The sequence below is a fragment of the Parasteatoda tepidariorum genome, chromosome 11 (assembly GCF_982258835.1).
Source record: "Parasteatoda tepidariorum strain Cologne lab strain chromosome 11, Ptep-v5.0, whole genome shotgun sequence".
Classification (NCBI taxonomy): Eukaryota; Metazoa; Arthropoda; class Arachnida; order Araneae; family Theridiidae; genus Parasteatoda; species Parasteatoda tepidariorum.
This window is the reverse complement of record NC_141765.1, coordinates 100,643,399-100,754,311: the sequence shown is the minus strand read 5'-3', so window position 1 is coordinate 100,754,311 and position 110,913 is coordinate 100,643,399. Positions and strand designations below refer to the sequence as shown.

The following is a 110,913-nucleotide window of genomic DNA, read 5'->3' as shown; positions in this document are numbered from 1 at the left end:
TAAAACAACGTTGAATTTTTAAGAATACATTTATAAATTATGAATGTATGTTGATACAGATAAATATTACTATAAACACTGATAATCTAAACTTGACTAATACTAAACTTGAGAGCTTATAATAGTTTTACCAATCTATTATATGCACTAACTAAACTATTATAAGGGAATATTACTAAAACTTGAAAGCTAGTAATAGTATTGTATAATAAAAAAATTGCAGTTACTTTTTACTGTGCCTCAAAGGAAAAAAATCTTTACCACGCTCCTGGAATGTCTTGAAAAATCATAGAAAGTCATAGATTTCGGTATTAAACAAATTTTGTCATGATTTTAACTATTTCTTTTTAAAAAAACATGATACGTCATGGATTTAGACTGCCGAAAAATCTAATTTTTAAAATGGAATTTTCACAGTGTAAATATCTGAATTTGTAACAAAATCCGCTCTCCCAGTCATATTTTATTAAAATATGGTTTCTTTCTAAAAATGAAAGAAAGAACGTAATTTCTAGAGCAAATTAGCTTTTAAACTTTCGTGATTTCAAAATTTATTTATTTATTTTTTTATTAATTTAAAATTCTAGTTTAAGCTTTTTATATTACACTTTTAAGAAGAAATAAAACAGCTTTAAATAACATATATCTGACTGTATTTAGTTATTTGCTTTCATATTTTTTTTTTAGCCACTTCATTGCTGCAACTCTTTCTTTACTTTGTTTTTTAAGTTTAAAATCAATTAATATGAAGATGCAGAGTATAACAGTTTCGGTTATATCTATCATTTCAATTATTGTTATTACAATGCTTTTTTAATTTATGGTTGTGTTTTTGTCGGAGAAAATTGTAACTTCAATTGTAAGTGTTTGTGATGTATCGATCTATTAACCAGTGGACTGTAACACACATAATAATTTATTTACAAGTTTAAAGATATAAAATTGACAAGGTCATTGTGAAGTGGCAGCTCCCTGTTCCAGAGTTGAATGGCAACTGAATAATATTGATTTGAGCACCGCCTCGTGACATAATTTCACAATTCTTAACCATAAGTAACTAAAATTGTAAGTAATGAAAAATTCTTAGAATTATTCATGGAAAGTCATGGATTTGAAAATCTAAAATGTAGCAGGTACCCTGTATTTAAAAAAATTAGTCTCTATTTAATTTTTCTGCCTGTTATATAATTTGCCTTTGTTTTAACTGGAGAGAGTCCCGGCGGTGCAATCTCGTGCACAGATCCAGAGCTTCGGACCAGGCAAAGTTGACACATCCATTCAGTGGATCAATAAAATGGCAGAGAGAACACAGAAAACCTAAAATTTTCAGGGAATTTTATTTTGACTCTAAAATCAGGTAATTGTCAAGGAAAGTTGAATTGTCTAGAAAAATCCTTCAACAATTATCAGTAACAGTTATCGAGATTCGAGTTAATTCTAGCATCTAGTAGAATTATTTTATAAAGTATGTCTAGATTAAAAGTTGAATATATATCTACCTTAGAAGTGGAATTCTTTTTCTAGTGAAACTTTTCTATGTTTCCATTCTCATTATATTATATGTTTTTTTGCTCACATTACAAGAAATTTGACAAGAATTCAAAGTTTTCTGATGAAAAATTTCATGGTATGATAAAATATGGTTTGGATTTCTATCGAAATTTACCTGATATACATGGAAAAGTTAGGACATTTTTTTTCAGAAATTGAGTGGGAAGCCTGCTGCAAGATAGGATTAATTATGTTCAAAAATTAGAAGAAAAAAAATCAAAAGATAGGAATATGTTATCAAAATAATAAGTTTTTACTCATATCTTTATTTTTCTCTTAAAAAGTTTTCAACTGTAGATCAAGTAACAGATTTGTTTCTGGTAAACCACATTTTTATGTAATCTTTTGAGACAAATAATTCTGATATCTATTACAGTTATTTGTTGCAAAAATTTCACATTTTAGCCAAACTTGCATTTTTTATTCCTCTTTCCATGATATTGTTTTGCTCACAAAATCTAGTATTTGACACTACAAATAAAAAGTAAAATCATTTCTGATGAAAAATTGCATGGTATAGATAAAATATGATCTGGATTTTCACTGAACTTTTTCTAGCAAAGTCATGGAATTTTTTTTCCTTCTGAAATTGAGTGGGGACCCTGAATAAGTGCCAAACATTGGGGATTTCCACACTTGGTTGACCACCCAACATTTGCTCTGGCACTCCAGAGCCTAGAGTCACAAAAACTTGGATGTGCACAGTAGGCTTTTACCCTTCATAGGCTGCTGCATAACATAGTGTAGAATTTTTTTAAAAAAAAATCATTTTAGAACATGTTAAAATTAACTCTTTTTAATTCAAATATTTTGTAGTAAATATGATTTACAGGCATGTATCAACATTTGCTAATAGTTTAAATAAAATATTTTTAGTTTGGCTTTACATTACAAGTTACTGCTATCTTTTTTTCCTTTTCCGAATATTACTCTAAAATTGAAGGTAAGAAAGAAAATAAATAAAGAATAAAACTAAATAAATAATGCAAAGAGATTTATTGGAAAAGTAGTATCAAGCATTGTTTTTCTCTGCATTGTAGCTCAAGCAATAAATCAAAGCATTCTTTCAACAGCCCATTGTATGCCAAGGGGGTGATAAGGGTTAGGGCTCCACAATTTCATGACAATCACAGATTTTTCGGACATTTTTCTTAAATATTTAAACTTCTGTTTTAACATTTGATTTCAAAAGATTTTGACCAACACTTTATGTGAATATTTGCAATATATATGTTATAAAAAAAAGAGATTGTTTTCCTAAAGACTGGTGGTTTTCAATAAGCAAAATTGAGTGGTGCAGAAAAAGACTTACATGATGTTCAGAGAATGATCGTCTCTTTTTTTTTTTTTTTTTTACGACCACTTTTTGGGAGGCACTGACTTTTTTTCATAGATTTTGTGATGAAAAAAAACCTAGGAGAGACCATTAAAACCTCAACCAGTGACCTGATAAACATCTGCATCAAATGCGAGAAAATATAAAAACAAAAAATTTAACAAAGCAAATTAAGTATATTAAAATGTATTCAAAATATTTGTGCGAAGCTCTTACTTAAAGAGGTCTTTTTGACGATACAACCTCATGTCAGAGTGCACTAAAAACGGTGCTGCCAATGGTCTCATTCTAGAGTAGAAAGCTAAATTAGAAAAAAAAAGTTATTTTAGAAAAAAACAAGCATCTCAAATAAACCAACCTTTTCTTTCCTTTTAAAGCTAACTAATTTTTATGATATTAAATTCAATGCACATTAAACATAAAAGATAATTGTTTATTTATTTAAAATTAGTAAAATTGTCATTGAAAATTAGTAAATTTGTTTTTACACATAATTATATCAGTTAGGATCCTTTTTATAAACGCTAAATTGCACAATTTAAAATAAAATTAAATTAAATATTTTTGCCGGACGCAAATTATCTGTATTGCAACAAATAAAAAAACATTTATTAAAAACACAAAAATTAATGTTAAGCCTAAAAAATTTAAAGGTCTAAAAATAGGTTATTATCTATATATATATATATATAAAAACAGAAAGTGCAATGGGGCTATATATGAGCTCCGGTTCTGTGAAAATGATATTGTAGTTATTTACACAATTATTTTGCCAAATCATGTATATGAGGAGTGCAAGACAGTAGAAACTTCTCACGTGCTGAAGGAATGGAGTAAATTATGTGGTATCAACGATGGGATTTGAACTCCTGTTTACCTGGATTGACAGCTCACAGCTAAAGTATATACGCAGCTTCAAGAAGCTAAGTGACTTTATGAAACATTTACCTAGAGCCGTGATGGCTCGGAGGATAGAGAGTTCGCCTTCCTATGAGATGAACCGGGTTCGAATTCCAACGATGACTGGTTAATAAAAATTCCGCATCCGTCTTTCACCGATCACAGTGCTGTGTAAAATATCCGCAGTGATATATAACCGCTATTGAACGGCCGACCCAATTTTTAGGTTTACGACTACTAATGTTCAACTACTTAGCCTTGTCATTTTGAACCCAATCCAGAAGACAAGGGAACTCTTGTATCAAGTATTGGGAGAAATTTGCCTTTGTGGAGGATTTGCAAATTTCTCCCAATACTTGATACAAGAGTTCCCTTGACTTCTGGATTGGGTTCAAAATGACAAGGCTACGGAGTTGAACATTAGTAGTCGTAAACCTAAAAATTGGGTTGACTGTTCAACGAAGGTTATAAAATAAAATAAAATATTTTACGTGAAACTAAGTCCTTCCATCATTAATAGCGAAATTCTTTCATTTAACTGTTATCTATGCAATAGAATGTTTTTGCTTTAACATCTGACGGAACTTCTTTACCTTACAACAGTGTGCATTGATGTTTCTTTCAAGATGGTGAACATAAGCTTTGTCGGATTCAATGGTATGTTACGGTGGATATTTATGTGTTTGAACTAGCATGTTTGCATACAGAGTTTGTTCGAGCTGGATTTTAAAAAGAAATTATAAAACAATTTTACAATATATGACAAGGAACTATAAATTTTTGATAACATGAAACTTTTAACTATTCAATACAACGCTGTAAATAAGTTGTGTTTACGTAAAAAAATTTAATAGTGATGAAAATTTATTTATGATCTTATTATTTAGTTTTCTTATAAAATGTAAATAATGTTTTTTTAAAAAAAAAAAACAATTCATTGAACAGTGACACTTAAGCAAGAAAGAGTAAGAAGAACTTATTTTACTTTTCAGAATTACAAATTATTTATTTTAAATAAGAAAATTAAATAACGTTAAAAACATTCTTTTTCCTTTTTGTAACATAACATTTAGGAAAAAGGTGTGGAAAGAAAGATTTAAATCAGCAACTTAGAAACACAATAGAACGTCATGGATGTCATTAAGTATTGAGTATAGTTAAGTGCGGCGAGCTCTCTGCTTATCGCTTATAGCTCTTGACTTGTTTTAAATTTGTTAAGTATCTAACTTTATTGAAAAACCGATCACAAACAGTCCCTGGCCAAATTATTAGACGAACTATAAGATTCTATGTAAAATCTTAATTATCACGTGATACTATACAGCTTTATTGTTTTTTAGCGTCTGAAACCGGTTTGCACACTAGTTTACGTTTGTGTATCGATTGGTTAACATTGTAATGCAATACGTTAAAATTAATATAAGTAGGAAGTATATAAAAAAATCTCCTGAATAAAAACCCATTGCATGTATATTTAAATATAAAAGTATTACGTTTAAACTCGTGCAAATCATGTCATTATTAAAAAACTACAGCGCGTCTAATAATTTGGTCTAATTATTAAAATATAATACCTGATATAATAAATATTCTATATTTATGTAATATATCGTCTAATTTATCCAATTGTCAAATTTACATCATATATTGTCTAATTTAACCCATTGACACACGAGCGCAAACAAGTGTAAACCGCGTGAAAACAATAAAGGTGAATAGTCATCACCCGATAATTACAATTTTGCATAGAATCTTATAGCGCGTCTAATAATTTGGTCAGGGACTGTAAGTTGCACAATAAACAATGCATTAGATAACAGAACAGTTTTCTTCGGCAGCCATGTTTGGACCATAGACCCCTACTTAGGGTCCGAGTTTGAAAAGTATACCTTGATATTAAAGGGAGCTAGGGGATCTCGAATTATGAACGAACCTTAATCGAGCCATTTTATTTTATTCTTCTTTTTTTTTATTCCATTGCGCTTTCTTTGCTGGATTTCACACACAGAAAATACCCCATGCATGCTAGAAAATCCAAAATGTTACAAAAGGAGTCGAAAAAGAGCAAACAATTTTTCCATTTTTTTTCCCATTTTCGCAATAAAAAAAATTTATTTCCAAAATGCAGGACCCTCCAGAATATCGAAAAACACATTTAAAAAATAATATAATGTAAAATAAACAAAAGAAGAAAAAAAGAAATTTTTTCGAAAAGGTGCACGTCCCAGGCATTCGAACCCAGGACCCCCGGAACAACAAATCTAACTTGCCACACAGCTTTACCAACTGCGCCAAGATTCACATGCATGCCCGCGAATATTTAGCTTAAAACACCACTGCCCGGTTAGAAAACAAAACTTATTTTGGCAGATTGTGGGCCCACTAATTGGTATATAAAAAAATCCTTCGGTACAATAGTTGGATACATTAAATTCTAATTTTGGGCGGAGTTTGAAATTTATAGGTTAATATTATAGGGAGTTACGGGGTGTGATGTGTGCGTGACTCCTGATATGACTTCTGTCCCGTTTTCAGCCTTTATTCACATATAGAAGACTTTATTCGCTTTAAAATATTGGAAAGAAGTTAAAAAAAAGTTCGCTATTAGTTATTATTCGCTATTAGCCAAAGAAAAAATAGATTTTTTTTTATATACAGAACACTTGATTCACGTTTAAAAATAAAAATATATATTAAAAAAAAGAAAAAATTTGAATGTTGACCATCGCAGGGTTTCGAACCCATAGTCCCCGGAACAACAAATTTAACTTGCCACACAGCTTTACCAACTGCGCCATGATTCACATGCCTGCCCGCGAATATTTAGCTAAAAACACCACCGCCAGGTTAGTAAACAAAACTTATTTTGGCAGATTGTGGGCCCACTAATTGGTATATAAAAAAATCCTTCGGTACAATTCTTGGATACATTAAATTCTAATTTTGGGCGGAGTTTGAAATTTATAGGTTAATATTATAGGGAGTTACGGGTTGTGATGTGTGCGTGACTCCTGATATGACTTCTGTCCCGTTTTCAGCCTTTATTCACATATAGAAGACTTTATTCGCTTTAAAATATTGGAAAGAAGTTAAAAAAAGTTCGCTATTAGTTATTATTCGCTATTTCCCAAAGAAAAAATAGATTTTTTTTTATATACAGAACACTTGATTCACGTTTAAAAATAAAAATATATATTAAAAAAAAGAAAAAATTTGAATATTGACCTTCGCAGGGTTTCGAACCCATGGTATCGTGGACTACAAATTTAACTTGCCACACAGCTTTACCAACTGCGCCATGATTCACATGCCTGACCGCGAATATTTAGCTTAAAACACCACCGCCCGGTTAGTAAACAAAACTTATTTTGGCAGATTGTGGGCCCACTAATTGGTATATAAAAAAATCCTTCGGTACAATTGCTGGATACATTAAATTCTAAGTTTGGGCGGAGTTTGAAATTTATAGGTTAATATTATAGGGAGTTAAGGGGTGTGATGTGTGCGTGACTCCTGATATGACTTCTGTCCCGTTTTTAGCATTATTCACATATAGAAGACTTTATTCGCTTTAAAATATTGGAAAGAAGTTAAAAAAAGTTCGCTATTAGTTATTATTCGCTATTTCCCAAAGAAAAAATAGATTTTTTTTTATATACAGAACACTTGATTCACGTTTAAAAATAAAAATATATATTAAAAAAATAATATTAAAAAAAAGAAAAAATTTGAATGTTGACCGTCGCAGGGTTTCGAACCCATGGTAGCGTGGACTACAAATTTAACTTGCCACACAGCTTTACCAACTGCGCCATGATTCACATGCCTGACCGCGAATATTTAGCTTAAAACACCACCGCCCGGTTAGTAAACAAAACTTATTTTGGCAGATTGTGGGCCCACTAATTGGTATATAAAAAAATCCTTCGGTACAATTGCTGGATACATTAAATTCTAATTTTGGGCGGAGTTTGAAATTTATAGGTTAATATTATAGGGAGTTACGGGGTGTGATGTGTGCGTGACTCCTGATATGACTTCTGTCCCGTTTTCAGCCTTTATTCACATATAGAAGACTTTATTCGCTTTAAAATATTGGAAAGAAGTTTAAAAAAGTTCGCTATTAGTTATTATTCGCTCTTTCCCAAGGAAAAAATAGATTTTTTTTTATATACAGAACACTTGATTCACGTTTAAAAATAAAAATATATATTAAAAAAATAATATTAAAAAAAAGAAAAAATTTGAATGTTGACCGTCGCAGGGTTTCGAACCCATGGTATCGTGGAGTACAAATTTAACTTGCCACACAGCTTTACCAACTGCGCCATGATTCACATGCCTGAACTCGAATATTTAGCTTAAAACACCATTGCCCGGTTAGTAAACAAAACTTATTTTGGCAGATTGTGGGCCCACTGATTGGTATATAAAAAAATCCTTCGGTACAAATGCTGGATACATTAAATTCTGAGTTTGGGCGGAGTTTGAAATTTATGGGTTAACATTATAGGGAGTTACGGGGAGTGATGTGTGCGTTACTCCTGATATGACTTCTGTCCCGTTTTCAGCCTTTATTCACATATAGAAGACTTTATTTGCTTTAAAATATTGGAAAGAAGTTAAGAAAAGTTCGCTATTAGTTATTATTCGCTATTTCCCAAAGAAAAAATAGATTTTTTTTTATATACAGAACACTTGATTCACGTTTAAAAATAAAAATATATATTAAAAAAATAATATTAAAAAAAAGAAAAAATTTGAATGTTGACCGTCGCAGGGATTCGAACCCATGGTATCGTGGACTACAACTTTAACTTGCCACACAGCTTTACCAACTGCGCCATGATTCCCATGCCTGTCCGCGAATATTTAGCTTAAAACACCACCGCCCGGTTAGTAAACAAAACTTATTTTGGCAGATTGTGGGCCCACTAATTGGTATATAAAAAAATCCTTCGGTACAATTGTTGGATTCATTAAATTCTAAGTTTGGGCAGAGTTTGAAATTTATAGGTTATTATTATAGGGAGATACGGGGTGTGATGTGTGCGTGACTCCTGATATGACTTCTGTCCCGTTTTCAGCCTTTATTCACATATAGAAGACTTTATTCGCTTTAAAATATTGGAAAGAAGTTAAAAAAAGTTCGCTATTAGTTATTATTCGCTCTTTCCCAAAGAAAAAATAGATTTTTTTTATATACAGAACACTTGATTCACGTTTAAAAATAAAAATATATATTAAAAAAATAATATTAAAAAAAAGAAAAAATTTGAATGTTGACCGTCGCAGGGTTTCGAACCCATGGTATCGTGGACTACAACTTTAACTTGCCACACAGTTTTACCAACTGCGCCATGATTCACATGCCTGTCCGCGAATATTTAGCTTAAAACACCACCGTCCGGTAAGTAAACAAATCTTATTTTGGCAGATTGTGGGCCCACTAAATGGTATATAAAAAAATCCTTCGGTACAATTGCTGGAATCATTAAATTCTAAGTTTGAGCGGAGTTTGAAATTTATAGGTTAATATTATAGGGAGTTACGGGGTGTGATGTGTGCGTGACTCCTGATATGACTTCTGTCCCGTTTTCAGCCTTTATTCACATATAGAAGACTTTATTCGCTTTAAAATATTGGAAAGAAGTTTAAAAAAATGTTCGCTATTAGTTATTATTCGCTATTTCCCAAAGAAAAAATAGATTTTTTTTTATATACAGAACACTTGATTCACGTTTAAAAAAAAATATATATTAAAAAAATAATATTAAAAAAAAAGAAAAAATTTGAATGTTGACCGTCGCAGGGTTTCGAACCCATGGTATCGTGGACTACAAATTTAACTTGCCACACAGCTTTACCAACTGCGCCATGATTCACATGCCTGACCGCGAATATTTAGCTTAAAACACCACCGCCCGATTAGTAAACAAAACTTATTTTGGCAGATTGTGGGCCCACTAATTGGTATGTAAAAAAATCCTTCGGAACAATTGCTGGATACATTAAATTCTAAGTTTGGGCGGAGTTTGAAATTTATAGGTTAATAATATAGGGAGTTACGGGGTGTGATGTGTGCGTGACTCCTGATATGACTTCTGTCCCGTTTTCAGCCTTTATTCGCATATAGAAGACTTTATTCGCTTTAAAATATTGGAAAGAAGTTAAAAAAAGTTCGCTATTAGTTATTATTCGCTATTTCCCAAAGAAGAAATAGATTTTTTTTATATACAGAACACTTGATTCACGTTTAAAAATAAAAATATATATTAAAAAAATAATATTAAAAAAAAGAAAAAATTTGAATGTTGACCGTCGCAGGGTTTCGAACCCATGGTATCGTGGACTACAAATTTAACTTGCCACACAGCTTTACCATCTGCGCCATGATTCACATGCCTGACCGCGAATATTTAACTTAAAAAACCACCGCCCGGTTAGTAAACAAAACTTATTTTGGCAGATTGTGGGCCCACTAATTGGTATATAAAAAAATCCTTCGGTACAATTGCTGGATACATTAAATTCTAAGTTTGGGCGGAGTTTGAAATTTATAGGTTAATATTATAGGGAGTTAAGGGGTGTGATGTGTGCGTGACTCCTGATATGACTTCTGTCCCGTTTTCAGCCTTTATTCACATATAGAAGACTTTATTCGCTTTAAAATATTGGAAAGAAGTTAAAAAAAAGTTCGCTATTAGTTATTATTCGCTATTTCCCAAAGAAAAAATAGATTTTTTTTTATATACAGAACACTTGATTCACGTTTAAAAACAATAATATATATTAAAAAAATAATATTAAAAAAAAAGAAAGAATTTGAATGTTGACCGTCGCAGGGTTTCGAACCCACGGTATCGTGGACTACAAATTTAACTTGCCACACAGCTTTACCAACTGCGCCATGATTCACATGCCTGACCGCGAATATTTAGCTTAAAACACCACCGCCCGATTAGTAAACAAAACTTATTTTGGCAGATTGTGGGCCCACTAATTGGTATGCAAAAAAATCCTTCGGTACAATTGCTGGATACATTAAATTCTAAGTTTGGGCGGAGTTTGAAATTTATAGGTTAATATTATAGGGAGATACGGGGTGTGATGTGTGCGTGACTCCTGATATGACTTCTGTCCCGTTATTAGCCTTTATTCACATATAGAAGACTTTATTCGCTTTAAAATATTGGAAATAAGTTAAAAAAAGTTCGCTATTAGTTATTATTCGCTATTTCCCAAAGAAGAGATAGATTTTTTTTATATACAGAACACTTGATTCACGTTTAAAAATAAAAATATATATTAAAAAAAAGAAAAAATTTGAATGTTGACCGTCGCAGGGTTTCGAACCCATGGTATCGTGGACTACAAATTTAACTTGCCACACAGCTTTACCAACTGCGCCATGATTCACATGCCAGACCGCGAATATTTAGCTTAAAACACCACCGTCCGGTTAGTCAACAAAACTTATTTTGGCAGATTGTAGGCCCACTAATTGGTATATAAAAAAATCCTTCGGTACAATTGCTGGATACATTAAATTCTAAGTTTGGGCGGAGTTTGAAATTTATAGGTTAATATTATAGGGAGTTACGGGGTGTGATGTGTGCGTGACTCCTGATATGACTTCTGTGCCGTTTTCAGCCTTTATTCACATATAGAAGACTTTATTCACTTTAAAATATTGGAAAGAAGTTAAAAAAAGTTCGCTATTAGTTATTATTCGCTATTTTCCAAAGAAAAAATAGATTTTTTTTTATATACAGAACACTTGATTCACGTTTAAAAATAAAAATATATATTAAAAAAATAATATTAAAAAAAAGAAAAAATTGGAATGTTGACCGTCGCAGGGTTTCGAACCCGTGGTATCGTGGACTACAAATTTAACTTGCCACGCAGCTTTACCAACTGTACCATGATTCACATGCCTGACCGCGAATATTTAGCTTAAAACACCACCGCCCGGTTAGTAAACAAAACTTATTTTGGCAGATTGTGGGCCCACTGATTGGTATATAAAAAAATCCTTCGGTACAATTGCTGGATACATTAAATTCTAAGTTTGGGCGGAGTTTGAAATTTATAGGTTAATATTATAGGGAGTTACGGGGTGTGATGTGTGCGTGACTCCTGATATGACTTCTGTCCCGTTTTCAGCCTTTATTCACATATAGAAGACTTTATTCGCTTTAAAATATAGGAAAGAAGTTAAAAAAAGTTCGCTATTAGTTATTATTCGCTATTGCCCAAAGAAAAAATAGATTTTTTTTTATATACAGAACACTTGATTCACGTTTAAAAATAAAAATATATATTAAAAAAATAGTATTAAAAGAAAAAATTTGAATGTTAACCGTCGCAGGGTTTCGAACCCATGGTATCGTGGACTACAAATTTAACTTGCCACACGGCTTTACCAACTGCGCCATGATTCACATGCCTGACCGCGAATATTTAGCTTAAAACACCACCGCCCGGTTAGTAAACAAAACTTATTTTGGCAGATTGTGGGCCCACTGATTGGTATATAAAAAAATCCTTCGGTACAATTGCTGGATACATTAAATTCTAAGTTTGGGCGGAGTTTGAAATTTATAGGTTAATATTATAGGGAGTTACGGGGTGTGATGTGGGCGTGACTCCTGATATGACTTCTGTCCCGTTTTCAGCCTTTATTCACATATAGAAGACTTTATTCGCTTTAAAATATAGGAAAGAAGTTAAAAAAAGTTCGCTATTAGTTATTATTCGCTATTTCCCAAAGAAAAAATAGATTTTTTTTTATATACAGAACACTTGATTCACGTTTAAAAATAAAAATATATATTAAAAAAATAGTATTAAAAGAAAAAATTTGAATGTTAACCGTCGCAGGGTTTCGGACCCATGGTATCGTGGACTACAAATTTACCTTGCCACACGGCTTTACCAACTGCGCCATGATTCACATGCCTGACCGCGAATATTTAGCTTAAAACACCACCGCCCGGTTAGTAAACAAAACTTATTTTGGCAGATTGTGGGCCCACTAATTGGTATATAAAAAAATCCTTCGGTACAATTGCTGGATACATTAAATTCTAAGTTTGGGCGGAGTTTGAAATTTATAGGTTAATATTATAGGGAGTTACGGGGTGTGATGTGTGCGTGACTCCTGATATGACTTCTGTGCCGTTTTCAGCCTTTATTCACATATAGAAGACTTTATTCACTTTAAAATATAGGAAAGAAGTTAAAAAAAGTTCGCTATTAGTTATTATTCGCTATTTCCCAAAGAAAAAATAGATTTTTTTTTATATACAGAACACTTGATTCACGTTTAAAAATAAAAATATATATTAAAAAAATAGTATTAAAAGAAAAAATTTGCATGTTAACCGTCGCAGGGTTTTGAACCCATGGTATCGTGGACTACAAATTTAACTTGCCACACGGCTTTACCAACTGCGCCATGATTCACATGCCTGACCGCGAATATTTAGCTTAAAACACCACCGCCCGGTTAGTAAACAAAACTTATTTTGGCAGATTGTGGGCCCACTAATTGGTATATAAAAAAATCCTTCGGTACAATTGCTGGATACATTAAATTCTAAGTTTGGGCGGAGTTTGAAATTTATAGGTTAATATTATAGGGAGTTACGGGGTGTGATGTGTGCGTGACTCCTGATATGACTTCTGTGCCGTTTTCAGCCTTTATTCACATATAGAAGACTTTATTCACTTTAAAATATTGGAAAGAAGTTAAAAAAAGTTCGCTATGAGTTATTATTCGCTATTTTCCAAAGAAAAAATAGATTTTTTTTTATATACAGAACACTTGATTCACGTTTAAAAATAAAAATATATATTAAAAAAATAATATTAAAAAAAAAAAAATTGGAATGTTGACCGTCGCAGGGTTTCGAACCCATGGTATCGTGGACTACAAGTTTAACTTGCTCCACAGCTTTACCAACTGTACCATGATTCACATGCCTGACCGCGAATATTTAGCTTAAAACACCACCGCCCGGTTAGTAAACAAATCTTATTTTGGCAGATTGTAGGCCCACTAATTGGTATATAAAAAAATCCTTCGGTACAATTGCTGGATACATTAATTTCTAAGTTTGGGCGGAGTTTGAAATTTATAGGTTAATATTATAGGGAGTTACGGGGAGTGATGTGTGCGTGACTCCTGATATGACTTCTGTCCCGTTTTCAGCCTTCATTCACATATAGAAGACTTTATTGGCTTTAAAATATTGGAAAGAAGTTAAAAAAAGTTCGCTATTAGTTATTATTCGCTATTTCCCAAAGAAAAAATAGAATTTTTTTTATATACAGAACACTTGATTCACGTTTAAAAATAAAAATATATATTAAAAAAATAATATTAAAAAAAAGAAAAAATTTGAAAGTTAACCGTCGCAGGGTTTCGAACCCCTGGTATCGTGGACTACAAATTTAACTTGCCACGCAGCTTTACCAACTGCGCCATGATTCACATGCCTGACCGCGAATATTTAGCTTAAAACACCACCGCCTGGTTAGAAAACAAAGCTTATTTTGGCAGATTGTGGTCCCACTAATTGGTATATAAAAAGATCCTTCGGTACAATTGCTGGATACATTAAATTCTGTGTTTGGGCGGAAATTGAAATTTATAGGTTAATATTATAGGGAGTTACGGGGTGTGATGTGTGCGTGACTCCTGATATGACTTCTGTTCCGTTTTTAGTCTTTATTCACATATAGAAGACTTTATTCGCTTTAAAATATTGGAAAGAAGTTAAAAAAAGTTCGCTATTAGTTATTATTCGCTATTTCCCAAAGAAAAAATAGATTTTTTTTATATACAGAACACTTGATTCATGTTTAAAAATAAAAATATATATTAAAAAAATAATATTAAAAAAAAAAAAAATTGGAATGTTGACCGTCGCAGGGTTTCGAACCCATGGTATCGTGGACTACAAGTTTAACTTGCCCCACAGCTTTACCAACTGTACCATGATTCACATGCCTGACCGCGAATATTTAGCTTAAAACACCACCGCCCGGTTAGAAAACAAATCTTATTTTGGCAGATTGTAGGCCCACTAATTGGTATATAAAAAAATCCTTCGGTACAATTGCTGGATACATTAATTTCTAAGTTTGGGCGGAGATTGAAATTTATAGGTTAATATTATAGGGAGTTACGGGGAGTGATGTGTGCGTGACTCCTGATATGACTTCTGTCCCGTTTTCAGCCTTCATTCACATATAGAAGACTTTATTGGCTTTAAAATATTGGAAAGAAGTTAAAAAAAGTTCGCTATTAGTTATTATTCGCTATTTCCCAAAGATAAAATAGATTTTTTTTTATATACAGAACACTTGATTCACGTTTAAAAATAAAAATATATATTAAAAAAATAATATTAAAAAAAAGAAAAAATTTGAATGCTGACCGTCGCAGGGTTTCGAACCCATGATATCGTGGACTACAAATTTAACTTGCCACACAGCTTTACCAACTGCGCCATGATTCACATGCCTGACCGCGAATATTTAGCTTAAAACACCACCGCCCGGTTAGTAAACAAAACTTATTTTGGCAGATTGTAGGCCCACTAATTGGTATATAAAAAAATCCTTCGGTACAATTGCTGGATACATTAAATTCTAAGTTTGGGCGGAGTTTGAAATTTATAGGTTAATATTATAGGGAGTTACGGGGTGTAATGTGTGCGTGACTTCTGATATGACTTCTGTCCCGTTTTCAGCCTTTATTCACATATAGAAGACTTTATTCGCTTTAAAATATTGGAAAGAAGTTAAAAAAAGTTCGCTATTAGTTATTATTCGCTATTTCCCAAAGAAAAAATAGATTTTTTTTATATACAGAACACTTGATTCACGTTTAAAAATAAAAATATATATTAAAAAAATAATATTAAAAAAAAAAAAAATTGGAATGTTGACCGTCGCAGGGTTTCGAACCCATGGTATCGTGGACTACAAGTTTAACTTGCTCCACAGCTTTACCAACTGTACCATGATTCACATGCCTGACCGCGAATATTTAGCTTAAAACACCACCGCCCGGTTAGTAAACAAATCTTATTTTGGCAGATTGTAGGCCCACTAATTGGTATATAAAAAAATCCTTCGGTACAATTGCTGGATACATTAATTTCTAAGTTTGGGCGGAGTTTGAAATTTATAGGTTAATATTATAGGGAGTTACGGGGAGTGATGTGTGCGTGACTCCTGATATGACTTCTGTCCCGTTTTCAGCCTTCATTCACATATAGAAGACTTTATTGGCTTTAAAATATTGGAAAGAAGTTAAAAAAAGTTCGCTATTAGTTATTATTCGCTATTTCCCAAAGATAAAATAGATTTTTTTTTTATATACAGAACACTTGATTCACGTTTAAAAATAAAAATATATATTAAAAAAATAATATTAAAAAAAAGAAAAAATTTGAATGCTGACCGTCGCAGGGTTTCGAACCCATGATATCGTGGACTACAAATTTAACTTGCCACACAGCTTTACCAACTGCGCCATGATTCACATGCCTGACCGCGAATATTTAGCTTAAAACACCACCGCCCGGTTAGTAAACAAAACTTATTTTGGCAGATTGTAGGCCCACTAATTGGTATATAAAAAAATCCTTCGGTACAATTGCTGGATACATTAAATTCTAAGTTTGGGCGGAGTTTGAAATTTATAGGTTAATATTATAGGGAGTTACGGGGTGTAATGTGTGCGTGACTTCTGATATGACTTCTGTCCCGTTTTCAGCCTTTATTCACATATAGAAGACTTTATTCGCTTTAAAATATTGGAAAGAAGTTAAAAAAAGTTCGCTATTAGTTATTATTCACTATTTCCCAAAGAAAAAATAGATTTTTTTTATATACAGAACACTTGATTCACGTTTAAAAATAAAAATATATATTAAAAAAATAATATTAAAAAAAAGAAAAAATTTGAAAGTTGACCGTCGCAGAATTCCGAACCCATGGTATCGTGGACTACAAATTTAACTTGCCACACAGCTTTACCAACTGCGCCATGATTCACATGCCTGACCGCGAATATTTAGCTTAAAACACCACCGCCCGGTTAGTAAACAAAACTTATTTTGGCAGATTGTGGGCCCACTGATTGGTATATAAAAAAATCCTTCGGTACAATTGCTGGATACATTAAATTCTAAGTTTGGGCGGAGTTTGAAATTTATAGGTTAATATTATAGGGAGTTACGGGGTGTGATGTGTGCGTGACTCCTGATATGACTTCTGTCCCGTTTTCAGCCTTTATTCACATATAGAAGACTTTATTCGCTTTAAAATATAGGAAAGAAGTTAAAAAAAGTTCACTATTAGTTATTATTCGCTATTTCCCAAAGAAAAAATAGATTTTTTTTATATACAGAACACTTGATTCACGTTTAAAAATAAAAATATATATTAAAAAAATAGTATTAAAAAAAGAAAAAATTTGAATGTTAACCGTCGCAGGGTTTCGAACCCATGGTATCGTGGACTACAAATTTAACTTGCCACACGGCTTTACCAACTGCGCCATGATTCACATGCCTGACCGCGAATATTTAGCTTAAAACACCACCGCCCGGTTAGTAAACAAAACTTATTTTGGCAGATTGTGGGCCCACTAATTGGTATATAAAAAAATCCTTCGGTACAATTGCTGGATACATTAAATTCTAAGTTTGGGCGGAGTTTGAAATTTATAGGTTAATATTATAGGGAGTTACGGGGTGTGATGTGTGCGTGACTCCTGATATGACTTCTGTCCCGTTTTCAGCCTTTATTCACATATAGAAGACTTTATTCGCTTTAAAATATTGGAAAGAAGTTAAAAAAAGTTCGCTATTAGTTATTATTCGCTATTTCCCAAAGAAAAAATAGAATTTTTTTTATATACAGAACACTTGATTCACGTTTAAAAATAAAAATATATATTAAAAAAATAGTATTAAAAAAAAAGAAAAAATTTGAAAGTTAACCGTCGCAGGGTTTCGAACCCCTGGTATCGTGGACTACAAATTTAACTTGCCACGCAGCTTTACCAACTGCGCCATGATTCACATGCCTGACCGCGAATATTTAGCTTAAAACACCACCGCCTGGTTAGAAAACAAAGCTTATTTTGGCAGATTGTAGTCCCACTAATTGGTATATAAAAAGATCCTTCGGTACAATTGCTGGATACATTAAATTCTGTGTTTGGGCGGAAATTGAAATTTATAGGTTAATATTATAGGGAGTTACGGGGTGTGATGTGTGCGTGACTCCTGATATGACTTCTGTTCCGTTTTTAGCCTTTATTCACATATAGAAGACTTTATTCGCTTTAAAATATTGGAAAGAAGTTAAAAAAAGTTCGCTATTAGTTATTATTCGCTATTTCCCAAAGAAAAAATAGATTTTTTTTATATACAGAACACTTGATTCACGATTAAAAATAAAAATATATATTAAAAAAATAATATTAAAAAAAAGAAAAAATTGGAATGTTGACCGTCGCAGGGTTTCGAACCCATGGTATCGTGGACTACAAGTTTAACTTGCCCCACAGCTTTACCAACTGTACCATGATTCACATGCCTGACCGCGAATATTTAGCTTGAAACACCACCGCCCGGTTAGTAAACAAATCTTATTTTGGCAGATTGTAGGCCCACTAATTGGTATATAAAAAAATCCTTCGGTACAATTGCTGGATACATTAATTTCTAAGTTTGGGCGGAGTTTGAAATTTATAGGTTAATATTATAGGGAGTTACGGGGAGTGATGTGTGCGTGACTCCTGATATGACTTCTGTCCCGTTTTCAGCCTTCATTCACATATAGAAGACTTTATTGGCTTTAAAATATTGGAAAGAAGTTAAAAAAAAGTTCGCTATTAGTTATTATTCGCTATTTCCCAAAGATAAAATAGATTTTTTTTTATATACAGAACACTTGATTCACGTTTAAAAATAAAAATATATATTAAAAAATAATATTAAAAAAAAGAAAAAATTTGAAAGTTAACCGTCGCAGGGTTTCGAACCCCTGGTATCGTGGACTACAAATTTAACTTGCCACGCAGCTTTACCAACTGCGCCATGATTCACATGCCTGACCGCGAATATTTAGCTTAAAACACCACCGCCCGGTTAGTAAACAAAACTTATTTTGGCAGATTGTGGGCCCACTGATTGGTATATAAAAAAATCCTTCGGTACAATTGCTGGATACATTAAATTCTAAGTTTGGGCGGAGTTTGAAATTTATAGGTTAATATTATAGGGAGTTACGGGGTGTGATGTGTGCGTGACTCCTGATATGACTTCTGTCCCGTTTTCAGCCTTTATTCACATATAGAAGACTTTATTCGCTTTAAAATATAGGAAAGAAGTTAAAAAAAGTTCACTATTAGTTATTATTCGCTATTTCCCAAAGAAAAAATAGATTTTTTTTATATACAGAACACTTGATTCACGTTTAAAAATAAAAATATATATTAAAAAAATAGTATTAAAAAAAGAAAAAATTTGAATGTTAACCGTCGCAGGGTTTCGAACCCATGGTATCGTGGACTACAAATTTAACTTGCCACACGGCTTTACCAACTGCGCCATGATTCACATGCCTGACCGCGAATATTTAGCTTAAAACACCACCGCCCGGTTAGTAAACAAAACTTATTTTGGCAGATTGTGGGCCCACTAATTGGTATATAAAAAAATCCTTCGGTACAATTGCTGGATACATTAAATTCTAAGTTTGGGCGGAGTTTGAAATTTATAGGTTAATATTATAGGGAGTTACGGGGTGTGATGTGTGCGTGACTCCTGATATGACTTCTGTCCCGTTTTCAGCCTTTATTCACATATAGAAGACTTTATTCGCTTTAAAATATTGGAAAGAAGTTAAAAAAAGTTCGCTATTAGTTATTATTCGCTATTTCCCAAAGAAAAAATAGAATTTTTTTTATATACAGAACACTTGATTCACGTTTAAAAATAAAAATATATATTAAAAAAATAATATTAAAAAAAAAGAAAAAATTTGAAAGTTAACCGTCGCAGGGTTTCGAACCCCTGGTATCGTGGACTACAAATTTAACTTGCCACGCAGCTTTACCAACTGCGCCATGATTCACATGCCTGACCGCGAATATTTAGCTTAAAACACCACCGCCTGGTTAGAAAACAAAGCTTATTTTGGCAGATTGTAGTCCCACTAATTGGTATATAAAAAGATCCTTCGGTACAATTGCTGGATACATTAAATTCTGTGTTTGGGCGGAAATTGAAATTTATAGGTTAATATTATAGGGAGTTACGGGGTGTGATGTGTGCGTGACTCCTGATATGACTTCTGTTCCGTTTTTAGCCTTTATTCACATATAGAAGACTTTATTCGCTTTAAAATATTGGAAAGAAGTTAAAAAAAGTTCGCTATTAGTTATTATTCGCTATTTCCCAAAGAAAAAATAGATTTTTTTTATATACAGAACACTTGATTCACGATTAAAAATAAAAATATATATTAAAAAAATAATATTAAAAAAAAGAAAAAATTGGAATGTTGACCGTCGCAGGGTTTCGAACCCATGGTATCGTGGACTACAAGTTTAACTTGCCCCACAGCTTTACCAACTGTACCATGATTCACATGCCTGACCGCGAATATTTAGCTTGAAACACCACCGCCCGGTTAGTAAACAAATCTTATTTTGGCAGATTGTAGGCCCACTAATTGGTATATAAAAAAATCCTTCGGTACAATTGCTGGATACATTAATTTCTAAGTTTGGGCGGAGTTTGAAATTTATAGGTTAATATTATAGGGAGTTACGGGGAGTGATGTGTGCGTGACTCCTGATATGACTTCTGTCCCGTTTTCAGCCTTCATTCACATATAGAAGACTTTATTGGCTTTAAAATATTGGAAAGAAGTTAAAAAAAAGTTCGCTATTAGTTATTATTCGCTATTTCCCAAAGATAAAATAGATTTTTTTTTATATACAGAACACTTGATTCACGTTTAAAAATAAAAATATATATTAAAAAATAATATTAAAAAAAAGAAAAAATTTGAAAGTTAACCGTCGCAGGGTTTCGAACCCCTGGTATCGTGGACTACAAATTTAACTTGCCACGCAGCTTTACCAACTGCGCCATGATTCACATGCCTGACCGCGAATATTTAGCTTAAAACACCACCGCCTGGTTAGAAAACAAAGCTTATTTTGGCAGATTGTGGTCCCACTAATTGGTATATAAAAAGATCCTTCGGTACAATTGCTGGATACATTAAATTCTGTGTTTGGGCGGAAATTGAAATTTATAGGTTAATATTATAGGGAGTTACGGGGTGTGATGTGTGCGTGACTCCTGATATGACTTCTGTTCCGTTTTTAGCCTTTATTCACATATAGAAGACTTTATTCGCTTTAAAATATTGGAAAGAAGTTAAAAAAAGTTCGCTATTAGTTATTATTCGCTATTTCCCAAAGAAAAAATAGATTTTTTTTATATACAGAACACTTGATTCACGATTAAAAATAAAAATATATATTAAAAAAATAATATTAAAAAAAAGAAAAAATTGGAATATTGACCGTCGCAGGGTTTCGAACCCATGGTATCGTGGACTACAAGTTTAACTTGCCCCACAGCTTTACCAACTGTACCATGATTCACATGCCTGACCGCGAATATTTAGCTTAAAACACCACCGCCCGGTTAGTAAACAAATCTTATTTTGGCAGATTGTAGGCCCACTAATTGGTATATAAAAAAATCCTTCGGTACAATTGCTGGATACATTAAATTCTGAGTTTGGGCGGAGTTTGAAATTTATAGGTTAATATTATAGGGAGCTACGGGGCGTGATGTGTGCGTGACTCCTGATATGACTTCTGTCCCGTTTTTAGCCTTTATTCACATATAGAAGACTTTATCCGCTTTAGAATATTGGAAAGAAGTTAAAAAAAGTTCGCTATTAGTTATTATTCGCTATTTTCCAAAGAAAAAATAGATTTTTTTTTATATACAGAACACTTGATTCACGTTTAAAAATAAAAATATATATTAAAAAAATAACATTAAAAAAAAGAAAAAATTTGAATGTTGACCGTCTCAGGGTTTCGAACCCATGGTATCGTGGACTACAAATTTAACTTGCCACACAGCTTTACCAACTGCGCCATGATTCACATGCCTGACCGCGAATATTTAGCTTAAAACACCACCTCCCGGTTAGTAAACAAAACTTATTTTGGCAGATTGTGGGCCCACTAATTTGTATATAAAAAAATCCTTCGGTACAATTATTGGATACATTAAATTCTAATTTTGGGCGGAGTTTGAAATTTATAGGTTAATATTATAGGGAGTTACGGGGTGTGATGTGTGCGTGACTCCTGATATGACTTCTGTCCCGTTTTCAGCCTTTATTCACATATAGAAGACTTTATTCGCTTTAAAATATTGGAAAGAAGTTAAAAAAAGTTCGCTATTAGTTATTATTCGCTATTTCCCATAGAAAAAATAGATTTTTTTTATATACAGAACACTTGATTCACGTTTAAAATTAAAAATATATATTAAAAAAATAATATTAAAAAAAAGAAAAATTTGAATGTTGACCGTCGCAGGGTTTCGAACCCATGGTATCGTGGACTACAACTTTAACTTGCCACACGGCTTTACCAACTGCGCCATGATTCACATGCCTGACCGCGAATATTTAGCTTAAAACACCACCGCCCGGTTAGTAAACAAAACTTATTTTGGCAGATTGTGGGCCCACTAATTGGTATATAAAAAAATCCTTCGGTACAATTGCTGGATACATTAAATTCTAAGTTTGGGCGGAGTTTGAAATTTATAGGTTAATATTATTGGGAGTTACGGGGTGTGATGTGTGCGTGACTCCTGATATGACTTCTGTCACGTTTTCAGCCTTTATTCACATATAGAAGACTTTATTCGCTTTGAAATATTGGAAAGAAGTTTAAAAAAGTTCGCTATTAGTTATTATTCGCTATTTCCCAAAGAAAAAATAGATTTTTTTTTATATACAGAACACTTGATTCACGTTTAAAAATAAAAATATATATTAAAAAAAAGAAAAAATTTGAAAGTTGACCGTCGCAGGGTTTCGAACCCATGGTATCGTGGACTACAAATTTAACTTGCCACGCAGCTTTACCAACTGCGCCATGATTCACATGCCTGACCGCGAATATTTAGCTTAAAACACCACCGCCTGGTTAGAAAACAAAACTTATTTTGGCAGATTGTGGGCCCACTAATTTGTATATAAAAAAATCCTTCGGTACAATTATTGGATACATTAAATTCTAATTTTGGGCGGAGTTTGAAATTTATAGGTTAATATTATAGAGAGTTACGGGGTGTGATGTGTGCGTGACTCCTGATATGACTTCTGTCCCGTTTTCAGCCTTTATTCACATATAGAAGACTTTATTCGCTTTAAAATATTGGAAAGAAGTTAAAAAAAGTTCGCTATTAGTTATTATTCGCTATTTCCCAAAGAAAAAATAGATTTTTTTTATATACAGAACACTTGATTCACGTTTAAAATTAAAAATATATATTAAAAAAATAATATTAAAAAAAAGAAAAACTTGAATGTTAACCGTCGCAGGGTTTCGAACCCATGGTATCGTGGACTACAAATTTAACTTGGCACACAGCTTTACCAACTGCGCCATGATTCACATGCCTGACCGCGAATATTTAGCTTAAAACACCACCGCCCGGTTAGTAAACAAAACTTATTTTGGCAGATTGTGGGCCCACTAATTGGTATATAAAAAAATCCTTCGGTACAATTGCTGGATACATTAAATTCTGAGTTTGGGCGGAGTTTGAAATTTATAGGTTAATATTATAGGGAGCTACGGGGCGTGATGTGTGCGTGACTCCTGATATGACTTCTGTCCCGTTTTTAGCCTTTATTCACATATAGAAGACTTTATCCGCTTTAGAATATTGGAAAGAAGTTAAAAAAAGTTCGCTATTAGTTATTATTCGCTATTTCCCAAAGAAAAAATAGATTTTTTTTTATATACAGAACACTTGATTCACGTTTAAAAATAAAAATATATATTAAAAAAATAATATTAAAAAAAAGAAAAAATTTGAATGTTGACCGTCGCAGGGTTTCGAACCCATGGTATCGTGGACTACAAATTTAACTTGCCACACAGCTTTACCAACTGCGCCATGATTCACATGCCTGACCGCGAATATTTAGCTTAAAACACCACCTCCCGGTTAGTAAACAAAACTTATTTTGGCAGATTGTGGGCCCACTAATTTGTATATAAAAAAATCCTTCGGTACAATTATTGGATACATTAAATTCTAATTTTGGGCGGAGTTTGAAATTTATAGGTTAATATTATAGGGAGTTACGGGGTGTGATGTGTGCGTGACTCCTGATATGACTTCTGTCCCGTTTTCAGCCTTTATTCACATATAGAAGACTTTATTCGCTTTAAAATATTGGAAAGAAGTTAAAAAAAGTTCGCTATTAGTTATTATTCGCTATTTCCCAAAGAAAAAATAGATTTTTTTTATATACAGAACACTTGATTCACGTTTAAAATTAAAAATATATATTAAAAAAATAATATTAAAAAAAAGAAAAATTTGAATGTTGACCGTCGCAGGGTTTCGAACCCATGGTATCGTGGACTACAACTTTAACTTGCCACACGGCTTTACCAACTGCGCCATGATTCACATGCCTGACCGCGAATATTTAGCTTAAAACACCACCGCCCGGTTAGTAAACAAAACTTATTTTGGCAGATTGTGGGCCCACTAATTGGTATATAAAAAAATCCTTCGGTACAATTGCTGGATACATTAAATTCTAAGTTTGGGCGGAGTTTGAAATTTATAGGTTAATATTATAGGGAGTTACGGGGTGTGATGTGTGCGTGACTCCTGATATGACTTCTGTCACGTTTTCAGCCTTTATTCACATATAGAAGACTTTATTCGCTTTGAAGTATTGGAAAGAAGTTAAAAAAAGTTCGCTATTAGTTATTATTCGCTATTTCCCAAAGAAAAAATAGATTTTTTTTATATACAGAACACTTGATTCACGTTTAAAAATAAAAATATATATTAAAAAAAAGAAAAAATTTGAAAGTTGACCGTCGCAGGGTTTCGAACCCATGGTATCGTGGACTACAAATTTAACTTGCCACGCAGCTTTACCAACTGCGCCATGATTCACATGCCTGACCGCGAATATTTAGCTTAAAACACCACCGCCTGGTTAGAAAACAAAACTTATTTTGGCAGATTGTGGGCCCACTAATTTGTATATAAAAAAATCCTTCGGTACAATTATTGGATACATTAAATTCTAATTTTGGGCGGAGTTTGAAATTTATAGGTTAATATTATAGGGAGTTACGGGGTGTGATGTGTGCGTGACTCCTGATATGACTTCTGTCCCGTTTTCAGCCTTTATTCACATATAGAAGACTTTATTCGCTTTAAAATATTGGAAAGAAGTTAAAAAAAGTTCGCTATTAGTTATTATTCGCTATTTCCCAAAGAAAAAATAGATTTTTTTTTTATATACAGAACACTTGATTCACGTTTAAAAATAAAAATATATATTAAAAAAATAATATTAAAAAAAGAAAAAATTTGAATGCTGACCGTCGCAGGGTTTCGAACCCATGGTATCGTGGGCTACAAATTTAACTTGCCACACAGCTTTACCAACTGCGCCATGATTCACATGCCTGACCGCGAATATTTAGCTTAAAACACCACCTCCCGGTTAGTAAACAAAACTTATTTTGGCAGATTGTGGGCCCACTAATTGGTATATAAAAAAATCCTTCGGTACAATTATTGGATACTTTAAATTCTAATTTTGGGCGGAGTTTGAAATTTATAAGTTAATATTATTGTGAGTTAAGGGGTGTGATGTGTGCGTGCCTCCTGATATGATTTCTGTCCCGTTTTCAGCATTTATTCACATACAGAAGACTTTATTCGCTTTAAAATATTGAAAAGAAGTTTAAAAAAAATGATATAAACTAAAATAAATAAATAAATAAAATTTATCCAAAATTTATCCGATTATTAGCTATTATTCGCTATTTCCCAAAGAAAAAATAGATTTTTTTTATATACGGAACACTTGATTCACATTAAAATATCAAAAAATATATTAAAAAAAGAAAAAATTTGAAAGTCGACCTCGCAGGGTTTAAAAACCATGGCCCCCGGGACAACAAATCTAACTTGCCACACAGCTTTACCAACAGCGCTATGATTCATATGCCTGGCCCGCGAATATTTAACTTGAAACACCTTCTCCCGGTTAGTAAACAAAACGTTTTTTGGCAGATTGTGGGCCCACTAATTGGCATATAAAAAAATTCTTCGGTACAATTGTTAGATACATTAAACTCTAATTTTGGGCGGAGTTTGAAATTTATAGGCTAATATTATAGGCAGTTACGGGGTGTGATGTGTGCGTGCCTCCTGATATGACTTCTGTCCCGTTTTCAGCCTTTATTCGCTCTTTAACAGCGAAAAATATTTCTTTTCACATATAGAAGACTTTATTCGCTTTAAAATATTGAAAAGAAGTTAAAAAAATAATATAAATTAAAATAAATAAAATTTATCCGAAATTTATCCGTTTTATAGCTATTATTCTCTATTTCCCAAAGAAAAAATTGTTTTTTTTTATATACAGAACACTTGATTCACATTAAAATATCAAGAAATATATAAAATAAATAATATATAGAAAAAGAACGAAAAAAATTTGAATGTCGACAGTCGCAGCGTTTCGAACCCATAGCCCCCGGGAAAACAAATCTAACTTGCCACACAGTGTTTTAAGCTAAATATCCGCGAGCCCGGCATGTGAAGCGTGGCGCAGTTGGTAAAGCTGTGTGGCAAGATAGATTTGTTGTCCCGGATGCCCTGGGTTCGAAACCCTGCGAGGATCGTCTTTGAAGTTGTTTTAGTTTTTTTTTATTTTGTTAAAAATTTTTTTTCGTTATTTTAACGTAAATAAAGTGTTCTGTATGTAAAAATATCTTTTTTTTGTTGAGAAATGGTGAATAATAGCTTAATAATAGCTAATAAACGGAAAAATTTCGGATATTTTTTACTTATTTATTTATTTTATTTTATGTCATATTTTTAACTTCATTTTCAATATTTACACGTGAATAAACTGTTCTATACGTAAAAAGAATTAATTTTTTTTGTTAAAGAGCGAATAATGGCTGAAAAAGAGACAAAAGTCGTATCAGGAGTCACACACACATCACACCCCGTAACTCCCTATAATATTAACCTATAAATTTCAAACTCCGCCCAAAATTAGAATTTAATGTATCCAGCAATTGTACCGAAGGATTTTTTTATATACCAATTAGTGGGCCCACAATCTGCCAAAATAAGTTTTGTTTACTAACCGGGCGGTGGTGTTTTAAGCTAAATATTCGCGGGCCTGGCATGTGAAGTGTGGCGCAGTTGGTAAAGCTGCGTGGCAAGGTAGTGTTGTAGTTCCGGATACCCTGGGTTCGAAACCCTGCGAGGGTCGACTTTCAAATTTTTTTTATATTTTGTTTTAATATATTTTTTGATATTTTAACGTAAATAAAGTGTTCTGTATGTAAAAATATCTTTTTTTTTGTAGAGAAATGGTGAATAATAGCTAATAAACGGAAAAATTTCGGATAATTTTTACTTATTTATTTATTTTATTTTATGTCATATTTTTAACTTCATTTTCAATATTTTCACGTGAATAAACTGTTCTATACGTAAAAAGAATTATTTTTCTTTGTTAAAGAGCGAATAATGGCTGAAAAAGAGACAAAAGTCGTATCAGGAGTCACGCACACATCACACCCCGTAACTCCCTATAATATTAACCTATAAATTTTAAATTCGGCTCGAAATTAGAGTTTAATGTAGCGGACAATTGTACTAAAGAAATTGTTTATAGACCTATTAGAGGGAACGCAATAGGCCAAAATACGTTTTGTTGACTAACCGGGAGGAGGTGTTTTAAGCTAAATATCCGCGGGCCTGGCATGTGAAGTGTGGCGCAGTTGGTAAAGCTGCGTGGCAAGGAAGATTTGTAGTCCCGGATACCCTGGGTTCGAAATCCTGCGAGGGTCGACTTTCAAATTTTCTTATATTTTTCGATATTTTAACGTAAATAAAGTGTTTTGTATATAAAAATATAATTTTTTTGTTGGGAAATAGCGAATAATAGCTAATAAACGGTAAAATTTTGGATAATTTTTACTTATTTATTTATTTTATGTTATATTTTTAATTTCTTTTTCAATATTTAACGTGAATAAAGTGCTCTATACGTAAAAAGAATTATTTTTCTTTCTTAAAGAGCGAATAATGGCTGAAAGAGAGACAAAAGTCGTATCAGGAGGCACGCACACATCACACCCCGTAACTCCCTATAAATTTTGAATTCGTCCTGAAATTAGAGTTTAATGCAGGGCTCGAAGAAAGTCAGAAATTTTAGCTGTCCCACAGGACGGCTTGTTCAACAATGTACCCGTCCTCCTTCGAAACTAACCCGTAGCTTATAATTAAATAAAAATATAATTTTCTCTTATTTATTACAACCATTAATATAAATTTCACAATGAATTAGTAGTTACTAGGATGACAGATACTGGGTTACTAATAGTAAAACCTAGTAATTCTTATATGAAATAATTTCTTTCTCTTATGAAATAATTTAAATGACAAAGGTCAAGTTATCTGGAATGTCAATTTATCCGAGGGTACAGTAAAACTTGTTTAAGTTGACCTCTTGTGGTGCATTGTTTTAGCGGTCAACTTAGGCAAGTGGGCAAATTATTGAGGGGGTGGGTCATTGTTTACTTTTTCTTTTCCTATATCATGTTGCTATATATTAAATTTTTTTTTTACTTGACTTTAAAATTTTATTCAGAAAATATGCAAATGAATATGTTAAGAAATGTGTTTAACCCTGAATGAACTTCAATTTGATACATATAATTCTAATATTTAACTAATTTTTTTTTAAAAAATTATTTGGTTAGTTATGCATGTGAAGTGTTTAATAAATATAATTTCTTAAAATATCAGAACACGAAAATATGTAATTTGAAATCTTTCACAAAATAAAATTATTTGGACACTTTAAAATTTATTTACTACACTTAAAGATCAAAGATTCAGAGTATTCATTTATTCAAATGCTCACTATTGCAACAGGAAGAGCAACTTTTCAACTAACACACCTGTTTTCAATGAACGGATGAAAGAAATTGTAAAAAGCTGACTCCTTACAGTTTCCTCTGATGGTCAACTCACAAAAGGGTTTAGATTAGCTTTTTACACTATTTCACCAAACAAGTGAAATATTAACATACATTGCTAAAATGACAGAAAATTTTCTGAATTTTTTTTCTGGTCAACTTATGAGGTTTTTAGAATAGAATTTCATAATACTAGACAAAATTGACTTATTTCAGTGGTCAACATACAAGATAGACAGGTGGTCAAGTTATAAAGGTTTTGCTTCTTTATATTATATAGGAAAAATTCCGTTCTTGATAATTGAGGTCAATTTATGCAGGTGCCCAACTTACAAGGGTGGTCAACTTGGCAGGTTACACTGTACTTCGTTTTTTAAATGAAACAAATATGACCTTTGCCAGTTCCACAATCAAGCCAATAATTTACAGAGGTTTCTGCACAGATCTCTGAAAGGGGTTTTCCATTTAGGTGGATGTTCATAATTGCGTTTAACGCTTCTTGTTTAAGACCAGTACGTAATGTGTTTTTTTGTAAGCTCATTGCTGAAAAGCCTCTTTCAACCACTGCAGTACTCCCAGACAGAGAAAACATCAATTCTACCAAGCGCAGTATGTTGCTGTATTTCTAGATTAGAGGGTCATTTTAGAAGTGAGGCGCAGGACTCTTGTAAGATAACAAAAATTGAAAATGTATCACGAATATTAACGGGAAAATGGCCGTCCGCGCGGACTCGATATATTTGTTGTCCGCAGGGAATTTTTGACCGCCGAGGACGGGCGGTTCTTCGAGCCCTGGTCTCCCGTAGGGAAAACATATTTTCATGAGGGTGGCTTGTTACCACTGCCGATAAACGCCTGACATCGAGCTTTTTGGATCTCATCCCGTGAATTAGCCAAAGATAAACAACGAGCATAGATTCGGCTGATTTGATACGATTATCGATCAAATTTCCAACAGAATCTATGTATATCTCTTCTCCCTCTTGATAACTAAAATCAGCCAAAAGGATCCCAGCGCGTTAAGGTTTCCAAATACATTGCAGGTCCCAGTAGTTCAGTTCATCCTAGGAAGTGACCCCCTTGAACCATAAATCGTATGACACGAAAAACCGGTCATTAGATTACGGAGTGTTTTTGTCCATTACACAGCTGTAAAATGTGCATTTAAACGAAATTAAGCTTAAAGTAAAGATAATGGTTGAAAACCTCGAATAGGGTAAAAATTAGCTGCCATATAAAGTTTAATTCATTTACTTATGAAATAATAAAACTTTTTTACTCTTTTAAAGTCACGACACAATGATCGCCTGCTAAATTTTACTTATATTTCTAGATTTCTGATCTAAAAAGGTGGATAACTATTTTGTTTGTTTTATTCAATATATATTTATTATTTTTTAATGTAATTTTTTTTACAAAATTCCTATATTAAAAACAAAAAACAATTGGCTGTTTTTTTTATTTTTGAATTACTTGAGAAAACTTATTTGTAACTTAGAAATTTAATTTTTTTAATGTCTTTTACTGAATTTCTTTTATTTTGTAACCAATATTTTAAGTTTTTATTAAATTTAATCTTAATAATATGAACAAGATTACATTATAATTCCTGTTGGAAAAAAAAAGATTAGTAAGGATAAATTGAAAAGAGATATTTACCACTGAAAAAGAAGATCATGCCATTTAAAATATGAACTTTGATGGTAATACACATTATTTGTTTTCACGAGAATTGTAATGAAATTTTGCTTAAATTTCATAATTAAATTTTAAGAAAATAACTCAAAATATTTCTTACAAAATAAAAAAATTTCAGTTAAATAAAAAAAAAATTTACATTACTAATTTTTTTATAATCATATTTTAATTAAAAAATAAAAGTAAAATGTAGCTTAATTGTTTTTTGTTCGAAAATTTTAAACTTTGTAAAATAATTATCAGTATTTTCATATCAGGAATCAAGAAATATAAATGAATGTCTCAGTTAGAAGGCTTAATTGTTGCACCATAAATTCACGAAAGATAAAAAGTTTTACTATTTCACAAGTGAATGAATTAAAACTTAAAGCAAACATATTTTACTCCAGGAGCAGCAGTATTTGCAAATTTTTAACCTCTCCAAGGTTTTCAACCATGCTCATTAATTTAAGTGAAATATCTCTTTAATGCAGACATAAACTTCACTTGTATTAAAACACACTTAATGACTAGACTAGGGGTGCACAACCCGCATTTAATCTGAAAAAATATTTATTTTCTTCAATGTTTATTTATTTTGATAAATCTATTGTTCATATAATAAAAACAGCAAGTTTTTTTTTTCTAAAAGAAAAAAAAAAGTATAAGTTTTTTTTTTTATTTTGAATGCATTCTTTTTATTTTGAATAATGGAACACTATTAAGTTATTAATATTACTAAGTTTATTGATGAAAAAAATGGAACGCTAATGTTTAAATAAACATTATAACATTTGTCATTAACATGTCTAAATACATGTGCGTCCCTTCGTTAGCCAACCTGCTGTGCAAGTGGCCCTTCACTCAAAAAGGTTGTGCACCCCTAGACTAGACGATCGAATATTGATTCACGTTTGAGACCTATTATTTCATTTTTTTTCTTTAAATATTCCCCACCCCTTTTTTTTAAAAAAGAAATGGACATATTTTTTTTAATGAACTCTACTGTTTACAAATACTATTAAAAATTATTTTATTTCATTAACTGTATTTTTTTTATAATACTTCATATTGCTTGGTATTTAAATTACTTAAAAAAAAAACAACCACTTCAGAATATAATAGTTATTAAAAAAATATTTAAAAATTAGTGCTTATAATAATAAATAAAATTTAGATATTAAAAGGATACAACCATAATATACTTTGACGTCTGCTTTTTTGACATTTAAAATATAAAGTGTTCTTCAGAAATCTTTATATTCAATCTACAAAATCATGATATAAATGTTCATACATACCGAATTAAAATATAAACAACAGTTCCTCATTTATTATCACCAATCTATTGAACACTAATGTGCATATATATTATTAAAAAAAATAATAAAATTTATTTTTTTCCTTGACAACAAGTAACTGTTAACTGAAATACAAAGCAAGTGCACAGTCATAAGCTCAAGAAACAAAAAATCTATAAAAAGGTATCTAATATTATTGAATAATAAAAAGGAATTGTTCTTTTTATACAAACAAGACATCAATCATTCCTTGTTTCTAGGATTTCACAAGGGTTCCGTCTCCTAGCTATTACTTGGAAAGAACGGCAACATCGACAAAGGGATGGTAACTTTTAAAGAATATACAATGAAAACCAGAAATTCACAATAAACAAAATAAATATTTAATAGGAATCATCATTAAAGGAAAAGTGATAAATATTTTAATTACAAATGTTGAAACAAAACATTTCATTTCAAAATTAACTCTTCTTATTTTTTGTTTTCTTAAGATTCATGGAAGATGAAGCTTGATTACAAGTCTGAAATGAAAAAGAAACTGTATTTAACGATTTATATATAATAATAAAAATACAGTTAGGTAAAGTTTTTGGTAGTTAAAACTTTGGTAACTTTTAAAGAATATACAATGAAAACCAGAAATTCACAATAAACAAAATAAATATTTAATAGGAATCATCATCAAAGTAAAAGTGATAAATAAATATTTTAATTACAAATGTTGAAACAAAACATTTTATTACAAAATTTAAAACTCTTCTAATTTTTTGTTTTCTTAAGATTCGTGGAAGATGAAGCTTGATTATGAGCCTGAAATGAAAAAGAAACTGTATTTCTCGATTTACATACAATAATAAAAATACACTTAGGAAAAGTTTCTGGTAGTTAAAAATCCTATAAATAAAATTTTTCTGAAAAAATTGCAACGGTTAGTTTAGGAGAGAAAACTATTACAACTTCCAAAGGCTGTAGGTGAGAAGAATTTTAACCAATAACTGCGTAGAAATTTGATTTTAGATATTTTTTAGACCATTTATTTATCTGATGTATCAAAACCATTATTAGTAAATTTAGTTGAAGGTAAAGACTGAGTTATCCAAAGTTAATCTGACAATGATTGTTGACTTCAAAATAGACTTGAAAATTTAAATTTTCAGTTAGTAGCCTGTGGTAGGTAGACTAATAGCTTAGCAGCTAATTTTTCCTCCAACCAAATGAGTCAATAATCAATACTGATAGGTCATTTTTATTTAATTAATGATCCCGATCATTAAGACACAGTTCCCAGTAGAACACCGAAGTTAAGCATCACTGGCTGCGGTCAGTAAGCGGGAGGGTGACCACTTTGATCATCGGTCCTCGTTAAACTGTTTTACCATAAAGTGCGCGACTTCGCGCACAGGTCGTCGGGCTACCAAAATGGAAGTGCCATCCCCTCTGTAGAGGATCAAAATTGTGATGGCATGTCTTCGGATCATCCTCGGGGATGTTTCCCAGACCGTCGCCAATAGCTCATTGTGCAGCTCTAGTGCGACGTAAATAAAAGAAAGCTATGAATAAAAATATTGTAAAATGTTTTCGTTAAATGTTCACGGAATAAAAATGGTTTACTGCATTCATCTAAACTATCCTTTACTATATTTCGGGTAAACGTACGCAATGAGAATGCCTCTGTGGCTGAGCATTAATAAGATCTAAGGCCAAATTATTAGACGCACTATAAGTTTCTATGTAAAATCTTAATTATTAGGTGATACTATACAGCTTTTACGCGGTTTGCACTTGTTTACGTTTAAATGAAACGATATATAATGTAAATTTGACGATAGATTATATAAATATTTATTATATCAGGTACTATATTAGTACATTATTATTAATTCGACCAAATCATTCGACACACTGTAGTTTTTTAATAACTAGTGTTTTAATAACTGCATGTTTTGCACGAGTGTATATGCGATACTTTTATATTTAAACATACATGTAATGAGTGCTCTTCTAGAGATTTTTATATACTTCCTATTTGTAATTATTTTTAAAGTATTGCATTACAATGTTAACCAATTAATACACGAACGTAAACAAGTGCAAACTGGTTTCAGTCGTGTAAGTCAGTTGATAATTTATATAGAATCTTCAGTGCGTCAAATAATTTGGCCAGGAACTGATACTAGGCAAAATCGGTCGAATCGTTCCTCAGAAATCGAACCTTAAATATCTGACTTTCTTAGAATTCGATTTCACAAGAACTATAAAGTACGCTTTTGTATCTGATTTCATAAATTAAAATATCGTCTGCATTAATTAATCAGCCTATTTTCGGTCACCCCCTCAAATCATTAAGATTAAGTCCTGAACGTGAAGATCCGATCATTAGATCAAAAGTTATTCGGCGTGGTCAGCTTTTTTGTTTTTCGTACTTTGACAATGTTTTTTGTTTTTTTTCCCCAGCAAGTTTGCACTTTATTTCTTTGAAGATATAAAAAAGCATTGATCACTTAAATCATAAATATTTGATTATTTCTTAGCATTTCCTAAATCACTGACCAGAAAAGCATAGATTTTGAAAGTTAAAAGAACAAATACATAAAAAGTGCTTTAAAATTAAAAAAAACTATTTCATGTAAGCATGAATTAAAACTTCTTAATATCTCCTTATATTTAACCTAGCCAATTTTTTATTCAACACCATTTTGACAATCGGTGAAAATAAGTTCTCCAGTTAAGTTTATCTTCTAAAAGTAGCAGAGTAGTGAACGCATATATTTAACCTAGCCAATTTTTTATTCAACACCATTTTGACTATCGTCGAAAAATAAGTTCTCCAGTTAAGTTTGTCTTCTAAAAGTAGCAGAGTAGTGAACGCATTTCTAAAGTAGTTTGTAGTTGCTACATGCTACATTTTTCAAAAAAAAGTAGTTATAGTTAACAACAATTGTAATAAAGTAGAACTACAGAGTTAGCTACTGAAGTTAACTACAAAGAAAATGTAGTTTTACCGACCACCACCCCTGGGTGCTATCTATGGGGGCAATTTGATCAAGGAGAGCGATGAATGAATACCAATACTATTTGAATTATAAATCAAAATGATGAATGAATACCAATACTATTAATTATAAATCAAAATGAGGAATAAATACCAATGCTATTTTTATTATGAATGAATACAATTACAAAGATTTTAAAAACCAAGCGATGATTTTAAATCACGTATTGGAGATATTTAAAATATGGATAAAGCAGGATGGATTATCAAGATGATTTAACTGCGTAAATTATAGATGATTATGCAAAAAATATCTTAAACTTTAAAATGGCAAGATTTCCATTTGACATATTGATGATATAAAATTTCATTTGCAAAAACAAAAAAAAACAAAAAATATTCAGAGTCAACATGTTTTGAAGCTTGAAAATATGCGCCCATTCTCAAGACTCACCAGATGTGAATGAGGCATGAATATATTCCTCACTCACATCATGGAGTCTTGAGAATGAGCACCTGTTTTTAAGCACTCAAAACACTTAGATTTTTATTACCAGCAGCATATTTTTTTTAAGCAAATGAAGTTTTATACATATTGTCAGTGGATAAATACAAAATAAAATGGTAGATTTACGAACCTGTGCAATATTTTCTTCATTTGGACCTTCAGATCCTGAATCAGAAATTTCTCGTTTGACAGGAGCTTTTCTGCCCAGTTCTTCCTTATCTTCATCATATTGTATTGGAAATGAAGATTCAGATATCTCCTTCTTAATCGGCATTTGAGACTTATCTGGACTTTCTGACAGTTGATTTTCTGTAAGTCAATGGTAATTGTATAATTAGATTCAAATTCAATTATAAATGCAAGTTTTCTAAAAAAAAATAAACCTTTTGCTAACTTATAGAATGAAAGACTTTTCTGTAATAATAAAGTAAGCGTAAGCGAAAGACATAAATCCACTACAATATTAACCTAAGAGCCGAGATGGCTCAGGTGATGGAGCGTTCGCAGTCTCATTAGCTGAACCGGGTTTGAATCCCAGCTGGTCGATACAAATTCCGCATTCGCCTTGCACTGACCACAATACTGACATAAAATATCCTCAATGGTAGACGGATCAGAGGTTAGAGTCCTCTTGCCATCAGGCTAACCTTGGGAGATTTTGCTCACCATGTAACCCAAATGTGGGTTAGTTCCATCAAAAATTCCTCCACGAAGGCAAATTTCTCACACTACTTGATACAGGAGTTCCCTTGTCTTCCAGATTAGGTTAAAAATTACAAGGCTACTGCGTGGAGCGTTAGTAGTCGTAAACCAAAAAATCGGGTCGGCTGTTCAATGACAATTTTAAAATAAAATACTTATCTAAAATCTTAATTGCCTAATTTTTATAAAATAATTCATCATAATGTAGTCACCTTCATCATAACTAGGGCTGCAAGTTTGTCGCGGGAAAAAATTCGCGGAAAAATCGCAGGAAATTTTGAAAATTACACAAATTCTAAACATAAAAAAATTTATTATATAAATGATGCAAAAGACAGAAATTGCGCAAATAATAAAAAAAAAGCTCATAAATACACAATAAAAGTATTTCTTTGAATTTCAAGCAATATTAATATTTTTATTTAAATGAACAGAATTTTGGTACAAAGTATTGTACATTGTCAGATTATTCTCATTAATGCTTCGTCTTTCATCACTTAATGCATTTTTATACTTAGAAAATGATATTTCTGCATCAACGCTGTTTTTAGGCACCGACAAACATCCAATTGCCAATTTTGGAGCGTTCGGCCTTTGATTTCCAAAACTCGATCAATTTTCCTTCACCAAAGCGCAATTCCTTGGCCGTTGCTTTGTAAGAAGTAAATGCTGTAAAACTCAAACATTCTACATTCAAACTTCTAGTTACAAGTCCCTACTAACTACTAGTCCCTCTCATCTAAGAAACTGATCCATATTTAAGAGATCACAAGAAGCCGCCTAGGAAAAATTAACTGAATATGTAGAAAGGCAGTAGAAATTTCGTTGCCCAGTGCAATAGCATGTATAACAATTTTTCTGTCAAAGATTTGATTTATAACATTTTCCTTCCTTTGTGATTCCAATTTCTTTTGTACTCTTACTGACTTCAGGAAGGTAATTACCCTCCCTAAGTGTAGAAAGACCACCTTAGTTGACAAGATTGCGATTATCTCTTATCTCTGAACTATTTTCATGTCATTTTGCTATTGATTCACTCCCCTAAATATCTAATCAATTTTACACATTCAATTTAAGGTTCAGGAAAATAAAAAAATTCTGTTTTATAAAAATAATAAATAAAAAAAAAACTCGAATTTTAAGCAATTTTCACGCAAGTCAAGACATATTGAGAAATTATCGGATTTTAGGAAAAAAGATGACAATTTCGCGGAAATTCGCGCCGCGACAAACCTGCAGCCCTAATGATCAATAGTGAATAATCAACTCCATAGGTCCTCATGACTTACAGGTATGCTGTACTTTTTTTTTCTATATGAAGTATTAACCATGTTCCCTATCAAGTAATACTTAGGTGTAAGGGGATGTAAATCTAATAACTGAAACTGACTGAAAACTAAAAGCTCCTATTCGGTATCATATGTCTGACTTGAATATTTGAGCTAATAGGAAAATCATATTCATTTATCTGTAGCTACATCTAGAATTATGTACTTATATCAAGCTTTTTAATGTATTCTTTTTTATCGCAAAATATTTTTGAAAGTTTAAATATATATTCTTGTAGATTATTTAATTATTTCTTTGAAAATATTCTAAAAACAATTTATGGTGATAAACTTCGTTATTAGGGTATCCTTCCTGTAGATGGACAACTCTCATAAACGGACAATTTTTTCGGTCCCAAGAAAGTCCTCTTAACCGAGGTTTCACTGTATACGTAAATGAAAACATATAAAAGGTATTTTATATTTCCTAAGTTATACAAACTAACAATTTTTACATTACATAGATTAAGACTGTAATGAATAAATGGAAGTGTAAAATAAAAAGAGAAAAATGTGAAAGAAAATCTGAACTGATATATTATTACCAATATTGTAAAGAATAACACATTATTTAAATATAAACATTATTTTGTATGAAAATGAGTTGCATTTTGTTTGATTTTAAATGGGGCAAGAACCTTGCATTTCCAATCTTATAAAATGCTACAAAAATAATTATAATTTTATGAGTATGCTATACTTCTGGGAGAAACCCTTCACGGCGAATTCTCTTCATAATTACTTGAAAGTATAGATTAAAGTGAGTTCAACTATATACCTAGAGCATTGATGGACAAACCTTTCTGATCCAAGGCAAAAATGCAACGAAAAAAAAGTTTGGTGAGCTAAGTAAAAACTTCTAAAATAAAATAAAAAAAATGATATACAAGTTTTTATTTAAATATTTAATGAGATGAATGAAATTAGGATTTCATTTTTAAAAGTTCCTTATATTGAAGTTCCAAGCGAGATGTTCTTATTTTAAGGAGCGATGCTAAACGTTTGTCTGCTTCTGAAATGATTTTTTCTAAGGTTCATAGTTGAAAACACTTGTGCACATAGATAAGATGAAGCAAACATAGCACTGATTTTCTGGGCCTGAGATATTAAATTTGAGAAGCTAGCTTTTGGTAATGATTTGTAAAACTCAAACTGTGGCATATTTAGAAACAACTGCTTCAGATGGCACCAATTTTCTGCTATTCTATTTAGAACTTTTGCTTTTAACATTTTACCAATTGAAGCTGACTGTGCTAGCTATTTCCATCAATTTATGTTTTGAAGAACAAAAATAGAGAAAGTAAAAAGATCGTCAGTACTTTGTTGTTAGAAAAGAAAGAACAAAAATAGCTTTAAACAAATTAGACAAGAAAATGGGTGTATATTGTTTATATTCGCTATGGATCGGCAAGTTAAAATTCTATCTGCGTGCCGGATAAAACCTTCTGGCGGGCCGCAGTTTGCCCATACCTGATTTAGAGAAAACAATGAAGTATCAAATGTTGAAAAAATGTGTGTAACTTATTGCATAGTGAAATAACACATTTAGTTACTTTAAAAATATTTACTCTAGGCTTAAATGAAATCACTTTTCTGTAAAATATAAACAGAGATGAAATAGAATTTCCCATAAAAATTTTCTCTCATGATACAGTGTGCTCTCAAGAGGACGCCACACCACGGGTGAAACTTTTTGTCGCTAATTCTCTTTCACCTTCATGATAAATTTTTCAAAAAAAAAGAAAAAGTGAGTTCAGACAAACCTAGAGTAAGCAATGAAGTTTCAGTTGCTGAAAAAAAAATCAAAATATCAAAATGCAAACAAATTATTGAAAGAGAACTTTTCCTTTACGTAATCCTAACTTATCATCGTATAATTTATTTTCATTTTGATACTTAAAACATTTCTTTTCATTATTTGAAACTTCATGCCTTGCTCTAGGTTTATCTGAACTCCCTTTTTCTTTAGTTTCAATTTCAAATCAGTTATGGAGGTGAAAAAGAATTTGCAATGAAAGGTTTCCCCCCCTGGTATGGCGTCCTCTTAAGACAGCCAAATAAAGTCAAGAAGACACTTTGTGGGGTGAGGAGACAATGTCAACCTTCATCTATAAAAAGGTACTCCTTCGTAGAATTGAGTTAACATGTCTTACATACTAGGGAAATGGAATTGTATTTTTGTAGTGATAGATATACACTACAACTTATTTTGAAAGGGTCAGTAAAATAGGAATTTCATCTTACTTTCCAAACATCTCAGAAAACTTCCAAAAACTATGACTAGCTTCCTCCTCAGGGGGTGGACTTGGGGTTGGACTCAGCATGTAAACTGGTATCCTGGCAGAATGTTCAGTTGGGATACGCATCTGGAAAATGGAATAACATTACACATGAGAAGCTTCATTTATGCAATTCATATAACGACCCTTGTTATTCAAACAAAAATGGACATTATTATGTGAGCTCATCATGTTCCAAGTACACAAATATTTGTGCATGGCTAATAAATAGACCAGAGTTTCTCACAAGGTGTTTTTCAAACCTTACTGTTCAGTGATAGGATCACTAAGGTACGGAGTTACTTTATTTAGGTCACTCTAAAGCTGCACAATGGGCTATTGGCGACAGTCTGAGAAACATCCTTGAGGATGATTCGAAGAAATGTCATCGCAATTTTTATTCTCTGCAGAGAGGATGGCTCATTTGCTTTGGTAGCCCGATGACCTGTGCAGATAGTCAAGCACTTTACAGTAGAACAATTTATCGAGGACCGATACCGTGCACCCTCAGTCTCTACATGGGCTGATCAAAGTGGTCATTTACTGACCATAGCCAGCAATGCTTGACTTTGGTGTTCTACAGGGTCTTTACGATCAGCCCACTGCAGGATCATTGGTAAGATCAAGTGGTTTCAGATGTAAGTACATTTTTTAAAACAGTAATGATTTTTGAAATCGGTAATTTTTCTTATATTCAAACAACAATTTAGAAATTAATTATTATTATTTTTTTATATAAAATTATTGAAGTAAAATGCCAAGGAAGGCAAATTGCCAAAATTTGAAAAATAATTTTTAAAACAATATATCGAATAAATTATTAAAAGAATATAGAATCTAAGATAAAATATTCTATCAATATTTCTCATTGAAATTATTATTTCAAATAAAATAATTGAAATGAAAAATAAAAAATTTTGTTTATCTGACAATCATTTTCAGCGTTTATAAAAGCTCCCTTTTGAAAACCAAAACCAGCTTATTTTATAGTTTTTGATACCATAATCAAGTTTATTAATCAAAAGCTACTTTATTTTCTGCATATGTATAAACCAAAAACCAATTCAGATGCCACTTTAGACCTGTGACATTAACTGTCTTTTTAATTCCAGGACAATTATTGATAAAAACGATGATTCATTGCTCTTATTAAATATTTTCAAAATTATCAACAGTTTTCCATTTGGATAGAATATACACAGCTTCAAGCAAACTTAAGAGTTTCCATTTTTAGTTTCCTGGTCGAAAAAATAATTCAGAACCGCAGTACTAGATTGATTTGGGCAAAAAATGTAAATTTTTCTTTTCTTTATATTCTTATTTCTTCCTTCCTTTTCACAGTGTAGGGTTCTTTCTGTAACTCTTAAAAATCATGAGGTGATTTTGCTCTAGGGGTTCGTAAAAGTAGAAAACATAGGATTAGCTATGCGCATTGTTAGCTGGTGGGTCGAAAGAGGGTATATGTCCACCTCAGTAAATAGAAATCTCTAAAAGTCCCCCCTCAAAATTTCAGAGAATTTCAAATAATCATCAAAATTAAAAACAAGGGAATTAAGCTTTTTACAAATATTTAGCACATTTCAAAAAATCTTTTCCACATGTGTGAATTTTTTTTCTTCTGATAAAGTATTCTGAATTCTCAAAAATTAGTCTCTTGCAATGACTATGGCATGGGCTTCTTAGTATACATAAAAGTACCATACAAAAGAATAGATTATGGATGGTTAACCATGTAAAGCTAAGCACAGGTGCGCTTGGGGTTAAAATTTGTCAATTTTCAAAAATTGAGAATTATTTATTGATTTTAGTATTTCTTATCTAGGTGGAATTTTGTAAGAATTTTTTAGATTTCTTTGCTTTGTGCGAAAGCTCCTAAACTGCCCCTTCTTTTTTATTTTCCCTGGTGTAAGAGCTTTAAAAAACATCCTTAAATAATTTTCAGTTCAACAACAAAGAGCTTCATAAAATTCTACTTTAATAGTGAAATGTATCGTTGACTTTCAATTCAACAACAAAGAGCTTCATAAAAACCTACCAAAATAATTCCTAAAAAGTGGAAAGAGTTTCCTTGTGAGAAAAAAAAACTGTTAAAGGTAAGGATAATAAAATAAAAGCTTACTTTACTGCTGTATTTATCACATACTGTCCTTTCACACAATTTACACTTTATTTTCCATGGACCAAAGAAGGAAAACCTAACTTGTTTGCAAGTGAAACAGACCTAGAACAAACAGTTAAAATGTTATCTTTTAAATAGTCACAAAATTCTACATTGACAGTAAAGATCGGACAAAAAAAAATCAATTAAAGATAAACAGGAAGAGATAGTATAGTTTGTCTAAAGTGAGAAATCCCCATGCCATTCGTCTGGCCCTGTGGCGGTGACCATGGTAACGAAGTATAACTACTTCACGTAGGGGTAGTCACGTAGGGGTCGTTGTTTAGGACAGGTTTTAACTCGGGTGGGCAAAAGAAAGGGAATATTTTTCTTCGTGTTAGCCTTAGAGTGAAGAGAAGCTACCCTCCCTAAAATGCACTATTATTGTTTCCATAGCCGCAGACGGCCTCAGACTTTTTGGAGGTGAGAGTTCTTACAATAGACAAACTATACAGCTTGCAGCCTTCGGCACAAGAAACCTGGAATTTATTTTCACCAAGTTTCAAAATCAGTAACTAACTTTGTTGGTAGAAAACATGCTAACGGGAAATATTATAAAATAATATTTTTGCAGTATGTCAGACCATAATAAATTACATACAGTAAAAGCTCGATAAAATGAGTACCCGAGTAGCACAGGAATATTGTTAGACACTATTATTATAATATTGATCAGCATCGTGAATGCAAAGAAAACCAAAGGCATTTGCGCACATTATGTCATCGAGTGATAACACAATTTCATAAGAAGTTACCAATTTATTCCTGTTAGTTAATTAATTTCATAGGAAGCTAGTTTAGCAATAATATACAAGAAAAAATGTTTAGAAGACTAAAATAATTCATTTTTGCTGAAAAAATCAAGGAGTCAAAATTTGCATTGTATAAAAATTTTTTGTAAACAACAATGAATATCATATATGTAATGTTTTTTCGATTTGCATCCTTTTACCTTTCGTTTGAGAGTTAAATTTATTCATGAACAAAGCATTTTAAATGGATGAAAATGTTGCTTACTTCGCATTAGGATAGCTATAGCAGAAAGTGATGTGTATTTACTGTAAAAGGTATTAATTATTGTCCTGTATTGAAAAAACTATAAAATTATCACCTATTCATTCAATTATTTGAATTTTTAATGTTCTATATATTTGATGATCTGAAAATCTGCGTTGTAGGCCTAATCTGTAATATCTTGTTCAGAGTTTTAAGAAGCTTTTAATGTTATTTTATTTTATTTCAAATTGAATATTTTTTTTAAAACTTTAAACGCAGACTTTTTATGTTTCATTATATCTTAACAAATTGTTTAACTGGATCATCCACCATACAGCACCAGATTTTCATCTGTTTCCAGAACTTGAGGAATTTCTAGGTGAAAAGCACTTTGGGAAATGATGACATGTTGAAAGAACCTGTTACTAAGTGGTTTAATGGCCAGGCAGCAGAGTTCTTAGTTGAAATTGTAAAATGAATAAATGTTCCTATTTTAGTTAGTGATACAATTAACGTTCATATATAAAGTTTCTTTTACAAGATGATTCTTACTTATGTAGCGTTTCTACCACTGCAAAAATACCATTCCAATTCTATATAAGACATGTTAACTCGATTACATGGTGGGGTACCTTTTCATAGATGAAGGTCAACATTGTCGATAAATACATCCCCACATTGGTGACCTTCGGACGTGATGTGAACATGCCTACCTTGACAGAAACTCCCACTTCGATATGAACACGTCTATCTTGACATTAACGTTCACTTCGATCTGAACACAAACGCCTACTTCATTGGATGGTCCACATTGAACAGTTGACTTGCTACTTGTGATTGCGACATTGTCCATCTCTTCGTGCTATTGCTGCTCAGTCTTGATCGACAATGTATACACTCGATTGCTAAAGGGAACACAGGAGCGCCCACGACCGTGAACTTAATACAGCTCTAAAAAAGTACGATGATCTTAATACAGCTCTCCCAGCTTCTCACAAAACAGCATTGAATCGACTAGCAGTATTCATGTATCGAATTCTATCGCAAATATAATTATGGTAGGGGAGTGCTGTAGCGTTTATACCCCTACAAAAATATAATTCCAATTCACTAGTATATAATACATGTTAACTCGATTCTATGTTAGGGTTTCATAGATGAAGGTTGACATTGTCGATAACAACTCTGTCCCCGCACTTAATTAGATGATATTTCAAAATGTATCTATTAACGTAGTACAATGTTTTATAGGTATACAAGATTTAACAAACTTAATTTTACTTTAAACAGATCATAAATCGCAAAGCGTTTTAATTTTTTAAAATACAATTCACTTTAGAACGCGAACATTAAGTTATTCATAAAATATTTTTGGAATTATTCCTCTCATGAAAGTACTTTTCTCTTTAAATTTGGTTGCAGTTTTTTTTTTAGGAGAAATTTTAGTGAGAAATAAAAAAAAAGATAAGTTTATTAAAATTATAAAAAGGCTGTTTGTACATTGGAAAAGAGAAAAAACTGTAAGCAAAGCCATTTCGTTGCTACCTTTTTTTGATTATATTAGCCACCATAAAATTTTATATATCTTCCTCAATAAATCAAATACCCTCCTCGTCATTGAAAAGCCTATTCTTTCAATCACTTGTCATGGAGCTCATATTTAGCGATACAAACCAGCCAGTTTCAGCAGAAATTTAGAGACAAGACATCAATTAGCTCCTCTTCAAAAAAAAAAAACCTTGCACAATTTTTATACAAAAAAGAAAAATTTGAAAAGTACAACAGTGAATGGGTAATTACAGTTTGGTCAGTAATATGGGTGAATGTAACACAAAGTTAAAAAAAAATTATCAATTGTATCACTAATAAGTTTATGTTTAGATTAATGAAGTATTTATGATGATCATGAACAGTTTAAATCAAATTTATCAAAGAATAAAAATGATTGTTTATCTATAATTTGGTCAAAATAGGAATTTCATTCAGCAAAATGTGAATTTTGTTCCTCCAAAAATATAAGTTTGCGAAGCCCCTGATGTCTAAACATTTTTTACTCTTTTTATAGTTATTTTAACATTAAATATGTTTATTTGCTTATAATAACGCACAATTTCATCTTTCCATAATTTAATCTACAATTATAGATTGTCGTTATAACGGACTGCATAGGCATCTGTTAACATTGTTCTTAGACTGCTGGAAGTTGCTGCTTTAAAATGGTGGTCAGTTTGAAAACAGTTGATAACAAAATTTCTCCTGAAATAAAAAACAAGACTCCGTTTGGCAAATAGGACTGCCTAGGGGTCGAGAAAATTTGGTCTTAATTTACAAAACTCTTGTCTGACCAGTCTTGGCATATACTTCTGAAGCTTGGACAATGACAAAACTGGGGGAAAATTGTATCACAATGTTTGAGAGAAAGATTTTGAGGAGTATACCTGGTGGTGTAACTGAAAACAATAACTGGAGAAGGAGATTTAACTTTGCCCGATATTATTAAACATTAACAGTTCGATATTATTAAATACATAAAAATAAACAGAATGAATTGTACGGCCCATGTGATTCGAATGAGTGATGAGAATTCAATAAAAAAGATATCCCTTTTTAGACCCAATGGAAAAATTTCTTACAATTCATGAAAAGAATTGGACATCCAAGATAAATTGGAAATCGTTATGGAGAAATGTTTAGAGGAAGGCATTGGCCCACATTGGGCTGTCTGGCTAGCAATGATGACGATGAGTTTGAAAACATCCTTTTACAGTTTATTTTTTCAGTTATCAATTTAATATGTTGACGAATTTTATAATAATTATTTTTTAAACTAAAGAAGAATAAATAAGCAGGTTTCAAAAGCAAAGAGCAGTGATTACCTTTCCCTTGCATATGCCGTCGTAGAGTGTAGGATCTACAATTAGACTTTCAAGCTCAGCTTTCGTCAAAACGTTGCGGATGTGGACGACTTCTTCTAAAGTCAAGGAAAGGCATTCAAGGCTCTGCCACTGAGACTGAAAAAGAATGTTAATGACTTGAAAAATACAATTAAAGCCTCATGAAATGACTTCAAAAAGAAAAATAGTGTTTTTAAAAATGTTGGAAAAATTGTTTTATATTACCACCACTTTTTGTGAAAAATCACAAAGCATAATTTGCATTTATCAATGTAGTAAAAAATGAGATAAAAATTTTTAAAAAAAATTTAAAAAAATAAAATTTAACTAATTATTTGATAAAGGAAGAATCTAACCTTCTTCCAGAATTGAATTGTGTTGTCAAATATTTTTTTTTTTTAAATTAGAAGATTGCCTAATGTCCTAAAGTAAATTCTTTCTTCTTTACTGCCTAATGTCCTAAAGTAAATTCTTCCTTCTTTACTGCCTAATGTCCTAAAGTAAATTCTTCATTCTTTACATCATGTAAAAACTATGTTCAACATCAACAGTTGCAGGAACCACATAACTTGGGGGATCTCTGATCCCTCACATGTTATAGAGGGAGGAACACAGCCTTCTCTAATATCACAATTTTTCAATAAATATTTTTTTAATACGTAATCTCTGTATACAAAAGGAAAAAACTTTCTGTTGCAATTCCAAAAAAAAAAAAAAAAATAATAATACAGTAGGGAACCGATTATCCGGAACGATCGGGACCATCGCTATTCCAGATAACTGATTTTTCTGGTTTTCTGAATCGCTACAAAAAGCCGTTTTTTTATTGTTAAACACAACTAAAAAAAAAAATATTTGGAAATAATCATAAAAAGAAGAAAAATGATGAAATAATACACTAATAATTATTTCCAAAATGATGGTAAGGTAAACATCTTTCAAAAAAGAAAGAAAAATCCTAAAATTTTAAGAGGAAGAAAAAAAACGTCAGGAAAATTTATCGAATTTTGTTCCGGTTTTTTGGTTTTCCGACTTCCGGATAACGGGTTCTGTACTGTAATAATAAATTACCTTATTTCAAGAGATCTTTAATATTTCCTTGGTGGGAACTGCTACCAAAATCATCCCTCCCCACAAAGGCAATCTATGGTGACCAACGGAAAAAATCTTACTTTTAAATGGTTTTTTTTAATTTTTAATTTTTTATTTATTTTTAAAGGCAGAAATTGACAAACTCTTAACAAGAAGAATATATGCAAATGAAATAGATAAGAGAAAAAAAGTCAATGACTCATTAGCACTTGCCTAGCACTCCAATATCTTTTCACTTCGGAGTCTCCGTGTACAGCCGAACATCCCATCAAGTGCTTCCTTTCCATTAATTCAAATTTCCTACAGAGTGAGCAAATCGGACTCGGTATAAATACCAATGAGGTGGAGGTGGTGCGCAAGACAGTCATGACCCACCGCAAGTCTAAATTCTGCCACAGCCTTTTCACGGGATCTGTCTGAAATGCCCCAGTCGAAAATGTTCCCCCAACTTTTCAGGGATATATGGGAAGAAAGGGACACTTTCCAATTTTTCCACATTAAATTTTTGATGTAGATTTTCGTGGAATGAAAGGATATATTGGAATTTAGTTGTTGGATTATTTTTGTGCCTTTTTTTGTCAACATATATCAGCTTGTTCATTGCCGTAGATATCGCAATGTCCTGGGATCCATTGTAGAGTAACCTGACAACCATCGATCTTCAATTTCTCCAAGAGACTATCTTGTATATTCTTGGATATGGGCATTTCCTTAGATGCAATGGCCTGTGTGGCAGCTTTGGAGTCAAGAGAGAATAACAGTTTTTTTGTAGAGGTGTCTTGGAATTAGCTGTATCAGAGCCACATTGATCGCTGTTACCTCTCCCTCAAAGGAGAGGTAGCAGCGTTACTTTTAAATGTCATAGTGAAAAAAAAAATGAAAAAATGAAAAAAAAAAAAAAAAAAGCAGAGAGGAAAAAAAAGCTAGAAAAAAGAGAAAAAATCTAATATGCTATCATATTGTGCTTGTTTTAAAACGGATTAATTATTTAATATGTTGGCTTAAGCAAAATATATATAGCATAATTAAAATTAAAAAAACAAAGAAAATTAAGAAAAGCAATTGTTAGACAAACAAATAGATCAATTTTTTTTTCTTCCTCTCTTCGGATTTTTTTTATTATTATTCCCCCCTTTTTTTTCCATTGTTCTGTAATTTTTTCTATGTTTTCTCTACATTTTGAACTCTTTATATATATATAAATACACAGGGGTCTGTTCAGGCCAAATTTACTACCGTTTAGCGGCACCTTCACAAATTCAACTTTAGAGAAAACGGTAGTTTCACGAAATACTTTTTCTTAAAATTTTATTTTTGTATCCCTTAAGAAACGATAAATCCATATTTTTGCGTTGATTTTTTTTTTTAATATAAATTTTAATTTCCACAAATTATGTCTAAATTTTCACAAAATAGTTACCTCTCAGAAAAACCTAGACAGACCCCTGATATATATATATAAATAGCACAATAAGACAAAAAGAAGAATAAAAAAATAAAACTAATAAGTTTTATATACTGCACATACATGTAACTACTAAAATAAGTTTAAAAATATAGAGAAAACATGGAAAATATTAAAGATTATTGAAAAGAGAAAAAGAAATATTCCTAAAATAAAATATTTTTAAAAAAATTAAAAAAATATATATTAAAAGGCTGGAAAACAAAAAAAGTGAAAAGATATAATCTCATCATCAGCTCGCACAATTATATCCACAAAAAGGGTATATATATATATATATATTGAGAAATCACTTACAGATTTCCAATAGTCGAATCTTGTCCGACTAGAACATTCATAGAATGGTGTGGAATATTTCAGAGTTCCTTCACACTGTGAGGTCTGGTCACCAGACTTAGGAGGAGATTCACACACGCTGATGCTGTGTCTCCTTTCTCTACTCCCCACACTTTCTGCAAAATAAATTTAAAAAAACATTTTCTTTAAAGTTAAATAAACATTACCAAATCTTTTCAACATTCTGAACCCAATATATATATATATATATATATATATATATATTGGATTAGTTTGTTGAAAATCTGGCTCTGAAGAAGCTGTTGATTATTTTAATTACAGGCTACATTTTAGATTTTCAAATCCAAGACTTTCTGTGACTAATTCCAAGAATTTTTATGACTTAACGAAAATACTATTTTCTCTGACAAAAACACAACAATAAATTTAAAAAAAGCATTATATTAACATTAATTGAAATGATAGATATAACCAAAACTGTTATATTCTGCATCTTCATATTTATAGATTTTTAACTTAAAAAACAGAGTGAAGAAAGAGTTGAAGCAATAAAATAAAGGAAAAAAATACAATGGGAAAAAAATACAAAAGCAAATAACTAAATACAGTCAGATGCAGTTATTTAAATCTGTTTTATGCAGTTATTTAAATCTGTTTTATTTCTTATTAAAGGTAAGTGTAATATAAGAAGCCTATACTAGAATTTTAATTTGATAAAATAAAAATAATAATAAATAGATAAAAAATTCTAATATCATGGGAGTTTAAAAGATAATTCGCTCTAGAAATTATGTTCTTACATTTTTTAAAAGAACACCATAATTTTTAAAGAACAGGATAAAAACATGCTATATTTTAATAAAATATGACTATGAGTGGGGATTTTGTTACAAATTCAGATATTCGGAACATTGGAAACTGTGAAATTGGTAAATTCCATTTTAAAAATTAGATTTTTCGGCAATCTAAATCCATGACTTTCCATGATCTTGTTTTAAAACAAAAATAGTTAAAATCATTATATTTCGTGACAAATTTTGTTCAATACCAAAATCCATGATTTTTCATGACTTTCCAGGTGCGCAGATACTCTGTAATTATTTGATATTCTAATTTAATCTTCATATGAATGGGATGTTTGAGAAACCATTATCAGGCTACCAATCAATAACTTTAATGAAAGACTGACAATTACTTTTAATAATTCAAATGTTCATTTAATTTTCATACAAATTGGATGATGGAAAAAGGTTTACCTATTTGACTATTACTACGTTCAATGGAAGACTGCCGATTACTTCGATTTTGAAGAGGTAGTGACTTCGGTTCCTCGTGAGGAGTCTGAGGTAGATCATCAATATCCTGAGATAAAACATTAATTCCTACACATTAAAATGTTTAAAAAAAAATTTATATACTTGTACCAGGGTTTGTTGATTTAAATCAGCTTGATTTCTATCACAATTTAAATCATGATTTAAATCAAATTATTTTTATTGAAAAATCATCGATTTAAATCAACTTATTTTTATATATATATTGATTTAGAAAGTTAAAAAAGAGTGTTTTAAATTATTGATACTTCTTTTATTTCTTTTCTTATAAAAATTTATTTTAAATAAATTGCTGCATTAGTTTCAAAATTTAATATTGCTGCATTAATTAATTTTAGCTAACAAAATTACTTTCTTTCTTGGTATGTGTTAAATTCCAACATATTTGAAATTACATTTTTAAAAATCATTTGATGCTTGAGATTGAAAGTACAGATTAAAGTAATCATTTAAGTATTTTTTTTCCACATAATATGTTTGCAGTATCTTTGACATTAAAGGAATTTTGTGAAAAAAAATTTAAATGAGTATATAGATTTTTAAATTTTTTTTTTTAAGCTTAACTTATCTATTTTGATACAGGATTAAAAATTTATATTTTAATGTAAAAATATATAGATTAAATATTTATTTATTTTTTGATGAATGACTACATTTATAAACACAATCTGTTACATTTATTTTGTCATTTTAAAAATCAAGAAAAAGAAGGGGGAAAAAAGAAATCACAATTTTAAATTAAAATTATGGTTTGGTAATTGAAACTTTGTTTTAATAGTTTAACTATTCTTTAAATTCTCTATTTCATCTAGTCTTTAAATTTCAATCATGTATTTGTTTCAAAATGGTTGCTATGCATTCAAAGCTATGTATTATAATGAAAAATTGTTTTAGGTAGTTAAAGCTTCTAAAATATTCTTATAAATTCTAATAATATTCTTATAAATTCTTATAAGTTTTAATATTAATTTATATTGATTAAACATTTATAAAGTTATTTTTATCATAAATCAAAGTTCTTACAGTGTATTTGAATAAAAATCAAAAAAATCCAATTTAAATTTTAAAAAATCTGATTTATTTTTTTAAAATTTTTTTTTATATCAAAAAAATTACGAACCCTGATTGATACACATATAGTCATCTATCTACTTTGCGCAAGACATTAGAATTGAAATTAATTCATTTCATCAACTTCCAAAAGTAAAAAACTTTTAATTAGTGAATATATCTATAAATCTAGGTCATAATTTTAAAGCTGTCAAGGCAAATAGATTATACCATAAAATAGAAATTTCATGCTAACTACTACATAAGTGCATAACATGTGAAATACTCTACATCTAAGGAACTTAATATATTTTTTGCAATGGCAAATAAAGTACAAAAATGCTTAAAAACTACAGCATTTAATATATATATTACTGTGAATAACTGAAATTGGTGGTTGTTGACTTCCGCCAGTGAATGTTGACAATCACAGTCGCTTTGGTAAATGTCCAAGATATATACTAGGTCTAGTTAAGTGCCCGGTATGCATTTCCCCGGTGTACCATTGTATTTTTAAGGACCAGTGCCCTTGCCCAGTATGCATTTAACTGGTACTCTGAACACTGATGTTTCTCCTAATCTATTCTCAGCAGACATTAAAATATCAAATAAATGTTTTAATATCAACGAATAAATGAATATCAACTCGGATATAACAAATATTTCGGACATTCACTGCACCGACTATGTAATTGCTGACTTTCACTGGTGAAAATTGACATTCTCTTGATTTCGGTCTTTCACGATAATGTATACACTAATAACTATAAATTTAAATTGTTATCGGTTTGTGACCAACACTGGATGGCCTCAATCACATAGGGAAAAAACTAACTGATTTTTTAGACTGATTGTATAATATGGATTAATATGGCCACAATCACTCAGGAAAAAACTCCCTGATTTTATAAAAATTTATCAATTTCTGCAACTGGTGGTATAAATTTCATTATTAATTTTTTAGCAATACCTTATTCTCATCCATAAAATATGTCACCAAAACTTTTACATTAAGTACAAGCACATCAAATAAGAGGAGCCCACATTATGTAGGACCACCATGTAAAAGAAACCACAACCATTTTGTAGGTACAAACTTTAACTAATGCTGTTGTCGTTGTAGGCCATTAAGGCAAAAGGTGCGATTGTTCTTGTTTTCCAGTGATGCCATCTGTTGCCAAGAATTAAACTTCAACCACACCCATACGTCACACCAGCTTATAGGACGAACCCATTCATACACAGATCATAATTTTAACCTGAACCAGAGAACGGTCAATCCCCGATTCAGTACCCCTAGAGGTATAATTTGTTATGGGAACATGGAGGACTTTGTGACCAGACAGATTTAACATACACCAGTCAGTCACCATTTACTACACAGGGAGTCTTCGGCTGGCTAGATTCAAACTCCTGTTCTCACGCACGTGAATCCCACGTTCTGCCAATGAGGCTATGCTGGCCAACTTTCTGATTTTACTAACTTAAAACCTGATTTTATCTACATTTATAATTTTAATGTTTTTCAAATTACATTGCAGCTTTATTTTGATTTGCATATTAGTTTTGGTTTAAAGCATTTTGTAAACATAAATCTTATATTACAGTTTTGTTTTTCTTTCAATTACCTGACATTTTTTTTATGAACAACATTAAAAAAACAATAAGGTAACTGTTTCCAGTACTTCAAATAATTTAAATACACAATAAAGCAAAACTAGAACTACATATAGTTTTAATTTTGTTTTACTGAGCAAATATTTTTGAAATCTATATATATTTTATGAAGACTAACACATATGATTGTACTATAAATGACAGTGAAAACAGTAAAATAATTATCTGACATTCAACATAGTGATGAATAAGTATCAATAATATTTACATAAGTACCTCTCAATTGATTTTTATAAATTAAATACATAAAATGTTAAATATTTGAATTTTTAACTTAAATTTTCAGTCTTGAATAATTGTTATAGTTTTTTGTTTAATTCAAATTTTTAAAAATTCTTTCATTTGATTTGGTACATTAAGCAAAGATGAAGTCATATTTTATTATTAAGTATCTTTTATTAATTTTTATTATTTGTTACCAGACATGTAATATAGTAGGCAATGCTTGATGCATCAATATTTAATAAGGTCTGGTACCTATAAATTTAATTATTTACAGGCGCATATAAAAACAATTGCTCTTTTGTTTTCAGTTTTGAATTATTAGTACACTTTTTTTCATTTTAAATTTTTGGACCACAAATTATAGTCACATATACGAAATTTTAATTTATGTTTTTAAAATTATACTGTAGTTTTAGTTCTGATTTTCCATTTGTTTTGGTTTACAGTTTTGATTTGAAACATTATACAAACATCAGGTTTTAGTTAATTCTTAATTATTTTCTGTTGAATATTTTATTACCTAACATGTAAAATAAAAAGCAAGTATCTATCAGTGTATATAAAAGAGTTTTAAACATAACATATACATAAAATAAATTGCTGCTTAATTTTTTTTAATTAGTCTATTTTAAGTTTTCAAATATTAATAAATTTTCTGATTTTACTAACTTAAAACCTGATTTTATCTACATTTATAATTTTAATGTTTTTCAAATTACATTGCAGCTTTAATTTGATTTGCATATTAGTTTTGGTTTAAAGCATTTTGTAAACATAAATCTTATATTACTGTTTTGTTTTTCTTTCAATTACCTGACATTTTTTTTATGAACAACATTAAAAAAACAATAAGGTAACTGTTTCTAGTACTTCAAATAATTTAAATACACAATAAAGCAAAACTGGAACTACATATAGTTTTAATTTTGTTTTACTGAGCAAATATTTTTGAAATCTATATATATTTTATGAAGACTAACACATACGATTGTACCATAAATGACAGTGAAAAAAATAATTTTTTAATGAAAAATAATAAAAACTAATTTCAATAGATTGAACATAGCAAATGATGGGCTATGACTTTATGTATTTATCGCAAAATATATATTTTTACTTTTACTTTGCATCTTTAGTTTATTTCGAACCATTATGCGTATGAAGTCATACATCTTTTTTAAACTTAATCAACTTGTAAAATTTATTTCTTCAATTATTTTAAGCCTTACATGCTATCAAGTGATTATCTACTGCACTAATATCCATAGGTTTAATTGTCTATGTAAGAAATTAACTGATATTAAGTCATAATTGTAATTAAATAGCCGTAATTCTGTTATTCTTGTTTTTACAATCAATAAATAAAAAGTCTTTAAATTTTTTTTTTACTTGTGATAAATAAATTTGACTAAAAAAAGATATCACTGACTATAAAAGCTATTACTGGAACTAGTTTTGTTTATAATTTTGCATGAAATAAGTATGAAAAGTAATAAGATATGTTTACACCATTTTAGTTAAAGAAAGTGACTATTTTGTAACGATATTTTGAATCTGTTTCATGTATTTATTTTTTTATCTCTTACTTTTCAAGCATTAGCTTGACCCATGCGTTATAAATTAGTTAAAGCTATTTCTAAAATTATAATGCACACTTGAGATTGAATTTATAATTTTTAAATGCTTTTTGAATTAAAAGTATATAAAATTGAGTTTTTTTTCCAATTTTTTTTTTTAAAATTCATATCAAATTAAATATTTATTTTTTTGCAAATAAATGGAACATGCTATATGTATTTCTTTATTTTGCAGATGCCACGATCATGCTGTGTGCCTGGGTGCCGTTCGAATTACAAAGAAGAAGCATATACAAATATCACTAGTTTCTCAAAAGATTTAGAACGAAGGAGGCAATGGGAGAAACTCTGTCATCGAAAGGACTTTCAAGCGACAGATTCTATCTGTTTTAAGCACTTTGAAGAACGCTTTATTGAAAGAGAACATAAAGCAGTACGACCAGATGGTTCGATACTTGTTGTACCTCGAAAGAGCCCAATTTTAACTTCTGATGCATTTCCCTCTATTTTTCCAAATTTACCTTCTTACTTAACTAAGGAATTGCCCCCAAAACGAAAAGCTCCAGAAGAAAGAATTATTGCTTTTGAAAAAAGAAGGGAAGAAGAATTTATGCAATGGTCTGCTGATGACAAAATTAAAGATTATGAAGATTTTGTGCAAAATTTTGAGAAGAAGCTGCCAGACCAGTGGATTGTGATTCATAAAAAAGACAACATTTTCATAGGTAAACAAGATTTATCTGACTCTCCTACGTTTCTTGTGTCAATATTGATATCCAAGGAACTAAGCATTAAAGTTTGGCACAATAATGTCCAAGTTGATCCCTTAAAACTTATGTGGTTATTGGGAAACAATTGTAAGTGTCTCTTTTGGACAGCATTTGAGTGTTTATTGAGTCACTTAAATGGATATAAAAATCATTTTGATAATGCTACTAATTTAGCAAATGCTGTTTTTTTTAAAGAAGTTTATTGATGACTCAAGCGATGAAACAACAAATGAAAAGATATCTTTTTTATGCCAGCAGTTAGAACTATCTTCACTAAATGTCCCACGCTATAAACCCGAAATGTTACTATGGGCTTCTAACTTTTATTTAAATTATCCTGCTGCCTATCGTCTTCAAAATTCAGGTAAACTTACTTTGCCGCATCCCTACTATTTGAAGACGCTACTACAGAACATAGGGAATTTGGAAGCTGGAGTTAAAAGTACCCACATCAAGTACTTGGTATAGAATTAAAGGAGCATGAAAAAACAGTATGCTTACTGATGGATGAAATTTATGTTAATCAGCAGGTAACATATAAAGGAGGCAAATTAGTGGGCTTATCCATAAATAGTGAAAACACTGAAGCTTTTTAATAAGCTCCATATTTTCAAAAAATAAAGACATTGTAGGCTTATTGCCAGCAGATGATTTAAAGCCTTTGCATGTTTTAAGAGTATTAAAGGATATAAAGTTTTAGCTGCATTATTGGTGACAACAACCGTGTAAATCGAAAAGTTGCATTGCAATCCTGGACAGAAGCTCTTTTTATTTTTTTTGATACAGTTCATATTTTGAAATGCATCCGGAACAACTGGCTTAATCAGCATGATATCAATCAAACTTTTTTTTATACCAGCTGACACTGAGTCAAGTGAAGAGATGTGTATGCAAGTATTTTACACTTAAAAAGTCTATACTACGATGATTCTAATAATTGTATTAAATTAGCTCCAAGTCTAACAAGAAAAGCTCTATTTCCAAATCATCTGGAGTGGCAGAATGTAAACTATGCATTAAGATTGTTTGACGACAAACTAATTGCAGCTTTAGAGGTCTCAAAATCTAAACTTGGACAGGATGTTGAGGGCACTATTCATTTTATTTCTACTATTTCTAAATGGTGGAAGATTGTTAACGTCAAGACACCAGAAAAGGGTAAATTTAAGCGAGATGCTTACTGTGATCCCATATTCAGTACCACAAGTGAAAATGTGTCCTTTTTGTGCAAGTTTTGTGACTGGCTTGAAAAATTGGAATCTCTTCCAGCACCGTCGTTTGTTAAGTCGACTTCAAGAAGTGGTAAACTTACGAGGGAAACCTTTTTCACACTCTTGCATACAACAAGATCGTTAATTTCCATCACAAAATACCTTTTTGAAACTGTACAGCCCCACTATATTCTGCTTGGAAAATTCCAAACGGATAAGTTGGAAGCTAGATTTGGGCAGTACAGTCTGATGAGTGGTGGTAACTATCAAGTTTCTGTCACTCAAATTTTAGAGTCTGAATGAAAGTTGAAACTCCTTAGTTTATTGACTTTAAAGTCTGCAAAGATGGGAACATTCAACATCAAATCATTTATGCAATCTCTAAAAGAGAATGAAGATGAGGAAATTCCTCTTCTTGATTTCTTTTTAGATGTTGCTTTATCCTCTGAGATGATTGATATCAGTAATGATAATAAAAAAGTACTATTGTACAGTCCGCAAAAAAAAAAAGATATCACCCTGAATAACTTTCGTTCTAATGATCCGATTTTCACGAACTAATAGTCAATCTTAATGGTTTCAGGGGGTGACCTCAAATATGCTAATTAATTAGTGCTAACTATTAATTAAGTTACGAAATCAGACACAAAAACGTACTTTCTCTGAATAAACATATATTTTTTTTTACATATTTGGAATCTAGACACTTGAATTAGGGGGGGTAGACAAAATTTTAAAACAATTGGGTCGTAAATTGGGTTGCAATAAAGGTTTATATATTTGGCGATAGTCCAGAAAACCGCCAAAAAAAGTCGCCTGCGCAAATAAATATTTTAAGATAACCCATTGACTGATTCAAAAGAGAAACGCTTAATTTTACTAGGTTGCTAGGCAACCAATTTCTGACTGTAAAAAAATTGAAATAATGTTTTGTGATTGCTCTGAGAGGTTTAATAAATAGTTAATAGAAAACATCTCGAAGTTTCTAGGCAATAGACAATTTTTAAGTTTATTTATGTCCAAAAAGCAAAAAAAAAAAAAAAAAGAAAAGAAAAAAAATTATTTTAATCTCCTTTGAAAAGAAAATGTGAATCGATTTATAAGTTTTTAGAATTTAAATACATGAACTTTTATCTGATATTATTTAGATTATGCTATTTTTGCTATGTTTATTCGAGGATTTCATACTAAAATCAAATTAACGTAACTTATAATAGCTATATACAAAATTTTAGGGATAGAGATTTTTACAGCTTTAATCGAGTCTTCTAGGCACGAAAGTTTGAAGAAAAAAAAAGTGCTTGAAAAATAAAATGTAGATTGTATAGTAATTCTAATGCACATTCACAAGGTTTTCTATAATTTACGATATTTCTTATTTCTATAACTCAAGGAATTGCTGAATGTTTAGTGGCATTTAAAAAATATTGAAATATGTTAAGGTTAAGAATAAGATATTGAAATAATATGTTGCATATTGTATGATTCATTGTTTAAAAAATTGCTTCATTTTGCTAGATATTTACGTTACATGGTTTTCTTTGGATAAAGATGATTAGCAAATAGCATCCACATGTTTCGATACATTCTGAAACTTACGTTCGCAAATTCACCATAAAATGTCGCACAGCATATTCTTCAATTACGATAAGCTACATTTACCACCAAATACTGCTACTATGATTATTTTTGTTTTCTTATATATATATATATATATCTGATATGATACTCTCTTTTTAAACAGAGCTCTTAAGGCCCTTAAGATACTGAAATGGGCGCACGAAAACTTAAAAGATTTTTTTCCCTAATGCCCGCCTGTGTTAACAGCCGTCAATTCAGGCATCTACAGGGCGACAGATATCTGTGTGGCCTAAGGATTCCTAACGAGCATCAAACATTCTCAAAATTAAGTGTTCATTCACTGGAAAATTTAGTGTTTATTCAATTTAAGAACTGTTCCTTCACTTGGTTATCTTATTATTTAAACCACCAAAAGCTTAAAACAATATTATGTAAGTTATCTAAATTTTTTTTACATAATTTGCATTTAATAACAAATATGTTGACATGCATTTAATAACAAATACGTCATTTAGCTAAAATTACAAATTTTGAAATTTATATGATTTTTTTTAAAGACAAGCTAAGCTTAAGTATTTCTTCACTGGTTAGTTTACCCTATAAGATTTTGAGAAATTTGCGATGTTGTGAGAGATGCTTAAAAATGTTGACTACGTATTTTTATTAATATTCATAAAATATATATTCAAGAAATTGATGAATATTTTATTCCAAATTTATTCATTCGTATGTATATTATTGAAATTTTATCAGTTATTGAGAAAAAAAAACTAAAAAATAAAAAATAATCAGATTAAAGAAGCACAATCTGTTGTATAATCATATTCTATCAGAAGCATGCTTTTATAAAACTCCACATTCTCTGAATAAAATGTATTTTATTCAATAAAATGTTTTATTCAAATTTCTTTACTAAATTGCAAATAGAATTTTAGACGACTAAAAAAGAAACATTGTATTTTATAGCTTAAAAAAATAAAAATGAAAAGATAAGCAAACGATTATTAGCGAAAAAAATATGAATGAAATTTTATGCTAAGCGCGCGAAGTCAAGTTCCTCGCAAGTTTATCACATTTTAATATTAATCGCCCCATTTAATCATTTCTTCATTGTCGCCAAATTATTTTTTTAAAAATAATTAATTTTAATTTTTCTCAGCTCCTAATAAATAAAAACAGTTGAAACTTTAGATTTTTCAATTGAAAAATATGTAGATTAATATGGTATAAAAAAATTCATACCTTATAATTCAAAAATTTCTCATCCTTAATTTAATTAAATAATAAAAAATAATTAACAATTATTAAAAATTATTTTTTTCGTGAAATTATCTTTGGGTAAATGAGCTTTATGACTGGGTGAAATTTTCATCGAATTGCTTTATTAGTTTTTAAAATATGACTAAAAACGTAAAAAGTGAAATTAACATTAAGGGGTACGAACTTTGGATCGCTCTCCTGACCAAACTATGGGGACCATATTTCCCAGATTGCGGCTACCCCCTATATTTTGAAGGTTAAAAATCCAAATATGTAAGAAAAAATATATGTTTATTCAAAGAAAGTACGTTTTTGTGTCTGATTTCGTAACTTAATTAATAGTTAGCACTAATTAATTAGCATATTTGAGGTCACCCCCAGGAACCATTAAGATTAACACTTAGTTCGCGAAAATCCGATCATTAGAACGAAAGTTATTCAGGGTGATATCTTTTTTTTTTGCCGACTGTACATTGGAGGATATATTGCACGGGTGGTTTCAAAATCTTGCAGTGAATGCAAAGAAAAACTCTCCACCGACAAGCATTCAGAATTAGTCATCGAAGCTCCTGATGATATCAAGCAGTATTTGTGTGGGCTTGATCGAGGAGGCCTAGCGATTTCATGATGATGCTGTGTGTAACGACTTATAAAATCTTTCAAACATGCATCAATGATCCCTATGAAGAAGAGTTTTTAAAATTTCAGAATCAAAGGTATTTACTCTGTGAATTGGTAAAGGAAAAACTGCAGGATGAAGGCATAGAATTTTCTGGTTCTTGTACTTGTAAAAAATTAAATAGTAATATAATATATGCTTGTATAAAAGTTATGTCCAATATTCTTTTAAATAATTATTCAAAATTAAGGAATGATAAGTTACAAACTAAAAAAGCAAATGCTAGAAAATTAGCTACACTTCACAAATAGTTTATATCATTTATAAATTTTTTCTCTGTTCCTTATTTTGAAGCTTAACTGCTGTTTGTCCCTGCAGTACCAAAATTTAATACTTAAATGCTGTTTTAGTAAATGTTTTGAAAAGTGTAAAAAAAAAAGTAAGCCAGCACTTTTATTGATGTAACTCATATAAGTTTTGTTTAATATGTATGTTGTTTAGATAGTTTCCTAAATTTTTTCATCTGATGAGTTTTTCCTTTGCCATGAATTTTAAAATTTATTAATTCTACAGTTTATCAGCATTATTGTGAAAAAAAATTTCTAACTTAAGATCCTTGTATCACTTGAATTTTAAGAAATGTATCTCATAATTTATTTTTTGAGTAGGAAAAGATAATGTTTTATAAAAAAATATACTTATAAGAATTTGCATGGTGCGTAGCATTTTAAAAAGTGCTTAAAGGTGCTTTTTTTATTTTCGTTATTTAAAAGTGCTTTTATCATTGGATGTTTTTAAAAGTTTATTTTATCATGATCATGTAAAGTTTTTAAAAACTATTTTACATTTTATTAATGTATATAGTGCGTAAAAAATTTTTTTGAGTGCTTAAAATAACTTAAAATGTGCTTATTTTTTTGTTGAGAGATTTGGCTTTGCACTCTGGAATGTATTATTTTTTTAATTAATTAATTTTATCTTTTAAATAATTCTTTCAGAGAAAAATTTCCCATAATATAGTTTCCTGTACAATGAAATTTAATTTCAAAAATCTGCTTTTTTAGTCTAATGGGGAAGTTTTGAAATGGGAGCTTTTATTTCTTAATTTGTAGAATTTTATTTTCATATTTTATTTAGATCATAGTTTATAATTTGTATATATTTTTCATAAATTTGCTTATCTGTGTGTGTATATAAATATAAAATTTGTAAAGAATAAAATAGAAAAGTACTCAAGAGACATACAGCATGTGTCATACAGAATTAAGAAAATAGCCATGAAATATTTATTTCCTTCTTGCGAAATTGGCTTATTATGCTTTAAGGGCTGCATCATAAGAATATTAAATAATGAAGTGCAAAATGTTTGAAATTCACAGTGCCAAAATTTAATACCTAAATGCTGTTTTAGTCAATGTTTTAAAAAGTGTAAAAAAAAGTAAGCCAGCACTTTTATTGATGTAACTCGTAAAAGTTTTGTTTAATATATATGTTGTTTAGATAGTTTCCTAAATTTTTTCATCTGATGAGTTTTTCCTTTGCCATGAATTTTAAAATTTGTTAATTTTACAGTTTATCAACATTATTGTACAAAAAAAAATGTCTAACTTAAGATCCTTATATGATTTGAATTTGAAGAAATATTTATCTCATAATTTACTTTTTAAGTAGGAAAAGATAATGTTTTGTAAAAAAATATACTAATAAGAGATTGTATTATTTTTTAATTAATTAAAATTTATTTTTTAAATAATTCTTTCAGGGAAAAATTGCCCACAATATAATTTCCTGTACAATGAAATTTAATTTCAAAAATCTGGTTTTTTAGTCTAATCAGGAAATTTTGAAATGGGAGTTTTTATTTTTTTAATTTGTAGAATTTTATTTTCATTTATTGGATCATAGTTTATAATCTGTATGTATTTTTCATAAATTTGCTTATATTTATCTGTGCGTGTAATAAAAAATATAAAATTTGAAAAGAATAAAATAGATAAGTACTCAAAAGACAAACAGCATGTGTCTGTGAATTAAGAAAATAGTCTTGAAATATTTATTTCCTTCTTGTGAAATTGGTACTTAGTGTAAAAAGTAAAACTGTAATTTTTATGTTTGTCAGTTTTGTTTAGAATCTTATGGTTTATTTATGAGTATTGTATTTTTTAATATAGTAAAAAAGTATCTTTTTTTTTACAGTTTATCAGCATTTTTGTAAATAAAAGTTTTTTCAATCTTTAGTATCTTTGTATGGATTGAATGTTAAGAAATATTTGCTTTATGTGGTTTATTTTTTCAGCAGGAAAAGATTACATTATATATTATTAAAAGGATGTATTATTTTTTAATTTAAATTTATTCTTTAAATAATCATGATGTGGATAAAGAGTAAAATAATGTAATTTTCTGTTTGAAAATTGATTCATAAAATAATGTAATCTTTTGTTGCATTATTTAAATTTTTTTTTTTTAATTCTGTAAGGTAGATTATAAAGAATATAAAATTTTTAATCAACAGATTTAAATTATGAATGGATGACAGTAAAATTAAATATTCGATTGCTTTATTTTCCTAAAAACGATTAATATGTTTTAAGGACTGCATCATAAGAATATTAATAATGAAGTACAAAATGTTTGAAATTTATTTTTCATGAAAAAGATTCATGCAATTTAGAAACAAAAATAGTATCACTAAATTGTAAATTTAATCAAAATTTCTATAAAACTTTTGGATAATATTAGAAATTTTTTCAAAATATAAATGTTATTCAGATATATACTTTTTCAATTTTTCCTGATCTAACATTTCCCTGTCGTCAAATATTACATTTTAAAAATTAGCAAAAACCTAGATAATTCTTTTGAACTTCGTTTTTTTTCGAAATTATTCATAAAGATTGTAAAAAGAATTTTTTTCAAAAGTTCAAAATGTACTTTGTTTAATTTACAGTCTAAATAATTAAAGAAAATTTGCCATTGAAACTAAAGCAAAACAAAATTATAAAATTTTCTTATTTTACCTTAATATAACAAAATACATACTTAAATATCTAAGTTTTTTTCAAGTAAACATTTTACTTCAGTTAAGTTAGTTACCTTAATTTAAACTATCACTTTAAATTCAGGTCTTTAAAAAAAAACTTCTGACATACAAGGGAGACCCAAAATTATTAATATGAACGAAAGAAAAAGCAAGACGTTCTTTTCTACCATGTTACCCCCTGTGCGTGACGTCACGATTCCTACTTGAAGGCTTGTTCACTCTATCTAGGAGGCTTTGGGTGAACGCACCCCGGTATTCTCGCATTTTGTTGGGGGGGGGGGGGTGAACGCACCCACCTAAGTTATTTCCTTTTTTGCATTTTGTAAATAATTATCACAATAAAAAAAATTTAAAATCATGAAATCTGCAGTGGTAATTGTCCAAAAAAAGATAGAGGACAAAATCACGAGAATAGAACTCTTTAAAAAGGGGTTTCTTTTCAAGATTAGGTTGTTATATCGAAATGTTATCAAATAAAAAATGTAAGATTTAATAACTACGGAGAAATCTATACTAATAACTGCTCAAAAATTCTATAGAATTATTGCCCTAAAAAGCAAATACTCAAATGCCCGATTCAAATTTTCCATACAGTTTGAAATATATCGGAATATTTAAAATCCAACTGAAAATCAATATCAGTAACTGCCAATAATACAATCGAAACATTACATTGCATTACGATACCATCGTCGTAAATTGAGCGAGTCAAAAAGTGATTAACTAAAAGTGACTAGCTTTAATTAAGGTTTTGAAAACCCTAAGACAACCTCGATTTAAGGTTTTTATATAGAAGGTTGTTTTCCAAGGTTTTGGATTAGGGTAATGTGCGTAGAATAGAGGAGTTTGTCGCAGACCTCGTTTTAAGGTTCGAAGGTTTACTTGTAAACCTCATTACAAACCTTTTTAGGTTTGCATTAAAAGGTTTTTTGCTTACTGGAAATAAACCTTATTTTGCTATCTGGGTAGTATATTGATTTTATTGAATTTTTGTAACATAAATAATTCACTCTTTTAATATGTTATTTCAAAACAAAGCCATAATTCTGCTTACTTTTCCTCTTTCCTACCCTTTCAGGCACAGGAGAGGCTGTGGGTGTGGGTTTTAACTTGTGTTCTTGTTTTATAGATGCCATTAGCTTCTCATATACAGTAAGCTGTCTAGGAGGTGCAGGCGGTAGCTTCCTCTCAGACACCTAGTAAAAGATCAAAAAAATTTCATACCTCAAGCATTATAGTAAAACTAACTTTATATTACAAATTCACAAATAAATCTCAACATAAGAAAAACCTAAGATAGCTAATACAAAAAAAATTTTTTTTATTAAAAAATATTGAGATTGCTATTATTTTCATAAGTTAAAAAAAAGGATTATTTTTACATAAAAATTTAACATGTATAAAAAATATTTTGCCATATTACAAACGGGACAGATCTCCTATTTGATATAATTATATGTTTCGAAAATAGTGAAATATGGACATATACAGTTGCTATACAGCCCCTGTTCAAATTATTAGACGCACTGAATGATTCTAGTTGAAATCTTAATTATCAGGCGATACCACACAGCTTCATTATTATTACGTGCCTGAAACCAGTTTGCACTTATTTACGTTCGAGTATCAATTAGATAAATTAGACGATATATTAGTATATAAATATAGAATATTTATTATATCAGGTATTATATCAGGTATTATATTAGTATATTATAATAATTAGACCAAATTATTAGATGCAATGTAGCTTTTTAATAATTATATGTTTTGCACTAGTTGCAATACTTTTATATTTACACATACATATAATGGGTTTTAATTCAGAACATTTTTTATATACTTCCTATTTGTATTTATTTTAAATGCATTGCATTACAATGTTAACCAATTGATACACGAATGTAAACAAGTGCAAAAGTGTTTCAGCCACATAAAAACAATAAAGCTGTATAGTATCACCTGATAATTAAGATTTTACATCGAATCTTATAGTGCGTCTAATAATTTTGGCCATGGACTGTATACAGTAAAAAAAAATTTACATGTGTCTTCATTGATTGAAAAATTAAGACTTAGACTTAACTTAAACTTTAGATTTTTAATTCCTATTTTGTACTATTTTGACAAAAAAATATTTACAGTCATTTATTATTATCAATTATTAAAGTGCTGTTAAAAGTTGGTACAAAAATCAATAAAAAAAAAAGTACCTGCAAATTTATTTTCACCACTAACTGCAAAAAATCATGATTGCTACAATACATCTCAAAGCATTTTTTAGCTATACTTCCAAGGATGTTAAAATTTTTTTTGAATAATTATTACATTTCTCTATCAGTTAAATTAATCATCAAATTGACAAATTTCATCCTTAGGTGATTTTGCAAAAAAGTGCCATAAATCAAAAAGTGAATCTTCTATTAGAGTATCTAATGTTCAGTGAAAGTTTCTGACTAGGTGGGGCTATGACCTAGCCATATTTTTTACCACTATATTTTAAGGGCATGGAAAGAATGCAGCAAAATATTGACCTAGGAGACAAGGACAGCGTCTGTATTGGCACTCTTTTCGAGCATATCAGTTGGAGGTCTTAATCTTTTCTTGCAAATCTTTTCTCAATGTTCAAAATGAATTTTATTTTTGGTATGTCACATTTCACAATAAAATTGGTCATATTCATAAATTTGATGAGTGACTGTTCATGAGGTTTCAATCTTATTACAGAAAAAAAATCTTCATAATGCAATAACAGGGTGCGAAGCCAGATTTTTCAACAAAAATAAGCACCTTTTAAGTACTTTTTAAGCACTCAAAAAATATTTTCACTCCCCCCCCCCAAAAAAAAATCATAATTAGGATCTGTGCAGTAATAAAATTGTTTTCCCCTATAGTTTAAAGTTCTTAATTTATAAACAAAAAATCAGTAAAATTCAGAAATATTTTCAAAACCTTTTACATAATCATGATAAAATAACTAGTTTCTGATAAATACTGCAGAGAAAATTGTCTAAACCATGCATTTTTTTGTAATTTAGAACAACAGTCGACACAGCAAAGAAAAAATTTCTTTTTAAAAAATAGAAAATTAAGCACTTTTTACAAACCCTGAATAAAAAAAGCACCTTTAAGGGGTTTTAAAAAGCGCTATGCACCCTGATTAAATAGAATTTTGAGTCACAAAGATCAATTCATGTATTTTTAAGTTTAGTTAATGAGCATAAGCAAATTCGTTAAAATAATTTTTAGATGCAACCTACTTTAAAACAAAAAGACATGCACTCCAATTTTCTTACCTAGTATTCAAATAAAACTGATGTTAACCCAGACTTTTTGTTTGACTTGTAATCCAAAGGATACGTTTTTACATTCTTGAAACATCGGGGATTTCGGTATTTTCCAATAACAAGTAAGGGCAATTTCTCTGTCCTAGACGCATTTCCTCCTACTAGGACAGTCAAACGTTCCTTGCTCATTTTACCCCCGGAGCAGTTTTCATCCTTCAACATCATAGTCTTATTTGGAAAACATTTAAAAAATAAACTTCTTTAAACGGCTTTAGCTTCTACATGAAGAGTGCCAAAGACATTGTGTGTGTGTTGCAAAGGAAGGGGCAAGATATCAGGTCCTAGGTTTTGTTTCTTGCTTTAAAAGATCCCAAAACAATTGAGTTAAAGGGAGTAAAATTCGAGTAATAGAGAATAATTAATATGAAATTGAAGATAAAAGGGTCGAAACCTCATAAAAAAATCGAGTTATAGTAATATTCAAGTTATCGTACTTCGAGTTATAGCGAATTGACTGTATATATATATATCACACCCCGGCAAGAAAAGTAACACAAGCCAAAAAACGGCATTTGAGAAAATGCCATTATCTAAACCTGAAATTATCATTATCTAAACCTCGCACAAAAAGGCAATAAAGAATTTGTACTTGCAGTTTTAACTTCATGATTAAAATTGTTTTAAATTTAAAAAGCTTTTATTACAGCAAAAATAGTAAGTTTTTTTTTTTTTACCCAGTCACCAGGGGCAGACCCCTATTATCGTTTTCAAATTTTATTATTACTACTTATTAACTAATCACATACATATAAACTATAAAAAACACATATTGAATTCCCAAATACAAATAGCATCCATTTTTAATCAAATACTGTTAAGTATGAATACCTGAACAGATTCCTAAACAAGTACAGTACAGAACCCGTTATCCGGAAATCAGAAAACCGGAACAAAATTCGATTAATTTTCCCGCCATTTTTTAAATTTTTTTTTTCCCTTATAAGATTTTAGGATTTTTCTTTCTTTCTTGAAAGATGTTTACCTTACCATCATTTTGGAAATAATCATTAGTGTATTACTCCATCGTTTTTTCTTCTTTTTAAGATTATTTGCAAAGAAAATTTTTTTTTTATTTGGGTTTAACAATAAAAAAAAACGGCTTTTTGTAGCGATTCAGAAAACCGGAAAAATCAGTTATCCGGAATAGCGATGGTCCCGATCGTTCCGGATAATCGGTTCCCTACTGTAGTACTATTCAACAAGTAGTTTAATACACAAAATAAAGTCAATTCCTACTTAGGTTAACAAAGAAAAATCTTACTTTAGTTACTTTTTATTAAATAATTATAATTTTTTCCCATATAAAACTAAAATTAATTAATTAAATTTAATTAATGAATTAATATCTGAAAAAACTCGATAAAAATATAAAATAGTGTCATTCACAAGTTTAAAAAAAATGTATTTTAAATTGAACGGAGGAATAAAAAGTATTTTATTAACGATTGAAAATTTGAACAAGTATATAAATATATATTTCTTGTTCGATTGAAAATTTAACGATTGAAAATTTGAACAAGTATATAAATATATATTTCTTGGTGAGGAGCTATTCAAATTATTGGTGTTTGCATGATAATCAATTACTATTTGTAGAAAAAATAAATAAAATGCCCATATTATACAATAGAATATATTTATTTCACACAATATATAAGAAAATGTTGTTTATTCTTAGCCTATTTTTAATACAATTTATAAAAAGTATGATTCTCAAGCACCCCCTGGGTACTGCTCGGGTGTGCCATGTGTAAAGACGGTACTGTGATAGAGCTATTATAAGATTAGACCAAGTAGGCATTTGCTCATCTCTCCTACCCTTGGTAATGAAATTGAATTTTTGTTAAAAACCATAAATAAATAAGTTTCCTTAAAATTAGTTTTGGTATTTCAACATGCAAATCTTGTTTTTAATTTACCATGTACATAAAATTGAAAAGAAAGCAGTGTTTACATTTTTAGGAGCCTTGGATTAAAACAAAAAGATCATAAAAATCAAAAATATAGAATGAGAAAATCTAGTTTTTTGATAAATCATTTGATGATTATTTAAATTGGGTCGTTTAATGCAAAATTCTTTCTTTCTAAAAAGCACTAATGTTGTGTACATAAAAATGAAACGATGGTATAAAATTTCTAGAAAAAAAATGTTTGGTTGTTGGTCTTCAGAAATGAAATTTTTTTTAAAAAAAGCAAATTTATAGTAAATATCTGAAGTAAAAAAAAATTTTTTTTAACAAGGAGCACGAAAGAAATAAAATTTAAAAAAAACAAACACAAAATCTACCAACAGTTTTGATCAAGCAATAAACAAAAAAAAAAAAGTATAGTGAACAAATAATTATTTACCATTATCAAAAGTATCTTCCTAATCTTGCAAGAAATGCAGCTTCAGAAAGGTTCATTTCAGCAGCAATTTCTTGTTTACTTTTTCTTGATACTGCCTCTAGCAAATTCAAAAACATTAAAAACATAGTTTCAATAGATATAGTATTCAGAAATAAAAAGATAGGGATAATAAAATTCAAATGTCAAACAATTCATATCTTACCGACGCTAGGAGTTTAAAAGTACAAAAACCCTTAAAAGGATGGTAGCTGGCTGGTTTGCAAAAACCCAGCCAAGTCAGTTTATATGCAGTGGAAATAAAAGGCAAGTCTTAATAAAACTCGAATGTCAAACAATTTATTCCCTAACCAGGCTATGAGTTGAAAAGTACAAAATAACTTAAGAGGATGGTAGTTGGCTGGGTTCACAACCCAGTCCCCGTGGCTTCCTTTTATATAAAAAGACCTTATTATGTTTGAGGCTAATTGGCTTACAAAAATTAATTTATAATTATTAATATTATTAAAATACAAATTTATGTAAATGAAAAAATTGAAACTTTGAAAATAAAACATGACAGGAATTAAAGAGAAACAAAAAATATAATCAGAAAACTATATTTTATTAATATTTAATCTATTTGCATGTATAAATGAATGCCTGTCCGTTATGTGTCTTTCATAGACTGCCAAATCATCCAAACAGCAATATGGCATGCAAAAAATTTGAAGCACAAAGAAAGTCCATTGAGCGAAAACGTCAACATCATTGAGTGAAAAACGAAATGAAATTTTCCAATTGGTCAGGCGTTATCCATTATTTTATAATTAACTTTAGACAATTTAATTATCCAAATACTTTAAAGATAACATTAACGATATTTATTAGCTTATTACATTATTTGATTAATAAGAAAAGGGAATTTATTATACTACTTTAATATTTAATTATTTATATTTGCTCTATCAGATACCTTCAACATTAACATGAGAGCATGAATAGACAATGTCACCATATTAGTATTATATTAGTGAATGATTTAAAATCAACACTAATTGAAATTAAAAAAAAAATACTTAGATAAAAAAAAATATAAGTATTTAAAGGCAATTCGTTCATTCGTTTAGGAGAAACATGAAAAATTGACATGCTATTATTGACGCCAATGATTGTTAATTAATTTAGGTAATATATGCAGAGTGAAATAAAAGAAATTAACCATGTACCTACTAAAAGACAAAATTAATGAAGTGAAAGTATTCATACGTTTCGAGAAACTATAAAAAATTGACGTACTATTATTAACAACAATGATGCTTAATCACTGTTAATAATGTGTATTAGCTGAAATAAAAAAATAATTTATCAGCTAAATAGTATATTAATATTTTAATGAATTGGAATTTAAAGAAATCTTTTCTTCATCACTACTTATAAATATTTTAAACAGTAAATCAAAGATCAGAAAGAGAAATAGTCATGCTCCTAAGTCCTTATCAAGGTCTCATAAGAATTTTATTTGTTTTTAAAATTCCAGGTTTAGTTGGCTGCTATTGATAAATGTATTTCGCACACAATTCAAATGTTAAAAGGTTATGTAATAAATCCCAAATATACTAATATAGGTATCGAGTATTATATTGACATATTTTCCGATTATTAAAACTACACCAACACTAAGTAGCTTTAATATCAATATTGTGGAAATAAGTCTTTCACTCACGGCCCCTCGAAAGGGTTATATACAAAATTTTGACTAATAGTGTTTTTCGAATTCTTTTGCCAAGAAAAATGAAAAAAAGTCACAATATAAAAGGCAGAACTATAATTAACTTTAAGAGCACGGTAGACAACGTCAACAAAAATTTGTTACAAAGCTCAGTCCATGACAGAGATTCATAACAAAAAGATTTAACAAATATTTTTCTGCATGACAATATGTGATACCTCAGTCTTGGGGATATAGAATTCAGGGCAATAGCTATTTCTTTGCATTTCTCATAACTAGTAGATGGTAACTACCAGTGTACATTCAATGTTTGATAACACGGAGATACTTTAACCTGAAAAATAAATGCATTGATATTACCATTTTGGAAACATACATACAAGGTGTTAAAATCACTTTTAATACATAATTAAGGAATCATTGGCACATAATTAAGAAATCATTGGCATTTGAAAAAAAAATAGTAATAACATCTCATAAAGAGTCACAAATTAATTTTCAGGGAAGGAAAAAAAAAACAGTTTCGAACTCTCACCCACTACATAGCTGATATCAGAAAGAGCAAAGGAGGGATTGAAATTATAAAAACAGCTTATTTTTTCATTTAGATTGGAATGTGTTACGAACTGCCTTAAGTTTTAGCCCAAAAATAGTTGCAGATGATTTTAATTACTTGTTTGTCTTTACATCCTTTGAAAAATCCCTTCAAAATTTGATCTGAACTAAACCCCCCTCCCAAAAATAAATAAATAACACACAAGGTTGGATTTATATATAAGCAGAATAGGTTGCAGCTTAGAGCCCCAAATATCTTTTTTCTTTCTTTTTGCATTGCTCAGAGTTGCTCAAAATAAATTCAATAGCCAAGTAACATTAGCAAATACTATTAATTTAATCTTCAATAATCACGGATAAAAAAATGATATTCTGATAATTAGTTTAGAGATTGCAAGTGATTTTAGTGACACTAGTTTTGAAATTTTTGAAACAATGACTAAAAAAGAATTTCATGAACAGATTAAGCATTGGTTTGATGAAGAAAATTGCTGTTGACGCAAAACAGTGACTTGGTAAGTGTTATAGAAACTCTTCACCTGAGAAATCAACTATTATTGAGTAATACCTACACTGCATTTATACATGGTCACTTATGATGCTGAACGCTCTGGCAGTCGTTAAATCAGCATTGTTCTAGAAAATATAAAAAAAGTTTCACAAAATACATTTTCTTAAAATTTTATTTTTGTATCCTGTAAGAAACGATAAATTCATATTTTTGTGCTGATTTTTTAATATATTTTTAAATTTTTCACAAATTATGTCTAAATTTACACAAAATAGGTACCTCTAAAAAAAAACTAGACAGACCCCTGATATTTTAAGCTAACATGACTAAATATGCGTGCTGCCCTTCATTAATCTACTTGCTGCGTGAGTGGTCCTTCACTCAAAAAGGTTGTGTACAGGCTACATATAAAGCGATAACATCGTAAAGGGAGCATATAAAATATTGGTTAAGACATGACTCTCAGGATGCATAATTTTCTAGTGCAGTAAATAAACAGCGCCAACAGATTTATAGAGATAAAATTAAAACCGAAGATTAAACATATTGGTAAAACCCCACGAGATGCCACTGTGAGCCCAAGTAATAAGCAGAGATCTTACAGACCCGGAAGTGTCAACATACAAATTCATATTTGAAATTAAATAATTGGGCAATTCCATATGTGACGGAATGACATTTTGACTTGCATGATGACAATTAATTGAAGTTTCTATGCATCTAATTTCAAATAAACATGATTTTTTCTCATGCATATCATTATTATTGGTATAATGTGATTCATAAACTAAAAAAAAAGAATTTTGTATTTTTTTTATTTTTAATTTTATGAACTTTTTACTTGTGTGACGGAATGACATTTTGGCAACCAAGCTTTCGGCATACCGCTTAGAACTGGTAGTTTCTGTGAATTTTGCAACTATTATTTTCCTGAACTATTTTTTACTTTTAGTATAATGTGTAAGCAATGTAAATTGTGAATTTGGAAAATTAACCTTAGGTTGGTTAGCAGTTATTAACATCTATTTGCTGTGACGGAATGACCGTGACGGAATGACAAAAAGTTTAGTGGACGAAAGTCTTCATTTAAAAAATGTTTTATTAATATGTAAATGATAAACAGAATGTAACAGATAAACAGAATTAATATTTACGTAAGAATCAGTTAAAATTTCAACAATTTAAAAATTAGGTTGTCTCAGAAGAGGTTTTATATCTAACTTGCCAATGTCACATCTTATCTTCGTTCTCAGGAAATTTATGCATAAATCAATTTTTGTCCCATGTTCTTTAAATACTTTAACATCTAAATCGTCTTTGTTTATCAAAGTAATTTGCGCTGCATATAAATGTGCTTTCTTTTTTTTCGCAGTATGGGACAATGATTAAAGAGCCGACCGCATACTTCTCAATCATATTTTCCATTCCTCTTCAAAACAGTGGCTTTTCAAATCATACACTTGGTTTTGGTTAAAATTAGAAAGCATTCCAATTTTGATGATTCGCTTCTCAACTACATGAGCATCTAGTGCAGGTCTCTTGTTCCTGGCAATGCTAATGAAGCAAGTGTCTAGCTGAAGTCATTCTCTTTTGCCCTCTCTTAAATAGAATAGCTGGACAAAAACAAAACTTCAACGATTTTTTGCTTCGACTTTATGAAATCATAAAATTCTTTTACATATTATGTGCCGTTTTACAGTAGCCAACATCTTGTTTGGCCTTTTAGAACAACATCACAATTACATGGTATTTATAGGTGCATGTGCTGTGAGGTATTAATGAAATACACTTAATAAAAATGAGAATAAGAACAAAAATGAGATAAGACACACTTTACATCAATATATGCTTCTTTATGAAAAGCCTCTTTTAAGGCCATAAGTATATATTGCATCTGCACTCTTCGTTACTCTGTCAGAGTTTGTATTATGACTGAATCCTTCATACTTGGGGGCTTGTAACTAACATCATCTTGACAGAAAATTTTTTTTTAACCAAATTAAACAGCTCATCAACATTACTTTTCTCACTTAGTTTCTTTTGAGTTCGATGTTAAATACTTCTCACATAAAGACTGAATTTGAATTTGGAAGTGAGTGTACAATTTTTTTTATGGAGAGTGTACAATTTTTTTTATGGCTTTACCAAGACTCTGCAGGAATTTGTATAGAGAATTTAAATTATTTGTATGTGAAGAGATTGGTAGAATTTGATTTTTTCTTTGTTTACACAATCTCCGCACAACAGCGTGTGCACTTCTGAGTTTTTTAAGTCCAATTTTTGTCGCGGAAGCTTTCTTCTCTGCCTTTCTTTCTCTGTTTTTTTTCTTCATCATATCATGGGGATCTTGGTCTTTTTCAACATTTTATCTGTGTTTCAACAGCTGTTTTATCCATTAGGTTAATTGAAAAAAAATAATTCCCTAGTTTTTGACTAAGCTTCTCAAGGACTCGTTTTGTCATTCCATCGCCGAAGACGTGTCATTCCGTCACGCTAATTATTGGAAGTTAATAATCAAATGCATAGAATTTTACAATTTCTCATTGATTCTTATGCCACATCTGCTTTATATTCCAAAATATACACATTTTCATTCAAAAACGCAGTTGCTATTTAAAAAAATATACTAAAACATGTGACGGAATGACACAAAAAAAGTTACTTTTATTTAATATATTAAACTTAAAATGACTTAAAGGCTATGTTTTAAATGTTTAAATTTTGTACTATATGCATATTTTTATCAAAATATTGCAAAAGAAAGATGCATTTCTTTTATTTTCTAAGTATTTTTCAAGAAAACAATTTGAGCACAAATGTGAAGAATTCACTTGTCAGCCATGTGATTACTTTAGAATGCTGCCAGATTCAAAGAACTTAAAATTATCAAAAATTAAACAATAATATGTAGACTTTGGCTATTTTTGAACATATTTTTAAAATTAAAATATGCAATTCATAAAAAAAAAATTTCACTTAAAAGTTGACACTTTCGTGGAATTGCCCAATTGTTTTTTGTTAAACAGATGTCATTGATGGGTTGATGTTCTGAACTCTTGAAAAACCACTGAACCCCGCGATACTAATGGATGAACCTACTGATTAATGAATTTGAACACACATATACATAGAGCAAATATTCCTTTTCTCCTTTATTCTTAGATGAAGGAGAAAATTAGCATAATACTAAGTATCAAATTACTTTGTAACTTTTCCTTAATGTACAGTGCCGCTCAAAAGTATCAGTACACCTAGAAACTTATAAAAAAATGGCAAAATTCAAAGTGTCATAACTTCTTTAAAAATGATCAAAAATGCTTCTGCTTTATCTCATTTTGAAGCTTAAAATCTCTACTTTTATGTACTCTAATTGTTTTTAATTAATATATTTTGCAACTATGTACAATTACACTCTAAACAATCATAGAAAATTGTATTAATTTTTTGTGAAGTTTGACGCGATGTACGGGCACAAAGGGGTTAGATATTGTTAATTTTTATTATACCATTGAAAAATTTGGACTTTTAGCTTTCATTTAAAAAAAATTTTTCCAAAAAAACATGTTTTTTGACGAAGTTATTGTCAAATAAAAAAAAAAGTATTTTTTTCAGAATTTAATGATTTTTCAGCAATTATAATGAATTTTAGTGTAATTATAATATGATATGAAAATTTTCTAATTAAAATAAATTAAAATTTAATATTTCTCGATAATATTATTTCATAATTTATTATAACAATTTTAACTTTTTTTTGGAAAATATAATAATGAAATAAGAATCAACGTTTACAATGTAATATTTTGAAATTTATTTTTTCGTATTTTTCTCAGAAAAAATTTGAAAACAAAAATGTATGTACATTGTACGTTGTCTGTACATTGTACGTTGATTCTTATTTCATCATTATATTTTCCAAAAAAAAAAGTTAAAATTTTTATAATAAATTATGAAATAATATTATAAAACCACATTTTTAGTATCTATAATTGAAAAATGCTGTTAAAAGTTTCTTGCATTCCACCACTAGATGGTCCCTGCAGCTGATGGGCAAAACTATTTGGAACAGGTAATGATACATCTTTGCTTTTCTCATTGTTAAAAATTAAGAAATAAAACATTATTAATTGTAAAAATTTTGTTTAAAAATAGATATATATTGTAGTTAACAAAAGTAAAAGCTAATTTGATGTACATATCTATATTACAATAAATAAAAAGGGGGGGGAAAAGCTGGAGAGTTCGAAACTTTAGAAATGAGTACCAACTTTTTATCTTTATTATCAATCAACTTGGAAAGCATAGAGCGACGTTTATTCTTTCTGCCAGCAAGTATTTGTCCATAACCAGCATACTTCCTTAATTGATTTGGGCGAATATTATATAGCCGTCTATTAAACTTTATCATTTCAAACTCGTCAAAACTAACTTATATAAAAAAATCACAAAACAGATCAGATTAGTTATTATAGTTTATGTATTATGAAAGTATTACGAACTGTGTGTTGAGTATTGAGTATAGTAAAGTGCGGCGTGCTCTCTGCCTTCGCTTAAAGCACTGCGTTTCAATAGGTAAGGCTTAATTTAGCCTATCAAGATTTATTTGAACACCAATATTTTGAAACTCTAGAGACCCTCCTCCAAAACCCAAGTTGTTCAATTGAAAATGGTAGTAGAAGACAATATTCGCTTTAATCTAACTCACGTGATTTCGACATTAATTTAATTTTAACTCATTCACAAAATGGGTAGAAATAAGCAAAACGTTACAGTTTTAAATGTTTACTATTTCCTCTTGCGAGTTTCTAGAAACATTACAGGTTGTCGGCATATTATTCAATTAATTGCCCCTCTTTTAATGCCTTTTATAATCTTATAATTTTTAAAGCTTTTGTTGTTGTAATAGGATATATTGGCGTGAAATGTTAAACTATCTTTTTAAAGATTATTAATTATGATAGCACATAAGTAATTATTTTCCCTTTCTTCGAGCTCTTCGTAAACCTACTTTAGATTCTTCTTTGTTATCATCTGATTAAATAAATTTAAGGTATTTCGTGTACAAAAAATTCGGACGTTCTAAGGTATTTCGTGTACAAATTTCCAATACAATAAAGTGTTAGGTACAGCTGTCATTAGTTGTTTGAGATCTTACTATTTGACTGCTCTCATATGTAGAAAAAAGTAAAATCAGTTCTTTCCATGGTTGTCAAGGTTTTGATATGCGTCAGTTTTTGACTGTTTTAACCGTTTATAAAGCCGTTCTTGCTAATAAGGTATAAATAGTGTAAATATTATCATTTATATTTAAAATAGTACATTGTAGGTGTGTTAAAAGTTTAAAATACGAATATATCTATACAAATTAAGGGATTTAATTAATCATTTAAATAATCACATTTTGATGCGCTCAATTTATGCCAAAATTGTGAATCCATTTTTATTGTATTTTTGGCAGTTATTAGCATTGATTCTCTTGTACTTTTTAGTTATTCCAATATGCCGGCCAGGTGGCCGAGCTGTTACCGCGCCTGACTAAGAAGCCATTGGCTGCGGGTTCGAATCCCGCCCTGGGTATGGATGTTTCTCTCTCTCTTTGTGCTGTCCTCTGTTGTGTGATGTGTGAATGTGACCCACCCTATAAACGGGTTTGTGGCGTGGGCAACGCTGCTCGCCTCCGTGACTTTGGTTCACAAGTGCCCACTGGGTAACGCTAAATGAGTAACAATTCCGGCATCTTCACAGGCAAAGATTCAAATTCAAAGCCTGCCAGTAATCAATATTCCAATATATTTCAGGCTATATGGGAAATTCGAATTGCGCATTTGATTATTTAGGGTGACCCGGGGTAATTCACGATCACTCTGTTTCTGTGGTAAATAAGGATCACCTAAGTTTTATTAAAAAAATAATTTTTTTTTTTTAAATTTAAGACATGGAGGAGTATGGAATTATGACCTGGAATTATCAGGCAATTTTTTTACAAAGACCTGGAATATTCCTATATAATGCCTAGAAAATAACCAGTATTAAAATTGTCACTAGCAGTAATCAGTTATTGAGATTCAAGTTAAATAATTCTAACATCTATTACAATTATTTGTTGTAAAAGTTTCACATTTTAGTAAAACTGAAATGTTCCCTTTGTTCATTTAATAATAATCTTTTACACAGAAAATCTAATATTTCACATTATAAATAAAAGAATCAAAGTTTTCTGATGAACATAGGGCTCAATTTTCATTTTAATTTACCTAGTTTAACTGAAATAGTCAGGGAAGTCAGTTTTTAGTCAGTTTTTTTTTCTGAAATTTAGTGGGAATCCTGTTTAAGCATTCTCAAAATATGAACAACATTACAAAATTCATTTTTAAAAAATTTAAAAAAAAAAATAAGTATGAAATAAAGTAATTTTTGGAATTTTACAAAATACAAAAAATAATCCCATATTTATTTTAAAATCTTATAACAAAACGCACATGGGGTGCATTGTAGAAGAAAAGAGCAATTTGGTGTCTACTGACTGGCAATTTTTTAGTGTTATATTTTATCACCCAGTGACCGATTAGCAACCGTTATTCCGCTACTCTATTTCATTTACTGTAGCATTTTTTTTAAAGTAGTTTGTTGAACTGTTCCTTATTTCTGAGTTTTTCCTGCAATTAAAATCTGTATAGTTATCCTAATATAGGTCATACATGAGTATAGTGATTGTGTATTCCCTCTTAATATATTGTTTATAATATGAAACAGGGAATTGTTAATCGGTCTTTATTAGTTTTCTGTAGATTTTTAAAATATGTTGAAAATAAACGTAACTTAGCTTAAAATCCTTAATGATAAATTGGTATTGAAAACATTTTTCTTTTAATTGTATGCATTAAAATTCTTAACAATAATTTGAACAATATTTAATATTTTAAACCAGTGATTCCCAAAGTGGTCTATATCGACCCCCAGGGTTCGATAACAACCTGCAAGGGGTCCATGTCGAGTGAAAAAAAATTGGGGGTCCATGAAAGGAAAATGGGGGTCAACAATAGTGGATCTCATATGGGCAGATAGTGACTTTTAATTTTGGCATTTCATGAATGGAATAATCAGCATGCACTGATAGTACTTAATTACTTACATTATATTACCATATAATATAAAAGCATATATCTATCTACATAATTTATAAAAGTAGCTATAAAGTAAAAATTTTTTGAAAATTTGAGTTATTAGGATAATTTTTTGATGTATGAAATTGAACTATGAAAAACTAGCAGTTGCCTGCAGCTCTGCCTGCTTACGTTTTTATTTTCTCTGTGTGTAAGATTTTATTTTGTAACAAAAAAGTATTTTTCTGTGGTAAATTGTAGTCTAACCTGTGTGAACTCTTTAGCTAGCTAGACTGCCAATTTTATCTACGCACAAGATCACAGATGGTGCATGTTTTTGGGCGAATCAAAAGAATGTGGAATATCTGGCTGGGAGGAAGCAAGATCTATTGCTAAAGACAGGAGGCGTTGGAGGGATATGCTAGAGGCCTTAAGTGCCCAAGGCACGTAGAGGATAAGTAAGTAAGTAAGTACAAGATCACGGATATTTGCTGCCTACTTTTTATGTGAAAACGTATTAAACAGACCGACAATACACTACTACGGTTTTGTATACAAACTTATTTCCGCAATTATAATATTTGTAGCGGAGTACGGGTTATATAGTGGAATTATTTTATTCCATTTATATATTAAATTAGATTGAATTTAAATAATAAATGTTTAAAATAACATGTTTTTTTTCCACAATATACTTCACTACAGTTAGAAATTTAAATATTTCACAGTGAGTAGCATTGTACCAGCTATCAAAAATACATTACAAAATTAAGTTGATGAATTTGCAAAAAAATCAATACCCAAAATGGAAAAACATAGCAAGGGGTCTGCGAAGCAAAAAGGTTCAGGAACCTCTGATTTAAACAATATTTTACTAGTATAAAATAATAATTTTTTCTTGAATAATATCTAATTGCATGCTTGAAATTCCTATCCCATCAGTACAAAGACCAAGAATTTTAATTCAAGTATGCCATAATTTTATAGTTCTCCAAATTTTAAAGGTTTAGTTTATACTGTTGTCTAAATATCTCATTTATCCTAACGTCTAATTTTGACGTATCTTATTTATTTATGTCATCTAAGAAATTGATTGAATCAGATAATGATTTGGATATGTTGTTAATGGATATGTTTGGATAAGGAAAAGTAACTGAATATAAAATTTAAAGACCCATTACTTTAAAAGAAATTATTTTCTAGTGAGGGCGAATGAATGATCATGTTGTATTTTCCCTCTCGCTTTCTGATTGCCCAACCAGGAGATACACAGCTGCCACTTACGTAAGTGCAAATAGAATTTAGTTTAGGTGTCACATTGAAATATGTTTGATCAATATTCAGGTAATCATCTCTACGTACAAAAAAAAAATAAGAACTACCTCCTACTCCAACGTTGCTATTTTGTGTTTTTAACTTAATGTTACATTTTGCTTTGCTGCCCAAAAACTATAACACTTAGAAACTTAAATTACTAAGGCGCGTAGAAGAGTGTTCAGGAATTATGATGCTATAAAAAAATTAACATTCTATTATTTGTTCAAGAATTATTAACTGTTAAACTTGTTGTAAAAAATACAATACGGGCCCCTCTACAATCCTTAAGAATTCAACTACTGAGTTGAAATTTGGCATGCTGAAAGGGCCACATTTGTATGTGAACTTAACACAGAGTTTTTTTTTTCTAAAATACCAATTTGATTAAAAGGCATTGAAATTTGAAGTGCCTTTTTTGCAAATTCTTTCTCTCCTCCTCCCCATGTTTTTGTTGTTGATTTACCCTAAATTATACTGTGTTGCCTAACATCTATAAGACTTAGAAACTTAAAATTACGAAGGTGTGAAGAATAGTACACAAAATGTTCTAAGGAATTAGTTATATATGATTCCACTGTTAGTTTAAGATTTATTAACTGTTAAACTTGTAGTAAAAAAAAGAAGAAGAAAAAACACATGTTCGTCAATCTACTATCTGTAAAACGTAACTACAGAGGTAAAACTTAATTAGCTAGTTGTACCATTTTATACTTTGATTTATTCTCAGCCTTTTTATAAATTCGCATTTGTTCAAAAGCTATTGCAAACTTAAGTCAGTTTTTTTTCAGCTTATTTTTCTTTAAATATCGACTATTTATCCATTATTGTAAAAAAAAATTTATTTTTCTCGCACTAAATCTTAATATCTTTAATTTAAAAATTCTTGCTAGAGTAGATGTCAATCTGAAGTAGCAAAAGAAAAAAGGAGATTGTGTGTTGCCCATTATAAATCTTAACATTTATAGTGACATTTTTAAAAATAAAATTTAATACAGAGTTTCCTATTTTAGTTATAGGACAAGTAAAATTACTTCTCATTTATTTACATGTTAACAAAGTATTCTGTGTTATTGTGGAAAATATTGATGTTTAAGAAATAAACAGTAAGGAATGAAAATCAATTATGAGGATTGGAAAGCGGAGATTCCCAGTATATTAAATTTGTTAAGTGTAATCTCTCTAGGTATCTTAAATATAAAAAAATTATTTATTTTAAATGTATGTAAAATAGAATAAACTTATTTTTAGTAAATGAAAAGTTTTTTTTTTAAAGAGAAAGTTTTTTTTAAGGAAGTATTAATTTAACGGGGGAAGAAAGCTTTATTTCAAACCCAATGCTTTCGTTGTTTTTCTGGAGAGCATATTTGTAAAGAAAGCACATTTTATGTCATCTTTAATTAAACAATCAACCTCGTAAGTGTCCCAGTTATTATTATCATTCGAAAAATTTAGAATATATATATATATTTAAGAGAAAGTTTTTTTCTGAATTCAATTAAAACTTTTTTCCCTCCAAAAATACTTGGACTAACATAATCTTACCATTTAATAAGTTATAAATCTCAATATTTAAGGTAAAATTTTTAAAAAGAAAACTACATATTTCATCCACAAATGAAGCAAAGCCTCCTAATATATTAAATTTGTTAAGCGTAATCTCTTTTGATATTTTGAATTTTTAAAAAAATATGTATTTATTTTAAATGTATGTAAAAAAGCAACTTTTCTTTGTAAAAGAAAAGTTTTTTAAAAAAGAGAAGTATTAATTTAAAGTGGAAAAAAAGAAGTGCATCGCTTTTATTTCAAACCAATAGCTTTAATTTTTTTTTCACTGGAGAACATATTCGTAAAGAAAGCACATTTGATTAAACAATCATCTTCGTAAGTGTCCTAGTTTTTTCCTTTAAAAAAAAATTTTTTTTTCTTGAAAAAAAATAATAAATTTTTTTTTGAATTCAATTAGAGCCTTTTTCCCCTCCAGAAATACTCGGACTATCTCTTAGTACATTTATCCACTGATATTCCTACATTTATTGATTTTTCAAAAGAAATCAATTAAAATAATAAAAAGAGAAAAAGTTAATAAGTAAAAGATCCTTTTGCAATAAATTTCTAACTAACTCCCTGGCATTACAGTCCATGTTGGACCATGGTCTCACTAAAAAATTTCCTCCAAAGTCTCCTGTCTTTAGCTCTTTGTTTCCAGTTTTGGACTTTTAGAGTCTTAAGGTCTTTTTCTACCTCATAACCATCTTTTGGCCGGTCTTCCTCTTTTCCTCTGGCACTACCCCTTGAATATTTTCTTAATGCCTCTGTTTTCCTCCATTCTTTCAAGGTGTCCTAGCCATTGACTTCTCTTTGCTTTTACATAATTTATGACACCCTTTTCTTTAAATGGTCTTGCAATTTCAAAATTGTATCACCTTCTCCACAGATCACCCTCTTTGACCGGTCCAAAAATGGTTCTAAGAATTATTCTTTCCCAGGTAATCAGCATTTTTTCTTGTTTCTGGGTTGGAGTCCATGTCTCTGATCCATAGATTAAGGTTGATCTGATTATAGTTTTATAAACCTGAAGCCTCGTTATTACTTTTGATGTTAGCAATCTCTTAAGTGCAAAATAACTGTGATTTCCAGCATTTAGTCTTTGCTTACTCTCTGACATAATATCATTGCTTTCAGTGACAACTGAACCCAAGTACTTAAATTCCCTTAACTCAATGAATTTCACTTAGAATATTATTTGACATGTCTTCATTTTAATATCGTAAAAAAAATTATAATTTTAATTGCATACTTTATTATTTATTTTTATCTTCTAGGCTTACTAAATATTTAGCTTTTTATCTGCACATTTTTAATTTTGTTCTTTTTAGGGGTGCTTCTTTTATTCAGTTGCTGAAAAATGTCGGACCTGACAAATGCTTTAAAGTCCTACTGTTTGCCCTGACTGAACAAAAGATACTTTTCCATTCACGGGGCCTGATGTTTTGACTAGTGTAGCCGAAGCTGTAGTAATGGTAACTGTTTTTCTATGTAGATTTATAAGACTCCTTTTAAGCATAGTTAAGATCAGAGGAAATTTTCTCTTTTCACGTTTGCTATTAAAATGTGTATTACCGAAAATTAGACCAAATTAATTGTTTTGTTCTTCTAAAAATTATTGTGACATATTAGGTGTGTAGTGATTGGATCACGGCTAGAGAGCGAGTTGTTCACGTCCCTAATTAAATAATTAAAATGAAGAGTATATACATATTTATCTAACCGTCATTGTACAGCCGACCCAATTTTTGGGTTTACGACTATTAACGTTCACCTCTGTATCCTAAATATAAAGTTAAGTAAGGTTTGTCAACAGCTCACAGACTGAAAATTTTATTTTCAATCATTAAAAGAAATTCACTAATTTTGCTTTCTAGAAGTATAGTATCCTTTTTAGGCTAATTATATTATATATATTATATTTACATTATATTTAGGCTAATTATATTATATTCTTATTTATATTAGGCTAATTTATAAACTTAAAAATTATTCTATCAATGCACACACATAAAATTAAGATAGAAGCAAGTTAAGACAAACCAGAAATGGTGAAAATCAGAACTCATTTGTCTTGTACACAGTTAAAAACAAATTTTGTGATTACAGTGAAAATATATTTTATAGTTGCCCCACTTAATAAATATGAACAGTTATTTAGGAAAAGTCAATTAGCTATTTATTAGCAATTTTTTATACTATTTATAAGAAGAAATGACAATGATAAGGAATTACCCCAGTGATCAATAATTACCCCATCTATAAGGGGCAACATTTGATAGAGTTTCCTATAATCAATTATAATGTTTACAGTAGATGTGAAACAATTAAACAAAAGCTTACACTATTTTTATATCAAAGAAAAAGAAAGTAACTCAAAATATTTATTATTAAGAGAAGGAGGAGGATCTTTGCAGAAATGTACACATTTTGAAACCCATCTTTGAAATGGAAAATACAGAAAGCAGTTTAAAAGATACTTATTTTGTTAGATTAAACAAAAAACTATTATTATGTAAATGTAGTTACACTTTAGGAAAGTGTACAAGCATTCTTGTCCATGTCTCAAATCAAAAAAATATATTTATATTTTTGTAAATAAAACTTAGGTGATCATTATTTTCCCCAGAAGCACAGTGATCGTGAATTACCCCGGGTCACCCTGTTTCACAAATTATGGGATGAAATTCATGTCACTGAGACAAAATAATGTTTCACTATATGTTCTTACCTTCTTTTCTGTTGACTTCTGGATTGGCATTTCTTGGATCTTTCATCCTGTCTTTCCATAAAAGAAAAGGAATTAATTAGAATATGATCATCATAACAGTTAAAAATCAACAAAATCAAAACTGTTTCTTATATTTTATAATTTTTGTTAAAAACAATTTTTTTACTTAAATGAAATTAATTTTGATTTAAATGAAGGAGAAAGATCATGTATTAAAATTATGGCAAATATTTTTATTTTTAGTAACTGACAATAAATTGAATGTTTAACAACTATCTTTTTTATGCTCAATGCATATTGTATTTTAGCATAAACTACTGATGATTTTGATTAAAAATAATTATCATTGGAAAAGACTATAAAATTTAGTCATGAATTGTAGGGGAAAATTTAGACGACAGGTCTAAATCTAAAGTAAATAGTTAGACTTGAAATTTTAACTTATTATGCATCGTTTTTTGAAGTTGTATAAAATATGTGAATTACTAAATATTTAATAATATTATAATAAAATTGCAAAATAATAATAAGTTAAAATATTTTTCTAAAATAATGAAGTTGTTAAAAATTTTCTCTTACAATTTTTTTGATTCTTATTTAGAAAAAGAATAAGATATGTATGAAAAAAATAAAACATTAGCCAATTAGAATTAAAATAAATGGATAAATTCTAAGTAAAGCTTTTGTTATTCAGGCCTCCCACTCAATTTTAGAAATAAAATTTCCTGAATTTTTGAGGAAAGTTTCCAACAATTTCTGGATTATATATTTCATCTACACAGTTATCATCACAAATTAAATTTGAATTAAACAATTAATTAAAGCTACTTTATTGTTGAAAATATGTCAAATATAAGTTTCTTAAAAACAAAATTTTTAAAGGTGAAGGCTGAACGGTATATTTTAGAATTAACAACTATATAAAAACAGATAAAAACTCAAAATAGTAAATTAAAACAATAACCATGAAATAATATTCTAATTTCAATTCAAAAAAATTGAACCTTAATTTTAAAGTAAATTAATTTTATAACAAATTTAATTTTACAACGTAATAGTAGTTTTATAATAAATTAATTCATTTTATAACAAATTTAATTGTAAAATTAAACTTAATATAAAGATTTAAAATGTTCTTATACCTTTACAGCAATTCATTAAATGCAAAAAAAAAAAAAAAAAATATTAAAGCAACAAAATAAAAATTAGAAATAAGGTCCTTCTATTTATTTATTTAGTAAACAAAATATATTATATTGAGTATCAAAACAAATAAATTGTTTATAAATATTTGTTTTATTTATTTATTTTTTGGTGGTTTAAAAATTATTTAAAATTACTTATCATATCTAATCAAAAGTATTTTCTGAAACAATAATTGACACCCTCGGTTTGGATTATTCAAATAATGTTTTTTTACAGTCCTTCAAAGAAAAAAAATGGCTACCGAAATTAAGCAAATTATTAAATTGATCAATGCTTCTGAAAAATGAAAGAAACATTTGTTATGAATGACTAAGAAATTATAAATTCTTCTTTTATTAGATAGAGTTAATTGAACTTTTATTTATGAAAAAAATCTTCTAATTCATTTTAAAACTAAACTAGCAGCTTACAGGAGAGTATAAAATGAAATAACCAACTAAAAAATTATTGTTATAAAACATAATTTCTAAAAGCTTAACAAATACAATTAAAACGAATAAAACTAATTATAAAAAGTATGTGATTAATAAAATAAATGCATTAGCTGAAGAGAAAAAACATTTTACTTACTTGCTCTTTTAAAGTGTTTAGTTCTCTCTTTTTGCTAAAGAGGAAGTAGACCCCTTTGGGACTAGGGACTAAGCAAAGATTCATTAAAAAAAAAGTTTCAAAGATTCAGAAAGTTTTAAAAAAAGGAGTATTTTACGTAAAAAAAGTTATTTTTTCTTTATCATTTGAAACTTTAAATATTTTATTAAATGCATAGTTAAAAACTACCTGTCTATTTTTTGTTCAAAAATAATTCCATTTATACAAAAATAAAAACTAGCAGGCTTTACCCTTTTCTTACTCCGCTCACCAACTCCCGTAATTGCTTATCATTCATTCATCATTGATTTTTTTTCTTTATATATACTTCCTTAAGCTGCAATATTTTTCACTTTTCACAAAACACATAAAATTTTATTTTCAAAATATGCAAGTATTGTATCTTTATGTAAGAATATTTTGTTAAGCATAATGAAATAGAGGATTTAATAAATTTGAAAAATAATTATCTCGACTTGAAAAAAAAACTAACTTAAGGAATACAGATTGTGTAATTCAATTGGAAAAAATAATGAGAAGTAATTTTAATCGTTAACAAGACCTATCAAAGTTTAAATAGGGAATGGTTTTAACGTGATTTATTAAGTTTATTGCTTTTAAAAATGTCAATATAAATATTAAGAGTGATATTAGGTAACATACAAATCTCTCTCTCGCTGTCTTTCGCTACTTTTGATTGACAACAAATTGTGCGCAAGCTTATAAAATAAATTTTTTATAACAATTGATAAATAGTCAATATTTAAAGCTAAAAAAAGAAAAAAAACTTTAAGAAAGATATAACGAATGAGTATTTAAATTTGCAATTGCTTTCAAACATATTGGAATTTCAAAACAAAATTCTTGTTAAGTTTACACATAAATCCACTATTTCAGCAAATTAAATTCAGCTAACTACGAGAAGAAAAAGTTTTGCTTAAATTACCGCATTCTATGATAATAACATTTTTTCAAAACAAAACCACAACTCTGTTAATAAAACCAAGTAAAACCATTTATTTGGTAATTTTTTTGTTAAAATGATAGCAGTTTACCGGATACTCTAGCTTTCAAAATTATAGCTCTTATAACCTCACATTTAGTAAAAAATATAAAACTGAATAGTAAATATTTCTGAACAAATGGTTTTATACAGTGCTCTAAACTATCATGGTAAAAGTACGAAATTTTACCACGTTAATCGCATTGCAACTCATATTATAAAATCTAAATTTTTTGTTATTTTTACCAAAAACATTACTAAACCACTTTGTTAAAAAGTACTGAGCTTTTTGGTGTTCCCCTACAGCCAGAAATAAAGTAAGTTTTACAATATTTTGGTAGTTTTGATTAAATTTTCTTTTCTAGCAAACATATCAAACAATCGTAGTATTTTTTATTAACGATTAATAATTTTCAAGTTAATTATCGAAATCTAAATTTTCTCTACAACTCATCATAATTTCAAATAATAAATCTTATCCTTTTTGCACAGTAAAACAAAATGAATATAACGTGAAAAGAAAAAGAAGAAGAAAAAAAGCTGCGTAAAAGGCGATAATAAAATTACAATCAATTTTTGAACAAATTTGAATGCCGGTATTAAGTTCATGAACAAAATTAGCCTTTACAGCACTTAAAATTTCAAATTAGTATTTGCATTTCTGTGTTCTGCAGAGCAGCCAGTACAGTATTTTTTTACACCAGATTTTGCAGATAACAATTTCCAAAATTATAATGGAATAGTCATTTTTCTATTTCATCGCACTCCCTGTCCATTTTTCTATAATCCTTTGTGATTTTATTTTATAACTGTCGTTGAACAGCCGAACCGAATTTGAGCTTATGACTATCAATGTTTTAAACGACTATCAATGTTCAACTTTGTATCCTTGTAATTTTGAATCTAATCCAAAAAATAAGAGAACTCCTGTACAAAAGTATAGGGAGCAAATTGCCTTCATGGAGAACTTTTTCATGGAACTGCACCGCGTTTCCATGGCATGGTGAGGAAAACCGCAAAAACCTCCCACGGTTAGCAAGACGAAGGACTCTAATCCACAATGCGTCTATCACTTGGAATATTTTATGTCAGCCGGGTACGAAATTTGTATCAACCAGCAATTCAAATCCTCAAAACTCATTAGTAGGCTAGCGTTCTTTCCCCTGAGCCACCACCGCTCATCCTTCGTAATTTGAAGCTTTTAAATCTTACACTTTTTGTACAGCAAAGCAAAAGGTAAAGTTAAAATAAACACCCAAAAATAGCGGAGGGGATCTTTGCTTAGGGCTTTTTTATTTAGAGGGAAACGTATTATAACGTATAAACATATAGTAAATATTTCTTTCAGGATTCGACTCAATAATTTAGTAGTTTTCCTCCCCCTGCTTATGAATTTTTTCATATGAAAAATTTAATAAAAATACAATATATTAATAATTTTTTTTCAGAATATTTTTCGAATTAAAAAGATGAAATCCAGTTTAGAAGTATCTGAGTTACCTCCTCAAAGTAAATTTACTAAAAAATAGACATTTAAATGCATGAATTATAAAAGATCCAACATTTTACACATTTATGTCTAGATGGAATATTTAAATTATACTAATTTTTGAAGTTGCGAAATAAGAAGACTTAACATTTTTATTACCATTAATTTTTATTACCATTAATTTTCTTCCTTTTTTTAATAATTTATTAACAGTGTCTAACTTCTTCCTGAAAAAAAGTTATTAAAAACTTCTTTACTTAGTAAAAAAAATTCTAACAAGAAATTTTAAAATAATCCTACTTAAAAATTATTACTATAATGAGAAAAAAAATACTATGATGCTTCTTCAGAGTTATATAATTATTATTATAATTTTATCGTTGACCAGTTTGGGCAACGAGGAGACAGTGGGTAAAATTTGTATCTGTTTTTATATAAATAATTTGAAATAATACTTTCATTCAAGTTTTTTGAACAATCTATGATTTACCAGACTTGTCAATGAAAACTCCAATAAAAATGCATCATTAAAGCTTGCAAACATTCTCATCAATAGCAATGCTATTTGTTTTACAGTAATTGTTTAAGAGTTAACCTAAATATGTTTCCTAGGAAGTTACTAAATTCTTTTCCTTCTTCGGTATTCATATTTACATAAGAAATGATGCTAAGACAAAGGACAGTAATTATGTATAAATTAACCATACAGGAATATAAAAACACTTTTAAGATAATTTCATGTAAAAATATTAAAATAACTCATTCATATAAATTCATCTTGGGAAACAATCAACTACAAATATAAGAAGATCAAAAATTATAGCCTGATTTGATCTTTGTGTGTTGCTTTTTTATTAATGCTTATGTTAACCTGATTTTTTATTTATTTTTTTATTTTGACTGTTACAGATTTTTACTTGAGACTATAGTGTTAAAGTTGATCTAATCAATTAAGTTGCTCTCTGACCAATCCTAAAAATCTCCTCTCATATGAACTTGGAAAGAAAAAAAAGGCTGCCGTGCTCACCGAACTTGATACTTGTTTTTTCTTTATATCAAATAAATTTTTTTCTATATCAGAAACTTGAAAGGGATTGTTTTGGGAGTTTAACTTAACGTTTGCTATTCATTTTGCATTTCTGTTCACTTAGAACTTTAAATTACTAAGGTGTGTAGAAAACTATATAGGGATTACAATGGAAGTAAAAAATTAACATTCGATAGTTAATTTGAGAATTTGTAACTTCTAAACATGATGGGAAAATAGACCAAAGTTACTCTGCAGGCTGCAGGAATGCAACTAAGTTGAAATTTGGCATGCTGAAAGGACCAAGTTTAATACAGAGTTCTTTTTATTTATTTTTTTGTTTTTTTGCTTAAAGATTTTTTCCCTATATGATAAATATCTTTCCATTGGAATGTAGAAAAATTTATCTTTTACGTGATTTTCATAACTTCAAACTTCCCTTGACATAAAAATTTACAAAAAAAGAAGAAAAAAAATTAATAAATATTGCCAAATATAAATCTTAACATTTATATAGATGTTTTAAAAAATATTGGGAAAAAAGAGAGATAAAAACAGTTTTGAATATAATCCGGTATATCATATAAGATCATCATTATATATTATTAACAAGAAAAATTATTTTTGTTTTAATTGCTATTGTCTCGCACATTTTGTTTTTAATTTAATTATTTATTCAAGTACATTTTATTATTTTTAAATCAGCTATCATCTAATTTTTGTTAGGATTCTTAAAATAAAATATGCTTACGCGAAAATTATAATAGTTATATATTTTACAAACAAAAAGATTTTTAATCAACTTTTAAGAACAAGGGGAAGGAACGGTTTATGTCCACTGCTTCTGGTTCTGAGAAGAAAAAAAATTTGTGCACGGGCAGAAACTGCATCTTTATTGTGTAATAACTCTCTGTGAGAACCGATTTTTTCCTTGTTTTTATTTGCTAAACTAAGTAATCTTCAAAATACAACTAATGGCAATACAATAGTAATTTTATAAAAGAAAGGGGGACATAAACCGTCCTCCTCTTTTAATCTACAATCATGAATGACAAGCAACTACTGGGGCTGATAAGCGAAACGAACAGGTAATGGAGCCTCCCAGTAGAAAAACAAAAGGATGCTTACAAATAGTCTATGACGAAGAACTATTATTTGTGAGTGTATGATACACATTTAGAACCATTTCGAAAGTCGGACTGTGGAGGCTGATGAACTGTAGGCAAATCATTTGCTGCAGTTAAGGTATAAATCATGTCACAATCTAAAAATTATTTTATTAGTGAAATATGTGCATAATGTGTAATTTATCTATTAAGGCGTGTTTTTGAAAAAGTTATTATTAGCATTAATTATTATTATCAGAATTCTACTTGACTAATTTTAAAAGAGTTCTACTAATTAAAAGGAAGGTATGAAAATGATTTTCTTTTGTAGCATGAAAATTGTCATTTACAGGCAGCAAGAAATACCGCTTTATTTTTCACCTGTTCATGATTTAAAGTTCTCCCCTAATAAGTCCTAATTACAAAATAATTTTATTTCATCTAAACAATTATGCCATTTCTGAAATATTGAGATTCTGTATCTTCAACTATAAATTGGTAACTCTACTAATATTTCAACTCGATAAAAGTCGAAATTTCGGTACTCTTAACGTTCTTTTTATATTTCAAGCAGGGTTCTTCCACTAACTCCAGAGATTTAAAACATTTTACACATACTTATAGTTGTTAACTCCCCCAAAATATTAGTTGCAAGAAATCTTTTTAATGCATGCATAGGAAACATTTTTTCCAAATCAGCATTGAAAATGATTAATTGTGTGTTTATTATTTTGAGTTGCCACTGCAAGTTATGTTTCTTTCATTATTCAATAGTTACTGGGAAATGAGTAATTTTTTTAAATGTCTTTTGATTTAAATATTAAATTGATTTAGTAGCAGAAAAAATTGATATCTTTTTTTAAACTATGCTATGACTCTTGTACTATTTTCTGCTTTAATTAGAGTGCTATGTAAGTCTTGAATTAAATTATATGATAAATTTAACTATAAAGCAAAATTGAAAGGGAGAAAATTTTAATGTTTATTTTAGTCTAATTTGCTATTAAAAAAATTGAATTTAAAATAAAAATTTTTAAAGTGAAATAATTCTAGTTTAAAAAAAACTATTTTGCTCTTTAATTGGTAAATGAAGTTGCTTATTTTTATATTAAATATTTTCCGAATGACACATTTTATGCTATCGCAGCACATGAGTTATAAATTTCTTCTCTGCTTGATATGGATAGTGAAAGCTTAAGGTTTGAAGGTCAAGCCCGGGGTGGGGGGTTCCCTACGAAGACCACCAAACTTATCTCTTTTCAAAAGTCACGCCGATCAGTTTACAGACACCCGTGCAAATGTTTCTTGGCGAGATTCTAGAGAATCAAAAGCAAAGCAACCCTACAAAACCCCACACCTTGTCTTTGAGAAGCATGCTGTTTGGATTTTTTCTCACTTGAAACTTGTGTTTTATTGCAAAAAATATATAATTTAAGAAATTTTCAACAGCAAGATAAGAAGTATCGGATCTTTCGTCAATAATTTTGTACTTTCATCATTCGTTCATACATTTTAAAATATTATATATCAAGCTGTAGACAGAATTTTCTTTCGGAAGGTATTTAAATTTGTAATATATAATATCGCATTTCTTAATAATTACGAATTCGTAATTAACTTATCTTGCATTTATCTTCAATTTATAACGTTATACTCATAAATAATTTTTTTTCCATAGGTAAATCATTACATGCAAAATATTTGCTTTGCATCTTCTGTCAAACCTTTTTTGTTAATCAATAAAAGGAAAATATTGTAAGACAACGTTCTCTCATAAGTATTTAAGATTATTTTTATAGTAAGGATTGAAATGTTTATTAAAAACTCATAGGGAAAAAATTTACTATTTCAAGAATAGGGAAAATTTCTTATTTTGCAAGGGAAATTATTTTTTGTCAATTATTTTCTTTTCGGGAGTTGTTTACGCCCCCCGCCATATTCTATTCCTTGCTTACAGCCCTGTAATAAATGATAGGATATTGAGTTTTAAAAGCGTATTAATATATTTTAGTTAAGTTTTTCATAAAAGAGAATATTTCTTAAAATAGTGATAAGTCAAGGAAACGTTAGTGAAAATTTTACTGTAGATTAGAAAAAGAAAAAAGAGAAGAGCAGGCAAAAAAAATCATCAGAACATCATGAGGGAAGCAGTACTTTCATATAACACATAACAGTTTTATATAACAGTATTTTCAATACAACTTGGGGTTAATAAAAAAAATATGATTATACTTGGTACAATTATTATATATTTCCTCAGGAATGTTTAGGAAGCTCACCATAAATTAAGTAATTGATTTTCAAACTATTTTACCTTTTTTTATTTTAGTCATAGATTTCTTTTCGAGTTATAGAGTTCTTTTTTTAAAGAAATTCTATTTAAAAAGAATGGTATAATACAATACAGAATATTATAAAAAAAAAGTAGATTTACTGAAATTACTCTATTTATCCCAAGATCATGGAAAAATTTACTTAACTCGCAGCTCATTTTTTGATGCTTTCATATGTAACACTCAATCTCTTACCAGATAAATATCAAGTACCATAAGAAAAACAACATTCATTTTAAAAGTAATTTTCGTTTGAACTAGAAAGGGTTACTTATAAAAAGGGTTTATTCACAAAAGTTTAAAGTATTAAAAATCAAATTTCTTTATTAATTTTTTTTAAATAAAAAAAGAGTTTATAATTAATTAAAATAAAACTTTATTTATTTGTTCTATAATATTTTAATTTGTTAATGTAAGATTTGTCGTAGTGGATAGCACGGATTAGCTGTCCCCATAAAACGTAATGTTCCTTTACATAATTCTATAGTTTCAATTAAAAAAAGAAAGAATTTTTGATTTTAGAGCTCAATTAGTATTTTTCCTCTTCATAGGAAAAAATTAAACAAACTATCCACTCGCAAAGAATAAGAATACTTAAAAAAATGAAGGCACGATTTTTTTTTTTCAAATTTAATTTAATAAAAATAACATTACATTTTAAAAAATAACATATTAAGTATAAAATAGGTTTTATTTAGAGTATTATTGACAGTATCAAGTCATCTATGACTGAAAAGAGACATGAAAAGAACTTTAGTTAGCCGAAATTAATTTTATTAACCATCACTAAGCCATGCTATTTTATGGAAAGGGATTTCCATTTTCTTTTATACTGTTGTTTTGCCATAATATTTTAAAAGAAAATAATCTTTGATACTGTTGTTCTTATCTTGATTTTTAGCGATTTGTTATGAAACTGACTGTTCTAATCTTTTCGAATTCTGAAGAAAATAAAGCCCTCTTTCTCCCTCCCTTTGCTGAGGAGGTATATGATGTGAAAGCTAGAAAAATAATTTCCCTGCCATCTATTGGAAGCTTTTGAAAACACGTCTAAAATAATAAACAGCACCCTCTTTATATGGCATTTAAAAGATTTTTTTATTTTATTATTATTTTAAATATAAATATGATGCTACATGGAAAAATATTCTTGCTATGTAAATGAAAAAGAAATATGTTGAGCATTTTGTAAGTATAATTATGATTAATATAATAAAATAATAAACAGCTTCCTCTCTATATGACATTTGAAAGATTTTATTTAAGTTTTTTTTTTAACTATTTTAAATATAAATATGATGCTACGTCAAAAAATATTTTTGCCATGTAAATGAAAAATAAATATGTTGAGCATTTTTAAAGTATAATTTTGATTTTCATTTATATTCTGTACTAAAATTTAAAATAAAATCATTTTATTGTAAATTGTCCAATATTTTGAAATTCAATTAATAAAAATTCCAAATATTTTTGTATTGTTTAAAAACGAATTTTTAAAAACAGAATTTCTTTAACAATTACTATTTTCAAATATTGCCCCAAAATTTTTTGAAAAAAATATTATTGAGTTTATTATACTAGAGTTTGTTCTAAAAATTCAAAAAATTTAAACACTATTTATGCAAAACTCTTAAAACCCTTTTTGAATCCTGTTTTTAAAAAGTAAGTAATTAAACTGAGATTTTAAGTTAAAATAAACATTAAATATTGAACATTTAAATAGATGAAAACAATTTATATAAATTAAAAATGTCCTATTTTAACATTTATTATAACATAATACTTAAATTGTAATTAAAGTTTGCAAATTAATAAAATAAAAAAGTATATTTCATAAAAAATCGTTACTTTGAACTAAAAAAATGTATGATTAAAAGGAGGATTTCAGCAATTTAAAGTACTTTTTCTGTTTATCTGTAAATATATTCATTATTTCTGAATGTCTTCATCATTTCTGAATTGCATATTAATTTTACTTTTAAAGAAGGCTTAAAGAAAGGTAATTATATATGTATATAGTTATAAATAGTTATAGTAGCTCATTTCAGGCTTCTTCCTAAAATACCGTAACACAAACAAGAACGGACCTTTAGCTTTTTCCTGCTATTATATGAAATTTTTTTAACTACATGTTTTTACCATCTATTATTAAAATAATAAATTTTTAGGAATCATGTAACATTAAAAATAAATATATCTTTTATCTAATAAAAGAAAAGTTATTTTAAAATATGTGCTTAATGCAACAAATTAAACATTTTATAATAAGCAATTAAAATAAAAACATTTTTCAATAAATTTAGGAATTGTTCTAGTTATAAGTTATAATAATTTTATTTTTAAGAGAAATAGTATTAAATTTCATCAAAAATATTTACTTCAAAACAAAGAATATAAACGAATTTAAATATTATACTTCGAGAAATGCTTTTTAGAATAAAAAATTCTTATAAATATTTATTTAAAAATTTTAAAATATTTAATTTCAAATCGAATTTTTAATCGAATTACTTTTTAAAAATATTTAATAAGCAATTCCAGAATTCATATTTAGGTTATAGCAAATTAATAAAATGCTAACTTTTTAATGTTTTATGTAAAATTTCTGCAAATTTTAAAGAATAATGAAAGTGCATTTTTTAAATCGTAATATGCTAAATATTTTATGGATTTTATTCTTCTATCTTTTTTCAAATTTTCGAGTTAGTAAAAAAATTTTATACCAACTCTACACTTTCTCATTATTAATCAATCTATTCATTGTTACTTGAAATTAATAATGGCATACAATGAAGGTCTTGTAACCAATTAATAGTAGAAGGCCAAATGACACTTTTAGTTTTCGGGCCTGTATAAGTGACGAATTATATCTCCGCCTCTTTATGCTAAAAGATAGGAGAAAAACAAAATCGATAAAATATGCTTAATATTTTATTTGTCGCTTATTTTTTTATTTATTTATTTTCTTTCTTCATCTTTTCGAATTAATGACTAATTTTTTTACCAACTCTACACTTATTCATTATTAATAAAATAATTCATTGCAACCTTACAATTAGTTTATGGTATACATATGAAGGTCCTGTAACCAATTAAGTGCAAACGGCCAAACAGCAATTTTATTTTCCGGGCCTATATAAGTGACGAGTTATACCGCCGCCTCCGATAATGCCTCTGAACCAAAGGTAACGGACCCCATTGTGTTTGCCTTTTGCCGTTGACATTCCGAAAATGCCAGCTTACGTTTGCCGTGAGGTGTGTGCTTACTGGGATTATTTATTTTCCTAATCTTATGATAATTTTTACATAATGAAATTAACTTAAATGAAATTATATTTGTTTGATATTAAAGCATGGATCTGCTTAGAGTATTTAAAAAATGTAGACAAAATGTTGGTTTATTAGAATAGTAGCATATAATAAGTTGTTGAAGATCCTGCTATGTTTTTTTAACCACTTTTGTAATAACTGTTTTTTAAAAATTCAATAATAAAAAAATTAAATGTTAATTTAGTCTAAAGTGAATTTTTTTTCCACAAATACAAAATTATTTTTAAGCTAAATAAAGTTATTTCATGGATTATATTTAGCTAAAAACAAATAATGAACTGAAATATCCGCAACTTTCATATAAATTTTTTCAAGGATTATAGCTTTTAAAGTTACTGAGTTTTAAATAAAATGTTTTAAATAAGTTATAAGTTAGTGGTAGAAAACAATTGCGTTGTAACTTACAGTAAGGCGAATTTTTTGTAATTAGTTTAACTAAGTTCCTTTGAAAAGTGGCTCAACTAATTAGACTTCTTTTTTGCAACTAAGTTTTATTGTTCTTATTTATTAAATATTGAAAACTGATTTAGAAATCAGTGGTAAAAATGGAAAATCATCTCAAGAAAGCTAAATAATTTACATTCATATTAGTGCAATTTTCAATTTAATTTAAAATTTGCATTATCATTCAATACTTTACATAAAAGTGAAAAACATTCTTATATTATAAAAGTAAACTTTTCTACTTATACATTACATTTGGATGGTTTGTTCAGTGTCTAAAATAATGTCAAAACATACCTAAATTATTTCATAAAGCTTAAATTGTATGAAGCAGTGTGACATGAATGCATAAATTACATATTAAAGATCTAAAACTTTTATTTATTCAAACTGTATTCTTGTTTTAATCATTTCTAATAATCCAATTTTTTTATGTATCATTTACTTTATATGAATGATGCTTGGTAAAAATTTATAAGAAACAATATTTTTTTAAATAAATTTTTTTGATTGAAATGTAAAGTTAATGTATAAAGTGTAAGTTAAAAACATTTTTAAATAAACTTCATAGCTTATTATAAAGATTGTATCAATGCTAAGAACAAGTTTATGTATATTATAAATAATTTAGTATGCTAATTTTATTGTAATATTATATGTGTTTTACGAAATACAGTAGGGAACCGATTATCCGGAACGGTCGGGACCATCGCTATTCCGGATAACTGATTTTTCCGGTTTTCTGAATCGCTACAAAAAGCCGTTTTTTTTATTGTTAAACCCAACTAAAAGAAAAAAAAATTTGGAAATAATCTTAAAAATAAGAAAAAACGCTGAAGTAATACACTAATGATTATTTCCGAATGATGGTAAGGTAAACATCGTTAAAAAAAAGAAAGAAAAATCGTAAAATCTTATGAGGAAAAAAATTTTTTTTTTTTAAAAATTGCGAGAAAATTTATCGAATTTCGTTCCGGTTTTTTGGTTTTCCGGTTTTCTGATTTCCGGATAACGGGTTCTGTACTGTACTAAAAAAGTGAAAATTATTTTCTACCTAAGGCCAGACGGTATTGGAACTGTGACTGTTGAAAAGAGATATTTTTGTTGATATTGAGGTACAATTAAGAATACTTCTTGAAAACCGAATTACTCATTTCAGGTAAATATATTACTCTTTTCTTTATAATTTACTCTAAATTAGCTTATTATTTAAAATCCACTCGCAAATTTGTTCTCAAAGTTTTGGTTATCCTCTTAGAGGTTGTCTCTAATGTACCCGAGTTCCCTTTTTTTTTTCTTTTTCTTCGCTCTAGACTTAATTAATAACAAACTTTTATCAGTTTATCTGAATCAGATAATATTGTTTACATTTGGTGCAGCATGGCCAATTTTTGAAGCTCTACTCTTAACTCAACTTTTTTTAAAAAAAAATTTAAAATATTGTTTAAATCTATTTATTTCGTAGTTTAGTGTGTGTAATTAAATGCTAAAGTTTTAATTTATGCATGTAATATTCATTTTAATGTTCCTTTAATTTTTCTTTCAGTGTGACTTAAAATAAACTGCCTTTTTTCTTTTTCATTTTTTAATTTTAGTTGATAAATATTCATCATTTCAGGACATTACCATTTTATTATTTAATTTTTAAGAGTTTTTTAATATTATTTTGCTTACTTAAAGTTATTTAAAAAATTAATCTTAAATAATCTTTCAAAAAATGAAAGAAAAAACCTCATTTATAGAGTGAATTACTTTTAAACTTCTGTGATTTCAGAATTTTTTATTTTATCATTTTAAAATTCCAGCTGAAGCAAGCCAGTCATGGGCAAATTGTTTTTATTTTGAAATGAGAACAGAAAAATCAGAGGTATTTATTTCATTTCAGATAAACAATAAAAGTATCTATGGAATATAATTCTGCAGAAAAATCGAAAAAATTATTTGCATTTCTGTATTTTTCAGCTATTTTATGGCTTTAACTCTTTCATTACTCTGTTTTTTAAATTTAAAATCTATAAATATGAAGATGCAAATTATAACAGTTTTGGTTTTATCTATCATTTCAATTAATGTTATTATAATGCTTTTTTAAATTTATTGTTGTGTTTTTTTTTTTTTTTTTTTTTTTTTTTGGAGAAAATAGTAACTACCTTAAGTCATGAAAAATTCTTGAAATTAGTCACGGAAAGCCATGAACTGAAAATCTAAAAGGTCGCAAATACCCTGTATAAACAAAAAATTTTTTTTAAGTGTTTTAAATTAAAATTATATTGTCTGTTTTCTATTCCTTCTTTTAAAACAGGTTTACTGTATATAAATATTATGACTTCTATTGCTTTTTTTTTTTAAATTCAGTTTATTCTACTGTTTATTATGAATAATCTTAAATAGATGAATTATTGTATATCCTGTGATTAAAGTCAATCCAATTTTTGATTACAACCTATCAAATTTCTGGTATGTCAGGTGTCAACCACTATGTAAACCAAGTATGAAAATTTCTAAAATTAGAAAATAAATAAATAAAATTGTTAAATCTCTCTGAATATGATACGTTTACCCTTAAGTAAAGATGGTGTTTGAGACCATCTCCAAAATATAAATTCAATTGTTATTGTGAAGTCTTTTTAAAAGTGTGGAAATACAAATTCTTTGGATGGGGGTTAAAATTATTTTCTGTAAGACTCAGCAAATGAAGTTTTAAATGTGAGATCCAAATAAAGACACTGTTAATGTTACTGAATTTGACAGATGATCTGAAATCTTTAAATTTGTAGCTTTATAGTATGTCTTAAAAGTTTCCATTGTGTTATATTTTTCGAAATATATTAACTTTTCTTAATCTTAATTTTTCGGAACGTATTTTAAGGAATTGTTTTTTAAAAAACCAATATATGTAAAGAAAATATGAGAGAAAATTCAGAATTAATTCTATATAACATAGTCAAAATAGTTTTTGAAAGGAGTAAAGTGATACTGAGTTATTCATACATATCTTATAGTTTATAGTGCTTGAATATTTCACATTGAATGATTGCCCAACTTTACTATAATTGGTTCACCAAGAGTTGGCACTTGGCTCCACCTACTCGGGCGCAGAGTCAATTTTATCGCAGGATAGGAGAAACATTTTCTCTGTTAAAAATGAGACAACCCTTAATGCACGCCAAATGCAAACAGTGAATTCTTTTTCACTCACTTACTTCTCTTTAGCATCTGCTGTTATACCTTTCATTACTCTGACTAATTGAATATATATTTTAAATTTAAAAACTGCTGTTTTCCCAGCAAAAAGTCTCAAAAAGGACAATCTTTTCACTCAAAAGAGAGAAATATCATCAAATTTATGAAATATTTAATGTTAAAAAAAAATATGCATAAAGATTGCGAAATAAATATTTTTCTCATACGATTACCAAATAGTAACCTTCTTAAGGTTTGTTAACATCCTTTTCCCAAAAAATAGCAAAATAGTATCATTGGAAGTCCGCATGATGGAGACAGAGCCAAGTTTCAACTCCTGTTGAATGAACTATACCGATGTATAAGCATATTTTTGTAAAATTTTTGGAATTTGAAAAGTTTACTTATGCACCAGGACATACAATAGTATTGAATAGTTCTTTCCATTGAAATATTTTATTTTTAAAAAGTGAGTTTTAACAGTTTAAATTTAGAAATATTAGTGTGTTTAGTGTATATTTTCTTATCAAAAGGCCAAAAATGTGTTTATGCATTTATCAGGTCTACTTTGATTTCATCAAGATAGAACTTTTTTTTTCAGTGCTGTTGCTGAAATTTCTTTATTTTATTTTAATGTGATTTTTGGTGAAAAATACGGAGGTTTGGTAAAATCAGGGTACCTGCATGGTCAGGAAAACCTGCAAATGTCAGGCTATTCTAAAATTAAGCTAAAAAGTCAGGATTTTTCTTACATATTCATAAAGTCAGGATTTTTCTTACATATTCATAAAGTTAGGAAAATAAAAAAAAAACTATAGTTCATTCAAAGACTGACTGGCAAAAATAAAGTTTCAAGGAAAAATTCTGTAATTCGAAATATGTAATTTCCTCATAATAACATTCCTCTTTCCCTGGTAGAACCTGTCCTGTTAGCAATTTTCCTCCTGTTTATCCAATGATAAGGGATTTTTGATAGTGTTGCTAGGTTTATTGCTCTTTATGTGAATAACTGGTTTACAGACAATAGTAGCTGAAACAACAGCAGAAAAATCAAAAAAAGATTTTTTACTGTTTTGTGATGCTGCCAAAAAAAAAAAAAGAAGAGCAAACGAGTTTCTTAGGATTTAATCCACAGCAAAAGTGATTAGATAATTTTTTTCGAAATATTTGAATGGAGAAAAAAAATGTGAAAATTTGTGGGAGGTTATAAAAATTGTTCTCATGGTAACGCAGCAGTCGAAGAAGGGTTTTCAATCAATAAAAGCTTATTGGTTGAAAACCTCAATGAAGACTCTATTATTTCACAAAGGTGTGTGTAGGATTATGTTTCATTTATAAATGGAATAAAAAATGAGACATTAGGAAAGAAAGAATAAAAACATTAATGAAAAAATGCTAGATACTGTAAAAGGGTCTAGAACAAGACATGCATTAGAAGCCGAGAAAAAAAAGGAATAAAAAAGCTGAAATTTCTAGAAAACGAATAAAAGAAAAGATAGATGATTTGAAATTAAGAAAATCTAAATTGACGAAAACTGCTGCAACAGAACTGGATGTTCTTGATTCAGAAATTGTCAAAGAACAAAATATGGTGAGAAATATCATATAACATAGGAGCCCCTGAGTTTCTCCGGAAGCTTACAGTATTACAGAAATAAATTTAGAAATACTGAAAAAAAAAAAGATATTTATGATTTTATTTTTCTCACAAGTTGCATAATTTTTCTATATGAATTTTTATTTGTATATAATTAACTTTTCTTGACTTTTTTCCCCTTTATATTTCAATATTATCTTTTAAGAGAAACGTCAGTTTTAAGTAAAATTGTGATTTTTACAAATTAACGACACTCATGCATTTGGTTCCACTTAACATTAAATAATATAATATTTCCATAATCCAACAGATTTTCTTAATCTTTTTATTTGAATAGTTTTCGTATCTAACTACAAAAACACACTAAAAGTTTAATCTAATCATGATAATTAAAAATATGTTTCACAAGTTTTCTGAAAATATAATTTGGGATATAAAGTGCTATTACGCAATTCCACTTTATAAGTGTTTATCCTATTCAATCTATGATAATTATGACTAAGTAGCATATTATTACTAATTGTAACTGCAATGTTAAAAGTTTTGTTGGAGTGGGAAACGGCAGGTCAGGAATTTTATTGTAAAAGGTCAGGAAAAACCTGCAAAAGTCAGGATATAGTTTTCTCAAAATAGTGTAGGAACCCAAAATGCTTCACAAGTATTTTTCTTAAAGCAAAAGTATGCAAATTTTTTATAAAAGAAAATATTGCTTACTTATATATTTAACAATCATTTTAATTTTTGAAGCTAATTAAGCCTGTGATAATATTCAAAGAAAACTTTATTAAATAAACTTTTCTTACTTTAAATGTACTTTTTTATAAATTATATATATATAAAAAGAACTTTCTCTTAAAATTAATAACTTTTCGCATTTAAAAATAAAGGAATAATACATAAAAATGTTGTCAATCAAATTCATCTATGCTTTATTCATTTTGTTTGCTTTTTTCAAAAATGTCCTTTTTTCTTGTTATAGCAAATTAAGGATATAATTGTGAAGAATACAGATGTTTCTATTCTAGTTAAAGCAAAATTAAATTTGCAGAATTCACAAATTTATTTGAACCAAAATGAAAGGAAAGAATAAAGAAGTGTGACAACATGCTTTAAAACTTGAGAAAGTATTCCTTTAGGCTTATCTCTCTTTCTCAAAATAGAATTGTCATTGCTTGGTAGGTTTTGCATTTGAAACCAAGCAGTTTATGTCATGTCCTACACTATGGGGATTTAAAGATTGCTAATTTGCTAAAAAACTATAAAATAAGTATAAAATAAAATGTTTTAAAAAGTATAGGATTCATCCAAAAATTTTAAGTTCATCATCACTTAATATAATCTTATAGTGTTTTTTATCTTTCTTTTAAGGGATAATTATTACTTTAAACAACTTGCTAATTATTAAACTACGTCCTAAATATAAATTTTCAACCTTCAGTCATTTCTGATCTACATGTATATTTTCTTTATAATTTGTGTTGGCGCAATTCTTTCTTTCCTCTTTTCTTTTGTTCCTTTACTCGTTGTGCTATATTTGACTTTGTGTAGAAATTGAAGCTGCAAAACAACAGCAGCAACACCTCCTGAAGAACAAGTAAACTTTAGAGTTTGCTAATTGAGCTTTAAATTTAAATTTTTCCTGTTATTCCTTTTTGTGTTGTGTTTATGTAACTGCATGTAATTTTCATTTAAAATATGTAATATGCATAGGAATTTTTTTCGAATAATAATTTGACAATTTTATGCTTATGTAGTTCTAGTCTTTTTTAACATTACAGCTAAAATGAGTCAGTTTGTTGCTTTTTATCTTTATAACAGTGAAACCTGTTAAACAAGTTTTTCATGGGAAAGGAACAGCTTTTAAATGAGTAGACCAAAGTTATAATATCTTACTCATATTGAGTTAATAAAATTTGATGTACATATTACAGACTTAAACATCCATGAAGGAAATATGTTGTCTCTTCTAAAAGAAATCAGAAAGTAGAATTTATTGTTTCTTCTTTTCCTAAGCAATATATTGTGGAAAACTGTCCAAGTTTTTAGTATCTTTCTAAACCTTTTATAACATCAAATGAACTAAGAATTTCTGTAACATTTCCTTTCTACTTATTTCTTCACGTTCTGCTCATACAATACCCCTGCTTACTTGACGAACTATTCTGATGGCTTATTCTCTCTACACTTTTCATAACACATGTTTTCCTGAATTAAGTGAAGGTCAATGAAAAAGTGACCACACATTTAAGACCACCTAAAACTTTTTCTCCCAGAATCCATAGATTTTTGCCATGCTGAATTTCATTTCTAAAAACTTAAGTCTATTTTCTTTGATTGATTTTCCATGCTTTGAAAAGAAAATTGCAATCTTCTTAACAGTTGAAAACAAAATTTTTTGAAATTATTAATTTAGCATTGTGGAAATAGAAGTCTAAATGGTAATTTAAAGCTTTTTAAAAGGGAACTTCATTAACAGGTTTCAATTTGTGTGTATAGATATATATAGGGCACAAAATTAGTGGTGACTTAAATATGACTTGGACCACTATAAAATAAATAGTCAGTGTTTCTAAACTAGCAATCAATGTTAATTGTTTTAGTATTATTTCTGTTCTTTTAGTTATTAGTCCTTTGGACTAGTGACTAAATCTTCTTAATTTCTACCCCTATATACATTAATGTTCTAATAACATGAATTTGTTGTTCACTTTTTTGATTCAATCAAGAAAATATTTTCTATAGATATTTTTGTGATTAATTAAGAGGACATCAATATTTTAACTAAATATCACAGATTTTGTTATTCCGTAAATAATATGCTTTTAAACTTCTTTTTTCTCTTTCTCATTTCTTCAGATAAAACAGATTTCTTGAATCGAAGTTAACTTAGCAATTTTTTTTTCTTAAATTTTTTTATCTTTGCCAGACATCACTTGCAATACTGAATCAGCTCTTATTTTGAGTTTGTTATGTCATTAACCTTTGGTAATATAAAGCCATTTAAGGCTCCCTTATCGTCAAACTCTACAGTCAATTAAATGTTCATTTATTTTTTTTGCATTTTTTAAAAATTTTTTGAATATTTTTTTTAAATTTTAAAATGTTGCAGTATTTTTTTTAACCAATTAACTGCTGACACCCCCTTTATTTTCATGCAAGGAATGCAAGTTTTCTCATATGTTACTTAATGTAAATATAAAGAGAATCAGTTGAAGGATTAGTAGTATAGCAGCTAATCAGTTTCAGAATTAAATCATATTTAACATCTGATTTAATATAAAACCCCTTAATGTCATTTAACAGAGAGTTTGAAATGGCTCAAAAATTTGAAGGGTTGATTTTTTACAAAGAGGAGTGTAGTTTTCTAATAATTGGTCTGAATTCTTACTTTTAGCTTGCCATTTTTATCTTACTTTACTCTCTGAAAACAGCAAACCACAGTGTAAAAGTGGGTACCATAAAAATTTATGCTAAATGAATGTCTTCATTTTTTTTTTTGTTTTTATTCTGTGGATCAGTGAGAGAGGAGAAAAAAGAACATTTTACGTAATTGTTATATTTGAAACTGGGTCACCATATGTAAGTTTGACTACTTATATTAAGTCTGATGGCTCCTGTCTTTTAGGTTTTTTAAGAAGTCAGAACAAAGTTTATGGCAGATTTTTTTCCATGACTCAAATGTTAATTCGATTTATTGAGGAACATTCTTTTGTTACCGACAAGTATGCAAGCTTAGCATTCTTTGATGAATGTACAGAGAAAATAGACTCCTTTGTTAGTGACATAAAGTTTTTAGAAATTGACGAATCTCATGTGAACGATAGAACTGTGTTTGTCGCACCTCCTGGCCTAGAGTACAGATACAAGCAATTTGGTACTCTGAAACCTCAGTTGTTTCTTAAAAGTCCAATGAAATCTGTCCTAAAGCTAATTAATTGCTCAAGCTGGCAATGGCACGGCGAAGCAAACAAGAAATCAGAAGTGCAGAAATTCTCTTTCTCCTACATTACATAAAGTGTAGAAAAAGTGAGTTCAGACAAACATAGAATAAGCCTTAAATATTCAATTACTGAGCAGAAAAATTCAAAATATGCAAATAAAATAAGTTATGAGATGATAACTTGGGATTATACAACGGAGAAGCTCTCTTCTAATAATTTCTTCGCATTGTAATATTTTGAGCATTCGGTATGGCATCCTCATAATGAAATACAAACTTTAGGTTTGCCTGAACTTTTTATTTCGCTTAAATTTTAAATAAGTACTGAAGGAGAAAAATAATTTGCAGTGAGCATTTTCATCTGCGGTATGGCATCCTCATAATGAAATATTACATTTAAATAAAAATAATTTAGATAAATTTTTTTTCTTCATATTTTCTATTTTTAATGTTCAAAAGCAGAAGAATCAAGGAGTTTATAACAATATTTGAAAATGGTTAACTGAAGGATCGTCCAGAAATAACTTTGTTAAAAAAATAATAATTAGTGTTAGTTTACATTCAAAATTATTAAAACATTTCTTTAATTAAGAACAGTTTGTTTTGATTAAGAAGCATTAAACCAAAGTACAATTTTTAATAGTTCAAGAGGTTTCCCACAAAATACAAAATACTCTTTAAAAAGACTTAGTTTTGGTTCAAGGTTTTTAAAAGTCCTTAATTTTTAGTATCCCTTAAGTTAAAAGGAATAATTTTTCTGTCTTGTCAAAATATTTGAAACAAAATATCGTTTTTGTATCACCTAGAATGAGACCGTGTATCGAGGGTTGGGCATACATGAAGGGACGTGTGTGAGAGGGCGAGGGGAAGAAATCATGTCCTTCCTTCATTAATATATTGACTCTTTCATTAATATTTTCTTCCTTTTGTTTAGAATGGTACCCCATGAAGTGAGCAGAGCAATCTGAGTAAGTAAAGAATAGTATTGGTCAAGGGTGGTAGTTTTAAGGTATTTACGTAGAGGACCCACACTGACCTTTGAAATCGACAGAGTTCCAGAAATTCAGTTCTATTGGTAGTGCTTATGTTTATAGAAATGAAGTAAAGCCCTAAGAAAAGAAGTAACAGAAAAAAAATTAAATTCAAATCCATAAGGAAAACTAAGCATATTGTTACATAAAGCTCTTTTTATGCAGATTTGTAGGAGAAGTCACTTTTTAACACTCTTGACTCCATTGTAAAGCTGTGTTACAATCTTTTTTTCCTTTCTTTTACAGTCAATATAATTAATTTTCTCATGGTTTTTAAAATTTCGATATAACTACGATGCACAACATTAGAGTCATATAATTGTGATGCACAGCATTGTATAATTATTTTTTGACCCGCTCAATTTACGTAAAATCCATGTGGCGTTTAGATAAGGCTTTTTTGGCAGTTATTGCTGTTGATTGATTTTTGAAAATTCTGATATTATAATACGGGATATTCAAATCTCAAACTTAAGTATTCACTATTTGATACATTAATCTATTACATTAATCTATCGTTTTCTCAATAAATTTTTCCACTGATATCGTTATTGGTTTCCTTATATATTTTCTAAAATCATGATATTTTTAATACCATATTATTTATTACAATGCATGAATCTCAAAACATAAATTTATTTAGCCCCTTTTTGATGCATCCATATTCACAATATTATCTATCTTCTTTCAGTTATTGCCACGATCTTAAATTTTTTAATTTTTTTATGTTCTAACGGCTTGTAAAGTGTATAAAAAAAGGAATATGTAAATTTTTTCAATATATATAATCTTTTATGTGTTGATGAGAAAAATTTATTAGCATCTGCAGTTTATTTTTCATCTTTATTTTATTTTTAGAAAGCAAACAAGCAAATGGGAGAAATCTATGAGAAACTCCTTTATAAAACATCTCTAAATCAGTTTCTAATAAAAATTATAAAATCTCTCAATTCATAAAATTGAGAGAATCTTGCAAGCAAAAAAAATTTACGAATTTGTTTTCAGTTCCTTGATTGCCTATGCAGGGATTTATTCCATATTTTTAATATCATTGTATAAAATTCAAGTTTGTGACGAATATATTAATTTTGAAGTTTAAAACTTTATTCTTTTACTGATAAAAACGTTTATCAGAAAGATGACTACAGTAGTGACTACAAACCACTTTTGAAATGGAGTGACTACTTTTAGGAGATAAGCTTTGTTGGAGAACTTAGATAACACCTGTGTTTAAAATTATTTTGAATAAAAAATTGACTTATTTTAGCAAGAGAAATTATTTTATATGAGCCAGTTTCATACAAAACATTTTTTACTCATTTACTTAATTCTTTTTACTTAATTCTTTACTAAACTAACGTTAAAATTGGTTGTCAAGAATCACTACAATTTACTTCATTTTCTATTGCACTACTAGCTATACAAACTATAAAAAAAAAGTAGGGACTACTGATGTTTTGCTACTTGTAAAGTGGTTTAGTATAGGTGTAAAAATTTGAATTTTAGCTTATTTATGTTCAACTGTATATAGTCTTTAATTTTTTTAAGCTTATTATTCCTTACATTGTTAAAGTATTAAAGAAAAATTAAAGTAATCTTATTTCTTTACTAAACTTACATTAAAAGTAGTTGTCAGGAATCACTACAATTTAATTTCTTTTATATTGCACTACTCACTGTACAAACTATGAAAAAAAAAGTAGGGACTACAGTTGTTTTGCTACTTGTAAAGTGGTTTAGTATAGGTGCAAAAATCTGAATTTTAGCTTACTTACGTTCAACTGTATAGAGTTGTTTTTTTTTTCCCTTTATTTTTTTTTAAACTTATAGTATAGATACAAAAATTTGAATTTCAGCTGATTATCATTCAACAGTATATAGTCTTTATTTGTTTTAAACTTATTATTTTTTAAGTTAAAGTGTGAATTATTTTTAAATTTATTATATGCAAATATTAACTCTCAATGTAACTTTGTAACCCAGTAACCTATCAACACTTAGACATAACTTAAAATTGTAACAATGAGAACTATCTTCCTTTAGTTTTTACTTCTTTTACTAGACTGTAACTATGTGATTCAAAAATTCATTTTTCAAAACCCATTATAACTATAATACTTGAGTGAACACCTGAATGCTGGAAGATTGAGTTGAGAGAATTAGTTCAACCTCATGACAAGTTAAACATGCATGGAGGAAGTGGGCCAATTTTTTATTGTTAATAAAAGCTTTTTGGTCGACTAGCAAAGCACGAGAGCGATTGCCTAATTGTGGATGTGTGCTCCAATGTTCTGTAACTGCGTCAACATGCCTTCAGATATTAACACCCTTTTCAACTCCTTTTGTATGTTTTGATTTTTTAATTGACGAATGCACCAAATCCCAAAGTATGAGTTGGAGTAGCGCTTCCACCCAAAAGTGTAGTGAAACTACTCTGACGGTGTCGCAAGTAGTCCTGGAAGATGTTGGATGAGCCAGGTTTAATAAATCGTGGGCATTTTTTATTTTATATATATATAATTGTATGTGTGCATGCTTATAATACTTTCCTGGTTATTAAAAATTTTCTCTTAAAATGTATACTTCCATGTTAAATGATCCTCTTTCACTCTGTAATTCAAGTTGATTCAAACTAATACATACATGCAATCCTTAGTTAGATTTACAATTTGAAAAGTTGTGTTTTTAACTATATACTCAACCATCAGTTGAAATCTTAACAAGATATCTTGATTGCAATTCAAGATATCTTGTTATCTAATTGAAGCAACTTGTTCTCGTCTGTCTTTTGCCGAGAAAAAAATATTTAACATTTCTATGAATGAATGTTACTGCTTATATATAATGTGATATATTTAACATTACTGCTTTGTAATAATGTTTATTATGCTTTTTAATAACGAGTAGTGAAACTTCTCTGAAGGTGTCGGAAGTTTAATAATTTGTAGGTATTTTTCTTATATATGTAATTGTATGTGTGCATGCTTATAACACTTTTCTGGTAATTGAAAATGTTCTCTTAAAATGTATACTTTTGTGTTAAATGTCCCTCTTTCACTCTGTTACTCAAGTTGATTCAAAGTAATGTTTTCAATCATTTTTAGATTTACAATTTAAAAAGCTGTGCTTTTAGTTATATACTTAGCCATCGATTGAAATTTTCACAAGGTATCTTGAGTGCAATACTAATTTGAAGCAACTTGTTCTCTTCTAGCTTTTACCTCGATAATATAAGGAATTATTCTTTAAATATTTAATATAATTTGTTTTTAATAAAAAATTGTTTTTAGTATTTACATTACTGTTTGTTCTACTGATGATTTACATTTGTCCCGGAGAATAATCTCACAGCATTGTCTGCTTAAAGCTTTTCTGTGAGATATGTTTACCAGGACTTCAAGTTTCTACTATGATTTATGCAGATACTCCTTCGCTTTGAAGAATATCTCTGTGCCATAACAAGTCAAAATTTAGTCATTAATTTTGTTATATGTATTAGATATAATTGTAAATTTTTTAAATTCATAAAAATAATTAAGCTCTTTATTATTTGGCATAGTTGTCAGATATTAATATAATTTATGTCTTAGATTAGATTCTGACCCACTGCAGAACTTTAAGGTAACATGATTTCAATTTTTTTTATCAAGAAAAATGCTTCTATTTTACAGCTGAATAAGCAGACAAGACTTTTAGCTGCTCCTTTTCTCAGGATGTTGCCACTAGTAGCTGTCATAAACCTTATGTGATTGCACCATCATAGAGTCAAGCTGTCTACCAATACTCTTTGTCTATTGTATAAGAACGAAAAAAAATAGACATGCTTCAAATTTTCTGATCCAAGTTTATGATTTTTTTTGTGTCCTATTTTGTCCTTTTTACATATATGCTGTACTCTTACTTACCACTAAAAATAATTAAAAAGGTAAAAATAAAAATTATCAAAAGAAAATGTATCTCATTTATTTATTATTTCTTGAAGATACATATTCTGCTATTTTATAGAATATATATCCAAGGTACTTAATTCATTTTATATACAAGCTTACTACTATTTCACTGCAAGTGTTTCAGTTTAAATAAATTTCAATTTAGAATTTAATGCTACTGTATTCAATTAAAAACTTCTTAAATTTAGAAAATATGTCCAATAGTACGTTAGTAGAAGTCATTTGATTGAAATACTGATAAGTATTGAACAATAGAAGCTAGCACTTGACTTGAAGAAAAGCCACAGTTTTGGGAAACTAACTATTATTGAAGAACGCAAGAATTTTGTGTCACTTT

The 110,913-nt window shown here is 29.1% G+C and overlaps 1 protein-coding gene and 1 long non-coding RNA gene across 10 annotated transcripts; one reads left to right on the top strand and one right to left on the bottom strand.

Annotated features, from left to right (window-relative positions):
• Positions 1–32,485: 32,485 nt before the first annotated feature.
• LOC147802024 (protein spire-like) lies at positions 32,486–76,305 on the bottom strand. 7 transcript variants are annotated; one of them, XM_087155218.1, is made up of 12 exons: positions 75,922–76,294; positions 71,715–71,778; positions 70,806–70,921; positions 68,880–68,976; positions 64,238–64,379; positions 50,093–50,218; positions 48,837–48,991; positions 45,965–46,099; positions 42,054–42,155; positions 39,900–40,021; positions 35,756–35,934; positions 32,486–32,646 (listed from the first exon to the last, which is right to left on the bottom strand). In XM_087155218.1, the coding sequence occupies exons 4-11, from the start codon at positions 68,880–68,882 to the stop codon at positions 35,907–35,909; spliced, it is 813 nt and encodes a 270-aa protein (XP_087011344.1). In that variant the 5' UTR covers positions 68,883–68,976; positions 70,806–70,921; positions 71,715–71,778; positions 75,922–76,294; the 3' UTR covers positions 32,486–32,646; positions 35,756–35,906. The 7 variants fall into 7 exon arrangements, with proteins under 7 accessions (XP_087011344.1, XP_087011345.1, XP_087011349.1 ...); XM_087155219.1 differs by lacking the exon at positions 71,715–71,778 and having other exon boundaries at positions 76,153–76,305; XM_087155223.1 differs by lacking the exon at positions 71,715–71,778 and having other exon boundaries at positions 42,059–42,155; positions 75,922–76,301.
• An 85-nt stretch (positions 76,306–76,390) lies between these two features.
• On the top strand, positions 76,391–110,578 carry LOC147802023 (uncharacterized). 3 transcript variants are annotated; one of them, XR_015430507.1, is made up of 6 exons: positions 76,391–76,473; positions 77,143–77,227; positions 79,041–79,218; positions 82,950–83,093; positions 97,935–98,034; positions 110,298–110,578. It is a non-coding gene; the product is annotated as an uncharacterized LOC147802023 (long non-coding RNA). The 3 variants fall into 3 exon arrangements; XR_015430505.1 differs by having other exon boundaries at positions 76,393–76,473; positions 79,041–79,222; XR_015430506.1 differs by lacking the exon at positions 76,391–76,473 and adding an exon at positions 76,486–76,621 and having other exon boundaries at positions 79,041–79,222.
• Positions 110,579–110,913: the final 335 nt, after the last annotated feature.

What these genes read in the sequence shown, in the direction of transcription:
- LOC147802024 (XM_087155219.1), bottom strand. An exon ending in ACGTAGTAATAGTCAAATAG is followed by an intron (nt 48,992 to 50,092) that starts GTAAACCTTTTT and finishes TTTATTTTGCAG; the next exon opens with AAAGTGTGGGGAGTAGAGAA. An exon ending in GATTCGACTATTGGAAATCT is followed by an intron (nt 46,100 to 48,836) that starts GTAAGTGATTTC and finishes ATTCTTTTTCAG; the next exon opens with TCTCAGTGGCAGAGCCTTGA.